The sequence below is a fragment of the Glycine max genome, chromosome 19 (genome assembly GCF_000004515.6).
Source record: "Glycine max cultivar Williams 82 chromosome 19, Glycine_max_v4.0, whole genome shotgun sequence".
Lineage (NCBI taxonomy): Eukaryota > Viridiplantae > Streptophyta > Magnoliopsida > Fabales > Fabaceae > Glycine > Glycine max.
The window spans coordinates 43,847,489-43,970,374 of record NC_038255.2 but is presented as its reverse complement, the minus strand read 5'-3'; the positions used below and the strand labels follow the sequence as shown (position 1 = coordinate 43,970,374).

At 31.2% G+C, this 122,886-nt stretch overlaps 11 protein-coding genes, 1 long non-coding RNA gene, 1 other non-coding gene and 2 pseudogenes across 20 annotated transcripts; 5 read left to right on the top strand and 10 right to left on the bottom strand.

Moving 5' to 3' along the window:
* Positions 1 to 1,657: 1,657 nt before the first annotated feature.
* LOC100786852 (exocyst complex component EXO70H1) lies at positions 1,658 to 3,824 on the bottom strand. Its single transcript, XM_003554289.5, has one exon. The coding sequence runs from the start codon at positions 3,608 to 3,610 to the stop codon at positions 1,754 to 1,756; it is 1,857 nt and encodes a 618-aa protein (XP_003554337.1). The 5' UTR covers positions 3,611 to 3,824; the 3' UTR covers positions 1,658 to 1,753.
* Positions 3,825 to 25,160: 21,336 nt separating this feature from the next.
* On the top strand, positions 25,161 to 27,523 carry LOC100786319 (protein SODIUM POTASSIUM ROOT DEFECTIVE 2). Its single transcript, XM_003554288.5, has 3 exons — positions 25,161 to 25,940; positions 26,433 to 26,508; positions 27,058 to 27,523. Exons 1-3 carry the CDS (start codon positions 25,311 to 25,313, stop codon positions 27,222 to 27,224), a joined length of 873 nt encoding a protein of 290 aa, XP_003554336.1. The 5' UTR covers positions 25,161 to 25,310; the 3' UTR covers positions 27,225 to 27,523.
* Positions 27,524 to 27,839: 316 nt separating this feature from the next.
* Positions 27,840 to 28,694, bottom strand: LOC106797524 (ethylene-responsive transcription factor 4-like; annotated as a pseudogene).
* A 28-nt stretch (positions 28,695 to 28,722) lies between these two features.
* LOC121174118 (uncharacterized) lies at positions 28,723 to 29,196 on the bottom strand. The gene is made up of 2 exons (XR_005889933.1): positions 28,878 to 29,196; positions 28,723 to 28,786 (listed from the first exon to the last, which is right to left on the bottom strand). It is a non-coding gene; the product is annotated as an uncharacterized lncRNA (long non-coding RNA).
* Positions 28,875 to 28,957, bottom strand: LOC113000599 (small nucleolar RNA R16). Its single transcript, XR_003265931.1, has one exon. It is a non-coding gene; the product is annotated as a small nucleolar RNA R16 (small nucleolar RNA).
* Positions 29,197 to 30,143: 947 nt separating the features above from the next.
* LOC100779182 (uncharacterized) lies at positions 30,144 to 31,208 on the bottom strand. The gene has a single exon (XM_014772097.2). The coding sequence runs from the start codon at positions 30,977 to 30,979 to the stop codon at positions 30,371 to 30,373; it is 609 nt and encodes a 202-aa protein (XP_014627583.1). The 5' UTR covers positions 30,980 to 31,208; the 3' UTR covers positions 30,144 to 30,370.
* Positions 31,209 to 36,292: 5,084 nt separating this feature from the next.
* On the bottom strand, positions 36,293 to 40,057 carry LOC100778644 (protein SLOW GREEN 1, chloroplastic). The gene is made up of 2 exons (XM_003553481.5): positions 38,843 to 40,057; positions 36,293 to 36,621 (listed from the first exon to the last, which is right to left on the bottom strand). Exon 1 carries the CDS (start codon positions 39,926 to 39,928, stop codon positions 38,873 to 38,875), a length of 1,056 nt encoding a protein of 351 aa, XP_003553529.1. The 5' UTR covers positions 39,929 to 40,057; the 3' UTR covers positions 36,293 to 36,621; positions 38,843 to 38,872.
* Positions 40,058 to 43,794: 3,737 nt separating this feature from the next.
* LOC100785268 (uncharacterized) lies at positions 43,795 to 45,390 on the bottom strand. The gene is made up of 3 exons (XM_003554286.5): positions 44,954 to 45,390; positions 44,612 to 44,717; positions 43,795 to 44,245 (listed from the first exon to the last, which is right to left on the bottom strand). The coding sequence occupies exons 1-3, from the start codon at positions 44,990 to 44,992 to the stop codon at positions 44,109 to 44,111; spliced, it is 282 nt and encodes a 93-aa protein (XP_003554334.1). The 5' UTR covers positions 44,993 to 45,390; the 3' UTR covers positions 43,795 to 44,108.
* Positions 45,391 to 54,448: 9,058 nt separating this feature from the next.
* On the bottom strand, positions 54,449 to 57,557 carry LOC100778107 (serine/threonine-protein kinase AFC1-like; annotated as a pseudogene).
* Positions 57,558 to 59,428: 1,871 nt separating this feature from the next.
* Positions 59,429 to 60,783, bottom strand: LOC121174116 (uncharacterized). The gene is made up of 2 exons (XM_041012616.1): positions 60,676 to 60,783; positions 59,429 to 60,572 (listed from the first exon to the last, which is right to left on the bottom strand). The coding sequence occupies exon 2, from the start codon at positions 60,510 to 60,512 to the stop codon at positions 59,691 to 59,693; it is 822 nt and encodes a 273-aa protein (XP_040868550.1). The 5' UTR covers positions 60,513 to 60,572; positions 60,676 to 60,783; the 3' UTR covers positions 59,429 to 59,690.
* Positions 60,784 to 63,376: 2,593 nt separating this feature from the next.
* LOC100784731 (diaminopimelate epimerase, chloroplastic) lies at positions 63,377 to 67,416 on the top strand. Its single transcript, XM_003554285.5, has 9 exons — positions 63,377 to 63,830; positions 63,903 to 64,070; positions 64,411 to 64,481; positions 64,764 to 64,821; positions 65,012 to 65,191; positions 65,553 to 65,637; positions 66,072 to 66,131; positions 66,244 to 66,317; positions 67,212 to 67,416. The coding sequence occupies exons 1-9, from the start codon at positions 63,564 to 63,566 to the stop codon at positions 67,326 to 67,328; spliced, it is 1,080 nt and encodes a 359-aa protein (XP_003554333.1). The 5' UTR covers positions 63,377 to 63,563; the 3' UTR covers positions 67,329 to 67,416.
* A 2,310-nt stretch (positions 67,417 to 69,726) lies between these two features.
* LOC100500607 (C2H2-type zinc finger protein) lies at positions 69,727 to 70,542 on the top strand. The gene has a single exon (NM_001249803.2). The coding sequence runs from the start codon at positions 69,834 to 69,836 to the stop codon at positions 70,299 to 70,301; it is 468 nt and encodes a 155-aa protein (NP_001236732.2). The 5' UTR covers positions 69,727 to 69,833; the 3' UTR covers positions 70,302 to 70,542.
* Positions 70,543 to 75,015: 4,473 nt separating this feature from the next.
* On the top strand, positions 75,016 to 75,699 carry LOC100527151 (C2H2-type zinc finger protein). The gene has a single exon (NM_001248709.2). It carries the CDS (start codon positions 75,063 to 75,065, stop codon positions 75,576 to 75,578), a length of 516 nt encoding a protein of 171 aa, NP_001235638.2. The 5' UTR covers positions 75,016 to 75,062; the 3' UTR covers positions 75,579 to 75,699.
* A 19,800-nt stretch (positions 75,700 to 95,499) lies between these two features.
* On the top strand, positions 95,500 to 107,662 carry LOC100777569 (type I inositol polyphosphate 5-phosphatase 8). Of its 8 annotated transcripts, none has more exons than XM_041012608.1 (12): positions 95,500 to 95,774; positions 95,907 to 95,971; positions 96,685 to 96,741; positions 96,818 to 96,905; positions 97,001 to 97,072; positions 97,355 to 97,433; positions 97,595 to 97,699; positions 99,008 to 99,296; positions 100,022 to 100,218; positions 100,342 to 100,450; positions 100,550 to 100,698; positions 106,728 to 107,662. In XM_041012608.1, the coding sequence occupies exons 3-12, from the start codon at positions 96,712 to 96,714 to the stop codon at positions 107,017 to 107,019; spliced, it is 1,410 nt and encodes a 469-aa protein (XP_040868542.1). In that variant the 5' UTR covers positions 95,500 to 95,774; positions 95,907 to 95,971; positions 96,685 to 96,711; the 3' UTR covers positions 107,020 to 107,662. The 8 variants fall into 8 exon arrangements, with proteins under 8 accessions (XP_040868542.1, XP_014626890.1, XP_040868540.1 ...); XM_014771404.2 differs by having other exon boundaries at positions 96,998 to 97,072; XM_041012606.1 differs by having other exon boundaries at positions 95,902 to 95,971.
* Positions 107,663 to 110,258: 2,596 nt separating this feature from the next.
* On the bottom strand, positions 110,259 to 113,656 carry LOC100777050 (WAT1-related protein At2g37460). Its single transcript, XM_003553479.5, has 7 exons — positions 113,348 to 113,656; positions 113,206 to 113,268; positions 112,993 to 113,109; positions 112,318 to 112,558; positions 111,801 to 111,962; positions 110,772 to 110,923; positions 110,259 to 110,674 (listed from the first exon to the last, which is right to left on the bottom strand). The coding sequence occupies exons 1-7, from the start codon at positions 113,542 to 113,544 to the stop codon at positions 110,455 to 110,457; spliced, it is 1,152 nt and encodes a 383-aa protein (XP_003553527.1). The 5' UTR covers positions 113,545 to 113,656; the 3' UTR covers positions 110,259 to 110,454.
* Positions 113,657 to 122,886: the final 9,230 nt, after the last annotated feature.

The following is a 122,886-nucleotide window of genomic DNA, read 5'->3' as shown; positions in this document are numbered from 1 at the left end:
CATAATAATGATTAATCACTGTCATTCTCAATCCTGTGACGCAAAAATGTTTTCCATTGACAAAAAAGTTGTGGTTGTTGAAAAATAAACTGTTATTTTTGCTTCTTTTGTTTATGAGGTTTATATTCATTCTCATTTTGTCATTTATAAACTAAAAGAAAAATATATATGAATGACATAAAAGAGAAAGGGAAATATGGAAAGAATTTGAGAAAGAAAAAAATTACAAATATAAAAATATTACAATATTTGCATTGAAAGTTAAAAACTGTCTATAAAATGTTATTCAACAATTTATAAAGAAAACATATAATTTTATCAATAAAAAGCTTTATAATTGATATTATAAAATTATATAAACAGATAATGATAAAATAAATTATAAAAATTTCAATTAAATATTTTAAAAAATAACATCAGATCATATGGAGGGTAGAAAAGTGGGCCGCTTGTTCCTATCAACGAATTTTCCTCTCACCTAATGCTTGAATGAAATGCACCGAAGATGATAAAGACATTACAATTATAGTTTTTTATTTTCCATTTTTACGTATTTTTTAAAGAAGAAAATGTTAATTTAAAATTTCTGAATTGTGACGAATGTTGATAAAGTAATTTTTTAAAAATTAAAAATGAAATATAATTTTTAAGAGAGTATAATGCCAAGTTGCATAAACATTAGGAAGATTGATAAACTAGTTTTGTATGAATAAAGGTATTTAAATAAAAAAAAATCAATTATATACTGTGATATTTTATGAGAGTTATAGTATATAGAAGAATCGAAATCTGAGGGTTACAGAACAAACGGGTTTTAGACCGATAGTTAAATGAGTTTGAGTATATCAAAGGAAAAAGAAAAAAACAATGAGGGAAAGAGATTTTCAATAACAACACTAAAATTCAATTTTCCAAGGTGTCATGATTTTTTATTTTTTTTTTGAGATTCCGGCTCCAATTTTGATGAAATCGAGTCAACTCAAAAATAAAATAATTAAAACTTTAAGTTTTAAACCTACCAACAAAAAGAAAAAATTATTATTAATTTTTATAGAGAAAAAATTGTCAACAAAGAGATCACATGTACTTACTGTTTTTTTTTAAAAAAAATTAATGTATAACTCTCTTTCATTTAAAAAATAAAATTTTCTTAAAATTTGTTTTACATCTCACCTAGCATTGAGCGAGTCCTGACTCAAATTAAGCCAAAACTTAAATTTTTGATATATCAAAAAATTATTATATGAATAATATATTAGACTCGATCCATTTAAGTAATATTTCAAATTTAACTATTCTGAATAAAAAAATATTATTAAGAGAAAAAACTTTAGTATTCGTGACAATCTATCCCCAGATATTACTCATTTGACAAAAATTACTAGATACTCTTACTAATAACATGACAAAAATTAGTAATAAACATATTAATATTCTTACACGTATAAATATAATAATATTAATATAATGAATTAGACAAAATATTATTGTACGGTCATCTTTGGTATAAATAAATAAAAATAAAGCACGCAAAAGAAATGTACGTAAATAACGAATTTATCCAGGTTTTAGTTTAGAAATGTAGCATCCTGAAAGTCTGAAACAAAGGGTGGAAACTACGCGATGAAGTCATGCTTACGTGTACCACGCAGAAAACTGAAAAAGACGTTATCGCTTTTGTTGGCTATGTCAAAACTATTACTACAACCAAGAAAAATAACGGCGTAGAAAACTCGCCGTTCAAACTGTGCACTTAGCTCCAACGCCGGAGAGGCGAGGACGATACAGCACTGGATGAGGTTCCAAAAAAGAAGAGGTTAACCAGGTAATTTTCAATATCCTCAGGGGTAAAGGTCACGTACTCCGTCGCCGTCAAATCCCTCACTGTTCCCACCGTAGCAAGAACAACATTATACCACTCGCGATATCTTGGCACTATGCTTCTCGCGATCGAACCTTTTATTTCGTCTCGTAATTCGCGGTCAGCTACGACGAATGAGTTCTGTTTCCGATACCCTTCCTCGAATTTGCGGTTGAAGCTCTCGAACACCTCCCTCGCCTCCGCCGCGGCTGGATTTTCCGGCAATGACGAAACCACTTCTCCCCACGCCACCTTCTCGTAGTTCGCGACGAACCTCTTCGCTTTAGCTTCGTGCTTAAGGATCCAATCGTCGCCAAGCACGTACTGCAGGTTCGAGCTTCGCACTCTGGCGACAACGTACCAGAGATTGTTAGCGAGAAAGAGGTAAGACAGCGAAACGTCCTTGCAATGCTTCGCCTTGCCGTCGAGCTTGCAAAGGAGGACGAGAATTAGCCACGCAAAACGCGCCGTCAGCGCCGGCTTCGACGCCGAGTAATCAGACTCCGGACTGTATAAATAAGATTCCGGCAGCGACGAAGACTTTGGCGGCGGAAGCCAGTCGCGCGGGAATATATCAGAGAGCACGTTGATGTAATCGGCGAGGACTGAAAGGTAATTCATCGTCTGAATCGTGAGCGGGTGCACGCCACCGCCGTTCACCGCCGACTTGGAAGAGTCTTTCTGGATCGTGGACTCGAACTCCGCGAGCAAGATTTGCGCGGACTCGGTGAGTCGTTGAAGCGAAACCAGGACTTGAGAACGAGCGCCGGAGTTGTAATCGGAGGAGAAGATAGACTCGATCTCCGGCCACAGTTCGGAAACCACAGCATGCATATCGAGCACTCGGAACAGCTTCTCCAGCGATGATTTCTTCGTTTTGGCAACGAGTTCAGGGAATCCGAAAAGGAGAGAGGCACCGTCTCTCGAAATCTCGGCGAAGCAGGATTCTCTGACAGAATCTGAGTAACTGAAGACGTGGTCGCAGAGGATTCTCTCTCCGTTGAAGAGCGTTCTAACGGAAATCCTTATCGCCTCTAACCAACTCTTGATCTTCAAATCAAGCACATTCCAATCCATCTTGTTGGCGCGCGAGGAGCTCAGTTTCTCCACGCCGAGGCGGTAGATTCCTTCGTCGATTATGGATTTCCGTATTAAGATGTAAACGCTGACGCATTCTTTGGCATAACCGGAAGATACCATGCAGTCAGCGATTAGTTTCAGATCTGCCATGGCGCCGGAAGAAACCTGCTCGACTTCGGAGATAGAGTCGCCGGCGGCGCGGATATCGTCGTCCTCAGCAGCGAAGTCGTCGTCGTAATCGGAGGCGCTGGAGTTGGCGGAGGTGCGAGAGGATCTGGCGGAGACGGATTCTGGATCAAGGTGTGCGCGGTTCATGGATAAGATCTGGTAGAACTCTTTCTTGAGCCTCTTCATAGCCATCTGCATTAGGTTATGAGCGAGAATGAGTTTCTCAGAGGAAGGGTTCTGAGAGAGCAAGGAATGCATGGATTTCTGAAGCTGGTTAACGGAGTCAATGTAGTGTTTGGCTTCGGTTTTGTCCTCGTAGAAGAGGGAAGTGACTTTGGCGTAAGCGGAAGTGTCAGGGTTCCATTTCAGTATCAGTGCCTCAGCTTCGGAAAAGCTCAGCCTCGGAGGAGTTGGGCTTGAGGTTAAGGATAGTGGTGAAGAAGGAGAACTGCGGGCCAACGCAAACGACTCTGTTTGGGGGTTAAAACACAACTTTCTCATGTTTGCAACTCGATCAAAATGACCTAATGTTTTGCTTTCAGGGTTCCAACTATGGAACTTGGAATGTTTTGCTGAGGGAGAGAATGGATGCTTGGAACTGCAAGTGTGGAATATATATAGAGGCAGCAAGGCTTGCTTGTTCCAGAAAATTACGTAGGAGGATTAGAATTTTTGTAAGTTTTAACCTGTATTGACCTTTCATTGTCGATGAGCCCACTTACGTTGACTATTTACTCTTTCTATTGATTAGGTCATTTGCAAAAGAACTGATCTCTTCCTTCTTCACATTTTGTTATGGACTTGGTTAATGCTACGCGTGGGTCTCTATATTCACATGCATTCCTTGGAGGATTAAGATACATTGATGTTGATTTCAGGAAGCCAATTTCCAGGAAAGAGAACTAACAACGCACCAAAATCCACAGAAGAATAAATTAAATATTCAATTTAACCAGACAAAAATTATCATCAATTATAATGGGGATTTGGCTCCATTAAATTTAAGTAAAAATATATGGGGGGAAGTTTTAAGAGTTAAATTTAATTAATATCATGCTATTTATAGAACTTTGGGTTAATTAGGTGACCCCTTTTTGGGTAATTCAGTTAAAAAATATTACTGTAATTAGTTTTGAGTGATTTTTGCTATATATATATGACAAGTAACTTTCAATGTCAGCTTACATAAAAATAAAAATTAAAACTTTCAATGTCATCAAATAGTAAACACGCTTTTGCACTTGGTGTTTTTGTAGTATTGTGACTTGGCAACATCTTATTAATAAGATCGTATTTGTTTTGATTTTTGGATACAATGAAGTGAAGATGGAAGCCGTAGACGGAAGTGTAGCTCTTTTGTTTGGGAGAACATAAAAATATAAGGATAGAAAATTTGGACTGCACGACTTTACTAAAATTAAGTTTTCTTTTTGTTGTGAAGATTTTACAAAAAGTTTGTTTCTCACGTTTCCCCTCTTACAAATTGAGATATCAACTGTTTATTATATTTTTCAGTATAAAAATATTTTTATAATATTATCTTGTTTAATTTTCTTTCCTATTTTTCTTCTATCTAAACTATATATATATATAGCTCAAAATTAAAATAAAGTGTAAGTAAATCTCGACTCCTTTTTCTTCTATCTAAACTATGTAAGATAACTAATTTGAGCGCACTTTCAGATGGTGAATATATTTTTAAAAATATCCATTCCATCAGTGGCAAAAAGTTAACGCAATAAAATAGAAATTTAAAAAAGCTGTCCGCAGAAATTTTAATACCGTAAAGTCCAAAGTTAGCATCAGTGCTCATGTAAACAGAGTAATGTATAGTATTCAAGAGTACCCTTTTCCACCCGTTAGGTCGTTACCATACATAACCCAGAAACGTAAGCATATGTACATATATATCGTATCTCAGAAAAAAGTGAGAATAGTCTAAAATTTTACTTTTTTTTTCGTGAAAAGCAAAGTCCAAAATTAGCATCATTACTCATGTAAACAGAGTAATATATAGTATTCTACGGCACCCTTTTTCCCTCCCGTTACCATTCATAACCCATAAGCAGAAACGTAAGTATAAATACATATCATATCAGAAAAACTACATGGGATATTTTTTGAACATTAATGAAGATAAAGCGTTTATCATACATTACGGACTAGTTAAAGTACTAATCATTATTTAATTTTCTCTGTATGAAAAACTAATTATTATTTTTTGTGAGAAAAGTAGTAGAATAGAAAGACAACTTTCATATTACTGGGTAGAGCACAAACAACATATATAGAAGGATTTATTGTGTTAGACACAATAATTGAATCATATGATGAGATACTCGTTTGAGGACATCAAATATATTTTTGGAATTTAAAACTTAATTATTTTAATTTATATCATATTTGGATTCTCTTAAAACTAATTTTGTAACCTACGTTTAAAATAAACTTGGATTTGGATTAGAAGCAACAAATGAGTTGGTTGTAAAGTTAAAGTAAATTTAGTTTGTATATTTATAATGCAAATATAGAGTAAAAGTAATTTTGATTAATGTTATATAAACAAATTTCATTTTATTAACATAATTTTTAACAAAAAATATTCAAACATAAATCATGTTATAGTAAATTTATTTATTTTATCAAACTTAAAATTATAAAATATTTTAAAGTCAAATTTATGTGTCTACAAATTTTAATCCAAAACATGCACTTTGAAATTCATGATCACGAAACGTGGTTAATTTAATTGATCTTTTGTATCGAGCTTATTATAAAAACCGAATTTGGTTTCTATCATGTCTTCCTCTTGGAGGATTTTCTAAATCTGAAACATTGATCATACATTAGATTTTCTTTCTTCCTTAATTATTGTGTAATTATTAACTAATTTGAGGTATGTTTAATTTTCCATTTAAAAATTTAAAACTAACATTCAAATATTCAATCTAATTGCCTCAAAAACCAAAAATTTCAATCTAATGATACTGCACCAATGAATCAGGTTGAACGTGCTTAATTTGAAATGTGTACTAATTAAAAACCAAACAAACATAACATTTTAGATCTTTATAAGATATTGGTTAAACAAATTCATGCGAGAGGGATCAAAGCTGTTCAAAACATGCATGTGTACTTCTTTTTGGTCCTGATTTAGAAAATAAGAGTGTTTTCTAACCTGTAAGTTAGATATTAATCTCGTTCACGGTATATGATTGTTACTGATTAAAAAAAATTTACATATGCCGAAAATCAAATACTGACTCACGTAGATGCAATCATCCTGTATTTATAGTATATGAATAATTTAATGTACATTAAAAAAACAAATGTAGCATCGTAACTTCTTTAAAGGTCCAAGACATTTTTTTATGTTACAAAATTTATAAACATAATTAGTATAAAAATGATGATTGGGGTATTCCTTTCAAAATTATTGAATTATATGAACAATATAAAACACACTATGATACAAAATTAATTCCACCCCCTTAATTGTGATGCAGATGTTTTGACCGGGAGATTGGATGACATTATGGAAGTCTTAGGACGCGATATGTTTACTATTTCTTGGTCCTTGTGTTGTTATTTTCCTACTGTACTAAAAAAACTAAGTTTTCATTACTTAAATATATAGAGATATATAGCAATACATGAATATTAAAAATTAGTATATAAGGCATTATATATGATTATTACATTTACTTCCATAACACGTTTTATACATTCTCGTAATTTCATTATACCTTTTAAGAGTAATTTCTATTTGGGTATGAACTTGATCCTTTTTTTGGGTATGAACTTAATCCTATTCATAATATATGTCAAAATTCTAAAATTAACTCAATACTACAGATAAAGTTTTTCAGAAATTTACACGGTATACAAGTAGGGTATACAGTGAATATGAAGATTTGAAAATTGAATAATAAATGAATAATGATATATTTTCTTTTAAATTCTCCTATTATTTTTTTTAGTATTTTACAAAGAATGTATGAAATAAAAAGTGTATATATATATATATATATATATATATATATATATATATATATATATATATATATATATATATATATATATAATGTTTTAAGAATATAAAATACATTGAATATTTACCGTATAAAAGAACACAGAAATAAAAAGAAGAGAAATATTTAAAATTATTATTCATAATAAACATTAGCTAGACTTGACTCCCAGTCTTCTTTTTTTCTTTGCGCACTTTTCTGGAGGGATAATGTCATCTTTGAAAAGATGATAATTAAGTTACATCAATCATTTAGATATGATACATGCCATAAATAATGAATCTAATAAACTAAAAGCCACATCCTAAACTATTGATTGCAGTGAGCTAAAGATGGATGGGGAGTGGAACATTAACATCTGGCAGCTGCTGCCTGATCCCCTAGGTGTGGAGGGCAGCATTGAACTGTCTGCCAATCAGAGTTAGACTGAGGGAAAAGGGAATTGAGTGTCCATCCACTTGTGTTCATTGCAATGGGGAGTTGGAGAATTCATTCCACACTTTTTTGACATGTCCAAGCATTATTCATGTCATCCTGCATGTAGGTTCTTTTAAGGTGGTGATTTTCTCCTTGCTCAGAAGTCTGAATGGTAATGATAGTGCAAAATTTGGCACTATATTTGTGGAGCATTTGGAGGAATAGAAATGCCAAGTTATGGGAGGACAAAGGTTTACCAGCAAAGCAAGTAATATTCGGCTTCTCCATTTCTACAAGAAAAACGTAAGAGATATATAGATGTATTTACGTCAACCAAATGTGTGGCGTGTAAATAATCTTTTTCCTTCAAACTATAGAAACGTGATCGAGCTAAATGCATCGCTTCTTTCTCCTACAAGCTAATTCAACCAACGACGATTTTTTTTTTTATTAAAGTGGGTGAAAGAAAAACCAATTTACTAAAAGATTGTAGTTCGAAAACAATTTATACAAGGGAGGTTATTTTTTTTACATTCATATGTCTTCATGCCGGAGACGTCTCTTAGTGTTAATTATTTTTTTTTATTTTTTACATCGGTTATGTAGAAAATATTTTTTCAATTATTTAAAATTAGAAGGGATGCAAATCTTTTTATAGACATTAACATCGATTTTAAATATATAATTAATGTAAAAAATAAAAAGTAACTGTAAATTGGTGACGCCATTCAGGATAGCACATCTCGACAAATGAGTGTCAAAAGTAAATGGTTCTCATATTATACCTTTTGGATCAATATTTTTTTTCAAAACAACACCGAATTTTGTCAACAAAAAAAACAAAAGTCATGAATGACAGACCAATCCGTGTTATGGAGAGTGAACGAGGGCTTGTGGCCACTACCATTTCAGATTTTTCTTTCTATTATCAAATTACAATATTGTTAATTTCGATTATAAAGTTGTTCATAATTTGTTTCCACCCATAATATCTATTCATTTTAATGGTGTTAATTTTCATAATTTGTTCACGCAACATAAATATGTTTTTGTTATATAAAATATACCGCAAAAACATATTTTCATTATGTAAGAGGGGATATGAAAAAATATAAAATGAAAAATACATTTTTGTTATATAAAATTATTAGTTGTGTATTTTTTTTTCCATTCCCTGTATACACAGTAAAAATATGTTTTTATTGTATATTTTATATAACAAATGTATTTCTGTTGTGTAATTGCATAATGAAAATGTTTCTGCTTGTTAATTTTTTACAAAAAAATTATAATTAATTGTAGATATAATAAGTTATTGTGTTTAAGCTAATTAAATTGATGGTGATACAAATTATCTTTTTTAAATTAAAATTCAATTTTTTTAATAGTAATGAATACCAATTAAATTTAATTATGATAGGAGTTATCATTTATAAAAATAATCAAATTAATTACTATGCAAATTTGCTTTATTATGATGCTAATTTGTATAATAATTAATTTGATTATTATTAAGAAAGGATAGCTTGTGTCATCATATGATAATTTGTGTCATAGTTAATTCAGTTATAGTTAAAATGATAAACTATATCATAATTAAATTAAATAAAAATATATATATCAAGAGAAGGAAAAGTGGTGTGCGAGGAAGGGGAAGGGCCGTAGGAAAACAGGGGAGGGCAATAGTATCATTTTACATGTTTTTGAAGAAGTAAGGAGATGAAAATAGCAAAACTGAGGTTGAGAATAATAACTACCACAACTAATGCAAGCTTAATAAAAGTGGGACCAAAATGTGAACCCAAAATGACTTGTTCATGTCCTCAAACCAAGCTCATGAGCAAGTCACTTTGGTAGCAAGAATTGATCGTGGAAGTAGTTGGAAGCAATTTTTTAAATCTAAGGTTGCATGAAACAATGATCTCCTAAAAGCATTGTGTAGTGGGTAGTAATGGCAGGAAAAAATAACTAATGTTGATTATATTATTTAAATATGCCTTCCATTAAATTATATTTATCTTACAAGCTTTTGATTTTTAATTTACTGCAAGTATGTTAACAAATTATACTATTAATGTATTTTAAGATAATTTTTAATTATAATTTACTAACATATTTATATTAAAAAAAAAATAATTACATATATTTTAACAAATTTCATATATAATTTAAGATATTATCTAGTCATAATTTATTAATATACTCATACTAAAAAAATAAGAGTGTATAATTAGTAAATCTCATATATATATATATATATATATATATATATATATATATATATATATATATATATATATGACAAAATTATCATTGATATCTAATGTAATAAACCGTAGTTAGCAATCGGAACGAGGCTTGCATTCAAAATGACAAAGGGTATTTTATCTCAGGAACAACTTGCTGGTATTCAGGTAACCTTCCTGCTTATGAGGCTGAAACAAAAGCTCTGCTGGCTGCTATTACTTGGGTTGTTGAAAAGCCATATCAAAACGTTACTTTTGAACTTGACTGCAGACAAGTTATTGATGCCCATAGCTCAAATGTCTCTTGCACGCTGAGGTTAGTGTTATCATAGTAAAGTGTAAGGAGGCCATCTGTTTGATTCACAATTCTAAAATAGAACTTATTTTGTATTTAAAATATATCACAATAATGGATAGAGAGAAATAGATTTGTATAATCCGATATGTGTTTTTGAAGTAATAATATTTTTTCTCAATATTACGAAGATTCTATGTGTATCTATATCGACTAAGATTAATTATTATTATCAACTCTTCAATACAAGTAAAACTCTATAGAACAAATCATTTTTGTACTCCTTAGGTTTAAATCTAGACTTCAACTTTTCTAGTTTGTGTTTGAGGTACTTTATATTAGATATATGTTTTTATCTATAACTTTATAAAATAATTTCATATCTTTCTATCTTTATAAAAATAAAAAATTATCTAATCTTTTATTGTAAGAAGCTTTCTGATATATCATGATTAATCACATGATCTCATCGACATGTAATAACAAAATATTATTTTTATTTCATGGATAACTTTTACATTTATAAAATAATACTCTATTTTTTATATTAATTATATTCTTGCTGCTAGTAAAAATGTAAGAATATTTCATTAAAATATTTATTTGATTAAATTAAATTCTCTAATTTAATTATTAAATAAATTATTTTCTTTTACAAATATTGAAACACTCGTTTGTATGTGATCTCCATAGATTTAATACAATAAATTAATCATAATTAATTTACTAATCAAGATAAGAATTTAGCAACAACACTCCTTAACGTCCCGATAACATGAAATAATATTTTTTTACCTTTAAGAAACCAATAGAAGAATAATGTAATATTTTCTTTCATGATTTATAGCTGCAAGATTAACTCTAGAGGATAGTATTATTGTCAAACTCTAATAAGTTAACACATTTAATCAATGAATGACTTAATGAACTTTTTTCTTTTTTCATTCAATTTTCATTTTCAAGGTCTTAATTATGTTATAGAGCTCAAACTCGTTATGAGTTGATGGATTCTTCTTGATTAAAAATTAATTCGAGTATGTAATCATATTCAATATTCATTCAACTAGTGTCTAAAGACATTAGGTGTCCGAAATTAAAATATAACAAATAAATTGTTAATTATTATGATAATCTTAGGTTAAAGGAAACTATGTATATTATATTTCTTTTTGAAAACTTACTATTGACATATCAATGTAATATTAACTATTAGACATTCATTAATTTAGTTCAATGATGATATTCACATATATATTATTTATATATGTAATTTAATAAATAAAATCTATTAATCTTTATCTAATAAAGACCATTACATATATATTAATTTATTTAGATTATTGATGTCTTATTCACGATAATTTTACAATCAAGAACAATTTAGATTAAAATTATAAAAAAAAAAATTCATTATCATAATCTCTATTATGATAACAAATTTCTAATTTTAATAAAAGACTTATCAAATTAAAATTTAATAAAATAAAAAAATAATTCTTTATTAAAATTGATAATATTAAATCTTAAACATACATATTTATATCCTACCAGACAAGTCAATTAAATATACTTTACTCAAAGAATATCTAGATTTTATGTTAGTCTACAATTATTTGAGTTTACTCCTTATTATATCCATGATATTATTATGAATGAAATGAAATAAGCATCATGCAGAAAGAAAAGAAAAATGTTCTTTGCCAGCTATAATCCGAGCAAAGTGTTTGCAAGTCACAAGCTATGTCAACTGATAAAGAATTACGCTCTCTCCTTTCAACGAAGATGAGAGGGATTGAACGTTCATGGATCTTATCGTATGCAGACTTTAATAATTCTGTTGTCTGTTTTTGTCTGGTTCAGGTATATCCGTATAGGTGCTATTAGACCGTCGCTATTGATAGTTATTTACATATCAACTTCATTGCTACGTGGCTTTATTTGAATGGCTAGGAAGGGAAGTAGAATGTCACAGAAGTTAAGTGGTAGCCGGTAGGAATTGAAGTTTCTTCGGAAGACTAGATGTGGCCTGGCACAGTTTGAAAAATATGAGTGTTAAGAAGAAAAATAACTGTAAAAGAAAAAAACTAGTTTAGCATTGTCCAACATCAACACGTGGCAAGATACCTGACAGATTTAATATATATGTAGAACAGTATGCAAAATGCACATAATTAATAAATTTTGTATAATTAAAATTATCGAAAAAAATTGTATAATTAAAAGGCAAATACTAATCAACGTACATTTTTCTAATTAAAAAAATACTAGAACTATCATACAAATTATATTATTATTGACATTTTTTTATTTTTAAGAATTAAAGATAGATATGGGAGTAATTCATGCACTCTTTTGCTCAATTAATTGAGCTATATTTCTTTAATTATTATCATTGACATGTATAATTAATATATATTTTTGAAGATTTATAGCAAGAAAATATATTTTTGAAGATATAAATTATGTGTTATATTTATTATAAACAATTTATATTATGATATAAGATTATTTTTTATTATAAATATATTTTTTAAAATAATATTAAAAATAAAAAAATAGATTAAAAGAAATAAGAAGTTAAAACTGCTCCTGGTAAGAGAAAAAAAAAATCCTTAAAACACTTGTCGAAGAAAAAGTATTTTTAACCTCTCATTCAAGATGGTTATTCTAATGTATATATCTATAATGTATAGGATTAGAAATTTAGAATAACTATATTAAGAGAAAGTACTTTTAAGAATTATTCTTCGACGAAAAACGCTTTTTGAAATTTTCTTAAGTGAAAAGTATTTTTAATTAGTACTTATTATCACTCTCATTAATACACATGTCTAATACTAATATTACATATTGACCATTTTACTTTATTTTTAATCTTTTATTCCTTCCAATATAGTTCTAAATTTTAATTTCAAATATAATTTTTATTATAAAAAAATATTAAGCTCCTCCTAATAAACTTTTTTTTATTTTTATTTTTCAAGCAATGGAGAGGGATAATCAAATGGGAATGGAAACTTCACTATGAGAAGAGCAAAATCATAATAGAATAAGAGAATATTTAAGAAAAAAATAATTATTTATTATATATCAATATTAATTATCAGGTAACTAGTAACTTTATTTAATTCATTAAAAACCATTATCATGTAAAAATATTTTTTTGGACGTTTTACCTTTTTTTATCAAGTCATTTTTTTATATAAAAAGAATTATATTTTTATTATGTTAGTTTTTATGAATGTTAAATAATAATTTATATTTCAATTTCAATAACAACATGAATTAACTAGCATAAAATTATTCCGTCTTAATAAAAAAAATGAATTTAAATCTTAGATATGCCATAAATATTAGATGGTACTAGTTGTTTTAAAAAATAATTAAATAAATTATCATTGTCTCATTTTTATTATAATTTCCGTTCAAGATATTTTACATATAAATTTTTTTTAATAAATGACTGAAAAAATACTAATAATTTTATAAAATTAATCTTATTCTTCTTAATTCATTTTTAATGTAACATTGATTATCTAAAACGAAAGAAACATAAGGAAATATTAAGTAAAAAAGTAACTAATATTATATTTAAAAAATTATTTAAAAATATTTTTTTCTCCTTATATAGGATGAATTAATGAAAAGAGTACTAATAATGTTTATACTCATCACACACACAAAAGTTACTTTATTTTTTTGAATGACACACAAAAGTTACTCTTCGCAATGATTATAGGAAAATTTATACTTGACAAGTCTGTTGGGATTAGTGATGAGTGATTAGTGTAATGTTATTGGGCTGGACAAACCGAAATTGCGATTTGGATTAAGTGGGAGTTCCTTTCAAAAACGAGGTGCTAGCAATTATACGCAGAACACTCACATGCTTGTCATTGACGTAAACTTTCCACCACTATAATTAAAATCTTATATTGAAAGATGCATTTTTTAATATTTAATTTATCATCACTTTTTTATTTATGAATCTTTGATTGACGTTTATTGTTACTCTTAATTTTGGAACTCGGTTCAATGTTTCTAAAATAGAAAAATGTCTGCGTATTATAGGGCTATTTTAAAATTTAAATTAAATTTATAAATAAAATAAATTAAAGAAAATATTAAGTATTTTTATTATTAACAGTAAATATCCTATTGTCATGAATAATAATAAAAAATTAAAGAGACGAGATTATTAAAATTAAAGAAGAAATTATGAAAACATTATTAAAATAACCTATTGGAGTCAGTCTTGTAAAAATAAAATGTTGCAAAAATTAAGCGGCTAATACTTTAATTAAGAATAAAAACATGTCTGCCTGTAAATTCATAATCGTAATAATGAGAGAAAGATAAAGAGAGAGGTGTATGGTTTCTTCATTTGGTTTGATTATTCTCTGCCAAAATTACAATAGTTCAACCTTCAATTGGACAATTAGAGGTATTTATGAATGCCATAAGCCAATAACCTCAATGAGCTTCTATTAGGAAATATTTACGGTCAAGCAAATATAAATGAAAGGTCGTCCCATTTTCTAGAGACGAATGACCAAAGCAAATCACATAATATCGTCTATGGTTTGAAAAAATAGCCTACGTGATGTAGACCCATTTGTACAAGTTTAAGCTTTTATTTACACCCACACCACGTGCTAATATTTGAGATTTTCATGTTCACATTTTGCTCTTATTTTTCCAAGCTAATTTCTCTTCTTTTTACTTTTGGAGAGATACACATTTTAGATATCCCTTTTTATATAACCAAGTAGTCTAAGTTTAAGGCTTCATTTTTATGATTTGAATAACTCACACGCATGTTACGTAACTACTTAACTTATTCTTTTGTGAGATATATTAAGACAATAAAATCAATTTTTTCTTTAATTAATTAATTAATTATTTTTATTTTTATTTTTTATAGTTTCTTTAATGAAGGTTCAAAAACTTTTAATCAACAGTAGACATAATGTAATATTTATAAATTATTAATAACTTTTAAATTTTTCTCTAATTGAAAGTTTCAAACGTCTCTGTTTTTAATTTTAATTTATTTTGTCATTAACGATTAAAATCTTATATTAGTTAACTAAATCTTTCTTAAATATTTTATGATTGATATTTTATTTATGCTTAAAAATAATACTTAAAAGAGACCATTTGTTTCATATTCTTAAAATTTTGCAACGGAAAAAATAACAAACCTTTTTATTTTTTCATTACGCCATCTTAAAAATGGAAAACGAAACAAAAGAATACTTGTAACTATAAATCATAAATAAAATGTATCAACAAACACATAAAAACAAGGCTTAAATACATTTTTAATTTTTGTAATTTATTTTTTTGTTTTTTGTCCTTTAAAAAAATTTAATCCTTACAAATTATATTTATTTTACTTTTTGTCCACGCTTTGAATATCACTTTTTTTAATGTTCAAAATGTTATATATAACGCTTTAAGGACTAAAAACAGGCAAACATAATTTAAAAAACTAAAAACAAAAAAATAATTTTACAATAACAAAAATAAAAAATACTAAATTACAAGGGTTAAAAAAATATTTTAAAAAAAATAGTTGATGCAATCTTGTTTAAATTATCGTCTTATGTTTCTATCTATAACTTAAATTTCAGTAGTTTTTTCTCTCTAAATTTTTAATATTTGAAAATAACCATGCGTATACTACAATTTAAAATAATATTTAACAATAACGAAAACAAAAAAAAAATACTAAATTACAAGGGTTAAAAAAATATTTTAAAAAAATTAGTTGTTGTAATCTTGTTTAAACTATCGTCTTAAGTTTCTATCTATAACTTAAATTTCAGTAGTTTTTTCTCTCTAATTTTTTAATAATTAAAAATAACCATGCATATACTACGTACAATTTAAATTAACGTACCATTCGTTATAAATTCAAATATAATTATATATTTAAATATATTTATTTATTATGAAATTTAATTAAATGAAAATAAATATTGATCCGATATTTGTTTTATGCAATTTTATAAATTGGGCAAAAGGCCCTTTCTCAAAACTCACAAATGATGTTCGGATTGAAAAATGATGGAAACATAAATAGCCAAAAAATAGATAAGTGATTAAGAACAATAAGACCTCAGAACTATCAAAAACTAAATTTTGATTAATTTTAGGCCATAAAAATATGTTTATTTCGTTTATGCAAAGCAAGGAATGTGATTTTCAAACTTTTTTTATCAGCAAAATAAGGTATATTAATGATGTATAAGCGATACCCAACCTACACACATTAAAAGAGTGTTTCTCCAAATAAAAAGCAGCAGGTTACAGGACCAACAATTCAGGCACGGATTTAGGGAGACAAATAGGTTGTTTTGACTTCCTCTCTTCCGCAAGATCCTATTTTTGATAAGAAAAATAGGCTTTTTAATTAATGTTTGCTTAATTCTCTTCTAGTATTAGATTTTATCTCTAGTTTTACACATAAATTTAATAACTTCTTTTTTTTAGAATTTTTATTTATCAATTTTTTATTAAAAGTTAAATAATTAAATAATTATGTAAATTTTTTTTGACCCCTTTGATGCATTCTTGAATCCATCCCAACTATTCCAAGTAAAAAATAAAGGTTAGATATCATTTTTAGTCCATTATGTGTTAATGTTTTTCACTTTGATATATTAAGTTTTTAAAGTTTCATTTTAGTCTTTAATGTTTTCAAAAGTTTTATTTTAATACATTAAGTTTTATAAGTTTCATTTTAATATTTTATGTTTTTGAAAATTACATGATTTTTTATGTTTTTGAAATTTTATGTTGATTATTTCTTTTGATTTTTATTAGCAAACATTAGTGTTTGACAAATTTTTAAATAATTAATTTAAAATAGTGGTGACTAAAAATTAAAAAAGATCCAAAATTACTACGACATTATCATATTTGAAGTTTCTCATCAATGACAAAATGAAACTTTCATATCAATATTGGTGTTTGATCACTATGTGACTATAGGATAACACAATGATATTGTTTAGTGGATGAAGGTTGTGAAAGATCTAATTTGTTTATCAATGATAGTTGTAGTGATCTGCAGATGTTATAGATATAAATAGACGGTGATTGTATTGTTTATGTTGTGATGATTATGGATTTACACCAAAAGATGATGAATGTTAGAGAATTAGGTGATTGAAGACAATTTAAAAAGATAATAATAATTTTTAATTGTTACTATTTTAAATTAATTATTTCAAAATTTAAAATTAACGACATAGTAACGTTTGCTCACGAAACTAATAAAAAAATAATTAAAATAAAACTTTTAAAATTTAATATATCAAAATAAAACTTTCAAAAACATAAAATATTAAAATAAAACTTTAACGCATACAAAAAACACTCAAAGATAATGACAAAAAAAATAACATTTAACATATAAACTATATCATGCACGTCCCTTAACACACGGCAAAAACCATTACACAGCACATCAGAGCACAAACGAGTCTGCAATATATCCAGCATGGTCCTCGAACAGTACTCATGTGACACATAGTGTTGGATATGTAAGCCAATCATAAAATGATGCAGAAAAGAACCTATCATTGGCTCATGAGATTTTCAAGCTTACATATTTCAAATACTGACATTTCAATTGCCTCGTTCAATAATGAAAAATAATCTGATTGAGGGGGAAAAACGAGAAAAGAAAAATTAATACGAAAGGTCAAGGAGTAAAAGTTGGAAAAATAAATAGAAAAAAATAATATTTTTGTCAAAGATGATTTCATGCGCCAAATATGAGACTGCATCTACCCATACTGACAATGACAACATGGAAAAATAATATAGCAAATGCATTCCCAGATTAAAAATTGCACACAAATTATAATATTCCGGAGTGATATATATTTTCAACTCTTGTAATTTAATTTAAACCTTATTAAGTACGTATACTTAATCTAATAAATTGTATGTTTAAGTAATATACACAATATATTTAAGAACTTGAGTTTTTTGTCCTTCAAATCTAAGCTAATTAAGCAATGGCATGCACCACTTTGTTGGCGTAGCATGATGAATAACTAAAAGCTATTTCGAATTGTATTTTGACAAACTGCTAGGCTACGTCCACAGATGTGATGCACAATTAATATGATGTATTTAATTGCCTTCTTCTTTTCCTGTTTTATATAAGTTTTTTTGAAAAATTGCTTTCCAACTGGTCCCCTTCATTTCGTAGTCGATCTTTTAATCAGTCTGCGAAGCTCCCACAAACTAGATTTTCAACTCTTCTATGATTCTATTCCATAAAAAATTATACCCGTCCTGTCTATGGAAGGTGGCCATAAAGTTTAATGGCTACCGCTGAAACCAATCAAATTTTCAAAGCGAATCAAACATAGAAGATACTCTAGGCTAGAGTCTAGATCAGGGCCATGACCTTAGGTGAGTATATTTAAAGATTAATAATTTAATATAATTTGTCAAATCTTTTTTTTTTTACCCATTACAAAATTACCATTCAAAGTTATATAATTAATTTTTTCTAAACTTTTACTATCAATATATAAAACCATAAAAATATTTAATTTATCTTTACACTTAGTTAATATCAAAGAAATTTGAGTAGTTTTAATTTTAAAAAACTACTCTCAACAATAACAATAATTACAAGTATTACCAAAAAACATTTTAAAAAACAATATATATTTGAAAAGATTAAATTCAAATCTTTAATATCATAATACTTGGTAAATTTTGAAATATCTTCAAGAGAAATACAATATTACAATTTTCGAATTAGTACAATTTTAAAATCAGGTTCTTATTAATAAAAATAATAATATATAATAAATTTAATGTTTATGGTCAACTAATTACATATTACGGTTTCAATTATTTAAAGTCAACAAATTTATTATGCATAATAAATTGTAATTAGACAGTTTTATAAAAAAGAATTACACTACCAGTATATAATATTTTCTCTCAAATATAATTATCATATAATAATTCAAGTTAATAATTAATATATTTTTTTAAAAAGTATAAAAAAAATTAGGACTTCAATAATTTGGGGCCTAAGATAACTATCTAAATGGCCTTGCAGGTGCCACAACCCTGGTCTAGATGATTGGAAAAAACATTAGGTTGATACATGCTATAAAAGTTGTCTCGAGTTTTTTTTATTGATTAGAATAAAGATAAATATCTAAAAATTTATAATAATTCACATAATTCATTTAACTAATTCAACTAGATCCTCGGGTGTCGTTTATTGAGTCTTATTGCGTTGACTGAAATAATACAATTTCAACAATTATTTATGAAAAACAGTATTTCAAAAATAAATGATCAATTTGAGGTGATTTAGCTCTGTAATAATTGTTCAAAGCTCTTAAAGACTAGTACTTCTCTTAAAAGTATTATAGTATTTTGAGCACATTTCTATTTTCTTAAAGTTTGTTTATAAGTTCTTGAACATAACTTTAAAAAAAATGATGACGATGAGAAAAAAACTCGCTAAATGTTTAATTTAATTTTATAATATCATTGAATAAATTATTATAGTGAGATTTTGAAGTTATCTAATTTTAAACTTTAATTAATAAGTTTGCAGTTCAAAGCATTAGAAGAATAAAATAAAAACTGATGAATTATATTAAGTACAATTCAAAGACCAACCTGAATCCCATATGCCATAAGCAAGTCTCATTTGAGATAATCTCAACTTAATATAAATGTTCGAGCAGCTGCTAAATCGATTAGTTATGAAATACCATTAACTTTATCTGCGTTATCAATATTTCTACGTGCTAAATCGATTAGTTATGAAATTTTTTATACTATTTGTTATATCTCTCACTTTATAGTACTTTGTAGTAAAGTAGGAAAATAAATTGAATATATATCAATTGATTTTTTTTTATTTTTCATATTCGGATTGAAGAATTTAATCAGTTAATTATATGAGTGCAATAAAACAGCTTCTTTTAAATATAATTTATAGAATACTATATTACTTATAGTTAATAAAAAAGATGATGATTTTAAATTGCAGTAAAAATATTGATTTTCATTTTTTATGTATAAAAATTAAGTGAAAAAAATAAATTAAATTATAGATAGAAGTTGTTGTTTTTTCAAAGATTAGTTGATTAGTCATCCTATCTTAAAAAGTACAATTCAAATATATTTTTTTAAAGGCTTTTGTTAAAGACCAACCTGAATCCCATATGCCATAAGCAAGTCTCATTTGAGATAATCTCAACTTAATATAAATGTTTAACAAAAATATTTCAAGTAACAATTATGGGGAACATGTCTGTACGGGCATGCGACATGAGAGTATCTTAGGCTGTTACAAACTTACCCATATTCACATGTGTCATTTTCTTTGATGTTACGTGACCCATTTGTGACTTTTGCAATTTTTTAATGCAAAATATTGCATTTGTTGAGGTGATACGACACTGTGATGCCATGCAGATAAATGTGACAATTTTTTTTTTTTGTTAAAAGTCTCACATTGTAGTCTGTAGACATTAAGTAAATAAATTATTTGATGTGCTAAGTTTCTCCAATATAGTAAAACACTCTTTTTGAGTTAGTCGTCTTAAATTCAAGTCTTAATAATTAATGGTTTTAGTAAGAGTTGAGTTAAAAAATAATTATTTATATATTAGATTAAGTTATAAACTGAATTTTGTGCAATCATCAAAGAAAAAAAAAACTACTATCAAATCAGTGTTAGATAAATTAAAAATCACCATGTACGTTGGCTTTTAAAGGAGATGTTAGGCTTAGAAGTCTTCGTTAAATAAAATAATTGCTTGATATAGTACTTAATTAAGCTATGATGCTCTTTCACCTTATAACTAGTCTTTTTGGGCTCAAGTCCTAACAAAAAATTTGGTCAAAATCATTAAAAACTAGTAATTTATTTCTAAATTGAATTATTTTAGTAAATGGATTTTATAAATAAATTATTTTTTTACTATATTATAGATAACCATACACAAAGCTCAAAACATTGCGAAAGGAATCTAAACTTTATTCCACTCAAACTAATAAATTTTTGATTAAAAATATAAAATATAAAAATAAAAATAGATTATTTTGATAATGTGCTGCTATTTCTTAGAATTAACATCCTATACTTTAGTTAATTTAATATTATTGGTGAAAAAAATTGCATTGTTATTTAATAATGTTTATTGTATTATTAAATGAATTTCTATGTATTAACTAATGCGAAAGTACATTTTTAGGTAATAATATAAAATTTACACACATATAATAAATTAAAATTAATTTATTTCAAAATATTGATTTCAGTCACGAGAATCTGTAGTGCCTTGAAGAGGTTCGTTTGATTTAAATTTTGATAAAATTTATTTTAAATAATTAATTTGAAAAAATATTTTGAGAAATATTTTTTTTTATCATACATCCAATGATATTATAGAATTCAATCTTTCTGACAGCACCTTAAAAAAAATAGTCTTTCTGACAGCAAACAACAAACAAAAGAAAGTTCGACGCGGGTGAGGCCTACATATTTGGGCTTCTCACTCGATGGCCTGTTACTATTTAGCAATCTCTGGGCTCGATGTGCTTCAAGGAATAGCTGACCAAAAGAAAGGAAAAGAAAAAGAGCTTCTAGGAATAGAACAAACCTCATCAATTATTAAAGCTTGCTTTATAGTTTATACGTTTGAGATTTGTTCCTAAATTAGTGTTAATTGATCGATGAACGGAATTCTTTAAATTTAAATGTTAAACTGTAATCAAATTATTTTTATATGAATTACATTGTACATTTGGTTTATGCATTTTGATATTCCATGTTATATGATTCACTATAGGTTTCCATTTTTTTTTTTTTAACTTTTCAGCTCTTAACTTATAAATTATAAATTAGATGTAATTCAAATTTTTATGTTCTACTATCTTCTGTTTGATCTGGATAATATATTATTATAAACATAAAAAACTCTCTCTATGATCATTTATCATACTTGCATGTTAGGATTTAAACTCAACAACTTATTAAACTAGAACAACCTTAATCCATGCTCTTGGTGGTAGTGCTTGCATTGTTTAATATTTGATTATATTAAAAAAAAAATATATCTCAATGTGAGGTTTAATTTGATTCAGATTTTAAGGTAATTCTTCTGTAACAGTTTTCCTCCACTAGCTTATCCTATCCTACCGCACACATATTGGTGGATCTTGTAACCGAAAACAAAACCTTTCGGGATTGGAATTGAAGAAAAAATGGAATAAAGGGAAAAAGAAAGAGAATTTTCAATGGTGGTAGGTTTAGAAGATTGGCCATCGTTCAAAAATGAGGGAGCCAGGCAAAGTAAGGAGGAAAAGAGGAGGAAGAAAGCCATAGAAGCATCTGATTCCATGGTTTTGTGAAGGGATTTTTTTTTTTTTTTTTTTATAGAGTTGATGAAAGAGAGAAAGAAAGTGACTTTCGTCGCATCCATCCATAAGAAAGCAAAATTCGAAATGGTTTCTATCTGGCAGAATTTGTTCCATTAGAATCTTATAGTGTTGTGTTTTGATTTTCCTCTAGAAGGCCTTTATTGTGTTTAAATTGCACAGTTCATGTGCCCCATCATCAAATGCTCATGCAAATTTGATGCTCTTCTAGTTTCCTAAGAAATTTAAGTTTATGAAAACAAAATTTTGGTTGCTCCATCATTTTTGTTGAATCAAATGCCTCCTTAATTACTCAACTAATATAAAAAGATAAGAAAAATTAGATAAAGGGAAAAACCATCTCTTTCATCTCTACCAATTTTCATTGAGTTACATTGGTCATATAATATTTTTTAAGACATTATCTTTCCCTTTATTTCTCTTTGTTAGTTTGTTATATTAATAATTTTATCTCACTTTCCAGCTTACTGAAGAAAACAACATTGTGAACTTTAATGGTGATAATATTGAATTTGACCAAATTGGAAATGGCACTGACTTTGCTTCTTGCATACTGGCATCAACAAACATTGAACATAATCTGCAGTAAATTGGTATCTTACACTTTCATTTATACCATTATTTCTTTATAAATTACAAATTTTAATCTGAATGAATACATGAAACTGCTGCAAGCAAGTTCAATGGTTGCTGTTTCATCTGACTAAGTTTTCAATGTTCTAAAAAGTATTTCTGTCAAGGTCTTGTTGGTAGGTAAATACTGAACCTGTAGACCATGCCCAACAAGCCAACAGGGCAACAGAGAATTACCCAAATTCACTGTGCTTTAGTTATTTGTGCCTCCAATTTTTTTATCCATTCAACTCAAGCCAGCGCACAAAATGGAAATTCATGTCGCTGGAACTTCACGTCATTCCAAAACATGTCTGCACCCGTATGCAAATGTTGCACTCGGCACAAAATGATTACTATAAGAATAATTGTCATATATAATTATGGGAGCAAATCACAAACATTTAGACACCCGTGCAAAAAGATAAAAAAAGTACTACGTCGTGGAATATAAATATTGGGCAAATAGTATGTGTATTGATAAAGAACTTCTTTACTCTTGTTTAATTATAATTTATTATGTATATGATAAATTTATTCAAATTTATAAATAATTATTGTTTAAAAGTTATATCATTGATTGATAGATTGTATAATTTTTTTTACATCCACAATGCACCTACATTAAAGTTAACTTTTATATATAAAAGATGACACTATTACAAAATAGAGAAAAAATGGGATCCAAAGCTATACGGTGGAACTACAGTCCACAGTTATATGATAATCTGAATATTAGCCAACAAGTTGACATATTTATTGCTCTTAGATAAGTTTTAACCAGAAGTAAAATGAATAGGTGTTTTCCAGTGAGTTTGATAGTGCTATTTTTTTTTTCACACAATGAAACAAACAGGGAGTTATGGCAATTTCAGTGTACTTATTTTGTGTCATTTTCATTCTTTAAAGCAATAGAAATGTTGGTTGCATCTCATAAAATCTCTGTTTTGCTCTGCCTTTCCACCAGTTGATGATTTCCTCTCTGCACCCTTGCCCTTTTACGAGAATGACCAAACCTCATTAAGGATACAACCATTCACGACATTCTTCCTTTTGTCACAAACTCGTCAAATTTTTTATTGATGATTTTTTTTAATATTTGATGGAGTATTGAGATAAGTATTATGGAAAGCTTTGAAAAAGAAATATAGTTGCATGAGTCTATCTGAATTGTATAAGACATGAATGATGAGATGATTAATAGTTTGAGAATCATTAGAGATGATGCTAAAGACTTTTATACAAGGATAAATTTATATCAGGACTCAATTTTTAGTCTTCACTTGTTTAATTTAGTTTTGAACATACATACCAGGAATAAAAAAATATTATCTCTAAATCTATGACTTCTATGATATAATTTTAATTGAGAAATAAAAAAAGAGATTAACTCTAAATTTAAACATTGAAGATAAACATTGGCTTTTAAGCTATTTTCCTATTCACTTCATGAGTAGAGTAAGTATGTATATATATATTGCTCATATCACAGTTTTCACATCAATATTATTTGTTATAGTTTTTAAGCAAATTTAATGATTTGTAGGATTCATGTAACCGATCTCGATCTCACGTGATGGAAGTAAATGGATTATAATACTGATTTGACGGTGAATGAAGAAGAAAAGAGAAAAAAAATTATGTGTTCAAATCTCCATTAACAAAACTAATAATTAATATTCGTGGATAAATATTTTTTGGTGTGACTATGGTTATTGTTGCTCTATCACATCACACGTGCAGGTGCAAGGTTGCTATTGCCATCCTGAAACCATTGATGATTATGTATTTACGCCCAACACCCTTGATACATGTTCTTGTTTTATCTATGTTATTTTTTGGTTTAGGTCCCACGGTAATTCTAGTGGGCGTGCAATTGGCTTAACTGGTATACTGTTAGAACAGATGTCCAAAGTCATGCTAGTGTTGGGAAAGTTTAAAAATTCCTTCCCACTTTAATTACTTTTGTTTCCACATATTAAACAAGAAGCTAATTGAATTTTGAAATTTCCATTTTCCATCCTACCTCTTCTCTCTATATCTCAACCACCTCACTCCCAATTTGAAGCTTAAAAAGCAGTCAGTACCAACCTTCCTTTCTGTTACACTGCAGATTCTCTAAACCACTAACTCTTCTCATCCATCAACAAGAGATGAAAGGCATAGACATCTTCTGTGCATCACAGGCCTCAACAGCTATATGTCTTAGCATGGATCAACCCTCTTCCTCCTATTCCTCTTCTTCATCTTCCATTTCCAACACTGCTCAATTTGGTGGCAGAGCCATTGACCGCCACAACCCCATCATCACAGATCCTAGAAGAACCCCCTCAAGAGACCTCATTTCCCCTAGCTCTTCTTCTCAGTCCCCCATTGAGCCCAAACCTTTGCATGATCATCTCCAAAAGACAAAGAAAAACTCCACTTCCAAGCCAAGTGGTCAGAAGAAGAAGAGTGCTGCAAAGGGTCATGATCAGAAGAAGAAAAGTGCTGCGGGAAAGTTGACCGAACACATCACCAACAATTACTCCTCAAAACCAATTGACAGCATTCTGAGGAGGAGTTGGGCTAGGCCACCTTCTGATTTGATCACTCCTCCTGGTTCTTCAAGATATTTGCTCATTGACACGCCTTCCTTGGACCGCGTATCTTCGGTTTATGATCCTGTTTTGGCTTTAACTGATGTTAATAAGGAGAAAGCACAGGTTATTCATCTTGATCAAACCAAACATTCATCTAAACCCTCTAGCTCCACTCTTCCAAAATCTGATTCCTCAGACCAGGTTGGTTTTATTTTTTTTCCTAGTGAAGAGATAAAACTTATTGTATACTGTTCCTTAGGTGCCTTTTATCACAATTGGAGTTTCTCCTCGATAATATGCATACACCTTTAATACAAATCTTTATTATGTGGATTATTGAAGTGAAACTCCAATTCTAATTAGAAAACAACACAAGTTTCATCCATTTTTCCTTGTGGCTCTCATGTCACGGACATATAAGGCACTATAGCACTTATTTAGGATTTTTCAATCTGAATTATGTGCATTTGTTTCGTGTTAAGGCCTCTCAACGACTCCTAATAGACTATATCTGATGTATATTAAGCAAGATTTTTCATTTGTGGTATGAGTATGACTAACATGTGTTTGTGGCGTAATTAAGTAATACTAGCATATGCACGGAACTTAAATGGACAATTAAAGGCACAACTTTAGTAATCTTTGCATATTATGGACTCAAATGGGGTGGGATTTGAATGAATTTTCTCGCAGGTTGTAGAATTGAGGGTTTCTCTGCACTGCAAAGGTTGTGAAGGGAAGGTGAGGAAACATCTGTCTAGAATGCGAGGTATGTCACTCTCTCCTAAAATCTTCTATTTCGAACCATAAATAGAATGGAGTTGAAGAATAATTTTGTTTGAAAAAAATTTCAACACCAGGCCAAACATGCAATTATTAAGATAAGTTTTAGAATTGAAGTTACAGCATAAAGCGACAATTGATGACTGATGACGGGTGAAATTACAAATATCACAACTTATGTTTATAAATAAGGGACCATGTTTCAGAGACTAGATGTCATGAAAAAATCGCTCATTCCTCTTTCAGAGAACATTGGACAAACTAAAGATGATGATAAATTGAAAGTAGACACCCTTTGCTAATTAGTCTGTATACTCTGATGATTTGACAAAAAAATCCTGTATTTAATTATGCATATTATATTTGATCTCTCCATCTATTTCTAACATATTTAGCATAAATTCACCCGTTATTGAAGTTCAGATTAATTATGAAAGAACATGGTGAGAAGACATTTATATGGACTTTTTATTTTATTTTTCCTGTTTACATTTAACATTCAAGCCATTTCGTGTACTGTTAATTACATGGACAGGAGTTACGTCCTTCAACATAGACTTTGCGGCAAAGAAGGTTACAGTAGTTGGTGATGTGACTCCTTTGAGCGTATTGGCAAGCATATCAAAGGTGAAGAATGCACAATTTTGGCCAGAACATGCTTCAATAGTTGGATCCGAAACAAAGAGAACAAATTTGATCTAACGGGAGAGGAAAGTAGCCTATTGGTATTGTAATTTTTTTTAATGTCACAACTCGTGAATTGGTCAGTATCTAATTAGTGTAAATATTAGAGTGTAGGTTTGGCTTTGAAGAGATATTAGAGTTTGTTTCGAAGGAACCTTATTTTTGTACAAGGATTGGTCTAATTTCTCTGGAGAAAATTTACGATATGTAAACCAACATAAGACCTGATCCTTTAAAAATTATGAACAGGAATAATATTTAGCTACATAGAGATGTATCTTTTGTATTAACAATAGTTAGTTGTAACATTGATAAAATTCTTCACAAAAAGTACGATTATATATTATTGTTAAGTATAAATTGCTATACTACCTATGGTCAATTATCTGGTGCTTATTTTTTTTTTCGATATTTGGTGCTTACATTTTTGTCGACACCATATAAACTGTCCCTTGATTTCTAAGGTTCATCATATTTGGTGCTTATATTTTACATTTCATTTTGCTGCCACCTTCTCCCTTTTCTCCAGCAAAAACCACCACCGCCGACAACTCACGCCACCATCGCACCGTCCAACCCGTTCTTCCCTTCTCCCTTACGACCCTCTCCTACGCACGTCTCTAAGATTCTGGATCAAGCGATCTCATGCGGAAGAGGATAGTTAAGGTCGAGATCGAAGATTCTAGAACCTTTCCCCTTAACCTCGCCTTCATCATGGTTCATATCGATAACAGAGGAAGAGTTCGAGTCGCTCGTCGTCGCGCGAAACTCACTCATCGCAACGGGATGATGATTGTAGCCAAACGCAAAACCACGTGGACCGGCCATGTCGATGTGCAGGATAGCGTCGAAGTACGAAACCTGTTATGCCACAGGCACCATGGCGGTAAAAACGGAGAATTGGTGTTGGAAGGGGAATCGAGCAGATGCAATAATGGCGGGGGCGAGGTTGAGGTCTAGCGGCGATGGTGCCGCGAACACCTCGTGTTGCGGCGTCATAGGCACGCGCTGCCTCCTCCGCCATGTCGAAGGTTTCGAGCCAAACCCGATTTCTTACATCTATATTCCCATTGTTTTGCCATTATACGGTCACTTTGTTGGCAGTGGTTAACTTTTTACCTCCATTTGGATGTCTTTGGGTCCTGAGAAATCTTATTCATACATAAAGCAATCAAACGATTTCAATATCTCTTTCCCATATGTAATATGGGCCTGCCTATATGCAGATTATCAAGAATCTTGTCATTTTCATAAACCGATGTGATGCCAATATGACCGGCATTTATCTTCAAAGTTTTTAGTTTTTGTAATATTATTGAAAAAGAATCAGTACACGGATAAAACTTATATCCCAAAGGTACGATATAAAAAATAAAGATGAAAATTTGCTCAAAGCTGTTCAATTAAAAAAAAAAAAAAAGAGGGTTAAATAAAATTAGTGTAAACAAGATATGCGCATTCTGATCAGAGAGAGCATACAAAACTCATCGAGACATCTCGTATTTGCAGACGTATGTGCAACTCATCATATCAGATTACATCCACCTCAACATATAAACAAAGGGGCAGAACAGTTTCATCTAAACCAGACAAAAAAAAACCCAAATTAAATGCAAAACTTATGGAAACAACAAAAAAAATAATCCAATCTGACAAAAGAATAAAACATACGGCATCAGATAATAGGCGGAGTTGAAATCCACACAGTAATTTCGGTGTGTAGGAAAAGATTTTTTTCGTCATTTACGAAAACGCAGAAAGAAGTAATTAAAGATGGATATGACAAAAAGAAACACACGGTTTTGATAAAAATTAACAATAAAAAATGCAATCAACGGCACAAATCGTGGAACTCATGATAGACAGCTCAAAACCCTAATCTGCTGTAGTGTGTTGAGGAAGAAGACGCAGTGCTTCGTATTTATACCTCTAAAATGGTCAGAGAAGTTATTAATATTTTTGCTTCTAGAATCTCCGAAGCCTACAAGGTACGACGTAACGTCTGGTAATTAGATGGGCTTGAAGCCCTAATTGAATTTAGTCCAATCAGGCCCAATCTAGTGCTCTTAGTTTGAACTGGACTGGGTTTTGGCCCCAAAAAGAGCTTTACCACTTTTAATTTAATAATTGGTACACCAATGACTAAATAGAGATTTAATAATAATAACATTAATTACATTTATAAATTTCCAATTTTTTTTTTAAAATTCAATAGTCACCACTCACCAGCTAACAGAAATGAAAAAGAAGTGTGTTTTTCTTTTTTTTTTAATAATAGGCTACAATACAAGGAAATGATAAACTGGTTAGATTAATGGCACACTATAGACTTGATTATGAGGGTGATCCAAGACAACAAGACCATTAGGGAGATCCAGGCTGTTCCTTCCTGTCATCCAACTGTTGTTTCATGCACTTTCCATTGCATTATGTAAAGCTCATTCCAGAATTCAAAATGAATTTTCCATAATGCAATGAGAGGTTTGCATTTAGGAATGGACTTTTCATAATATGATGAGAAGTGAAGGAAGCAATAGGAGTACAAAATGTTTTACCCGGAGATCCAATGCCAAGTTAGCTTTTCTTAAGTGTCCAAAATAACAAGCTACGAAGCCAAACAGAATGAATACTAGACAGTAGAGAGTTGTAATGTTGACGAGCCAAAGGGTGGGTGGTTCTCAATCGACTACCGGCTTTCAAAATCACCTTTCGGTTACCATAAAGATACGATAGCCGAAGACCATCGAGACAGTGGCATTCATTGTTACGTATCAATTTTGTTTGACTTGATAATTAAGATCCTTCTCTTAGTAACATACAAATGTTAATTTTACCGGAAATAAACAAAAAATTTATGCACAAATCATTATTCTTTTCATTTTAAGTTTCTATATGGCAGTGTTCAGAGAGGTAAAACCACCTCAAGAATACGCTCCTATTTACCCCGAACGTTTGAATGTAGACAGTATTTAACTGTATTAAATGCAACATTGAAACTCACCATAGCAAAGCTTTCCTCTATCTTCTCTCGAATGATTTGCGTGCTCATTTTTGTCTGAAGCAAAACTTATTGATCCTTTTATTTGTCTTGTGAAATTGCCATTTTACTACGTGTTAGGCAACATCCTAGAACAAATATGTTCAGGTGCAAAATGCCTATCAGCCTATGTAACGGCTATCTCTGTCACTAGATCATCTAGCAGCAAGCTCTCAACTTCCCTACCTATTCCATTAATGTCATCTCTTAAGTTCAACCACTGCATTTCGCTAACCAGCACCTTCCCCAGTGCGGTATCCTTTACTTTTCCTTGGCTCCCCAGCATACTGTATAGACCGTCTTGGAGTCCATTTTTAATCAATTTAGAACAAAGATTTGTGGCTGTAGTAGGGCTTACCCATGGCTGTACCCCCATGAATTGCTCGTTTAGACTGATAATTCCCGAATTTATACGATCAAAAAGCAATCTCCTTTCAGACCTTGGACAATTAGTCCAATCAGAGTACCTCTTTTCAAGTTCATCAAACACTGAAAGACTAACAGGGCATTCCTGAGAATCCCAAACTTCCAAAAATGCATCAGGCTGAGCTCTATCGATACCAGATTCATACAAGACATCAATCATGTAGGAGGACTCCCAACTATCTCCAGTCTTATGCAATTCATTGTCTTCTGAAATTCCAGTAGATGCCTCCCCACCGTCTTCATCACTTTGAATTAGCACAGGTTCATCCACAAATTCTTCAGATTCTAGCTTCAGCAACTGGAGTTGCATTCGAAGCCCTGAATACAATAAACATACATGAAACCAAAGAATCAATAGAGGTAAAAGCTTCAGAGACAAATATGTTTAGGAGGATGCCAACCAATCATGAATCATTTCTTCTGTTAAGCTCAACAAGGTAATTGACTAAAGCTTCAAAGCATGGTTGCAAGTGTGTGGGACAAATTCATTCATGTTGGTCATTTATCATTTTTAACCCATGAGACATTTTAATTCACATCATGTATATAACATGAAATAAGGCAATAATGATGTCAGATCAGAGTCTTTCTTAGGATATGCATGCAACTGCATTTGGTCTCCAGTTTCTCCATTGTATGAAACCTAAATGCATGAAAAAATACAATTGTCAAGTGCAATGCAAATCAGAAAGGAAAAACACAAATAAACATCTTTTCAGTTAATTGCTCAATCAGTTACGGTATTTTGACTCAATATGTGCTAATCCAAATCTCTTCTTGAATACAGTACAGATAAAGTGAACCTGCTGTTGATCTGTCATAGTTAACTATTTCTGTTATTACTATTGAAAATGTGTGCAAACACCTGGCAACTTAGATCAAGGAACTAAAAAGGAATAAATCGAGAACTATACAAAGGATGGAAGAAGGAGAGTAAACACTGCGTTATAGAGTAATCCAAATAAATGTCTGAGGCAGTTACCTTGTATGTCAACATTGAGACTTTCAAAACAATCAGAACAAGATGACAGATCATCTGTAAAAGAAGATTCTAGCACTGAGACTGGACTGGGTTGATCTGCATCTTTACAGCATGCAGATTCAAGTCCAGATACAGGAGGTTGCAAGGGTTCAGAATTTCTACTGGAAGACCCAACTGATAACTCCTGAAATATTTCAACATGTTATATAAATTGCTTGATTCAAATGCCACTATTTACTTAGCTACACCCCCCCCCCCTCAATGATAAAGTTTTAAATATGTGCAAGAATCTATGGCTTATGAGTGTTATTGACCCTAACAGTTTTACATTAATGTCTATATGTGTGTGTAATGTTGGAAGAAGAAGAAACTTCAAGGAGATAGGGAGCATATAGACGTAATGATCGATGAATATTTGAATTGTACACAGGCAAGTCAAAAAGGCAAACTACGAGTTCAGCAATAAGTGCATATACCCCTACACCTTTATTCTCTTATTACTTTCTTTCCTCTTCATTTAGATTACTTTTTAAGAGTGATTGGGGAGTCGGTAAAAATTACGCTAAATTAGCGTCTAATGACACTTGATCCATGCAAGCTGAAACAATAAACTCTAATTTTTGTGCTTTTTATATTTTGATGTGAAAACATCCTAAAACGCGTCTTAAAAGTGGGAGTAACCACGCATTATGTTTACGTTCACCTTATATTGTAACTCACAATAGTTCATGTATATTTTCACATTAAATTAAGTTTTTGAAATAGTTAAATAGTCAATAATTCAATTATTGTAGTTTTATTTTTCTAAATAAAAGCTTCAGCTAATATTGAAAAATAATAGCCTTTTAACCAATGCAATCTATGGACTTGCTAAATGGGGTATAAGTTTTATTAGACAAACAATATGAGGACAATGCAACTTAAATATTTGTTAAAAATGTAATCATTAGACAAATATTACAAGGATGAAGGACCACTTACGAAGTGATGGACCTGTGACTGTGAGCACAATGTGACACATATTTATTGTAAAATATATAATTAAGATTAAATTAAATATATAGTTTAATCATATTCAATCATTTAAAATTATATTTAAAAAAAATTATTGATTTAGGGCTGAATATATTTCTTACACTGTGATGCATGCTTTAATATAAAATATGTAACTGAAAATAATTTAAACATACAATTTTATCATATTTAATTATTTAAAGTTAATTTTATCAAAATCAATTTTAAGAAAATTTACAATAAACGAATAGATATTTTATGGTTTCTTTGGTTTCAGTGTCGTCCCTATGGATCCAAAGGAAAAGACATATTATAACAAAAGATCATTGTTTGTTATGTAGGTCCAAACAATTATGACTTTTGAACGGGGTAATGAACTTATGAGTCATCATGACACCGAATCACCAATATTATAGACTTTACTTATGAGAAACCTGAGAATACGATACACATTAGATCAAGCTGGCTCAATTAGGAGGGACACCATAGTATAGTGCTGTTAACTATCTTAATCAGCGATCAATAAAACATAAAAATCAAGGGCCATAGAAGTATATAGTGCTGCCTAATTTTGAAATGCAATGTTGTGAGCTGCACATTAATATAGTCAAAGTCAATCCATGCGATTTAATTCCATGTGCCGAAACTCACTTTGTAGAAAGAAAGTACATCCAGCCGCAATTCCATATTCTATCTCTATGGGAAGTGTACTTTGTTTTTTAGTCTATTTGCATGGGCAACTTTATCTGTTCTCTCTCTTTGTTTATCCTTTTGGACCATTACTCTGCTGTCACTGTGAATTTGCCATTGTCTACCCTGCATTTCCAACTGTTCATATAAACCTTCTTGAAAGACTAGGAGGTTTAATTAAGGGCTTCAAATTCAAATTGTTGCATATGCAAGAAGTCTCTTGACTTTTAAGAATAAGAATGACACCATGAACAATTTTTAGTAGGAGTTACATTATTTCAATTGATTTCTACTTTCAACTGTAATTTTGCACTTTAACTCAGCAAAATGCAACTGTCGTTCTGTGGTAGTAGTTTCATATTATAATGAACACAAAAAACCGTTAGTGTAAGTCTGTATGTGGGGGAGCTACAGTTTTTTATGCATTTTTTTTAAATAGTAATTAGCATAATGACTGACCTTCAAAAACTTCACAAGTGTTAAATATATTTTTAGTCATTACAATTGTATAATCAAGATAATATCTTTTAGTCCCTGAAAATTCATTTTCTTTTGATTCCCGATTTAGTCATCTGTGAAAATATGTTAAATATAATTTTTATTACTATCATTATTAACTCTGATATTAAAGGATTTGCCATAATTCACATATATTATATTATTTAACTAGTTAAGTTGCACCTGTTGGTACTGGCGTTGGCTTTGTTAACTGAAGTAGTTCAAAGAAGATATTGGAAAAAGAATCAAATTACAAGCCTGTTTACTTAAACTTAAAGGGCGAAAAAAAGTAATATTAAGTATGCATATAAGCAGTTTAATTTTTGAAAATCAAATAAAAAGCAGAAGCTATTTATTTGATTATAATTATAAAATAATTTTTTTTGAAATTTAATTATAATTATAACTTCTTCTTTTTTTTTCAAAAGCTACTCAACAACTGCTCAAAATAACCAGAAATCTATTCCAATAGGCAGTTAGTTTACGTAATATATACCTAATTTCTTTTAACCAAAATTTCAAATTTGAATTTTGCGTATATCTTCAACCCACTTTATGTTCAGATTTTTCAGCTTAAATGAGTTTACTTGTAATGATGAATACCTGTGATCTGGATAAATAAAAATAAAAATAAATAGAAATTTGGTTATATTAAGAAAAACTAGAACTCGCTGTACGATCGGGGGCTTTTAAATCCAAGCTCTCCACCAGATGAGGACTTTTTCTTCTTTTTTTTTTTTTAGCAATGAAATTTTTTAAAAATAAATGTTTTTAAAAGTACTTTCTTTTTCAAAATAAATGACTTTTTATTTAATAAAAAAACTGAAACAAACATTTTGTACGTTCCGGAATCCGAGTGAGGGTAATTTCTATCACTGTTTTTGCAATTGGCGTGTGTAGTGTTTAACCCTCAATCCATTCAGTGGCAATCTGCATCTGCTGCCAATGCAGGCCTGATCCGTGAGGTGGGGAACCCGTCAACCTATCATATGCTGCAAATAAGTCTTCAAACTTCAATACTTTAAAACTTCCCTATAATTGGTCAGCTTATGTTTCTTTTGCATAGTTTAAATACGAACATACATCAAATAATATGATTTATGCAACACAAATATTAATTAATATAAATTTACATAAAAATAGGAATAAAACCTTTTACAAATATATATATATATATATATATATATATAAACTAGGTGTGGGCCTGTGCAGTTGCACAGTTTTTAAGAAAACAGTAAGAAAAAAATTAAAAAAAGAAGTGTTAAAAAAATTAGGTTACCAATGCCCCGCACCAACACGTGGTCAAGGTGTTGGACAGTTTATATATATATATCAAGGTTTAAATATTTTTTATTATGAAAAATACTTAAATTTTGTAATTGTTTTTAGAAAAAATTTTCCTTCCTAGACGATCCCTATGGTTTTAATTTTTAGCCTCCATTCCTTGTCTTCAGGTTCTATCACATGATTACTCATATGTCTGTTTAAAGGACACATCATATGTTCACTTGTGAAAAAAATTTCAGATTTTTCAAATTTTTAAATCAGTTATATTCATAACTGATTTAGAAAACATTATTATTCTACATAAAAAGGAGTGTGGATGATAGAGGAAATTGTTACATCCTCATGCATACGGTATCAGCACACATGTGTGTAAGGATGTTCAAAACCAAAACCAATTGTTTGTAAACCGCCAAATCAATCCCAAAAAAAAAAAAAAACAAAAATCGCTTAAACCAGAAACTGCACAAATAAAATATCTAAAAAATTGTATATTTTTGTGGTTTAGTTGGATTTTTGGATCATGTTATAATTGTATTAATATTTATTGTGATCTTTAATAATAAGTATTAAATAATTTTACTTTTCATTTGCTTTATCATTAAGATGTATAGTTTATTTCATGTTAGAAATGATGTACTATTATTGTCAAAAGAATGTTAAACTTTAAGTGATGTACAAATTATTATTATGTTATAAAAAGAGTTGATAATATTATTTTATATTAATATTAAATAGAAGTAAAAATAATAATTTCTATATAAAATAGGTTAAAATTTAATAAAAATAAAATTTATTTTTAAGACTACAGAACATATATAATAATTAAGTAAGTTTAATTGATAAATTTAAGTTATGATAATAAATTTAAAAAATAAAATTAAAAAACTGTAAAATTAAATTGACTCAAACTAAAAAAAATTGATTTAATTTAAATTTGATGTTATATTTAAATCGAACCACATCTTTATTTATTTTATATTTGGTTCATATATTGTTTGTCTAAAAATCAAATCATATCACGAAGTGACTGTGTGCCTTAACACGTCAACAACCATTTGCCAAAACTTGACAGTAGGGAGCAGAGACAATCCTTTAAATTGTCGGGAGCAATCACGAAGAAAAATAATAGAAAGTAATCGCAAAATTAAAATATTTTTCAAGAACCAAAAATATATTTAAATTAATTATTAATGATTAACAAATAATTAAAAATACAGGACCAATAAATTGGCCCAACCCCTAGCTCAACCAAATCAGGCCAAGATGGGCCGAAACACATTCAGGCTTAAATTTTCTCAACATAACCACAAGTTTAGATATAATATTCAGACCGTTTGTGACAGACCCATCAAACTATAACCATTTTATTTAGGATGTTGCTTCTTGCACTCCCATTATTACTTTCTGCTATGTCCCATTACATTCCAGAAAGCCCAATCCGAAATGCAACACGACACGACAAGAAGTAACAGTGTTTTAACCTGTCAAGTAACACGAACATGTGACATTAGTTAACCTGAGATCCCACGGTGCCAAAACATCAAATTATGCACGTTTAACCCTCTTACAAGTTACAGGTAACATTGGGTAACGCAAGATTCCATGATTCTCACCCCTTGTTTCACTCTTGAACACATCACTCATCGCAACTCTCATGAGCAAGGTTTGTAAAGGGCGCTAAACCAAATTATAAACTATGAAAACAAAATAAGTCACTGACATATACTTAAGACAAAGCAAGCATTTGGAAACAACTCATCTAATTGAACAGATGCAGAGAGGAGGAGCCACATGTGAGCTAACATGATTCTAAAGCTTGTATTGGTAATCTAATGGCTATCTCATACTTAGGTAAAGCTGTCAACTATTCATTTTGACTATAAGTTCGAAAGTCTATTAAATATTAACTCACCACGAGTAGCAAATTAATACCCATAAAAAAACAAGGATGTCAGAACAATACCATGATTGCACAAAAGGTGGTGATATTTGCACAACTTATACTCACCATGTAAATACTCTCATTCAAGCCACTTGGTCCCACTAAAACTTCTTTTCTAATAATCCAGGTATGTGCAGTGTCGATATATTTTCCCGTGTACAATATGGTATAAAACCCATTGTTAGGCGATAGGCCTACCTCAATTTAGAACAGACCTGGTAATTGGGTAACTAAATCCTCATACATTGATCAAGAACAGGCATAACAAAACCAGGGGCAAAAGATCCCAGGTATAGATACAAAGAGAAATCTGCCAATTAAGAAAATATATGCAGAAGTTGTCTAGATCTACAGACACATGCACAAGCACGCCAACATGCAAATAACATAAGGTTAAAGCAGGTTTAAAGCCATAAGTTCCACATAAGTTGACATCAATTTATTACTATAAATATTAGCTTCTAATTAAATATGGAAAATCACATCACACTATAAGTTAACCACATTATTATTCACTTTAATTGTTTTTCTCTCTTTTTTATTCCTCCTTTTTTCCAGGAGATGGAAGGTTTGCACAGTCAATTCAACCCGAATTCACTTAAGTGCTAATCATGAAATTCTGAAAATTCCTGAATATCTTTCTCTCAGTACTATTTCTCTGCCCCAACCCCCTTCCCCCCCAAAAAAACCAATCATCTAAAAGTAAATGTGAACTCTTGTCATCATCTCCTTTAGAGATCTCTAGCAAAATAAACCACAATTGCCACCCTTTTACTGATCAAGCAAGAGTACTAGTAACTTCAGTGGGAGATAATTAATCTAAGCTGACGAAACACACCAGTGAGATCACCAACAATCAGAAAAGGAAGCATCAAGATAGGATAGGTTTGCAAATATCAAGAAGGTTCCATGTCGCATTTCAATTATTATTCTGAAAAGAAAAAAAAGGGTTTATGTGCACAGACATGAATCCATCCCTACTAGCTAAACAAAACTCAGTTGGCTACACTCGCATTTCAGTGGCACCAACTAAACAAGCAATGTTGGCTATATTTAGGTCATTTTCTGACGAGTGTAACATCTAAAACTCATAACATATAGAAAACAATGCCCTAAAAGTTTACTGATACTTTCTTTGCAAAATAAAACATTATCTGAGTATAATCGGAAGAAAAAGCAAAATGGCCATACTCCAAAATATTAGGACTGGAATTAAGTATTATGAACCACAATTAACCATTTTCAAAACCTACACCGTTACTCAGGAAAGTGTTCCATTTCATATTATTATAATCATCCTATATTACTGTCATGGCTAAAGTAACATATCCACTATCTAGCCTCTTCCACCACTCAAAACATAGGGCAAAGTTCCACAGCAAAGTAAGCTAACAAAAAAAATAAAAAATTAACATTTGCCGATAAATAAAAAACAGCAAAGTAAGCTATAAGCATAACCAAGGCTACAATCAAAATAAAACATTATGCCATAAAAAATAAAATCGATTCACAAATTTGATATTTCAGCACAAAAATAGCTTCTCTTCATTAACCCTACTACTTATATCCACCAGAAACCTAACCAACAGTAATTTCGAATCATCATTACGAGGAAAAACTAAAAACTATGAAACTAATAATCACCTATGGGCTATGGCAACACCTGAATTACCCTCTGAAAGCATTATAAGCAGAACCAAATATATCAGTATAAGGAAAAGGGACAAGACAAAAAAAAAAAAAAAAAAACTCATTAGAACCTCTGTCACAATCACGAGCGATAACCTTTCTCAGCCCCTGGCACCAGCTCCCTCCCTCTCCAATTTCTGCGAGAAGAACTTGGTGGCGAACATGTTGTCCTCGAAATAATCCTTGTAAGGGTGGTCCTTTGGAACAAGCCTGCGAAACTTGTCGAATTGTTTATCAGCTTCATCTTTCTTCCTAAGGAGGGTATATATAATACCCTGACACAAGTAAGGCCTAAAATCCCTAGGCTCTTCTTTGACTAATTCCTGATAAGCCTTAAGCGCCTCAGAGAAATCCCCTTCCATGACTTTAACCTGCGCAATCAAGAGCCTGAAGTCTCTAACATCGGAATCCCTTTTTTGCTTCTTGCACACCTCAATTGCTTCTTCCACCCTCTTCAATAACCCTTTCAAGGGCTCGTTGGACTGCGAAGTCGCCATGACGAGGCCGTGGAACGCTTCCACGCGGAGCGGGTCTTTCTTGAGGATTTCCTCGAACAGTTCGCGCGCGCTGGCGTGGTCGTCGTTGTAGATGTGCATGTTCGCCTTCAGGAGCGGCCACTCCAGCTCCTCCGGTTCAAGCTCAATCAAACGGTCTAAAACCCCAAACGCTTCGTCCATTTTACGCGCTCTGATTTTGACCTCCATGAGCGCGTGGAGCGCGTCGGTGTCGCGCGGGTTGGTGCTGAGACGCTCTTCGAGAAGACTCTCGGCTTCCTCCTCGGTGAAGGCGGTGTCGGACTCGGCGGCGGGGGGAGTGAGCGGGGCGGCGATGGCGGGGGGTGTGTGGTGGAAGCGCATGAAGAATAAGGCAGCGGCGGCGATGACGATGCAGGTGGTTTCGACGACGGGGGAGAGGAAGGAGGTTAGGGTTTGGAGGAGAGGGGGGAGGGAGGGGGTGCGAAACGAGGGGTGGTTTTGGGAGGAGGGTCTGATGGAGTGTAACCTAAACGAGGAGGAGGAGGAAGAGGGAAAGTGAGGTGGCGGCAAAGATCGGAAGGAGATGGAAGAGGATAAGGGAGTGGGAAATGGGGAAGGGTGGCGCAATTTGGGAAGAGAATCCATGGATAAGGCCATGGAAGGAGAAGTGAGTGTCAACATCGGTACTATACAAGGAAAAGGAGAAGAAGGAAAAGGAGAAGGAGGAGAAGCAGAGGCTTTAGGCTCAAAGCTAAAACCCTCACTTTAATTGATTACGGACGGAAAGCGTATTACAGCATTTACAGGGGTACCAACAAAACTTTCTTAAGTAGGCTAAAACTTAAATTCATTTTTTTAAAACAAAAAAAAAAAAATGCTAGATTAGATGAATATATATACTGCGAGGAACACCTTCACTTAAAGTATTAAGGGGATCATTTTTTAAAAAAAATTATCATTTTGGAGCAAATTTTAAATTAATATCAATTTTACGACTTATCCACATCTATATAATGAAAATGATGGATTTACGATAATGACAGAACAACCCAAATAATCAACGTGTTTTCTAAGTAGAGTATAGCTAAATCTTCCCTCTTTGTCCTCAATTATATCAAAAAAATGATTTGTAAACCTTATTATGGCCATCCCTCATTAATTGTTCGCAGATTTTATTATCAAGAAGTGTATTTACGACTTCTTGTGTCAATTTCTCTTGACATGTTACAAATTCTCCTAGAGTAGATCTATTAAAAGTTATAATATCCATTATGATTTTATATTTTATTTTTTTACATTGAAGTCATCAAATATTTTATGTTTTCAATTGTTTTTATTATGATTTTAAAGTTGTAAGAATTTTTTTTTACTGAATTAATGTATGTTTATTTTTTTAAGTTTTATTTGATATTTTTATATGATTTTATTTAATATATTTTTATATTTAATATTTTCAATATTCTTTTACTAATGTTAATGTTAAGAATTATTATTTATTTTGTAAATTAAAAAAACTTAAATTTAAATAAAAATGTTAAAATATATTACGTATTTTGTTTAATAAAATATTAAAATATTTTGTTAGTAATATTAATAAAGTAATATTAATTTATAATTTATCGAATAATTTTTTAAAATTTTTTGAGACGGCCTCATATGGGCAAACCGCTGACAAGCTCATCCAACTATACAATGTTTCCATATTCTATCCACCATTGGGCAGGTAAATAGAATGTGAGAACAAGTTTCTTCATGAAGTTGACAAAATGGGCACAACAAGTTTTGATCATCATCCCTTATGACATTTCTCTTCATAATCTGATTATGTTTTGTTGGAAGCCTATCAATGAGTATCCTCCTCACAAAATGAATAACCTTAGATGAAATTTTTAAATCCCAAATAAAGGAAAATTCATTTTGCTCTTGTGAAATATAATGACGCTCACGAAATGCCTTATATGCAGAGCTTACAACTTTCCATTTGGCTCCAACTCCCATCTCCAAGAATCACTTACACTATTTTGGATATGTAAGTTCTCTACTAATGCTTTCAAATCTTCCACCAATTCCTTCTCCCATTCAAATCAACCCCTCCTCCATTTAAGATTTCACTTCCACACCTCACCCATTTCTTTGACGACAAATTTTCTTTCGCACCCAGCTTATTTTCCTCGCCACCCCTATAGGTGCTTTAAAGAAAGAAAATAATACAAGAAAAAGAGTAAAAGTACCAAATTTAGAAGACAAACTTTAATTTTTACCACTTTTGTCATATGCATTTGACAACCTCATTTTTAATTGCTGTGAACATATTTTTGCTAGCTTAATTTTAACTTTTAAGAGCATGTTTGTATTTACGTTTCAAATACGTTTCAAATGTCGTTCAATGCCATACAAACATACCTTTAAGTCAGGACTTGAACATTCAATTATTCAAATTTAATTGTTATTGAGTTACACATAATCAGATTAAAAAAATAATAATGAATCTTCCAAAGGGATTCTAAAACAACATATAAAAATATAAAAGTATAGTGCGTTTGGTTTTGGTCTTGTGCTTTCCGTTTTTTTTATTCTTCTTGTTGGTATAAATTACTTTAGGCTAAATGTTAACTAGTCTCGGATATTAATTAAGAAATTAAAAGAAAAAAATATTTATTATAAAAATTACAAGATAACATAAAAAAGTCTTAAAAATATAATCTCAACCATGTTATTGACATGTTATTTTTATTATTATTATTATCACTATCACCCCTTTCACGGGGATGATGTTTATTGTATTAACAACACCAATAAAAAAATTAAACACTATTTTGAATAATATCTAAAAAATACTATAAATTAGTAAAGCAAACCATAACCTAATTAAATAAATTATAAACTAGTTGAATTAGGTTATTATAAAGATTTGTATTAATTTCAAGATGAAGTTATGGATATACAATTACATTAAATAATTGGGTAAAAAATTTTACAATCCAATAATCTTACTCAATTTGAATATTATTTCATGTGTAAAATACATGCGGTATCGTATATAAAAATATTTCTATTTTAATCAAATAAAATTTCGAGTTAATCAAACATTAGCTTTGTAAAGCAAAGAGACCAAAAAGAAATTAGGAAAGAAAAAATGCTCAAGATTGTAAAACTAACAAGTAAGGTTACAACGCCACCTTAAGTTAACTAAAGAAGAAAAAATTGTAAAAAAATAAAAAAAGCATCTTCTGAAGGCTGTTACCCCATAAATTTGATGGTTGTGTCACGCGTGAATAGGTTGCAGCTAGCCATGAGTATGAGTGAAGAGTGAAGACGAAGTAGGTTTTTGGATTAGTTAAACGCGAAAAAGATGAAGAAATGAATATGCAGGTAGTAGTAGAGTGAGAGTGAACAGAAAATCTCGAGTGATTCGTTACGAAGGACTGCGACTGCGACCGCGACTGGATTGCGATTCCAAACACAGACAAAGTATTCCACAAGACCCCACCAAATAGCAATGGTCCATGCGCTATTTATGTACCCACATTATTGTTTTACCCGAACCCATTGCAAATTAAAAACACAGTACAGACAACGGAACCCTTGAAAATGCACAAATCTCTGTTTCCACACCATATCATCGAGGGGACAAATATACTAGACAAAGACACACCTAACATGCTTCGATGCACACACACTAAATGAGAATAATAAGAAAATAAATATTACCGAACTCATATTTCATAATAAGATATGAGTTCAATTTTAATATGAAAATTTTGTAAATGAATAATATGTAAATAAGTATTATTTAAATCTTGAAATTTATTCTGATTCTAATGAGTTCTGAATCCAGTCCATCTAAACTTTTTTCAATAAGAAAAAAAAAATTAAGAAATGAGAATAATAAAAAGAATGAGAAGAAAGTAATAACAGAATAAATAAAAAAAGTAAATAATATACTCCATAAATTCATATATAAATAAAATTAATTAAGTTTTTCCTCTAATTAAAAAAATCAATTCATATTATTTAATTCTACTTATCACATTCAAAATATAAACTTTCAACTCTTAAGTATCGTTCGACGATCACTACTATCTCTTATAGTATATAGTTATTTTTACCAAATCATTATTTGGAAATATGAAAGCAAAACTAAATTAAAACACCCTGAAAATCTGTGTTTGTTTTAGTTTCGCTTGCTTCCAATGTTCGTTCCTATCAACCATTAATTAACATTTTTTTTCCTGCTTTTACTGTTACTCCATTACAAATTAAACCAGATTAATCTTAAAATTTCTCGCATTATTACACGTCCAATCTAAGCATTAATTAAAAAGTGTCCTCTAACGTCATAAACCAATAATTTAACATAATTTAAGTAGGACAAAAAAGTTTGCTTAAAATAATTATAACATTATAATGAAACGAATTGTATCTAAAAGTAATTTGATTCCAAGGAAAAAAATATATTTAAATCAAGGGTCTTCAATTCAAATAAAAATGACCATATAAAATTGAGAATAAATGAAGAAAATATCGATAAAAATATGCAAACGATAGAATATTTAATAATAATTTATTATTTAAATTTATATGTACATCGAATCTAACACACATTTTTTTCTTAAAAAATTATTTATATAGCACGACACTTGTGTGTGCCATGTCAAACTCTTCCAGTCAGTGTAGAGTGGTGACTTCAACTTCTACATCTTGGGACAAATCAACGATGTTGTCCCTTGGTCCAATATGGTTTAACGTGGTCATGTCACTATTACCCTTGGATTGGGGTATTATTACATAAACAACCATGTTCGTCCTCTTCTTCGTTAATTTATTTGACGATTAGCCTTGATTTGGTTGCGTCTGAAATCTAAATTCGTTCTTTGGAAGAATCTGAAACCACGCTCTGGATCCTTTGCCTTGTCTCTCTCTCCGAAGCTCTCTCTGCTCTGCTCCTCGTGTATGCCTCGAAGAACTCCTTGTTCTCCTTCTCTAACTCCTTCCAAACTGCTCGCGCGATCACATGCATGCACGTGTGTCATTCACAGATAGAATAAAAAAAGAGAGAGAGAGAGAAAACATTGACAACACATTACTTTAACAACATCAAGTATGAAGTATATACAACATGTGTACATATTTTTCAAAAGTTTTGGTATTCAGACGCAGATGTACACCATTATCAATACGTTAATTATTTTAGTATATACCGGCCGGGCCGATAGTGGTTGGTGGTTGTCTCCAGGCTATAATAAGCTGATTAATTAATTTGGAGCGAAGCTAAAGTGGTCATAATAACAGTGAACGAATTAAATTAATTAATTATTTTTTTCCATGAGCAAAAGGAGAGTGAAATTAATCAAATGACCTTACCGGTGGAGGTAATAACAGGCTTGATATTTGCATGTTTGGAAAGAGCTTCCATGCACTCTTCTTTGCTCATGTTGAATAGGATACACTCCTCTATCAGACGGTGCACCTACACATATGTATTATAATTATATTATATATATTTATGTGTGCATATATATACCTTCATCATCAGAACTTATATATGTATTCCACCAAAAAGAAACAAAAGAAATTATTAATGGAAAATATTTAAAATTACAAACAAGATATGTTTTTCAAAAGAAACAATAATATTTTGACAAGTAAATAAACGAGAAAGATAGAATTAGGAGGGGTTTAAAGGTCAAGCAAATTAAAACTCACCAGGCGGATATAAGCAGCAGAGGAAGAAGAGTCCTCCATGGCTCTTAATTAGTTGATTCTTTTGAGTGGAAGTGTGTGAGATTTAATATTTGTATTAGGTGGGGGAGTTTGTCTACTTGTAAAATGATCTGATGGGTTAGTATAAGGTTATGTACGTTATATATATAGTCCAAAGTATTATAATTAAAAGAGATGGAGGAGGCAAGATGCTTGAATAGGAAGAAGAGGAAGAAATTAAGGCCAGAAAGATCGAAGAAAAAAGAGAGAAAGGACAAGAAAAGATGACGAAAAAGTGAAAACCAAGGCATGAAAGAAAATAAAAATGGTTAGGTTAATAAGGAAGGTGGTTCAACATACAGGTAGATCGCACAGCAATGTTAAAAAAAAAAAAGAAGAAAGAATCAGAACATAATGGTGAAGGAGAGAATAATAATAATAATATAAAAAAAGATTAGATAAAAAGGCACATAAAGAAATGAGTAGAGTGTGAGGCAGCTATGGTGGGACCCACAGCCCCACGTGGGAGCAAAACGGGGATTGGTGGAGAAAGGATTAGGGGAGATTCTACGTGAAGGGCAGCAAACGCCGTTGTTTGCTTATTACGTGGCAATGGGGGCCATTCTTCACGTGAAGCGTGGGACCCCGGATCCTTATGTCTTTCCAAAGTGGCACTAGTTGGCACCTCAATGCATGTACCATGCTCAAATCCTACATCTTCAACGTTTTTCAAAAAAATGAAAACATAAATTGCCGCTGTCATGAATGATACGTTGGACATGTGGTTAATCCCAAACGACTATGCTATAGTAATTATTTAGAGGGCAGAGTTATTCCATCAATTTTGAAACTTTTGATAGAGATTAGTTGGATTCCTTCTACTTCCTTCTCCGTATTTTTTAGATGTTTAAGGTCAAATCACGTATCTACTATCAAATGAGTTTTTTTTTAAAGGATCAAATGAGATATGTTAAAAACTAGTTCTTCTATCCGGTGTTGCTTGAATAATTAATTATTTTTTAAACTAAATAGGTAAATTTTGTTGAAACTATTCTTTTATCTCATACTTCAAGTTTGCATGTTGAGTAAAAACAACACCCTTATTTACTTTTTCCAAAGGAATAGAGATATATCAACCAAAGACATTCTACAATGATAAAAGTTACGCAAAAAACCATGAATAAGCTATTAACTATGGAATAGTCCCAAACACTCTGCAAAATTTAAATTATGATAGAAGGTTTTTTTTTTTCTATTGAAAAAATCTTTAAAAATTATTGAAATTTGTTATAGAGAAAGATTTGGAATTCCTTACTCTAGACTAGTTGGATTGTAATATAATAATGAGATGTATTGTTGATTTTTTTTCTCTCTATTATTTTATTATATCTTATTTTGTGTATGTTTTTTTATGTATCATTTTGTGTATGTTTGAGAAGCATTTTAACTAATTTTTAACATATTTTACTAATTGAAAATTTTCTTTGATCTTATTAATTGTGCTTGCTAAATAAATATATTTTAGTAGCTCGTACCATTTTTTTTATGTTACTTCAAGTAACAAAGTTTAAAAGTTTACCTTCTAATTTCCAATGTTTATTTTCTTCCATTAACATATTTATTAAATTTCTTTTTAACTCTTTTATATAAGGTATATCTTATTTTGTCTTCTTTCTCTAGTTAACAATAATGTTTTATTTTAATTTTGCTATTTTATATTAGATTATTTATTTTAACCATTATTATATTATTTTAGTATTATGTTTCAAGATATAAACAATGATATATGATAAGTTTTTATATTTTTTATATTATACTATTTATTTTAATCATTATATTATTTTAATTATTTACTCTATTATTTTAACATCACATTACAGCATATTTTAATCTTTCACTAATCAACATAATAAAAAGTATGATAGCTGCCTAATCAACATAACAAAAGTATGATAGCTACCTAAGTTACGCTATTTTTAATTTTATTTTTATTACAGACATTGGTTAATTTTTATTTTATTGTAAACTTGAAAAAATATTTTAAGATGTAATATAAGATTAATAATAAAATACACAATATGAAAAAATAGAATAATTGAAATTAAGAAATGTAATAAAAATAATTTTTCTACAATAAAGAATTATAAGAGTTTAAAATTAACTAAAAATAAAAATTATAAGTATCTCAAAATATATTTTATAATAAAATTAAAATTTTATAAACTACCATATAAAATATCTATTTTCATTTTATATTTATTTATTACTTCAATAAATAAATTTATCAAATATTTATAATGCAATAAACCTATTTAATAATATGATTAATTGTACTTTTTAATTTTTAATAGTTTTTCAGTTTTTAATTATTTTTTCAGCGACTTTTATCAAATACAATCTTTATTAATTGTTTTATAATATGATTGATTGTACTTTTTAATTTTTGAAAATTTTTAATTGGATAAAATTTATAAAAAATGAAAAAGTTAATGGTAAGTTTTACCAAAGAGTAAAAAGTTATGATAAAAAGTGCAACTAATTTAAGATGTCACATCAACTTAATAACAAAAGATAAAATTGGTAAGCTTTTAAAAATTAAAAATAAAATATGTTAAATTAATTTGTTAAAGATAAAATTCTTAAAAAAATTAAGAATAAAAACTATAATTAAGTCTTTATAATAGTGAGAGTCACATTTAATAAAATAATGTATTTTAATTATAAGTGACATCGAAACGAGTTTATAATAACTCAAGTATTAATGGATGTACCTAATCCATGTGCATTAGTGAGCCAATCCATCGGAACTAGAACATTTGATAATTAAATGAAATTCACATTTGATTAAAAAAAAAATCTTACTTCTTAATTAGTTGGTTTAAATGTTAATTTGTTAATCGAAGAACAATATATAGGACTAGGTGATTTGATTTAGTAAAACATAAACACGAAAAAAAAAGGGTTCAGCTCCTCTCTATACGGAATTTGTATCTGACAGCTTTCCACCATTGACCATGAGCAAATATGGCTGGCCATATTTCGTGGAAGCAATGTCGATATGTTCAAGGCATGTATGTCTAATGTCTGCTACTACTATTCACGCTCTGGCTGCTCGTCCTTGTCTTGCTCTTCAGAGAAACTATTAACTTTTTGTGATAAAGTTGATGGCGATAAATATATATATATATATATATATATATATATATATATATATATATATATATATATATATATATATATATATATTATAAAGACTCAAGAGAAAAGGGAAAAAGAAAAGGCATGAAAAATGTGGGGAGGCCTTATACATGAATTAAGCTGATATATATATATCGTGCTAATGTCAGTCACGTTAACTATTCTCTAGTCCCTACCACTTGATCGATTGGAAAAGTAATACGAATCTTAATTAATTCATTAAATTAGAATTGAATATACCACTCTTAAAAAAATGAATATATCATTTTTAAGAATGATAAAAAAATTTCAATTTGGTGTCAAATTTTTAAATGATTTAATTTTGTCTCTAAATTTTTAAAAGATTTAATTTGATATTTTAAGTTCTTAAAAATGAATTAATTTAATCTCCTAAATTTTAAAAGGTATAATTTGATTATCAATTTTTTTAAAAATAAATCAATCTGATTTTTATGTTTTTAAGAACTTAAAGATCAAATTGAACCATTTAAAATAATGGAAAATCAAATTGATTATTTTTTAAAAATTTGAAGATCAAATTAAATATTTTAAAAAAATTTGGGGATCAAATTGATTTTTTTAAGAACTTAAGAGTTAAATTGAATCTTTTAAAATTTTGGAATCAAATTAAAATATTGAAAATAATTTTAAAACTAAATTGATAATTAAACCAAAAAGATTTTGGTTGATTTTTCAAAGCAAAAACATCCTAGAAGAGTGGAAGTGCTGAGCCAATGGAAGCTGATGAAGCTTGGAGCATTTGCCAAGCTCTATCTTGGTTGCAGGAGCTTAATATTCGCAATGTTCTTTTTGAAGTTGATTACAAATACGGTCTCTTTTAGTGATATTTCTGAGTTTTGTAAGGCGACAAAATAATGATGTGGCTCATGTGTTAATTAGAGCATTATCATTTAATTTTCTGCTTTGCAACCAGGTCTTTGATCACATATCTTGTATCTTTTTTTTTTCTATTTTGAATTTAAAATCGTAACTTTCTTTCTCTCTAAAAAAAAGTGATTTAATTTTCAATTTATTACTATCTTATAAATAAAATACTACAGTTATTTTTAGTATTTAAAATTTTTAAAAACTAAATTCTGTTGAATCAAATGTTCTCGCTGAAACATTAGCACGATCTCTCAAAGTAGGTGACTGTTTTTTTTTTTTTTTCAGAAACAAACTTATATCATTTCATATAAGAAATATGATGAAAGATATGGATACTAGGATAATACAACGGGATAAGCTTATATCTCTCAAAGTAGATAACCAGTGTCAAGGATAAGTTGTCATCTGGCTATTGTGATTCTCACGTCTTTAGGGTGTTCATCATTATGGGTCATTTATAAATTTAAATTGATCCAAACTGATATGAAGAATTTAGATTGTATGATAAGTTTAGATTTATAAGATGACTATTATTATAACATGGTTTAAAAGACTGTAACCAGTAACTATTGACTAATTAAAATTCACTATGAAAAGAATGGTTATATCTTTAGTACTACTAAAGTAGCTACTTAACCCAGTTGATTTAATGCAATAAATCGACCATAAGGATCTAGCATCGAACTTAAGAGACGAAATCAAATTATATATAGACCCAAATTCGGTCACACGGATAAATAATTTCTATGGATTTACCTCTTTTTTTAAAAAAAAAAAATGATGGATTTACCTCTTTTAAGGTATATAAAAAGAGTTCATCTTTTATTTAAATTAAAGAATCTTATAAACTTAACTAACTTCAAATTAACTTAATGTAGTTTTTTTACCTTTTGATTTTATTTCTCTCATTTTACACTAATAAAATCTTATAGAATACAAGTTACTTACCTTTTTAAAGTACAAGATACGTTCGGATTAAAATAATCAACAATGATTCCTTAAATAATAGACTTAAATATAATTTCGTTCCTCTTATATTTTTTAAATTCATAATTTTATTTCTTTTATTTTAAAATAGAAATATTTAATTTTCATATTATTCAAAATTCATAATTTTATTCTTCTTACTTTAAAATAAAAACATTTAATCATCTAATTTTATAAAATTTATAATTTTAATCTTTCCATCAAATTTAAAAAGTACTGATGAATAATTTTTTTTTACCTGTTGTGATTCAAATTTGACAACATAAAGCTAGATTATTTGTATAATTTATGTTAATTAAAGTTAATCTTTTAACTGTCAATATTTTTATTTTAATGAAATAATTAAAATTGTAGATTTTTAAAAAAATAAGAGACTAAAATGTCTTTACTTTAAAATAAAAGGACTAAAATTACTAGTTTTAACAACAAAGGAAAAAAAATTTAAATTTTGAAGAATAAAAATATCATAATTGTGTTTAATCCTAAAACATATTAACTATAACCAATGAGATGTTCCATAATTTCCTTCCAGCTATTGAAACTGAAATTAGAATTTACGTTTCATGTTTCTTTGTTAAATTTCCCATGTTCTCTGTGAGTCTTCTTTCTTGTTCTCCCAATAAATTAAAAATCATTTCAGTAACAGAAAAACAAAAATAACATAAAGATATCCTGGTTCTTTAATCAATAACATGCCAAGCGGAAAAAAAAAACCATGTTAATTTTTAAGTTATATCTAAAACTATTGAGTACTGTTTTCATAATTTCATTTTAGTATCAATAATTATTGATAAAAATAATAACAGTTAATGTCACTTAAATAAATAGTCTGGAATTTAAAATTTAATTAATTTTTGAATAAATTAAATGATGTTAAAAGAAGAATATTTATCTCGTGTATTTATCATCTCCAACAAAAATTTATATTATCATAGGTGAAACATAACTTTTTACTAATACCATTAAAAAAATCATTTTAGTGCAGTCACTCACAGCCAAACTATACATGCTATAAATTTTGAACTTTGATTACAACGAGCCATGCATCTTCAGAGCTTGTTTATAATCAGTGTTTCCCTGTTAATGTTTGGAGTTTGGATATTGAGTTGCAACTTGCAAGCTTAATCGAATTATGGACTCCGACAGATTGTAATGCTACGACATTTCGCCCATTATTATTATTATTATTGCCGATGAAACAGGCATTCCATGCTTAATTGCTTTTTCATGTTTTTTAAATAAAAAGAAAGATAATAAAAGTTAGTGAATGATTTGTAAAAATAACTATAAACTTATAAGAATAAAATAATAACTTATAAATGTAATTATAAATATAAAATGGGTATAATAATGTGCATAATAAAATATTATATTCTCCTTATATATAGTTATAAATTATTATTATTATTATTTCTAAATATATTTTTGTATTTTTCAAATGGCCGTAAATTGTGGTCGGTAACATAATCATGCTGCCATGCTCTTGGCCTTTAATAATTGCCATAAAGGGCAAAGGTCTTTGTTGATGTCATGTCATTGTAACCTAACCAGGATGAGTATTCATATTTTATAGAGACCTATAGGGGCAAAATGACCCAAATCGGTTTCCTTTAGAAACAATTTTTTGATATGAGTCTGTTTTCATATTAATTTTAGAGGGGATTTGTTTTTCACGTAAAATTATAATATATGGATGTGTGTCGCCATGTATTTTGGCGACACATACAAAATGACAGAGTGTATGTCGCCAGTCAAACTAACGACACTGTGCAGAGCTGTATCGTCAAAATCAATAGCGAAATAGGCTGGTTTTGTAAGCATTTTTTTTCTTCTTTGTTTAACGTGTGTACATGTATTTTCTTCTTTTTTGTTTAAAATGTGTGCAGGGTTTCTTTTTTTTTTTTTTTAATAAAGTTTTAATGTGTAGAAAGTGCATTCTTTTTTCTTCTTTTTTCTAGTTAAATTTAATTAATTATAATAGAAACTTTAAAATCTACCTTTAAAATTTGTACCTTGGCCTTCAAGTTTTAAAAGTTTTTGACACTATTTTTATTTGAACTAATTACTTTTTTGTTAGAATGAAATTTTAATTTTAAGTTCCAGTACGCTAGTTTTTGTAATTTTTGGCGATACACTCTGCCATTTTGTATGTACACTCTGCCATTTTGTATGTGTCGCCAACATACATGGCGATACACATCTGAAAAACAAACCCCCTCTAGAATTAACCCTGATAACTGCTAAATAATTGTATTTTGATGATAGAAAATAAGGCAAAATTGTCTTTAAAAATAATTATTTAGCAGTTATTTGCGCTTAAATATTAAAAAATTGATGTTTTGTTTAATTTTGGTTGCAGATATAAAAACTGGAGGTGTAACTAGCAAAAAGGCCAGAAAAATTGAAGAAAAGAAGAAAATCTGAAGCAGGTCCAGTCCAATACGCGCTAAGCCTATGATCCAACAGAAGCGCGCGCTAAGCCTGCAACACGCGCGCTAAGCCCGCGATCTAACAGAAGCGTGCGCTAAGCCTACAACATGCGCGCTAAGCGCGCGATCTACACGCGCTGAGCGAGGGGGTGTCGCGCTGAGCGCGCCTACGAAGGCCCAAAGCCCACTTCAGCAGCTATAAATAGAGAGTCAGTCCAAGGGACAGAACACACCACGACAGAACCCCCTCTCCTAGGGGTTTCATTTATTCCCTTTCTTTCTTTCACCCCTCTTCTCATTGTAATGTATGATGTACTCTTCACTATTTATCAATGCAATACCAGGTTTTTCTTTCCTATTTTCTTTTCTGTTTTTACCTTGCATACTCATCTTTATATTCTATTAGGGGTTAGATGCTCGGGAGAGGGTAACTTCTAAATAAGATTTAAAGAAGATATGCATGCATTAGTTTTAGGGGTTAGACGCTCGGGAGAGGATAACTTCTAATAGAACAAGAAGAAAAGATATCATAATAAAATCATTGCTAGGCATAGAGTGATTGCATTATGTCCATGCGTCAAAGCAAACATCTAGAATTAGAACTTCATGCATTTTATCTGTTGAGTCTTTGCAAAGGCATTTGGGGGATAGATAGGTAAAATAGGCTTGTCATCGTGAGGCATCAGCGGCAAGTAAATGAATAGATGTGGGTGGGATAGAATCACCTGAATTGGTAAAGAAAAAATCATAAACTCATACATCCTAGGCAGGTTAGGCAAGTCAGTTCTCAACATTATCTTATCTTGACTTTATCTTTTTCTTTTATTTTAAATTTTAAAAATCTTTTATCTTATCTTATCTATTATCTTTATCTTTTATTTTAAATTTTAAATTTCTTATCTCTTGCTTTTAAATTGGGTTTGCATTAATCTAAGTACAAACAAAGTCCCTGTGGATTCGACACTCGGACTTCCGAGAACTTTACTACTTTTAACGATTTGGTGCACTTGCCAATGAGTCAACAGACCCATATCGAGAAATTATTTCTAAAGGAAACCCATTTGGGTCATTTTGGCATAGGCGGCATGTTTCCAAATGTTTCCAAAGAAAAATTACTATATGTCCGTTCTCAAATATAAAATTCTTTTTTTTTTTTAAAGAGAAATGTCATTTCTACAACAATTTGTACAAATATTAAATTATTGTAAAAATAATATTTTTCTTTAAAAAATATCAAATTTGTATAAATGTCTTAAGAGACTTATGGGAGTAAATTGTAAGTGTCCAATAATCATCAAATAATAAAATATCAAATTTACAATGACTATGTTTTATGGTTACCCATTTATTATGATTCAATAAAAATACAACTAAAAATAGTATTTGATTGGAAGAGAGAATATTGAGAATGAAAATAGAATAAAAAAAATTATAATAATAAAAGAAAGGAATATCAAGAATGGAGGAGAATTAAATATGAGAAAAATTTTAGGATTTTATCTTTAAATTACTTTTCAACAAACTTACACAAACAAAAACTTATTCTAAATTATAATTGATTACAGCAATAATCGATCACACATATAATCAACTATTAAAATAATTTAATTTTCACGGTTGTCTCAAACATACCCTAAGAATTTATTTAATGATTTCTTATGGATTAATTTTCTTACGCTTTAATTGGTCCTCTGAAGATGAACTAGCATTATGTCAACACATATAAGTGTAACTAATTGAATTAACTTTTTATTTTTATTTTTGTGGTAACTATGTTGAATTAGGTCTTTTAGATTTTTTTTTCCCCCTTAATTAAAAACCAATGTTTTTCTTAACTATGTTTCGCATTGAATGTGACCTTCTTCACTAGGACCAATATTGCTGGAACACTTCCATAAATTGAATCTATATTGTCAAAACTTATAAAATTCCCTCTCACCAAACGCCAAATCCCCACCCCTTTCAACTATCTTATCAATCACGAATTAGGAAGACAACATTAGGATCCGACTTTAACACTTCCTCTTGACAATAGATTAAAAAAAAAAAGAGTTTTTCAACAGACAATTAATTACTTGCTCAAACACCAACAGGGAAAAGGGGGAAGCCGACAGAGGGTAAGAAAAGAAAGAAGGAAATAACAAACAACGCATATTACAAAACGCAATTCTCACCATAAAGTGGAGCAAACAATCAAACGATTTCAAGTATGTGATTCTATGCAATTCATTCTCAACTGTGTTTTCTCTTCCCAGCCATTATGCTTGGGGTACTTATAAAGGGTAACCATATCTTTTAGTATCTCTTGTGAAGAAGAAGTGGTGTCTCATTGCTTCCTTAGCTTTAAGTGGTTCTGAAGGGTCGTACCTCAGAAGCCCTTGCAAGAGGTCAATCAAATCGCCAGCAGAATGATCAACATGCTGCCTTATGAGGTTCTGCAGGGGAATATTATATAGAAAATATAAAGGTGAGGGAATGCATTAATATCATTCCAGGTGTTGTCATGTTGATGGCAAAAAATTGGACGATAGAACATGACACAAGAACACGTTCACAAGTTCCTTCACATGTAAAATTTGAAGCTATCACAAAATACAAGTACTTCTGGTTTTGAATAACACCAGATATTCAAGGAACTTTCCTAGTAAAATTAAATGTTAAAAGAATACTCATAAATCTTAATTCTGACATGATCAAGGTTAATTACTTTCACTTGCATTTGATCAATCCAGCCTGTTATGCACTTACCACAAGCTATATCTACATGATTCTCTTTACGAAAGAAAGTAGCCATAAAGCATGGAGCAAGAAATGGTCATTCAAAACAGTAGCAAGTAGATGGAAGAGAAAATATCAACAGGTGATTGAACTATATTCTTATAAATAATATACATGAAATAATTGTCTGAATATGAAAATACAGGCAACCACAGAGTAAGCAATACCGGCAACTGTGGCAATTTCCAAACTGCTCTCATGCTTTCTCTTGAAGTTGAACTATCAGGCCAACTTAATCGTGTACCTCTTTTAAAATACTTTTCAGCTCGACGACAGCAAGATTAGGTATTACATGAAAATCCAGAGAAAGGTTAAAGAGAATGCATATTTCCAAAAGCAAAGAGAATTCAAAAGCTTACTCGACCCTGACCACCATATTCGGAGGTAGTGGTTCTAAAACTCTCTCCATCATGGCAAGATGTTCCAAGTTCTCATGTGTTTGGAAAACTGCCTCTCCCTGCTCATATGCAATGAATAATAACACTATAAACCCCCTAAAAAAAGAGTAATATGAACTAAAATTGCTCAAGTCACTCACGAAAATTATAAACAAGTTTTGTTGGTAGAAGTAATGGCAATGATTACAATAACAAATGCCATAGTGACATAGTGATAGCACAAATAGTGGCACAATCCATGCGTAATATCTAAATTACCATGTTAGAAGACCAACACAAGAACCCATGGCTCACCATTAAATGTTATAGGCCTTGCTAAGAAGTGCTATTAACAACTTTGATTCTACCTTTCATGCATAATGAGTAAAGGGAATTAAATAAGGTTTAGTCTGATAATTACTTACAGAGCAAAGCTCAACAACCAGTATGCAGCCCACACTCCAAAGATCATAGTTCCACCCAAGACCTACAGGAAAACAACAAACGGAAAATATAATGACTGGAACGTGGATATAATGTGCAATTGAGTATACATTTCAATGACACTTGGGTAGATTCTTGAAATAGGAGCCATCTTTTGTGTTCCGTGATAGAAACTTAATTTCCACAGATGAAGAATAAGCCAACAAAAAAGGAAAAATGTAGAATTTTTTATCATTGAAAATTACAAGGGATAATGCTTCCTAATTCCTATGGTTGCAGGATCTCAATCATATATAGAACACTGATTAATTCTTGTCAATCACTTTTCAACCATGGAAAATTGCAATTGCATGATATTCCAAATATGTTGATCATTTTTCAAAGAGCTTTATTTTTTTTTCCTAGAAAGAAAGTTTAAATGGGATGAAGTCGAATCACGATAAGGAGAATAAGTAAGAATATGATACCTTATAGTCTGGCACTTTAATGAATTCTGATGAGACAAGAAGAATGTTCTCTGGCTTCAAATCAGTGTGATGCATAACTGCAGATATGGGAGATATAATATAAGTGACTTGAAGGTACAATTGATTAACTTATCTAATATGTGCTAATTCAATAAAAATATAGTTTGTTTCAAATATTTAAAGACTATATTATCCACAATTAAATTAGTTATTAACTTATTATTATATATGCACATCTTAAACTCCCAACAGAGGAGTATCAAATACACATAAAATATATAGTTTGGTAGTTGGTACAGGATATGTCCACACACATGCTACAGACTCCAAAAGTTGTCTGCCAAACTCCCGAACAAGATCAATTGATAAAGAACGATAATTGTTTTTGCGGAGAAAATCGTATAAGCTTGGTCCAAGCTTCTCAAATACCTGTTGAAACCATTTAAATCCATCCACAAGTTTTTCAACTCGCATGATAATGCACATTCCTTCATTTAATCAAATTACAAATATCAATAAATACTTACAATACAAATATGATTAAGATAGTCAAACCAATTCCGTATCTGCACACAACTGCAAAGAATGAAACCACTTATACAACATTCTCTTTTAGCATCTACAACCAATATACAACATTCTCTTTTAGCATCTACAACCAATAATGAAAGAGAATCAGAAAGAACCCTTACCGTGCACCGTCAACATCATGTCTGGCTAGCCTCAACCAGACTTCAACTTCAGTCCTTGCAGCCTCACGGTACTTGAGCGAACAACTTTATTTGCCACGATTTCTTTCTTTTCATTGTCCAAGCATTCAAACACTTGGCTAAAAGTTCCTGCATAAATTTTAGACATACAGATTAATTTGGCCAACACACTAAGAATTAAAAAGAAATCTGGAAAGTCCATGGATGTGATTTTAATAAAATTAAACAAAAAATCTTTTAATGTAAAAGATCTAGAAAGTGCAGAATATTGAAATAACATTGTTGAAAACCAAGCATTACCTACCTTCACCCATTTTACTGAGAATTTTGTCTACAAGCATAACAAAGAAAACAATTTTAGAGAAGAATTGTACATATAACATAAGCATATAACTAATGCAGTAATGCAAACATGTCAATCCAAACTACGCCACACACATTTAGGCTATGTCTGATTTTAAAAGTTTGAAAAATACTTTTGCAAATTTCAATGCATAATTGTGAATTCTGATGCACAAATGAAGAAAGAAGAAATTGTTGCTTCGGGAGTAAAAGTACATTTGAGCTTTTCTAACTTTAATCCAAACATACACTTAATGGTTGGAAACAATATGCAATGCAACCATTCTAAATTGGAGTCTAACAACCATCACATTGCACCCAATAGACTTCAAATAAGGATGAATAACGTACACCGAGGTGTTTAATTTTCACCAACAGCAAAAACATAGTGACCGTCTTTATCATCAGGCCTCCAGGGGGTGACCCATTGCGTGGCATTCCCCTGTAAAACACAAATGGATAAGCATGGTTTGGAACCATTCCATTCCTAACCTCCTGCTTGCAGTACATTGTAGGAAGAACCTACAACTGCAACCACTCACAGATTAACTATCCAAAAATTAAGCAAAATGTATCCATGGCTAAAAGCTACAATTTTACAAGCCAAGAGGTCCAATACGCTGTAACCTCATAGTAGTTCTAAATCCACATAGCGTGCCCGTTTCACTGTGCCTAAACCTCGATTCAAGTTTCTTTATTTTTCAAATAAAAAAGTCTTATCATTGAAATTGAAATCCACCATGCCTAATAGAATTATGAAATAAATCAATTCAAATAGCATCGAATTAAGAACACACAAGGTCAGTTATTCAATGAATAATTCCGAAAACATATAATTAAGTAAAGATCGTTCGTGAAGAAAATACAAAAATTATTAAGAGAAGAAATAAAAACCTTGGATGAAAGGAAAAATAGTCATTCACTTTAATCTTGAAAGTACAATTTAACTATCACTTTAATCTTGCCAAATTTTCAGTCTCATTCACTTGGGCACTAGATTAACACATGTCATTAAAGTTGGATTTTTTTTTCTTGGAAAGTTTTAAATTGATTTTTCGTTTGAATATTGTGAAGATACAAGATTGAAGATTTATAACTTTCTAGAATTTCATTAAAAAAAATTGTGACACTTAAAAGTCGTCACTCTTTTTAAATCAAACATATTAATTACTTATAATGATAGAAAAAACTCATTTAAACATAATAGTGATTAAAGTCATCACTATTTTAAAATTAATTATTTAAAACGAAAAATACTAACAGTGTTAGCAGAAAATTGACGAAAAAACTATTTTGAATCCATTCATAAACACATAACAAAATTGAGAAAATGCAAAACTATAATAGAACAAAATGATATTTTAGCTTGTATATTTCTTAGCCGAGGGTTTTTCGGACTTTTCCTCTTCAACCCAAAGCAATTTAGATAAAGTTTGTGTCCCCTAAAAAATGTGAATCGATCTTCAGGAATGAATTTTAATGTATCATAGGAAAGATATACCTCGAGGGAATGCCAAGTTCACTACTGCTTTTTTTTTTCCTTCCCGAGTAATAATGCTTATGCTCATATGTAAAGACCAAGAAGAAAAACATGGTTTCATCAGTAATCAGTGACGTTTGTACATCAGAATTTGATAGCTTCATCTATTTAGTCTACACCGCCATTCTTTTAGTTTGCATTGCTCCATATATTACTTGTTAAATATCGTCTAAGAGCATGATGTCTCGAGGCTAAAACAAAAGCGCAGAGCAAAGAGACCAAAAACTTTGAGGATTTGTTGGTTTCACTTCAAAGCTTTAATGAGGAGAGAAAAAAAAAAGAAAATAAAATAAGAAGGGAGCACATGCACATGCATAATTTATTTCTGACCAAGTAACCATGGTCATGGTCATTACTCTCATTCAACAGTCTCATTTCTATGTACATCACATGATTCATCTAGCAAAAGTTTAAGAAAAATCAAGGCAGTGCAATTAAACTTAGCGACGGTAGCTAACTTATACATATGGTTGATCATTATCTATTATCTCACATACTATTTAAATTTAAGTAATAAGAAAAAATGCAAGCCTGATTACTATGCAAAAAAAGAGTAGGGGGAGGAACAGAGCTGCGAGCCTCAAAGTTTTCTCTTTTTTCCAGTTAATGCATGATTGTGCATCATATTGGAATCCATACCCACATATGACACCAGTTCATTCTTTAGCGCTAACCCAAAACCGGATGCATAAGACATCTGAGAAGGTACATGAGAATTCCCTGGAAATACCAAACCCAAAGAAGTTGGAATGAATCCATTTGGATTAACATTTGCCTTATCATCTGTGTTAGTAGAAGAGCTATTGTCTTGTGTACCAAGTGTAAGGCCAGAGGAAGACAAAGAAGGAGGATTTTGCCACTGTGGAGCAGGAGCAACTAGAAGTGTTTGAAGCAAAGGTCCAGCTTCTGTTACACTTTGCAACAATCTACCAATTTGAGGCAAGGGTTTCCCACAAACAAGTTTATCAAACACTAGGGAAGCACCATCAACCATATTATTATCTCTTGAAGCACCTATGTCTGCCTTCATATGATTTGGTTGCTTTGTTAAGGTCAAGTTGCTTGGTTCAGCAATTCTTGTGTGAGATAAGCTCTGGGAGGAATGTTTCTCATTTGGGTGGAGACTTGACAAGGATAAATCACATGGATGATTTGAGAATACTTTGGAACTTGAATTTGATACCTTGGTGCTATTCAATGATGGCTTTGTTTTGTATTGGAGGCATGGATGATCAACTTGTGGAATAGTACTGCTTGTCTCAGCTGGGGTAGATGCTTGGAAATTCCTTATCAATTGAAGTTGGCCTCTTGCTTCGTCTCTTTCTTGGCAAACTTTCTTTAAAAGTTTATACAAATGTTTAACTGTCTCCTCATATTTCTTTATCTTAGCATTGGCTTCCATTTTTGCTACTATCAATTCAAGCTTGGCACAAACAAACCTGTGGTTGATATCCTCATTGCTCTGTCAATACAAGAAAAAGTTTAGTCAGTGCGAAGTTGAGAAATCAGATTACAATACACTACCAACATGATACTAGAAACAATGATGTTTGGAGTATTTTAACTGAAAGATTGGACCAAGATATTGCAAGCTTTGTTCAAGATGTGAAGACTAAATGCCTTTGCCTTTTAACACGGATGATATATTATTTTACAAGCCGCGAGTGGTATTAACTTTTGACTAATCAGTTTCATAGTCATGGTAAATAACAAAATACTAAAGTTCTTTGGCATGTGAAATATGATGGTTTTCAAAAGTAACAAGCGTTCAACTTCTTTTGGTTGAAAGGCAAAGCGATGGTAATTCAACTTCTTTTGACAATATTGCGAACACACGTGATTGTGTTACCTAAACTACACGCATCCAGTAAAATTAGTTATTCGGTCGTTGTCAGGTGCATCTTATTGATACAATATTATGATTCATTACAAGATTATCAAACTGAATATTTTACTTAAACTGGTATAAGAGTTCTGTAGACTTGATCTGCAGATTCAACTTGTAGACTTGTTCATTTTATATAAAAATAATTATAAAATATTTATAAATAATATACTAATTAAACATTTCAACAATATAATAAAATAAAATAATAAATCATAAATTTCACAATACTTAAATAATAAACTTTAATAATATATCTAGATGATAACTTGCAAATGTTATAGTAGTGGTAGTCCCGTTTGATTTTATTAGAGAACAAGACTTTGATGTTATTAAATGTAAGAATTTTTTTACTCATAAACAACACCAAGATATGTTAAACACTAAATAAAAAAAATAAAATAATTTACATTTTGGTCTAATTTTTTTAACTTGCTGACCCGATAACTCGTGGTAAACTCGAGAGTCTACCGAGCTTACTTAGAGTTTATCCAAAGTCTACTAAAAAAAGAATTTACACACGAGTTAACTCACATAGATTAAATTGATTCGTAAACTCGTAAGAGTTAACTCGATAATTTAATAACCATGTTGATTACCATAAAAAGCACAAGCTGAAGTTTCAATGGTAGGTTTGACAAGAAAAAAATGTCCAGTTCCACATTATTCAATTGTAGCCTCACTTTGCAAAACATTGTTTCAATTATAATTTAATTAGATGATTAATATATCATAGATTGGCAAGCAAAAATTAGGCCAGTATTCAAATATATAGAATCTAGACTTTGATATACCCTAATATAAAGAAGAATGCTTATATGCAACATTCAATAATGCAAAACAAAAGTTAATAATAACTGGAACAAAATTGAAAACAATGAAGTCCGTTTAGAAAGTGAATTACAGAAGAATCATTAACCTTATTCTCAGAAGAAATCATATTGAGCTAGCTATGAGCAATGCAAATACGCAACCAAAGTGGGTTGGTTGTGTCTGAATTTGGAAAATGAATGCTGCTTTTTGGTTCAATTCAAGCTGCTTCTTTGAACTCTAATAGGCAAATCTCATACATATATGTCAAAATTGGCTAGAGTAGTCTTCAAGACAAAATTGAGAATGATAGGATTTTGGAAAAAGAAAATAATAACACCATTTTTATGTATTCTAATTCAGCAGTTGTTCAGTGTATCAACTGCTCCGTGATTATAGGGATGTTGTTTCCCAATTTATCGTCAATATCCTCTTCTTTCATGGTTAATTGGTTGTGGTCTATTTTAGGACCTATATTTTTTTAGATACATTATTTGGCAATTCATAATTAGGCTTTGACAGATGAACTACAGTTTTGCTGAGTGTATCTGAAACTATACAAACAAGCATGCCTTTAGGTTCAACCTTCTGTAGGTTTTTGTGTGTTAACAATAAAACGTGTTGCAGTTTAGGTTTCGGTTTTGAGAACAAAATTCTTTTTTTGTAACATATGAAATTGACTATACCTTCCTCTTGCAGTCTTACCTATTGTAGCTGGCAAATCTATCTATAAATAGTATAACATAGTTTTATACAATCATTTTATCATAAATAAATAATAACGCACTACATCTAATTCTTATTTTAAGGTTAAATTAACTAATTTTTCATATTAACGAATTTGGTTTATTTAATTGAGAATATTAAATTTATGTTAAACTAATATTCATTTCAAAATTATCTACTGAACAAAACTAACAAATATTAATAATTTGTTTTTTTTGTCACGTCGTTTTAAAATTGTCGTTAATGAATGACATCTTTTTGTTTTAAAAAATAATTAATATAAGACATTTAAATTCAACTTTATAAAAGAAATCTCGGATCTTATAATAAAGACAAATAATAGTATTGTAGAACATAAAAATTCTTTTTTTTTACTGAATAAACATAACAATTATAGTCTTACAATTTTATAACTTTGAATCACTTATCAACAAAGATTTATTGGTTTGATAAGAAAAAGAGTGATAAGATTTTATTGGTGAATAATTTATAAATTTTTATAAATACTTTTTGAATAATTTGACATGTCTTAATCTTAAATTTTTAGGATCTAATTCACTTAAATTTTTTATTGTAAAAAAAAAAACTTTAAAGCACTTGCAAGATGTTGTTATATGAAAGAGACGGTCTAAGCCATAAAATTAATCGAACTTTTTTTTTTATCGTGAAATTTAAAAATGATGTTATGGATTTATAATAACTCACAGATAAATGCACTTAACCCGTCAAAAGAGAATTGTATTTTAAGTTTTGTTTCTATCTTGTTTCGTAATAAAAATATTCACATAATTCACGCTATATCGAAATTAAAAGGGGGCTGTCGTCTTAAAAAAAAAGACTATATGAGGAAATAAACAATCATTTTCAATGCATATGCTTAAACGGCCGAGATTGCGTACAGTTATCCAGAAACAAAAACCGTAGAGAATCCGAATCCCTTATCAAGCAGGGGTTTCGCGGCCCGAGACCAAGTCAAACCGAGACGGTGACACTGGCTGAGTGGAATTTCCGCCGCCATTCGAAGCTACAGCGATGGCCATAGCCGCCACCATTTCCGTTCCTCTCACATCCCCCACCCGCCGCACTCTCGCCTCCGTCAATAGCCTCTCTCCCCATTCTCCCAGATCCACTTTGCCCACACCGCAACGCACTTTCAAATACCCTAATTCGCGCCTCGTCGCGTCCTCTATGAGCACCGAAACCGCCGTCAAAACCTCCTCCGCCTCCTTCCTCAACCTCAAGGAGTCCGGCTTTCTCCATTTCGCCAAGTACCACGGCCTCGGAAACGACTTCGTTTTGGTGAGTCCACGTTCCGCTTCGCTTTTCCTTACAAAATAACCGTGTTCGGTTTTGACGCGTGATTTTGAATAGATTGACAATAGAGACACGTCCGAGCCCAGGATCAGTGCAGAGAAAGCGGTGCAACTGTGTGATCGGAACTTCGGCGTTGGAGCTGACGGAGTTATCTTTGTATTGCCTGGCATCAATGGCACCGATTATACCATGAGGATTTTTAACTCTGATGGTAGTGAGCCTGAGGTAGTTCTTCTTACGAACTGTTATTCCTGCATGCTTTTGATTGATTGGACTTGGGCCCTGTTTGGATAAATCTCTCTATAAGTAGTTACAAGAAAAGAAATTAAGAAGGCAAAAATGATTTGAGCTTTTTAAACTTTTATAGAAACTTTCTGGTCTAGCTTTGTACACGACATGAACTGATTCTAAATTATGGGAGAAGTTTCATTTATTTTAACATCTTAGTTTCTTCTCTTATAAGTGTTTTATGGAGAATTGTAACCACTGAGGAACTTAGTTTTTTGTTTTTTAATCATTCACAAGCTTGCTATTGTTTCTTGGATTGACACTTTTTTCTTCATAGATGTGTGGCAATGGAGTTCGATGCTTTGCCAAATTTGTTTCTCAGCTTGAGAATTTACATGGGAGGCATAGGTATGGTGAATGATCGTTCTTTCTAAAAAAAATTCTGTTCTGTTTTTTGATTGCCCTTTCCAGTTGCTTCACACCATCTTATACTTTTGTCTTGTTGGTTGTCAGTTGTGATAGTCTTTTGGGGCTATTTTTAATACGTATTAGATACTATTGAAAATGAAGATGATAAATTGATGATGATTTTTCTTTTTACTATGGTTTATGTGCCACCTCGATTATTATCATTATATAATACCGGACTTCATGAAATTTAATCTAACAATGTATTTTTGTACTTTGCAGTTTTACCATTCATACTGGTGCTGGTCTGATTATTCCTGAAGTCTTGGAGGATGGAAATGTATGTTGTTATGAGTCAAATATTTGCACTTTACTTATTGATGTGATATTGTTTTAAAGGTATCAGTTCATGTTGCTTTTAAGGTGTTTTAATTGGTTTCACATCAGGAAGGAAATTTCTTTTTGTTTCTTATCTGGTATTGGTTCTCCTCTTTCTTCAGTTTGATAGACAATAATACTAACTGTTTCAGGTCAGAGTTGATATGGGGGAGCCAGTTCTTAAAGCCTTGGATGTGCCTACTAAATTACCTGCAAATAAGGATAATGCTGTTGTTAAATCACAGCTAGTTGTAGATGGAGTTATTTGGCATGTGACCTGTGTTAGCATGGGGAATCCACACTGTGTAACTTTCAGTAGAGAAGGAAGCCAGGTCTTTATTTTGACATACAATTTCCATTTATGTATTAAACAGTGCATACTAGATCTATTCAGTTGAATGAAACATTGTGGAATAGTAGGAAGACAAGACAAATCTGTGATCAGTAAAATGATGTTATATACTAATAAAATGCATAGATTACACACAATTGAGTGTGCAACCATTTCTATCCAAAGAAACATAGTTCCTTTGAAATGTTATTTCTTTTATGTCACTACTAGATTTTTTTTTAAAATTGAATCTTAAAGGTTAACATGTCAACTTTTATCTGTTGTACAGCAGGTTTACACCAATTTAACATTTTTCTGCTTTTCCTGCATATATCATGTTTGTTTTAATCTTGTTGCAACAGAATTTGCTTGTTGATGAATTGAAGCTAGCAGAAATTGGGCCAAAATTTGAACATCATGAGGTGTTCCCTGCACGAACTAACACAGGTTAAGATTTTTTTATTCTATGAATGTCAACTTCCTTACCTATGCCGACCCCGTCAATCTTTTTATTTCTGCCACTAGGGGCTTTTTAAAAAAATCTTGAGCAATATATAGCTTTGTTATGGCAAGCCAGACGAACATTCTGCCAATATGGTGGTTAGAGACTTAGTGGCATGCAATTATTCTTGGTTTAATACTTGAGAACATGATATTGCTGGTAATTTTTCTTGGACTTGGTGGGGTATGTTCCTTCTCCTTATGCAGAGCATATAATATTGTGCAATTATGGCCAGCTCTGATGTTTTATCACCAAAATTTCACTGTTGATGTTTTGATTCCTTGAGCATGACTCAAATGGCCTAAATGTGTGTAGTCATCATCATACTAATATAGTTGTCATACCTCATTAATTGTATGATTTCTTATTTAATGTGCAGAGTTTGTGCAAGTATTATCTAACTCTCACTTGAAAATGCGTGTTTGGGAGCGGGGAGCAGGTTAGAAAATCTATCCATCTCGTGTCCTATTATTATTGTTACTGCAGTTGTTGGGGTAAGTTTCAAGGTGCCTCAAAATTTTATATGGGAGAGCTCATGTTTTGTTGTGCAGGAGCAACCCTAGCCTGTGGAACTGGAGCTTGTGCTACTGTTGTTGCAGCAGTTCTTGAGGGTCGTGCTGGGAGGGTGAGTTTGCTACTTTTGTAGTAACAATATGAAACATATTGATTTTCTATTAAATTTTTTTTCGTAATCATAGTAGTCAATAGTGACTGGTTAGCGTGTCGCTATGCAAATGCTGTTGCATTGCAATTTTGTGCTGCGGTTGGAGTTGCCGTGATAGTGGCGGAGATGGGTGGCCACAAGTGCCTCTTGGGCATTTTTTGCACCCACGAATCTAAAGCCCCTCGGAAATCCCTAAAATACCCTTAACTTTTAATAGTTAGGGTATTTTGGGGTTTTGAAAATGTTTTTAGGTTAGCTTCTGAAGAGAAGCTCTTCTCTCTCATGCGCAAATTCTGCTCTAATGTTCTCCTTTTCCTTCTCTGCTGCATCTACACACAATTCTTCTTCTTTTGCGACCTTCGTTCCTCTCCTACGAAGGCAACTTTTTCCGGTGACCAGACCACTTTGGCGAAGGCCACCTATTATCTGTTTCAAGTTTCTTTTTCTTTTCTTCTCTCTGAACTCAGATTCCTACCTATCATGTTTTTCCCTTTTCTTCCTTTCCCCAATACTCTTTTTCTATATTTTACCTTTGTTCTTTGTTTCCTTTCTTTCTTGCTTGCTGGAAGCAACCATATTTTTTTTCCTGTCTTTGTGCTATTTTATATTCTTGAAGAAGACATGACATTTTGTAGAGGACGAAGATTCCCATTAAGAGGATATTGTACTTGGATTGTAATGACTAGTAGTTTAGTTTCTTTTAGCTTTAAAGATGTTTAAGCTCTGTTTCCTTGACTTCTATTGCTATCTATTTTATGCTTTTGATTAGTTAAGTGCTTCCTCCCTGTTCCAAAAAAAAAAAAAAACTGTACGTTGATTTTGCCATAATTTTTTTAATCTGTCAATTTGATACAGAATTGCACGGTTGATCTACCTGGAGGGCCTCTTCAGATTGAGTGGAGGGAGGAAGATAATCATGTTTATATGACAGGCTCAGCCGATGTAGTTTATTATGGTTCTTTGCCCCTTTGATATGTTGCCCCCATTGTTAAACCCAATATGGAATTAGGAATTGGTGAATAATATTTGTATGAGAGGTGGACTTTCTGCTTGTTCCTAATATTTTGCCACGTCTTTATATCTTCCTACCCTTTTTTGGTTGGATGTGTCACAACGGTTTGTTATCTGTTTTGTGCTATATTAACCTCAAAGAAATGAAGCAATGAGAAATCGAGACAAGGCAAACATACTGATAACGGCCCATCTCGATGGCATTCTGCACTTATCAATTCTACAATTCCCCTCACCATCACGTTTTTTGTTTGTGGTTCCAATACCGTGTTACTATGCTTAACCCTCCATTTGAGTATGCACGAACGGCTTTAGACGCAACTGCGAACTTTTTTTTTAATAAGTCAGTATTCTTTAAGAGTTTTAAAATTAATATTGAAGAATATCAATTTGAAAGGCTGAAATAGAAAGAGGCTGTCAGAAGAGGAGGGGCGGGATTTAGAGAAAATTGCAGCGGTTTGGACAGCCTTGGCCTCTAACTCTACTACGGCGAATAGTTAGCAATCACACTATAGTTCTTCATTTGTGTCATTTCTTTAGGTGTCTTACAGAAATACAGGATATCCATTTTTTTCAGATTGGATATAAGTATTTGTATTGTATGGTGTATAGTATCACTGATTTCTGAAAATTATGCATTAGTTCTTAGACGCATAAAAAAAATATGAAACACACGAGGGCAACTGTCTAAGAATTGCAGCAAGTGATACACAACTATCAGAATGTTTCAAAAAATGCCACTAAGTTAAAGAATATGTCGAGAATATTCTCAAGGCAGATGTGAGTGGTAATGTAAAATTCTTGCATCTATAGTTTGCACTTTGCAGTTTCCTTTCTCTCTTTACTTTAACCAAGGGAAACAAACATATGCTCTTGGATACAGTAATGCTGAACCACGAGTCCACGACCACGGGAACGAGGAAATTGATTCGATGAGAGGAACACGGTGGCAGTATATCAAATATCCGTGTCCAAGCAGAAAAGTGCCATGTTAATTTTAGTCTTATAATTATGTGGAATTGTTGGATAAATGAAATATCTTCATCTTCAACAGCAATTTCCTGAATTATTCGACAACCTTATTTTAAGACATCAATGAATCATAAACATTTCTTTTACTCTTCGGTTATTCTATTATCTCGTGAAATGTGAATAAATGAATAAACTCTCAATTTGGTTTCTGAAGCATCACACTCTCTAATGAAATGAATTAGTTTCTGGATTGATATTTTATTAACATCAAGGGACTAATTTGAAGGAAAAAAAACCAATACTTGAAAGATTATATAACGTAATATGCAATACTTTAAAATTACTTATATAATTTTATTACTATATATGAAGATTACTTAGGAGGGAGCTAGGGTTACACTTAAGGGAGCAAATTGATGGTGTATACGGGAATAAATCATAAGTTAAATCCTTCTGTTCTATATGAACGGGTTCATCATAATACAAGTTCAATGTCTCAGAAGATATATAGGCATCTATTGAGGAGATGATCGAGGACACAGATGACAAACAGCGAATAACTCGAGTAATGTAACCAAGCAATAAAAAGTCAAATTCCATACCTAACTGCATCTCCAGATGGAGCTCCTTTCGCATATGTGAATTGATTCTAGCTACTAACTAGTCATATAATTCTATCTACAAGGGAGGCATCAAGTGATGGAATTTTCTATATATTATTCTTTCTTTTAATTTAACTCTCTTAGACTATTCATCTGTTTACCAATCTGCTGCTCATATTTGACTGGGTATGGAGTTTCACTACTACCTACACAAAATATGCCCGGTTTTGCCGCCGGTTCAAGCATCCCCGTGTGAAAAGCATAGCACGAGCTTTCAGATCGTTCTCTACCAACCAAAGCAGTTGGGGTCACAAAGAAAAACATGCTTTTGCTACCACTCAATCAAATCTGTCTGCAGAAAGAATAGTAAATTTGCTGACCTTGCCTCAGTTGATGCTTGCCGTTTTTATTCACTAGTTCTGCTAACACTGGAAACTACACAGAATGTTCTTAGTACATGTCGATGTTTCGAGGAACTTTTGTATTCCGTGGTTAATTCACTCGGTGGCATTACGCGGCCGAAAACTGAAAAGTAGAAGTGAGCGTAGGACATAAGCGTCACGTGGACCAAATATTTTCCGCTGTGGAAAAACCAAAGAAGACAACGTAAGGATCAGGGGCTTTTAAGTCATTACAACAAGTCAAAAAGCGTAGTCCAACTTGTTATTTTATTCTAGTTTGAAAATTAGACTTTGGTTGAATTTTGAAGTGTCCCCTCCACGTTATCTTTACTCGTCTCCAATTCCAACCCTCTATAAATACCAAACACGCATGTTTAAGAATTTCTCATCGAGTCTCATATTTTTCATACAACACATTCTTTCTAGACACGCAACACCTAGAAGATTTCCTTATTCTTTTTGGTGCTAAACCGTTGGGATATAGCAACAACATGTTAGGAATGAAGAGACATAGAGATAATGAAGGGTCAGAGAGCTTAGATTTGGCAAAATGTCTTGTGCTGTTCTCTTGTCCAATAGAAAGCAACAAGGCACAACAGAAAGGTTTTGGGGCTGTGGAATTTGAGTGCAAGACGTGCAGCCGCAAGTTCTCTTCTTTTCAAGCACTGGGAGGGCACAGGGCAAGCCACAAGAGGCAGAAGCTAGAGGGGGAAGAACTCAAAGAACAAGCCAAAACTCTTAGCTTGTGGAACAAACCAAAAATGCACGAGTGCTCCATTTGTGGACTTGAATTCTCTCTGGGCCAGGCTCTGGGTGGCCACATGAGAAAACACAGAGCTGCTCTCAACGAAGGGTTTCCTATAATTCCTTCTATCGACCAAGTTATTGCGAAAATCCCGGTTCTGAAAAGGTCGAATAGCACCAGAGTTATGTGCTTGGACTTGGAGTTACACCTGTAGAGAATGAATGACTGAACTACCAAGTCACCCAAGCTCCTTTTTCTTTGTTCTTATTAACTTTTCTACATTTTTTACCTGTTTCTGGACACATGTATTCTTTCATTTTTTGTGTGAAAATTTTATTGACTTTTCCCTTATAGATGATTGATTCTTTATTCTGGACACATGTATTATTTTGTTAATACGATTATCAAAAGTTCTTAGTGTTTTAATAATATTGATTTTTCAATTATTTTTTGGCCAATTTGATTTTCCTTTTAACTTAATTTTGTAAATAAGGACCAAATGTTAACTATCTGTCTATCTTTTAACTCTGTAACGACGTGACTTTTGTTCGTTTGCGAGATCATGATATGATATTATATTAAGTGAGAAGAATAAATATTGAAAAATTAAAATAAAATACATTATTTATGTGAGTTTTTTTTTTAAGAGTGGCACGACTTTTTTAAATAGTAGATTATATTAAATCTTAATTGAGAAGTGCTTGAAACACTTAATTTCTAATATACACGTTCATATAAAAGATTATATAGTTTAGATTTTTTTTCTTTTATATAAAAACAATCCTTTTCCATTAGTGATTAGACATGTCCCTCACACCCACAAGAAAGGATCCACCTTCCTAGCGTTGGGTTTTGTGTAAACAATTTACAGGAAGCGGGTGAAGACAGAAATTAGGATGTGTTTGGTGAGGAGTATTTTGTGTGGAAATAAATTTCAATGTGTGTTTCCCACTATAATGACTTTTAATTTGTCTCGTGATATTAAGATAAACACGTGATCATACTTGAATGATCCTTTTGTCCTTCTATTTTGTTACAAAAATTAATGGATTATTGGAATTTGCATAATCGATTGTCAATTAGAATTTGAACATTCCATGAGCTTTTAGCAAAATCAATTATTTGTAATATATAATCGATGAAATCTTATAATTTATTTGATTATGCATTCATTTTAATTTATTAAATTCAGTCATAATCTCACATGCTAAGGGTATAATAGTATTTTTATAAATTTATTATTTTAATTTTCATTCTATTTTTCACCTATTTTTGTTAAATCAAACATTCAACTTTATTTTTACTTTATTTCTCTTTTCTCTAATTATCTTTCTTCTATTTCTATTCACTTTATTTCTCTCCTCACAAATCAAAGAGGTTAAAGTAACCCATATCCTCCCCCCTCTCTCATTGTGTGTTCCTCTTTCAATTTTCAAAGACATTAGTCACGTGTGAATAAACTTTTCAATAAACACTTGTAAGGGAATAAAATAAGGTGATGCACTATCATATATATATATATATATATATATATATATATATATATATATATATATATATATATATATATATATATATATATATATATATATATATATATAAATTTACATGATTTAAAAAATTATAAATATAAATTAAATAGTAATTTTAAAAATTACATCATTCATTAAATTAAAATAAGGTGATGCACTATCATATAGTTTTTAATTAGGTGAAATTTTGTAACTTTGATCTATTTTATGAGAATTTTAAATTTAAGAGTTGGATTTATGAATTTTACTTATAATTAAAAAATATTCTATTAAATATGACACTCTAAAGTCTAATCTATTCTAATTTTTAAAATATTAAATTATGCTTATTTTATTTTTAAGTTTAAAGGGAAAATGTCAGCATAGTCAAAATTGCCGTCAGCGGACAGCACTTACGCGAGCAGCAAGGGCATTGTTGTCTTGACAATAGGTCAAAAGATGGTTCAGTAGGAAAAATAGTCAGGAGATAGTCTCATCCGATCTGTACCTAATTAAATCACATCCATGAAGAGACATAGAGAAAGTGAAGAAGTAAAGAGCATAGTTACTTCAGTTTGTTTGAAAATGCTGTCTCAAGCAGGAGATAGTCCAACCCGAGAAGTATTCGAGTGCAAGACCTGTAACCGCAAATTCACGTCGTTTCAAGCGTTGGGTGGGCACAGGGCTAGCCACAAGAGTCTCTCTGGGTCAGGCACTGGGAGGCCACATGAGAAAACACACAGAAGGGTTTTCATTTTCTTCTATAAACTAGGTTCTTGCATCTAGCAGTAGTAGTGCAATGACCATGTGCTTCAACCTCAACTTAACGCCTTTGGATCGGAGAATCACTTGAAGTTCTTGTTCCAGATCACAACCGCACCTAAAGTTAATATTTCTTTGTGATCAATCGTTTTTAATTTCTATTCTTTTCTTTGGATGCGATCGATTATTAATGTTTCAAGTTTCTGTAAATGATGGACTCTTATACTATATATACTTGTATATGTATAGTTTTATATTGTTTTCTGTTTTGAAAAAGTCGCAGTTGCGAGTTGAACAAGAATAACCTGGGAATTTCTTCGTGGATTTTGAAATAACGTACTTGGTATGTATAGCTAGCAATAACGGGTATATATTGTAACATACAGTACAGACCTACTTAATTAAGCTTTGATAACTTAATTAGGCGAGTTAACATTTTACTATTTTGCATTTATGTGATTTGAATTATGGCAAGTTTAATATTTCGTGAGTATTAATAATTCATGGTGACTTTGCTGATATAGGTTACAAGGTGATACTTTTAAAAAATGGAAAACTCCGGTCTTGAGAGAAGAGGATTATGACATGTTTGTATTTTCATTACGTTCAATTAACGAATTTTGAAGTATTGTGATAAGTAAACAATTTATTATTTTTTCCAACGACCGTATGAGGGGCTGAAACGTTTAAACAATTTGAATGAATTTTTTGGTAAAAAAAATATTAAATTATTAATTGCTTTAGAAAATTATCTCAAATTTTTGTTTACACTTAAAATTTCCATATATCAATACAAATTATAGAAAATTTACTGGTTGCTTAATGTCTTCATTATGACATGCGGAATGATCAATTATGAAATGTTTCCTAGAATTAGATTGGACAATATTATAACTTCTACAAGTTGTGGTTTGAGCTTTTTGAACCTTTAACTTGACTTTCTTTTTTTTTTTTTTTCCATTTGAAAAAGTGGTAAAAACGAGAAGTATACAATACTGGTTAGGGCATCGCTACTTAGAAAATTACTACTAGTTGTTAAATTAATATCAAAGATTTCATTGGGAAGAGTTGCTCACCAAATAAGAAAATAGCTAGTGTTAATTAGAAGAATTATTATACCCACATTCATAAAAAAGATAAGAGTTCGTACAAAAAATTTAATCACCTGTCTAAATCTCCATTAGCAAGTGCTTAAGTACTGTTTGAGGCTTCCCTTCCCTGCCCGTTGCCTGTGTGATGTTCCACTCCCTCGTTTTCTTCCACACACGCCACTACCTACTTTGGCGTTTTTTGACTTTGCCTGCATCAACTTTCATTTTCTTGACATTCTCTCAAATGTCATATACTAATATTGATCAGGTCGAATATTTTTTGGTGTGAACATGCTTACCACGTGGCTTTTACTTTAATTTGGTCAGTGTGTACCACATTATGACACGATCATGACAAAACTATGTACTCTTAGAAAAGTAAGTACCCCCCATTCTGTTCGAATAATTGCGATTTTGTGCTGCACACCAAATCAGTACATGTCAACGCACGCAGTCCATCTTGAAGCTTTTGAGAATTAAATCAAATAGCTATCACGCATATATCTAATACTACTTACGACGTCTTAACTCAATTATAGAAAAATGATATATAACCTTACGGCTAGGGAACATATATAAGTTGAGTTTATAGAAGAAAAAAAATTTAAAAGTTTCATTTTTATGGAATACATTAGTTAGAAAGGATGATATATAATCTTTAAGACCGAAGTTTTAGAGGTATTTTGAAGTTCTTTAAAAAATCAAATGCATGTTCTAATTACAATTATGATAATTAAAAAAAATGTACGATTTATATGAAATAATTAAACAAGCGCTTTGCGCACCCAACACAAGAATTATTAAGAGACCCGTAGCTAATTATGCTTAATTATAAAAAAAGTAGGAAGATATGAACTTTGAATAGATTTTTAATCATGAGTTGAAATTTATTAAAAATTATAAAATTTTGTTAATGGTATTTTTTATTTAATGATGAAAAATGTACTAATGTCTAGATACTCCTCCTCTCATATTTATTTATATGATACAATATGAGGACGTTCCATGTTTCAAAGAAGAACCAACTTACCAACTCCAGTTGTAGGGTAGCTCGCTATCCACGACTGGTACAGTGGGTAGCTGGCCATCACCAAGTAGCTCCTACGCGGTTTGGATTCATTAACCAGTAGTATGCGTAAACCCCACGTGAGCAAAACATTTTCTGTACCCAAAAGAGACAATCCCTACGCCAGCATCACAGCAGAATATTACATAAGCACAAAGGGCATTCATGTCATTATCTCTTCAAAGTACGACCAGTCATAGAGACAGACCCACATCAGCTTCTGTTTTTCGCCGCTAGTCTTAGATTTGTTCACTATTAAAATGCTTTCTTTTCTTACATTTTGAAACACTGATTTTACTACTAATAGAAGAGAGCCTCCACAATTAGTTTATTTAAATCAGTCAAATTCCTTGACTTTATTCCTAGTAATAGTATAGCGCCTTATAAATATATACCTCCATTTCTAAGTTTTACTCACCAATCCCACAACTCATTCTCAAATATTCATTTTGTCACCAATCACATCTCATTTTTCTAAATTCTTGTTTACACACTCTCATTAATTTATTACATTCCATATTGTAATTAATTCTTCGTACGTATCCATGAAGAGACAGAGAGATTTCAAGGGGTTTGAGAGCATAGATTTGGCAAATTGTCTAATGATGCTCTCTCATCCCCAACAAAATGAGAAACTACTTCAAAAAAAAATTGAGGCTGTGGAATTTGAGTGCAAGACATGCAACCGCAAATTCTCTTCCTTTCAAGCATTGGGTGGCCATAGGGCTAGCCACAAAAGGTCGAAACTTGAGGGAGATCATGAACTCAAAGCACATGCTATATCTCTAAGTTTGGCAAACAAACCCAAAATGCACGAGTGTTCCATTTGTGGACAAGAATTCTCATTGGGACAAGCACTTGGGGGTCACATGAGAAGGCACAGAACAACCATCCACGAAGATTTTTCTTCAATAAAACAGGTTATTACACAAATGCCTGTTTTGAAAAGATCGAATAGCACGAGGGTGGTTACGTGCTTGGACTTGAACCTAACACCGCTTGAGAACGACTTGAAGTTGTTGTTTGGAAAGATGGCACCGAATGCTGGTGCCTTTGCCTGATTCTTTATTGTTATCAGTTTTGTGATCAACGCTGATTTGTATTTAGTTTTTTTTTTTTCTTTTTCGGGGTGAGAATTTGTATTTAGTTAGTAGTCCTGTTTTTGAAGTCTTGTAGTGTATTCTTTAATTTTTTTTAACGTGAGAATTGGTTTTTATTTTCTTCACAATCAACTGATGATATATATTGCTTACGCATGTATAGATGAAACAATAATATTTATTGGTTAACTTTCTGGATGGTTTGATACATTTGGTTGACCTTTCTCTTGGCAGATAATATGTAATTTCAGTATAAATCTTTCGTTAAGATGGTGATCTTTCCTAATCTTATAAGAAATGCGTATTTCTCTAATTTAAACTTATTACCACAAAAAAATCTTAGTTAATTAATAATGGAAGAATCTTTCCCGTTTTTCAAACTTTAAGGTTGGACTTTTGTCATTTTTGGCTGTTGTCGTTGCGGGAAAGTGTTGGTATGAAGAGAACTGTTGGAAAAATAAATAGTGTTATTTTCATTGACTGTCAAAATCAGGAAACTTAATGAAAATGGGAAAAAAGGAAATACTTTTCTGCCTTTCTAGACTTGAATTTGTGTTGGCAGAACAGTAGATTATAACAAGCATTGGTTAGAAAAAGGTAAGGAGAAAAAATTTAATTGGTTTTTTTTTATTTATAGCGATAGGTAAATTGTAAGGCTAAAAAGAATGTTGGAAGAAAATGATTAGGAGAGATCTTAAGTTAAATAATATATTTCTAGAACTTTAACTTTTAATTAATCATATTGAATGATGTTTGTGATTTATATGTAGCTAACCTCTCACTTTTTGAGATAAGGTTTTGTTGTTGTAAACTTGTAGGTATATAACTTGAAACATAACAATAACAATAGTGTTGTAAACTTGATTTATATGTTTGTGATTTATGATGCATAATATTTGGAGGAGTGTTTTTCTTCGTGCTGCTGATATATATACGACGATTTAAGAAGATAAAGAAACTTGCTAGTTGCCATGGTGATTGAATCAATGGGATTATATTTGCATATATATTTTAGTCAATTGGACGATTCATATGTTATTATTTTAATATTTGTATTCTACAATATAAATATTTTTTATATAAAATTTGATTTATAATATATAAATTATATTATAATTAATTTTTTAATTAAAAATTCTTCAAATATATAAATTATATTTTAAATTTATATTGAATAATTTATATTATAATATAAAGTTATTTTTAACTATTTAAAAATACTTTTATCTCTATTCCGAAATTGTCTAACGCAAATATACCATAAGAATTAAATGAATGAAAAGTACTTCGATGATTTTAGCAGAATATTGTCACCTTTAGTTGCTTACTGTTAACAATGTACATTCCTATTAATTGAAATTTATTTAAAAAAATAGTATTTTAGCATATATATTTCACAAGAAAAATGTATGCTTTTATTCAATTAAAATTTATAAAAAACAATTTTTTAATATATAGTTATAATAAATAAAGGTTAAAATATCATTTTGGCCTCTTATATTTTTTGTATTTTTCTGTTTTGATTTTTAATGTTTTAAAAGTTTATTTTAATTTTTTTATAATTGTCAATAAATCCAAAATGACCATTTCATCCATTAAATGATAATTAGGCATTAATTGCATTAGTATTATATTATGTTTTCTAACGATACATTCTCTGGCGATTTAAAATGATCAAAATTGTTTGTTTGAAGTATTTTATAGGTATTAAACAGTTTAACTAAATCTGAAATTTTTTTAAAGGGAATAAAATCTGAAGTATAAAAACCGCATAAAACTGTTTGACATGTTAGTAGTATCTTTAGTCGCCATTCTTTTCCCAACCTGACATGTTATCAATTTATCTCTATTTTAATTAATTCTTTGTTTTTCTACCTATGAAAAAAATCAGGTTTGTCTGTACAGTTTTGGACTTTTGGTCTGGTCTGGGCCTCAATCAAGGCCTCCACTTCGAAGTCCATATACACAGAGGCTAATCCAATGTGATCTGTATTCCTTATCCTTTTATGCGCTAGGCCTTTAAATTTAGCATTTATTTTAAAGGGAAAACTAGTAAATTTTAATTATCAATACAAAAAAAATGATAATTAATATTATTAATCACGCATACATGAAAAATAATGTGTTAAAAAAATTATTTTTTATTTTTTTATTAATTGAGATGCTTCATTTTTTATTAATTAAAGAAAGTAAACCACAACATTGAATAGATAGTAAAAATAATTATATTATAGTTTTTAGTGCACCAAACCCCCAGCAATGAGTAATTTAACATCTCAATGTCATGAGAGGCCTTACAAGATGGAGGAATACAAAAATGGAAGGAGAGAAAATGGTAACAAGAAAAAAACTTAAAGTACTTTGTGTTTTCGCTACCCTAGGCTAATTCTCTTTGATCCCAGGGGAATTTTACTTTTATGATAGGCTCAAGGCCTTTGTCTTATCACTTTAGAGAATGCGGGCGAGCAAGACACATTGGACGAGTTATTTACAAATATCAAAAGCCACTCCTCAGTTTGTTTTACTTGTTGGTCAAGTTACGATACACTCGTTAGATGATTTCTTCTAAATTCCAAAAGTTAAATTTAATTTCTTTCTTTTAGAGAGTTTTGCCGGTTGGGCATTTTGGACTCATCAGGCAAGTTGTGAAAATGATATGGACCTTGTTTCTCCATTCCTGAGGTGTCATATATCTTTCTTAAACAATCTCTCTTGTCGGATTAACATATCTCATTGGAGGAGTCTTTCTTGTTGTGACAATTTTCTCTTTCTTTCTTGGAAGAGTCTTCCTTATTGTGACAACTTTTTCTTTCTCTCTTGGTGTTCCAAAAATCCTAATAAAGACACAAAACTAGAATAAAAAGCTTAAAGTTTTATAAAACACTAAATTCTAAGTAATTGAGGCTAAATTAGATAAAAATTAAGAAAAAAAACAGATAATTACTATATCAAATGTAATTATGCATAACAATTATCAAGAACCTAGACTCCATTTTGATCTTCATGATTTAATTGACATAGAAATTTTCCTCTTTAAATTCACAGTTTTTCATTCTCTTTTAATTGTTACTTTTTTTCTTGTCAGCCAAAATCTTTTAAATTTTACTTATATATCATGAACATATATATTAAAATTATGCATAGTTTGTCCTGAAATTTCTCATCATTAATTAAATATGACAAATAATTGAAGCAAAGTCTCATTCCATGAGTTTTTCATCATGCATGCGGCCGGAGCGGATGCTTCTAATTAATTTTAAAAGTACGCATCAAACTTAGTACATGCATTAATTCATCACGCGTATAACTGAGATGAGATCAAAATTATTATCTTAATTTGTTAACAAAATTAACTCTTATTATGTGTGCTTGCTTGTCTGGAAAGGAAATGTGTTTCAACTCTTGTTATATTTTATGACTAGTGGTGAGGGAAGCCGACAGCCTGATCATTACATAACTAGATTAACTACAAGTTGAACCAAATTCAGACACAAATACTGAAGTCAGGCATGAAGTCATCAAAATCTCTTAAGGAAATTATTTGAAATTGAGTATAATTAACTTTGGCATATGCTACATTTATAGAAAGAGTCATGGCACATAATCAATCAGCATTGTCTAGCAAGTTAGAGAATTAGAGACAATATTTTATAAATAAAAAAGATTTAAAATTAATTAGGATAAATAATCATTTTTGTCCCTAAATGTGTAACTCGCTGATAATGCGTCTATGAAAAATAAAAATACAAAATTTAGTTTCCGAAAGTGTAAAAAGTACAACAAATATATCCGACGTTAACTTTCATACATCACTGTTAATAAAATAACATACATGACACAGAGGGACGAATTTGTCACTTAAATGATTGTCAACATGACTATACTGACTAGATTGGATAAAAATGTCAATAAGATATCGTTTTTGGACGTAAATGTCAATAATTTTTTGTTGGATGAAAATGTCAATATTTTTTATTGGAGAAAAATGTCAATAATTTTTATTGGACCTAAATGTTAGTACGTTTCATTGGACCAAAATGTCAATAAGTTATCATAATTGGACGAAAATATCAATAATTTTTTATTAGACCTAAACATGAGTACATTTCTATTAGACTAATTTGTTATACCCGAAATTTCATTTCATTTAAGGATAGAATATAATTTTAGGGTAAATTTTCTTCATTTTTTTCGTTACAAACATAACATTACAATAATCACTTAAAAAATATATTGGCAAACATAATTTAAAATAAACATAATAATAACGATAATATTAATTATCAATCATAATTTGTATGTCACAATAGAAATTATCCAAAATAATCACGGTACTAGTTTATCAAAATAAACATTGTAACATTGTATCAATCATTACAATTTTTTTTAAATTATAATAATTAGTCACAAACTACTATAAATAAAAGATAAATATATTTCATATTTCACTTCTTCGAATCTTTACTATTTTATTAACCGTGAGAGATAGAAGTTAACGTTCGGATATATTTGTCGCACTTTTTATGTTTTTTAAGACTAAATTTTGTATTTTCATCTTTTAGAGACGTATTTATCTGCGAATTACACATTCAGGGACAAAAGTGACTAATCTATCCATTCCTATTCCCAGAGAGTGGAAAGACGGAAAGTCAAAAAAATATTATATGAAAAATATGTCCCTATGTTGACAATTAGAAATGGTCATGTTAGCAATTATTTCAATGACAAATTCATCCTTCTGTGTGCTATGTAGGTTACTTTATTAACTGCGACAGATGAAAATTAACGACCGACTATATTTGTCGCACTTTTTATATTTTTGAGGACTAAATTTTATATTTCATATTCTAATAACGCATTTGTCAATAAATTACCCATTCAAAGATAAAAATAATTATTTATCCAATCAGCTGCATGGTAGTATACTATTCACACAACTGCAGACCTTGCGTGTCTCAGTGTCTGGACATGCTAGTTAACGTGGTAACTGATAAAATATTCTTTTTAATCCTCTACCTTACTAGCTATAGAGCAAAAAAAGGTACAAATTTTTTAAGGTATTAAATATAATTATTTTTTATTCAATACTTTCTTTATGAAGTATTAAGAAAATTTATAGAAAGATATAACATTATTGATTAGAGTTTATGCATTATTAGTGACACTGCAACTTTTTTTTTTGAAAAATATTTTGTTAGCAAGTTTTATAAGAATACTGATTAAATAATCAATAAATAATTTTATATAAAGCTTTATACCATAAAATACATTTAAAATCTCTGCCTTACTAACATTTTTCCATTATTTTTTTCACTTTTACTTCTTTAGTTAATTAGCGACTAGTTAGCATTCTCCTTTGAGAAAAAATTACAAATTTCGCATTATTTACTATTTAATGAGTTAAAATAACATGTATGAGTAGTTAAACTCATTCTTTGTATGAGAATTGTCAAACTCATTAAGTAACATTAATATATATGCAACACGTACAGTATTGCATATACAGTTTAAAAATTGTATGCAATGAAAAAACATTGTTTTAACCCACTCTGAATCAACCTGCATAGGTTTTTGACAATATATAATATGCTTGAGATGATGGTAGGATGAGTCAAAATCAATTATGAAATTATAATGAATGTGAATCAATATATAATTGTTTTTGAAAAAATTAGGGTAATATTGTTTTTGAGGTAACCACCATAATTTTAAAGGTATCAAAGGATGTTAATAATCTATTTCAATTTTTTTTTTGGTAGGCATAATTTGAATTGTTAATAGTTTAATATGTCAGTCGATCGGGAATCTTTTGCCAAGAATGCCTCTTATAGCTAGAAATTAAGACATCAATTTCTGTGAGTATGAAATCAACTAGGCGCGCGTGAATGTTTGAACCCTAGACTCATCCAAACCTCTCATTCATGTATATAGTATCCAATAATCAACTAACATTTATAATAATAAAAAAATTGTGGTTGATGTTACGAGCAGTGATATCCAAAGCTGCTGGGAAAAGTCAACATATAAGCTGTTCCCCTAATTTGAGATAGCAATTAAATCTCACGTCATGTGTGAGCATAATATGGACCACACGATGATTCCACGAAAGTCAAAACTCCCTATAGTCAACCTTCACTACTCAAACATGTATATGTGACTGTTACTATCAGAACTTTGCATGCTTTACTCACGTTTCAATGGACCATCCATATTGTTAATAATAATGTAGTGGGTTGGTTCATTGTCTTTGAATATGGTGTTGTCACTGTTGTGAAACATGGTTAATCTTGAAACGATAACCCATGCAAGTGGCACTAGTACTCGAGGCATATCTTCCTAAATGGCAGGCCGTTTTGGCCCGTCCAGTATAAAAATAAAATAAAATCATCCTAAATGACAAGCTAAGGCGTAGGACTAGGATCCATCCATATCCATACTAGTGATCAACATAATGTTCCAGGAATCACCAAATGCAATAATGAAGATTTGTCACTTGTTCTTTTTTAATTAGTTGTTAATTAACATTGTCCCAAATTCTACCTCAAGTAAATCGTGTTCTGTAAAAATGACCAATCATCAGCATGAGACGATTATTTTACGATATTACACTCTACCAGCATCACTAGGACTACATGTGAATCACGATGTTGTTGTTGTTGTCCATTTTAATTGGTTACTTTGTTCTTAAAACAGAAGCTTGATTTGTAAAAAATTACCATAATTGGATTTTTATCAACTAGAATATTCGTGTTAATTAAAAGCTAATAATGCAATTATTGTACGTAGAAAGTTGACTATGTGAAATAATCTCCTTTATGTAAGAGTCCAATCAAAAGATTTCTTTATAATTAATTAAGAAGAAGAAAAATGTGGATAACAAGACAATTATACACCAACGTCATTGCTGGCGAATTTCTATCTTATTTGCTTTACAATGGTTTGGACTAGTAGTAGTGCTCAGCATAATGGTATGCAAGTAAAAATGATAAATTTTCCGCATTGCCCAGATTCAGCATAATGGTTAGGACTATAACGTAAAGTTAAATGATCAGCATCGTCCGGGAATGTACTAACAGTGTTAATTAATAATGGAAGAATCTTTCCCGTCTGTAATCGTTATTAAATGTTGCAACACATATTTTTAAATGTTATATCTGTAATCTTTATGTACTAACAGTGTTGTAAAATTGATCTATTCATAAAAACAATTTAACATAAGATTACAGATATAACATTTTTTTAGGAAATTACAGATATAACATTTAAATGTGTTGTAATAACTTTATGTACTAACTCAGGCATTGATCATTTAAATATATGTGTCTTGTATTTAATCAGCATTGATCAATTTGCTTTATTAATTAAGTTGTATTGATAATTACGTTTATGAAATCTTTAAAGTTTGTCGATTGTACTAAGTTATATTTTTAAATTCATATTTGTTTATTCATTGGTTATTTTTTTATAATTGGTTAAAATGTGAATAATATATATATATATATATATATATATATATATATATATATATATATATATATATATATATATATATATACTTAGAAATTCCATGGAGATATGAATATTAAAGTTGTTATCTATGGGAGTCTGAAGTCCTATAAACTACAAATCCCGAACACTGGAAAAGTGATTAATTAAAGGTTATAATTTACGTACGTCTGCAAGCGACTATGGCATCTCGATATCTTCATCAGTTTTCCAGACAATGCATTCATTCTTGAGCATTGATTAACAATTAAGCCCCAAAAGTTTTGGGTACGGGATAGAAGGAAGAGAAAGATAGAAAGAAGAGAAGAAAGAAAATACTTAAAAAATAAGATAAATAATGTGATAAAAATAATAAAGAGATAGGAAAATATAATGTAGAAATTAAATGTTTGTAAACACCAGGCATATTCACGAGTTAGGTTACGCTTAACTACGATAAATGCTAAGCAACAAAAAGCGGGACAGAGTTAAAAGGTGAGTGAGACGATCGAGTCACGGCACCAACTGCAAAAGCTTCAAAACATTGCTGGAAAAGCTCAAGATCCATTTCACTATAATTAGTGAGGAGTATATAAATATACAAATCTGCGTATCTTATATGGATGCATGTAATGATGATTAAGACGCTAGTTAATTAGCCCAATTAATCATATGACCATTCCCAACTAATACTTCTCCCTCCTAAAATAAATGTCATATTTAAAGAAAAAAAATTATCTTAAAATAAGTATTACATCTATTTTTTAATATAATATTAATTCCTATTTTTCAAAAAATATCCCTAATAAATGTTATTTTAGTATTAATATCATTTTTTTCATCTATTTAATAAGATTAATTTTATAAAAATATCACTCTTTTTATCTATTTATTAATTTTTTTATCTATGTAAAATAACTAAAGATAATACTTAATTTGAAAAAAAATTAATTAATCATTGGTAGGCTTAATTTTTATTAATAGCTATATATGTAACAAACCTTTTCTTCCCCGTTGATTTTTAATATCCGTTTGTCATTGACTCGGGCCCACTTTGGTTCAAATATGTCTTTAAGGAAATTGGAAATTGCTGGTAAAACATGAATTGATGGACTTTATTAATAGCTAATATGTGTTAATCTAATTTGATTCATGCATTAATTAGGTGCTTGCCAACCCAACTCCAAATAGAATAAAATGAAGAATTCATTAAGTTAATTAGCATCAAATCACTGGCAGGTAAAGAAGATTGGGACAAGCTTAATTAACATGTTAATTTGTTGTGCATCATAGATTAGCTATAGTATATATGGAGTTTGTTAGGACTTAAGACAAATATCGTGAATAGTAAATGACAACTATTATTAAAAATGTTTCGTATCTAGCTTTGTACTTCCCGTCCAGACTGCTCCTCGTCTCCACGTGGCAAGGTAGGAACCAGTTCCAATCCATGTACGCATTGTATTTGCAATTTTGCGGTGAAATGCAATTCGTTGACTTTCCTACTTCATGATAAATAATAAAGTGGACTGTAAGTAATAAGAGTGTGGGCGTGGCACTGCCTATAAGTCTGTTTTTCATTGCTTGTATTTTTCAGAAAATAATAACATTATAATCTCACACTATACTTTTTCTATCTCAAAATTGATGGATTTTACAAAATACAATATAATTACATGAAAGTGGCTAGAATGTCAACATTCAATCCAAATGTAAGTGGTATGTATGAAAAGGTAAGCCACCTGGATATATACCACATGAAATTCAGTTTCTAGCTCCATAAGAGACAATTCATTTGCGTACCATTGTGTACCCAAATTCTTAGACAACTAATTCTTTAAAGAAGATTAACATCATGTTAGATTTCGAATCCTAGGATGTGTCATAAACTTATAATATACTAGTTTTGCCCAATTCTGTTACTACACAGAATAAGAATTTAGCAAAAGCTATCCACATTGAACCGGCCTATATGTTACAATCTAATAATTTTCTTTTGATCTTTTTAGTCAAAAAGTTTAAACTCTTCATGTCAACAAAGTTCCCAATTAAAATTATGACTAATTAGTTTACGTGCCGCGCCGTGAAGTATAGCTTGTTATATTAATTAAACATGTATTTTAATTTAACTTGTACCACGTTGCTTGTGGATCCGTGAGACAGAAGGTAATTTATGTGTATAATTGTATAAATAATTCCCAATTAATGAATAACACATTCTTGGATCGCATCTACTTTGCTCACGAAACTCAGCGTGGTTTTTAAACTTTCATCTTTATTTCATATGTCGTAAAATTCTAACAATATTGTCTTAATTGAATGTGAACGTATTTGGAAGAGTCTAATTTACCAATGAATGTGATCATGTTTTCGTACTAACTTTTAATTATTTTTTTTATAACCAACTCATTTTTTTTAAAAAAAAATTAGAAGAGTCTAATTTACTCATTCAATTTAAAATACGTAAAATTTACTTCAAAATGTTATTTATTAACACATAAAGAATACTTACATATTTAAAACTTTGTTGATATATCTTTTAATAATTATCATAATTACGATTTTTTGACTCTCGGTAGCCTTAAGGTATTCTTTCACCTCTTTTCAAGGATGAGTTTTATTACAGGAATTAAACCCAAATCCTACCTAACTCAATAAATAAAGTTTTTAAATCTTATATAACACTATAAAACTAATTACTAAGAGTAATATAAGAATAAGTAATTAAAAATTTAAGATGAGTTTTGCATTGAATTATATGCTCTTACTCAATAAGATTGGAGTACAATTCTTCCTGTTTTGAGTGCGGTTCGGCATTCTTTTCTTGGCCTTTATGCTTTCTAACCTGGCAAGATTATACATTTAATTAACTTTTCTTTATATCAATTTTCGTTTTGTTTAATGATCAATATCTCAGCTTATTACTTGTCCCTTTGATGGATTAGGTTATAGGCATGATACAGAATCTTCTTGACTGCTCAAAGCTTGACACACGGACGGCTACTATAGCTTGAACATGACACTTAATTCACAACCATTGGTCTTTCTCATCATCTTCCAAATGCCCCATATAATATATTTCTTTTCAGCCTCAAACTTATCTTAACTTGTTCAATAAATGGGGCGCATGATTAGGGCACTTAGCCCTGAATCTGAGCGATAGATAGATGGCTAATGAACATGGATTTTATTGGTTTGAATGGATTTCTTTCCATTATACAGCATCAGCTAATCTTTGACCTTGTTGGCAGCAAAAGGAGGACGTACCACGTGTTTAATCCAATTCTTATGCAAGTTACTTAGCTACGACCTACGTACGTGAGTGATCGATCACAAATATACATAATTTTATAACACAGATAACTTTTATTTTGTAAATTATCCTCTCACTTTGAATCTGGGAGATTATTTCATGCCAACGTATATGAGAATAATTAATTAAGTCTTGTTTGTTTTCTAATTAAATAAATTTATTTTTTAAAATCTATTTAGTTGAAAAGGTTAACCTTTTACCATTAATTTTAAAAATTCCTATTAACCCACAAGCTAATTTTCCTAAATACGTACAAAAAAATATATTGATAAAAATAATGTTAAGATTATAACCTAACAAAGTAAAATAAAAAATAAAAAACTATACAAAAGGTATTATACTATTAAAGGAATTTCAACTTAAAAGTTTTATATTGCATCACAAACTAACAATATAATTTTAAAATAGAATCTTTTATAATTTTATTTTTTAAATATTAAATATTATTTATATATCCCTAGTTAATTAGTTTTTGTGTGTGATTTCAACTTAAAATAATGCATCACAAAATAACAATGCAATTTTAAAATATAATTAGAGATTTGGGTCTTGTAATTTTCTTAAAATAATTATTAGAAGACTAGGTCTCCCAAATATAATTCGGTATTTTAAAAAAATAATCCTCTGCTATAAATAAACAAAGGGTCCGTTACAAAATATGTTTTCCTATTTTGTTTATTTCCCCATCGATTCTCTTATTTCTTAATTCATTTAAATTTTAAACATTGTCTAAACTCGAAAGTTTATTAGTATTTTCTTAAAAAATAAAAATTTAAAAATATGCTTGAAAAAGGACTACAATCATAATCTTTAAAATTAAAAAATACATTCATTTATCATTACACCTAAGTACTTATTTAAATATTTGGTATAAAATATAATATTAATATAAGTTTTATACCAAAATAATTAATAAATTTTATATTTTTATAATCTTATATATTATTTTTTAAAATATAATATATAAGATTAAATTTTATTTCATATAAATTAATATATATATATATATATATATATATAAGTTTTATTTTTATTTCATATATTATATTTATCTTTTAAAATAATATTTTTGATTTAGTGACAATATTTTTTTCTATATTAAAATATTTGTATTATTTATTGTAATATAGATATAAAAAAAATAATGTCAATAAATCACATACATAAATATTTTTAAAAATAAAAAATAATATCACTTTATTTAATTACGTATTTTTATTATATAATTTAATTTTTTAAAAAATGAAGTAGCTAATTAAACAAAATTAAATATAAATAAAAGTACTATTATAATACATAATAAGAATATCTTAATATAGATAATAAAATATTATTATTTTATGAAATTATAGTTTATATAAAAATATATATTAAAGATAAAATTTATATTATATATTTACTATATAAAATAAGTTTTGAATAATGTGATAAAAATACATAAAATTATAAAAATATAATATATAAAATAAAAATAAAAATAAAACTTATATAAGTATATATATATATATATATATATTATAATTTATATAAAAATAAAATTTAACCTTATATATTATATTTTAAAAGATAATATATAAAATTATAAAAATATAACAAATAAATAAAAAATAAAATTCGAATGTTATATTATTTTCAGATAAAACTTATATTAATAGTATATTTTATATCAAATATCCAAATAATGATATGAGTAAGATGATAAGTGAGTGTCTAAGTTATTTCAAAAATCACAATTCTAATCCTTTCTCAATCTATTTTTTTAAGAAAATATTAATTAATTTTTTAATTTAATTAAAATTTAAAATTTAACAAGAAAACCAATTTAGTAAAATTATTGGAAACAGATTTTACAATTAAGTCATAAATAAATAAGCCTTGAAATTCACCTAAAAAAACCGCATATGGCGGCAGGAAAAGAGGATTGGCCGATAGGGGGGATAATGGATATGAAAATGTGGCTTTATTAATTTGAGTTGGCTTCTGTTTGTACTTTACAGCCACTTCTTATGATTTGACATTCAACTGAAGAGACTAAGAGAGTAGACATATTAGCCCATAAATCTTAAGGACTTATTTCTACTTTCTACAGCTAACCCCTTTTTTTTAACACTTTCTACTGCTAATTAGGAAAAAAGGATAATATTCATATCACATTTTTTATAATACTTTTACAATACTACTTTTATTTATTTTTATCATGTATTTTTCTTATTTTTATTTTTATTTTTATTGTAAAAAATTCGTATATACAATTTCTCTAAAAGATTTGAACCTTGTTTGATATTTAGCACCGTCTATACAAGTTAAAAAATGAAAAAAAAAACATTGATGTCAATTCATGTAATATTTAAAAATTTAGTTTTTATTTTTTTTAAAATAATAAAATATTTTTGTGGTATTGTTGTTTTACATATTAATTTTTATATTTTTTTAAAGCATACCTTTTAAATATGTATATTGAAATAAATAAAAACCATTGAATCCATAATGTCTACCAACTTCGAACTTCAACAAAAATAACAAATATTTTTAAAAAGTTATAAATTATTTTAAATTTATTGATAAAACTTTAATCCAAGAGTTAAAGCAATCAACTGAACATAGAATTATCTCTTTATTTAACATATCTTGATTCTCCAGAATTCAACACTTAATTATATATATCTTTATGTAAAAAGGAAAAAAACACTTAACTGTGTCTACTTTAGTACCAAATCTTAAAGACTATGTACGTTCAGTAAAAATAAATATATTATTAGTCAATTAAAAGTTATTGTAGATATGATTTTTAAAATATTATTATAAAAGTAAGTAAATTATACATAATAATTTATAATTAAATAATAATGTAAAAAATTACACTCCTAATACATAAACTATTTACTCATTGGTTTTTAAAAGTACATAATTAAACATTTTTAGATTATATACATTTCTATAAATAAAAAACTATAAATGATTTAGTGTGTTTTTGAAAATTCATTTCAACATGGTTGAATGAAAGTTTCACACATTTCAAAACAAACCCGTAGAAAATAGATAAGAGTTGGATTGACGTCAATGAACGGAAAAACAAATACACTCCTAAGAAATTATTAACTTAAATTTTAAAATAAATATTTTGCTTTGAAAATGAAAAATACTTAAGAAACACTCACTTTTACTTTTATCAAATTTTTACTTCATTTTCCTTTTATTTTTTTATCACATCATTTAACATATTTTTATTTTTATATCTATCTTCTTTTCACTCTGATGTAATCCAAAATAAGGTACACATTTTTCATTACTCTTTAAAATACTATATGATAAAAATATGATTAGAGGCTATTGGAGACATGGCCACGAGAACTCTATTATTTTGTGTGTATGCGTGGATAATGACTAATTAGAGACAAAGACCTTACCCAGTATAAAGTTTCCCCTGGCCGTTGGATGCAGTACGGCACCAAGCTGATAGGTGTACGGTGATATTAGTGGTTCAATTACTTTAACCACTACAGTAACATCTTTTGCTCTTGCCATTTCCTAAAGGCCAAAGTACCCATAATTCACAAATCAATAATGAAGTCTTTCCATATTTTTCTTTTATATTTCCATGTATAGTTCTGATTTCCGAAACTTCTTTTGTTCTGTTCAGGTTTGGAAAAGTTTCTTTTTTAAAAATTACTATTTTGAAATTTTCTAAATCTGTAAACTTATACTAATAGGTGGACACCTAATCACTTCAAATATCTCACAACACGTACCATTTTTTTTCCGAATCATATCATACTATTTATGGCATTTATACTTTTTCTCTTTATTTTTCTAAGTGTTACTCCTCGTTGTATTTTTCTATGCGTTATTTAGAGTAAAAATTGATACTCACAAATTATTTTTAAGGAAGTATAACTTGATTGATCGAAAAAGATATATAAATTATTATAAATTATATCCTATTTTCTAATTCTTTAATCATTGTTTTTTTAGACAAAGATGTAATATTATATATATAAAGAAAGCATATTAGTACAAGCAGTACATTAGGTTGTCCAAAATCATTTTTTGCGTCACCCTCTTTTTTCAACATATAATTTTTTTCAACTGTAAGCTGATAAACTTTTAATAAAGAGAACTATTTTTTCAAGTCATAAACTTTCAATTTTTTCCAAGTCTCGTTACAGATCTCAATAAAACATAATTATTTTATAGAAAAAAAGTACACATATAAATTGATTTTTTCACACAAACATACAAGAAATAACAACGTAAACATACATGTGCTTTTTTTTTTTTTCCTTTTCTTTCTTTTTTTGGTCGTTTTTTTAAGAAAAAAATATTTTTTAAAAGATAATAAAATAATATAAATAAAGAAAATTAATTCAAAATAATAAAATTAGAAAATATAAATAATAACAAATTAATTCTAAGTAGTATTTTAACATGTGTATTTGCACAGAATAATAAAAAATATTTTCTTTTTCTTTTATGCCATTTTAAAAGATTTTTATTAAAATTTATGATATAAAAAATTTTAATTTAATATAAACTAATATTTATATTTTTTTAAGTTATCATGCAATTTTTTGATAGTCAAAATGCTAACTAAATAATTTGTAAAATTAACATAATTGAACTTTTATTTAAGGGGTTAAAATCAATTTTTTTTTGTTTTCCTATTACGATTTAAAGATGTTGTGGGTTTTTCCAAGTTTCGATGGATCTCTTGTCAGTAAAATAATCAGATTAAATTATGATATATTTTTTTAATTACCATGTAGGTATTGAAATAATTTGTAAGCTTAAAGTATTTGAATACGTTGTGAATTTTTCTGAAGTTCAATTTTTATTTTATTGAAGGTTTTTTTTTCCTTATGTGTATTAATTAAAAAATGAGAAAAATTAATTAGTACTATTAAAAAAATTAAAAAATGGGAAATGATTTAAAAAAATTAAATTGATTAAAAAAACAATGAATAAATAGTTATTACATCTCAATTATATTATATAGAGAAATTAAAATACTACGATAATTGAGATGAGAGACAAGGACATAAACATAATAAATGAAGCATAATAAAATAAAAATAACGGAATGTACTAACAATAACAATTGAAAAATGAAAATGACAAAACTAATCATAGTTTGAAAGATGGTGTGCAATGGATATGTCTTCTTCCATTTGAATCATTCCAATGAGTAACGAGTTGTTCATCATATGCAACATCTTCATCAATTATTGCAACATGTTGATTGGTTGTTGGGACTGGTAGAGTTATTGATATGCTAAAAATAGCTAAAATCTGTATTGGACAAAAACTCTTCTTGTAGTTGAATTCTGCTAACCCCTTTAACACGTCTTTCATTATTTTTCAACTCTGTTATTTCATATTCGATTAACTTTTCATGATATTTTGTATGACCTAGTTGTCGAAAGAACAATTGTCAAATCATACGTGATTCATGAATTTCACAAGGGAGAACCCTTAGAGGCGTAACTTGCTTGATCACATCCTTGTAAGTTTCAATGATGCATCTCGAGGAAATTTCAAATCTTATTGGGTTAGTTATAGAGAAGGAGTAACCCAAAAAATTGCTCTGTCGCAGTATGTCTCACTTGTCGTTGTAAGACAACATTGCATCATGAGTAAGAGTGATGATGGATTAAAGTAGGTTGAGTATACCATCGAGTGTTCTATTGATGGTACATTATAATTCTATAGGACCAACAAGTGGGTATTGCTCATTGCACATCAACACTGTGTGAACATCGTCATCATTTTTCAACTGCAAAGAATGAAAAAAGATTGGTGACCTGCATCTATGAATGATTGTCGGTAGTAGATTTCATGCACAAGTTGGTCATGTCCACCATTTCATAAGATCACAATAAGATGGATTCTAAACTCATAGACAAAAATATCCTTGGAATGGTTAAAGAAAATAAGCAACTAACCATTCAGACATTCATCGCATTCATTAGACAAGAATTCGGTTACACCATTATATATTGAAAAGCGTGGCTATCAAAATAATGGGCCCTCCTAGGGGTATTCATGGGTATGGGTCACCCACGAACCCAAATTGATCTAAACCGATCTGAATAGTTTGAGCTAATTCATTTATGTATTTGGGTCAAAATTGAACCGAACTGATCAAAACTGTTAATATACGGGTTGGGTCACAGGTTCAGATTTATAGATTCAATCAAAACCGAATCGAACCAATCAAATTTTTTAGAATTGTTTGATTTAGCTTTAAATACTGCTAAAATTGGGACTTCAAGTGTTGAAACTACTAGTGTTGGAACTTCTTAAGGTATTACTTTCATATACATTATTATTTGTTTCACCTTTTTTTTATATTTTATGTTTGTCATGTTTATAATATTAATGGATCATATTTTGTTCATCTGTTTCAACAAATCTGGTTGTAGCAAAACTTATTGCAAGAAATTAATTTATAAGAAATAGTTGTGATTTAGACTATTATAGTAAATCTTGTTAAAAAATATTTTGTTTTAATTTGTAATAGTCTATTTTATAATATTATGTTAATGATATTAAATAAATCAATTTTACTACTTTCAGACATTTAATAATATTGCGTTAATTGTATTGGATATTTGAATGAATCAGACATAAAATAATAGTTCTAAAAAAGATAAAATTCAAATGGGTAACCCGTTGGCCCGAACCAAATCAAATTATTCATGAATGGGCTGGGTCTCAAAAAAAATTGTCAAAATTGAACCAAACCAAACCGATCAAATTTGATTGGATTGGGTCTTGAATTTGACCAAAACCAACCGGAACCGACCCGTGAACATCCTTAACCTTCGAGAAGGTATATGGTAATTGAGAAGAATCATACAACATACTTCTCAAATATCTACAAGCATTGCATCTATTCGTCCTTGGAACAATTGTTAGAATTCAACTAAAACCTGCACTAGACGAGTCGGGCCAACCAATTCCAAACAAGGTCATATTCCATCGACTTTTTTGGTCATTCAAGACATGCATTGTTGTGTTTGCATTCTGTAAACCCATGGTGCAAATCGATGAAACATGACTTTATGGACGATACTGAGGGACGTTATTAATTGCATTTGCACATGACGGGGCAAATAATTATTTCCATTAACATTTGTCATTGTTGAGGGTGAGACAACAGATGGTTGACACTTTTTTTCAAAACTTCAGAACACAGGTGACACCACAACATGGTCTATGCCTAATCTCTGATAGACACGAGTCAATCAAAAGTGCATACAAACTACTAGACAGTGGGTAGACAACAGACAACTCATCGCATGTGTTTTGCGTTTGACAACACATTGAGCAAAATCACAAAAAACATTTTAAAAGTGAGAACGAAAGGAAAAATGTTTTAAGTATGGGTAATATATTTTTTAAAATTTTAATTCACATTATTTTATTATTTAAAATTAAATTGACAATCATATTTATATTTTTTTCAAACAAAAAGATATGCCATGACCCAACCAGAGTTTTTTCGTCATTACTACCTGTTATAAGAAGACAACCCACCACAACACTGCCTAACTTGATCAAATTCCAAGGGAGCAATGAACTTTAGCATGGGACGATGGAAAGTTGACCACTAATTTGGCAGAGTCAGTCAACTTGGTTCTAAAAAAAAAGAAAATTTCCCAATCATTGCCTTGGCCAAAGTTACGTATGAGAAGTTGAACAAATATTTCGTTGACCATGAGACTCAAGGTGATGCAATGATTGTCTACATACAAGTTTACACACTCATTACGACCAAGTTCATCAATGTAGAAGAAACTAAGTCTAACACTCACTTCGTTCAGCAATTTGATTGTCAAAGATTTGAGTTTCAAATTGAGGAAGAGTGAATCCGAGAGAGGCGTCACATGGGAAATTTCATTGTGAGACTGAATCAAAGAATATGTGATTGTGGGAAGCCTCAAAAGCTACACATATCATGTGCACATGTGATTGTTACATGTAAGCACATCAATATGGATTACCTACAACAAATACATTCAGTGTGCACATTGGACAACTTGTCGAGTGTGTACAAAGTTCCGTTAGCATGCATACGTTATCATGTCCACAATATGAAGGATTACAATTAAGTGTCAATCCAACCATGAGAAGAAATAAAAAAGGTCGACTAATATCAACAAGAATACGAACCAATACGATGAGAGAGAAAGAGATTAACCAAAATATTGCTCAATTTAAAGGCTAATAGGCCATTCAAAAAATAAGTATCCTTACCCTGGAAGTTCTAGTCAAACAATTTAATTTTCTTTTTTTTGTTTCAATATATTTAATTTTGTTGCATGTTATATTCTTTAATTATATAAATCACCCTCTATATATAAATTAAAAAAAAGTATCTCACACAAGAGTATTTTTGGACAAAATTCTTTAGTGGGAGTGTTTTTAGATATTTTTCTTTAACTAGAGTACTTTTAAGAATTTTTTCACTTTCTTATCTTCTTTAATATATTATTTTCATTTTTATTTCTAGTCTCTTTTTAAATTTATTTTTAAATAAGTCATCAATAATTAAAAATAATTTTATATCACAGTATGAAATATTTATCATAAATATAAAAAAGAATTTATTTTATAATAATTTTTATCTCAGACTTTCATTATAACATAATTTTATAATAAAAATATTTATGTATTCTAGTTTTAATCATATAAAATAAATTATTATTCTGCGCAAATACACATTTTAAAATACTATTTAAAGTTAATTTTTTTTCATTTATATTCTCTAATTTTGTTATTTTGAATTAATTCTCATTATTTATATTATTTTATTATCTTTTAAAAAGTTATTTCTTTCTTCAAAGAAACACCAAAAAAAGAAAGGAAAAAAAACAGTTAAAAATTCACGTTAGGGCGAATTCTTAACTTTGTTTTGAATTTAAAAAAAAATCATAATGTAAATTTGAATTCTTCCGACTTAAATTTACACTATTAATAATAAAATTATATATTTGTGATAATAATAACAATTATATATATATATATATATATATATATATATATATATATATATATATACGCGCGCGTATATATTTCTTGTTTCATATGTATCTTTGTGTGAAAAAATCCATATAAATTTGGTAGCCACATAATCCTTCTCGCTTTTCAGGGGAACTCCCCAACCAAGCCTTCTCTGCATTCTTTCTAAATCCACCAAACCAAGTAAAAGTTACAGAACCCTTTGATCCATACTTCTTCTTTCTCTTGTGCCCCCTCTTCTATTACATCGTTAACACAAAAGAAAGGGGAATCGAAGCTGGAATCAGAGATAAACAATCTTTTAATCACCTCTGAAACTCAAATCTTGATCCATTCTTGTAAGTGCTTTTCATTCACCCCCTTATTTGTAGGTGCTTGATTTGTTTACTTTGTTTTTAGCATCACTAATAAATACTCCTCCATTCTTCACTTGGTTTTTATATCTTCCCTTTCAAAACCGTCAAGCATAGTCTCCTTTCAGCAATGCCGTCGACTCACGTTCCAATAACGTTTTATTTGCGTTTCGTTATATATGGTAACTAATGCCACTTAAAAGCCACTTCTTTTTTCTGCATATCTTGTTCTTGTTCATTGTTCTCAAAAGACTTTCGGATTTTATTTTTTTGGGGGTTTGATCCTTGTTTCATGTTATTAAAAGACCTTCCATTTTTATTTTATTTTTTCGTTTTGGATTTCCACAAGTCAATCTGTGTGCAAATTTTGCTTTGGTGAGTGGCGAGTCTTTTTTTCTGGCAAGAGGATAATCAGAAAAGGTGCACTTTTTCAATGGATGTTGATTGAGATCTCAATCTTTGCTTTAAAATTATTACCGATCCTAAAGATGAAGGAAAAATAAAGAAACCCAACAAGCCTTTTGGTGGTTCTTGAATCGTTCATCCCCACACTATTTTCTGTAAAGTGCAAAACTTTGCGTTACTCAAAGAAAAAGGATGAGCCTGGGCTTTTATCTGTTTCTCATGTATATTATATGCTTTTTTATTCTTATTTTTTTGGACTCAGAAGCTGCCTTTCCCCTGCAACTAGTTCTTTTATATTGCCGTTGAAAACCGCTCGACACTTAACATAATTTTTTTGGACAAGAAAGATAAATATCTAAACCCACGTAATTTAATTTAATTTTTTCCCCATATGTGAATTCCCCTTATTAATCTGGATCTTCCTCTTAAAACGTTGTTGTTGCCACCTTGTTTTTCTCTGATCATTTAATTGCTATCTAACTTGCCTCAGTTTTAAGTCATCGAAGGTAGAGGAACAATGAGAACAGAGTCAAAGAAGATATCTAAGGTATGCGAACTAATACGCTAATATTTTCACATAGTCTCGTGGATCATTCTTTAACTTTTTCATTTTCGTGTTGCAGTCTTCGTGGCCAAAATTAGCCGTGAGAAAGTGGCTCAATATAAAGAGTAGTGCTGAGCGGTTTCACTCAGACTATGATGCAACAACAGGTGAAACACGATTCTTCAATTGTTGTCTATTTGCGTTTCGCGTTGAAACTTAAATGACTGGGAGTTTTCTTTGTTGTCGATGTGGGACTCAGCAGCAATTGCGAAGGAAAGGAGAAGGAGTTGTTCCGACCGAGATCGTTACGTCGTCGTACCGGATGATTTATCAGGTAATTTGCGAACACTGTCTCAGATTCGTCTACGCCGTTTGATCAGATCAACGGTATGGTCAAAGTCATTGACCAAGCCAAAAATTCGCTACCCGTCTTTTGGTTTGAGTCCCATCTGGACCATTTCCAATGGACCTGTCACGTGGACGGTTGATTTTCAATCATGATATTGAGCCAATCCTAAGATTAATATCATTAGGTTTAATAGCACTTATTATTGTCATTAATTATTAATTATTATTAATACTGTATGAAATAATCAAATTTGGTTTGTTTTCAAAGAGGGGTGGGTGATGGATTCTACAAGCGGAATGAAGAAGAAATCAGCTCCTGGTCCTGGCACTGGGGGTCCAGACCTCAGGTAAATACTTCAATCATACTCGATGTTGAAATAATATGTAGCTATTTAAAGATTATAAAAGTGGTACGCACTTATTTTGGTAAAAATATGCATAATATGTGGAGTGTTCTTGACTTGAGATAAAATGATTGAGGAATTGAGGGTGTGGTTTTTGTGTATAGGATGTTCGTGGGGACGTGGAATGTCGGAGGGAAGTCACCGAACGAAGGCTTCAATTTGAGGAATTGGCTTACGTGTCCTTCCCCAGCTGACATCTATATTATAGGGTATGTACTATGTCTAGTATTTTTTTTTCTTGCTAATCTAGTGTCCTAACGATATTACTTAAGAAATTAAACAAAAAAATATGTATTGTATACATTATAAAATAATTATGAATAATATAACTTTTTGTCTTTTAATAAAAATATTAATATTTAAGTTTTTTAATTAATATTCTTAGACTACTCGTTAGTGTTTTTTTTTTTATCATTATAGTCTCTGTTTAATCCCAACTACCTTCTTTAATTTTCTGTTCTATGACCTGTCCATCGGTTTGCCTTTAATCACCGATTTAAATATTCGACGAGTACAAGCTGCTCATAATTACACTGCCATTTTCGTAACCTTAAAACTATTTTGTTATTTCCTTATTGGCGAATGGTTCTTCTGGCTCTCATATCAATGACTGACTGAACGAACCCTTAGTCGTGTCAGAACCATAAAAGGCAATTTTCGCCCTATTCTTTTTCCCCCACGTTGTTCCTTCTCTTACCACGTCGCATTAACACATTTACATCTGTGGTTGGTTCCAATTTTGATGATATAAATAAATAACTATAAGTAGGAAAATTACATTTAAAGAAAATAATTCTAAAAAAGTAATAAATAATTTTTTAGACGATAAAATTAAATGTAAGTTTATTTTTCATAAAATTCGTGATCAATTAATTTTGTGTACTAATAAAAAGCTTATTTATTTATTTTAAAAAAATATTCATGCGGAACCCAACGCGTTTTTGTTCAAACCCGTTGTGTATGCCAAATTGTTATTTTGTTGGGAAACCAGCAGCACTATTTACAGGATCCTTTGACATAAAGATAACTTATACTCGGTAGTATAGTCATATCATGCATTAGTATAAAATGGATAACTTTTTTTTTTTTTTGAAGGGAACATCGTATAACTCAGGATTTGGTTGCTTTAAATTTCAGATTAAAATTACTTTTGAACTATTAAACATTATTGGATGTATGTTTAAATATATCCTATGTTTAATAAATCGTTTCTCGGAAAATGGTAATAATGTAATATACTTGTGAGATGCATTTACATCTACAAGCAATCGTGTAATTACAAATCTTTATATATATTCCTACTGATTAACAAAAAAATCTCAATTATACTATTTATTCTTTTCTACAGAGAAAAATGTTAAGAACATGAGCTAAATATTTTATTAATACTAATAAAAAAGGAGGGGGGAACTCGTAAACCTGAACAGAACTCAAAGCTAAAACAGCTTATTATTAAAATATGCTACATGTTCCTAAGATTTAACGTATTGCAATGGATTGTATTTGTATGTTGTTAGGTTCCAAGAAATTGTACCGCTAAATGCGGGGAACGTGCTGGGGCCGGAGGACAGTGGGCCAGCAGCGAAGTGGCTGGGGCTTATTCGTGAAGCCTTGAACAGCAACGAGGAGTTGGATAATACTGGACAAAACTCTCCCAAGAGTTCACCACGCTATTGCTTAGCAGCAAGCAAGCAAATGGTTGGCATCTTCTTGTCCGTGTGGGTACGAGCTGATCTTTGCAACCATGTCACCAATTTGAAAGTATCTTGCGTTGGCAGAGGCATCATGGGCTATCTTGGAAATAAGGTTCGTTACTCCAATTTACTTTATGTGTATTTGGATACTACAACTTATCCATTTTTGGGACCAATAATGTGTTGGCTGCGATTTTGCTTCACCATGTTAATATTATTATTACTATAAAGCATGCATAGTAATTAGAGGACGGATATATCCTAGTTTTTGTACTTCCACAAATTATTACATGATCCGTATAATGTTATCCTAAACAATTTTCATAAATTGAAAAATAAAAAAATGTGGTTGTGAGATTGTCCGGGACCACTAATCCTTAAAATACTAATTTTTAAAAATTTACATTTCTCAAAATTATTTCTAAGTCATGCCGGGTTGGGTCAGTAGGCTAGCTAGGACAGCTTATAAGCACCTTGTAATATAGAAGGGAAGTGTATAAAAAGGAATATGAAAATGCATAGAATCGTTTAAACATTAGATTAATGAATCCTACATGAATAACCGTAGATGAGACTAATTAATTTGATTTTTTATTTTTATTTTTCATAACATGAAATTGACATATTCTTTTCTAGCGCGAGAGAATCTATAAGCAAAAAATGGCTATAGTTGGATGTATAGAAGTGGGCAATGTGACTTTTGTTTTTAGTCTGATTGGGATGTGACTTGTGACTATGAGTTGTGGACGAGTAGACTGTGCACTAGCTACAGTGGTATGTATCATTGAATTGCATACATTCTTATTTTTGTTTTTTGCTGCTTGCTAACACTAACAGGGATCAACATCAATTAGCATGACATTGTACAACACCACATTCTGCTTCGTTTGCACCCACTTGACTTCTGGGGAGAAATTTGGTGACGAGTTGCGAAGGAACTTGGACGTCTCCGAAATCTTGAAGAAAACTAAGTTTTATCACTCGTTTAAGTCTCTTGCTCATCCACTCCCTCCTGAAAGCATACTAGAACACGAGTAAGTCCTTTATTTACGTTTCTTCTTCTTTTTTTCTTTAATTCTTAGTTTCTTACATAGTTCACTTCCTCCTCTCTATGGCATGTGTTCTGATTGTCTCTTATTTTTTGGGTATATCTATAGTAATATTATTTGGCTTGGCGATTTGAATTATCGGCTAGCTTCTGGCTACGATGACACACATGAACTACTAAAGAAGAATAATTGGCAGGCATTACTAGAAAAGGATCAGGTAATTATGTTTGCTATGATTATAGTAGTATGTAGCCTTTTCTTTTTTGGTGTTTCAGTCTCTTTGCTAACACAATGTTGCATTGTCTCGGCTTTGCAGTTAAGGATAGAGCAGAAAGCTGGTCGAGTATTCAAAGGTTGGAATGAAGGGAACATATACTTTGCTCCCACTTACAAATACTTGACCAATTCTGACCACTATGTTGCCCAATCCTCCAAATCCAAGATAAAACGACGGACTCCTGCTTGGTAAGATTTCAGAATTCCTTAATCTAAAGTTTACGTTTTGTCACCCACAAAGGGCACACATCGTTTGAAACATTAATTAGATGATTGTTTATTTTTTATTTCCACTGTTGCCGTTGTTAGTTGTTTATTTCTATGCTTTGCTATGGCATGGTCAATTGAGAGCATTACCCGTTTGAATCCAAACCACATTAATTGAGCATTTTCATATGCTCAGGTCACTTTTAATGATGCTACTTGCATTTGTTTAGAAACTGGTGGCGTATGCCTTTGAAAAGGACTCCCTCGTGACGTATAATTTGTTTTGTTGTTTAATGATATAATCCAACGAGCATTTTATATTGAGTGATGTTATGATGGGTAATGTCCTTTGTATTTAAGATCGAAGGGGAGTCTCCGTGAAGAAAGCGATAAAGTGAGAGAGAGAAAGTTAACTGAATATATTCTGCTTGCTTTATTTCATATCAAAGGGAGTATTTAAAGCTAATGATTAGTGCTGTCTAGAATATTCTAGCATATGCATGGTATGTGCTACGTGACAAATACGGTTACTAACAGCAAGCAATATTAATATTCCTAATGTAATATTCATTCATGCTAGTTAAGATATCATGTAATCCTTCCAGAAGCTTGGTTTATGGATATTCCTCTTGGGCCGAAGCTGGTGATCTGCATGATCTGCATGATCTGCATCGTGGTTCGTATCAATACCCCCGTCTGGAAAATGCACCTTGTCCTCAAGGTGGAAAGTAGCGTTCAATGTATCCCATGTTTCCCAAGTGGTTTCTTCCTGGGGTAACCCGTGCCACTGGACCAAAACCAGTAATGAAGGTGGAGCTTTGGTGTCATCCCATTTTGACTCGAGGATGCGTAGGGGTACGATCAATGGGTGATTGTCTTTGGCGTTAGGTGGTAGAGGGTCTGGTACGTGGTTGATAGGGCCATGGTGAGGCTTGAGGAGGGAGCAGTGGAAAACATCATGGATTTTGGAGGAAGGGGGAAGGGCCAATCGATAAGCTACTGTGCCTACGGGTTCAACGATCGGGAAGGGACCATAGTAGCGCTTCGAAAGTTTGTTGAAAGTGGTCCCGGATATGGAAGTTTGGCGATATGGGCGTAGTTTGAGGTAAACCCACTCACCAACCTTGTACGTGACGTCGCAGCGCTTGTGATCTGCCTGTGTCTTCATGTGTAGCTGGGCCTTGCGAAGGCGCGTGGTGAGAAGATCCCAGAGTTCCTGACGTGTAGAAAGCTCGTGGTCAACTACTTTGACCTGAGACGTCCCTGGAACATAGGTACTGATTGAAGGCGGTGGTTTCCCATAGGTAGCTTCGAAGGGTGTCATGCCTGTGGAGGAATGGACGGACGTATTATAGCACCATTCTGCAAGGGAAAGGTACATTAACCACCGAGGAGTGTCATGGACAAAGCAACGTAGATACTGCTCCAACGTGCGATTGAGAACTTCGGTCTGCCCGTCGGTTTTAGGATGATACGAAGTGCTCATGCATAGTTGTGTGCCTGCAATGGTGAAGAGTTCGCGCCAAAATCGTCCAATGAAGATGGGATCACGGTCCGAGATGAGGCTGCGGGGAAAACCGTGGAGTTTGCAGACCATATTGAGGAAGAGAGTGGCAACCTTATGGGCGGAATAAGCTGGCTTCAGGGCGCCAAAGTGAGCCCCTTTGGTGAAACGATCGACCACAACAAGGATAGTGGTGTAACCATGCGAAGGGGGAAGGCTCGTGATAAAGTCAAGAGTTAGATCTTCCCATGGAGAGGAGGGTATCGGGATTGGTTGGAGTAAACCTCCTGGGCGTTTGGGCTCGTATTTAATAAGCTGGCACGTGGTACATTTGTGCACAAAGTCTCGAACGTCATGGCGCATGTTGGGCTAATGAAAGCTAGCTTGAAGACGATGAAGGGTCTTAGCGAAACCCATACGCCCACCAAGTGGGGAGGTGTGGAACTCCGAGATGAGGGAGTGACGAAAGGGGTGATGTTGGTCAAGGCATATCCTGTTCTGAAAATATAGGAGTCCATCATGGAACCTATAATCAATCTGTGAGTCAAGCAAAGATGTCAACTGCTGAATGTGGTCCTGGAATGAAGTGTTGGAGTGAACGTAATCGCGAATGGCCTCAAGGAACATGGGGTGTGGCATGGAGAGGATGAGGTATTGGCGCTGGCTGTAGTGAGGAAGACGCGACAGTGCATCAGCAACCACGTTCGTTTTTCCAGATTTGTATTGAATGGAGTAGTCATAGCCAAGATGCTTGGAAAGGTAAACCTGCTGTTCGGGTGTTTGAATCACCTGATTCATGAGCTCGTGCAAGCTCTTATGGTCGGTAAGAATGATAAATGGATGCCCTAACAGATACTGGCGCCATTTTCGAACTGCAGTGGTGATGGCATGGAGCTCCCTGATATATGTGGAGGCATGTTGTAACCGGGGGTAGAAGAGCTTGCTAAAATAAGCCAGGGGATGACCCCATTGCATGAGAACAGCCCCCATCACAATCCCTGAAGCATCGGTTTCAAGTGTGAATGGTAACGAAAAATCCAGGAGGGCCAAGACAGGAGCCTGAGTCATGGCTTGCTTGAGTCCCTCGAAAGCTGATTGAGCACCTTCGTCCCAATGGAAGTTGTCCTTCTGTAACAGGGTGGTTAAAGGAGAGGCGATGGAAGCATAGCCTCGGATAAACTTTCGATAAAACCTTGTTAAACCTAAAAACCCGCGTAAGGAATGGGTATTGGTGAGTGTGCGACTTCGATTTTGGCAGGATCAGGATCGACGCCGGCATGAGATACAATGTGGCCCAAATACTCGAGCTGTTGCTGGGCAAATAAACACTTCGTGGCCTTGAGGAAGAATTGACCCTGAGTGAGACAATCAAACACTTGTGTTAAATGAGTGAGGTGATCCTCGAAGGATGGGCTATACACGAGGATGTCGTCAAAGAAAACAGTGACGAAGTGGCAGAGGAAGGTTTCAGAAGCTCGTTCATGGTGGCTTGGAAGGTCGACGGCGCGTTGCACAAGCCGAACGACATGACCTTGTATTCATAATGACCTAGATGGTGCGAAAAGCGGTCTTCAGTGTGTCCTGTGGCGCCATTAAGATCTGGTGGAAGCCCTGCCGGAGATCCAGTTTGGAAAAACAGGTGGCGATGCCTAGTTCATCGAGGAGCTCATCGATGGTGGGGATAGGGAAGCAGTCCTTCTTCTTCACCAGCAGCACCAGTGAGGAGAACGGGGCTATGGCTGAGGGTGATGAGGCCGGTCGACAGAAGTTCATTCACCTGACGTTCAATCTCTGCTTTCTGAAAATAAGGGTAGCGGTACAGGCTTATGTTCATGAGGTCTGAGTTGGGGAGGAGGTGAATTTTGTGGGAAATTGGATGCGGGGGTGGTAGGGATGTGGGGGTTTGGAATAGGTGGGAATATCGGAGAAGAAGGTGGTGGATTGCGGGGAGAGGGTGTTTTAAGGGAGTGTCGGGGCTGGGCGGGGAGGTGGGGCTCAGGGAAATATGGAAGAAGGCCGAGGTTGAGTGGGTCTGAATGAGGCGGCGGAGTTGCAAGGAGGAGGTGTCCGCGGGGGTGGTTGGTGCATCAACGTGGAGGGTGATTGGACGGCCGTCGAGGTGGAATTGCATGGTCAGCGAGGCGTAATCAGTGACAACAGGTCCGAGTTGTATGAGCCACTGAATGCCCAAGACGATGTCAGCACCGTTGATGGGAAGGACGTGAAGGTCCACGGTGAACGTCGTGCCCTGAAGGAGGATGGGAGCTTGGTAGCATACATGGGTGCAAGGAATGACGGTGTCGTTACCGACAGTAACCTGGAGGGGAAGGGTGGGGGAGGAGGGAAGACGGAGATGCTAGGCCACCCGTGATTGCACGAAATTATGGGTGCTGTCGCCGTCAATGAGCACAGTCACCGGTTGGTGGTTGATAGACCCGTAAAGGCGAAGGGCCTCCGGGGAAGAGGTCCCGGAGAGGGCGTTGAAGCTGATGAGGGCAGGGCCAGGGTCCGGTGGAGGGTGAAGGGGTGGTTTGGGGTTGTGGTTGGGTGGAGGGTTGTTATCAGGGTCATCGTCTTCCGCTATCAGCATGTAAAATCGAGCACGACACCGGTGACTGAGACTCCATTTGTCGTCGTAACTATAGCAGAGTTCGAGTTCACGTTTGCGGGCCAACTCGTCAGGTGTGAAGCGCTTAAGGGGTTGTTTGGGTGGTGACAATGGTGGATGAGTGGTGGTGGGCGGGGGTAGTGGGAGAAGGGGTGGTGGAGTTTGGTGGGTTGGGGTGGTGGTCGTGGGGCGTGGTCTGTAGGAGTGACGGCGATCGTCCAACTTTTCCTCTTGGAGTTTGGCCAGAGAGATGGCCTGTGGAATAGAGACTGGCTGCAAAGCCTGAACCTCCCGACGGAGTTCCGGCGTGAGATCTGAAATAAAACAGCTAAGCAAGAAGGAGGGGGGCAGACCTGTGACCCGGTTCGCGAGCCGTTCAAACTCATGGAGGTAATCGTTCACCGAGCCTCGTTGAGTAAGCTTGACCAGTGTGCCTTGGGGGTCATCGTAAAATGTCGGGGCAAAGCAAGTCTCGAGCACTTGTCAGGTGTGAGGCGCTTAAGGGGTTGTTTGGGTGGCGACAATGGTGGATGAGTGGTGGTGGGCGAGGGTAGTGGGAGAAGGGGTGGTGGAGTTTGGTGGGTTGGGGTAGTGGTCGTGGGGCATGGTCTATAGGAGCGACGGCGATCGTCCAACTTTTCCTCTTGGAGTTTGGCCAGAGAGATGGCCTGTGGAAGAGAGACTGGTTGCAAAGCCTGAACCTCCCGACGGAGTTCCGGCGTGAGATCTGAAATAAAACAGCTAAGCAAGAAGGAGGGGGGGAGACCTGTGACCCGGTTTGCGAGCCGTTCAAACTTGTCTAGGTAATCGTTCACCGAGCCTCGTTGAGTAAGCTTGACCAGTGTGCCTTGGGGGTCATCGTAAAATGTCGGGGCAAAGTAGGTCTCGAGCGCGTGGAGCAAGGAAGACCAGGAAGTGATCAAATGGTTGCGGTGCATCCATTGAAACCAGCTCAAAGCTATCAAGCTTAAGGGTATAGCGGTATGGGGGGGTGATGAGGTGGGGTAGGTGGTGGTTGAGGGGGAGTGTGGGGTGGTAGGTGAAGTTGAAGTTGAAGTAGTTGGTCCTGGATGGAATCGAGACAAAGGGTGAGGTCATGGTGAGCGTCGATAAGGGTGGACTGGTTCTGGGTAAGGCGGCTGATGGCCTCTTCCAGGCGGTCGGTAGTCTTGGATCGTGTATGGTGTTCGGCCATGGCGTCGCCGGTCGGCTGGTCAGACCAATGATGGGTAATGTCCTTCGTATTTGAGACCGAAGAGGAGTCTCCGTGAAGAAAGTGATAAAGTGAGAGAGAGAAAGTTAACTGAATATATTCTGCTTGCTTTATTTCATATCAAAGGGAGTATTTAAAGCTAATGATTAGTGTTGTCTAGAATATTCCAGCATATGCATGGTATGTGCTACGTGACAAATATGGTTACTAACAACAAGCAATATTAATATTCCTAATGTAATATTCATTCATGCTAGTTAAGATATCACGTAATCCTTCCAGAAGCTTGGTTTATGGATATTCCTCTTGGGCTGAAGCTGGTGATCTGCATGATCTGCATCGTGGTTCGTATCATGTTACTTGTAGATTAAAATTTTACTATAAATTATACATGAATGAAAAGGATAAGAAGATGATAGAGACAGGTATGCAACAAGACAAGTAATGTAATAGAAAGAGATAGAATGGAAAGAAAAGACATAAAAGTTATTGTGTGGATAACATTATTCTTTGAATTTAATTAGAATGTTATGGTAGTGTTTTACTCTGTGATTCAATTATACATTATGTATAATAAGATTATTGACTTTTCTAATAATTATTTTAAAAGTTATATTTAACACATTGATACGTTATAATCTTTTAAATGACACAAAATTGCTTGTGTGGGATATGTGTGAAAACAGGTGCGATCGAATATTGTGGAAAGGGGAAGGCCTCAATCAAATGTGTTATGTACGTGGAGAGTCCAAATTCTCAGACCACAGGCCAGTGTATTCACTATTCTCGGTTCAAGTGGACATGAAAAGCAAGAATATAGCTCCCTCTACTGCCACTATGCCTAGGTGTTGTCCCTTAAAACCGTTGACAAATTCTTCGTTGTCATCGACTTGTTGCACTGCTAAAGTCCAAGCAGAAGAGCAACTCTTGCTGCTAACAAGAGCACAAAGTTGCATAGACACCGTTCCAAGGTTTTGAGTCCATAAGACACACACTAGGCAGAGGTAGTTTCCAAGTTGATGCCACCTTCAAGTAACCGCAGCTTGCGGGTATAGTGTGGGATTGAATGGCTAACCATGATGGTGCACTTAGGTATCCATCTCTTTTGGGTACTCATACTCATGTACCATAACAACCCCTGATGGTTTTTTTTTGGGACTTGGTAAGATTTTTGTTAGAGTTTAGTCCTGAAGTCTCACCTTCTTAAACTCCTCAACTCCTCTAGTGAATACAGTCAATATACGGTGAGTCGTGCAAAATTTTGAAGGAGGGAAAAATGCTGATTGATAATATTTGTAAAATTTAAAATGTAATAATTTCAATGGTTAATATTATTAATATAGATATTTTTTTAATACAACGTCCAACTTATATTATTCATATAGAAGAGATGACTGATTGATGATGATTGTCACCACGTGCGGGGGAAGCTTCATGCATATATTATGGTGTTCTTTTCTGTTGTTTGTACTTGAATTAACATTATATGGCAGTTGCTACTTTCTACTTGCCACTTGCAACTCTATTATGGGAGTAAAGAAAAGGTCAAACGTCAATTAACTTGAATCCGAGAATGTTATATCTGTTCATACAATTAATTGATGAGAGGAATAGTTAACAACACACCGTCAAATTCTCATGCTTACAAGGTTGATAATAATTCCATATCAACAAATCTCACCTACAAACTAACGGTATGGCAATATAATATTGATGGACAATGCTTATGGTAAGACAGATATTAAATATTTTATTTCAATGTATCGATCTTATAACAAGGGAGATGACAACTTATCTATAGGTTAAAGCTACAGAGAGATTTGTAGTACAATGTAAATTGATAAAGGATTTAATAGGGCAGATTAGTAATCGGATATCTATTGCCCTTGCTTAAGACAAAGCAGATGGCAATTCTATGTCAAGAGATCATATATTTGATGAAGGGCAAGATGCATGGTATCATATCATTGGGTCAAACCTACTACCACCAAGGGCAAAATAGCACATCATTGGTTGCTCATTGTTACATCTTTGGCAAGCATACCAAATCCCATAAAATGAAAAGTTCAAATATTATTTTCTCAAGAAACTTGTGTAATATTTGATAATTTACACACTTTTAACTTACTAGATAAGATATAAAGCAATGTTGAAATAGCAATGATTAAAAACCAAGATAAAGATGGAAACTTGAAAATAAAATTAATAAAAAGAAATTCTTAATTCTCAAAGATCTAGGTTACGAGCAATAACCGAACAAGAGTTATGCGAAATACAATATAAAAGAATGTTTGGAGTTCAACTTTATTAAACCACTCTCTCATACATAAACAAGAAGAGTCTAAGTCTCATTACTAAATTATTAATTCCCTGCATAATTTAACCAAGTTACTTTCTTTAAGAAAAAAAGTTAAAGGTGACTAATAGGTCTTGCTCTATTCCTAGCAATGATACCCATTAGTTTTTTTTTTTTCTGGTTCATAATTCAAATACATTTTCCAATTGCATTTAAACCATAAAATCAAACAAATAGATAATCAAGTCAAAATAAACATTAAGAAAAAAAGACAACACTTAATGTTGAACAATAAAAAGTTATTAATAACTCATATAAGATATGCATGAGTTTGAGTTTAGTTACATCAAACCCCAATCAAGGAAGCTTGACTACTTAAGGACAAGAGGAGCTTCAAAAACAGTGAAGGGAAGAAGGTGGAAAATGGAGGAAGAAGAAAGTCTCACATAGCTACACAGGTCCAAAACCTAGCTTTCACGAAGAAGAGATTGTTTAGTTCTCTTTCCAAAAAAGTCCCTTTAATGGCTTTTTCTTTTTCTCATTAAGTGACAACACAACATTTATGGCCCAACGAGCCAAATTCTCCCTGGGCTAGAACTCCAATAATGAATACTGGAACTATATGGCTGGGCGAAACATCCTTGTTCTGGTTGGGCTAGAAATATCTTAAAAAATGAGTTGCTCTTTGGAAGTGCTCTGGTCGTGGTAGGTAAATTTTAGTGTTAATTAATCTTTCACTGTGGCTTAACCTCAATTACTTGTCTTGTTGTTATGCTTGCTAAAAGGAACTAATTTGAGGTATCATAAAGGTTTTGGCCTTCTGGGTATTTATACAATTATGCAGCTGCCAGTGATGAAATATTTTGAAGGTAAGTCTGTTAAAACCTGATCATGGATGTAGGATTGTTTTTTTATCTAAATTGCTGTTTCTGATTGATGTTACATATCTGTAGCTTATTAATGCATGAATTACAAAACACCTCAATAATCACTTGTACTTTGAAAATAATAGCAACACTATATATGGGATAGTACAGGGGCTCAGACCGTAACTGGTTCACCTATAACCCAGAAATCTTTCCACATTTGGAAAGGTAATGCAATTATTAGTATATATACTTCAGTCTTAACGTGGTGAGTAGTGTACTAGTTTGTACTTTGTAGGCTTTTGATCTCGGGGCATTTCGATATCTTGTCTTTGAAGCCATATACACACATATACTCTGAACTTTCAGATCTTCATTGTTTGTGTTGATGCAAAATCCTGTGTATAGTCAAAAGTGTCTTCTTTCTCGCATCGGGAAGACGCTTGTTTGTTGATAGGAGTAAATCATTTGGAGACACCTTTGCTGACTGACTATCAACAATAACGCTGGTGTTTAAATATTTCCTCAATTGTGGACAACTCATCCTTGTTGAGAATAAAAGAGAATTCATAAAACAAATTGGAACATATGTATTGCTAATTGGGTATGCACTGGCTGTAAGTACATGGAGATTGGAGGGTAGTTGATTTTGATATGATGGTCTTGATTCCGGTACATGTTCTCAGTCTTGCATGCAATGGAGTTAATTGTACTCTTTGAAAGATAAAGGGTTTTGGTCTATCTTCTATCTGCATTGTCTTTGGAGAGGCTGTTTTCCTCATCAGGTAGAAAATGTTTTTCGGCCAACCCTGTTTCATAGTATTAATATTTATATATGCTTGCTGAGCCACTTACTATTTTTGTTATGCTGAATTGAAAATGAAATTTTGTGTTACATTACATGCCCTTGCTACTTCAATGGTGTCATTTGAAGTTAATTGGTGAGTGAGTTGGTTAGAATAAATCTCCAACCTCTGATATTTCTAGCTATTGTGAATTAATAACTTGATATCGAGCTCTTTATCAATATAATGTGTAATCAAAGTTGCACCTTCTTTATGTTGGGAATTTCTTGCCTTATATTAAAACTTGCCAATTGACATACCATAGTGTTACATTAAAAACCTCTACTACTACATCATAATTGTTCAAACAACTAAGAACCTATATAGTTGCTGTTATCAAATAGGCATTTTGACAGTTGAAATATCCCCTGATTTCTGAAATTTAGATTGAATTTGGTATGTTTCCTCATACTTGTTCATCTCGTGCTATGTTTCCCGCGCCTAAGTTACTGAGAGTGATGACCCCATGATTAGAATGATCCTCCTCTTTGCCGTTGTTCTCCTCTACTGTTTGCTTGGATGCCAATATATGCTCTTTAGTAATTGGACTTGATGACTCGTAGTCTTGGCTTTTACCCCACACCACAAGATACAGCCCTAAAATAATTACAATAGCTCCAACCGCCCTGTAAAATTTGTCAGATTTCTTTAGTTTAATTTCTTAAAAAAAAAAAATAGTTCTCTGGGCATGTGTTTTGGTTTGAAATTGATTTTTTCAATTACCTCCCGAGGTACATTATTTCAGCCAGAAAGAAGGAGCCCATGATAGCCACAATGACCATGCAGAGAGGGTTAAAAGTTGTAACAAAGACCGGTCCCCTATCTTTCATCACTGCTCCTTGGATGTAATAAGCCATTCCTGAGCAAACTATGCCCTGCATGAGAATATTTTGTAAATTTATAGAAGAAAAAATAGTTAAAAAATAATTATTATATGCGTTCCTTCTGACAGAAAAGAAAAAAATTAAATATACATCTACTTTTTCTTTCGTATCATTTTTTCTCTCTATCTCCATTTTTTTACCATAATATTTGTTACATCAATTATTTTCTGTCTCCTTTTTCTTTCTAATTATTCTCTTCTTTCCAACCATACACCCCAAAATTGGAGTGTACATTTATCACTACTCAAGAGCATAACTAGTTTGTTTACAAAGTTCTTATCATTTAAACTATAATTAAATTTGATACTTCATACAGGAAAGTCCTTATGTCAGAGTAGTTAATGTATGGTAAATGCCGATCTAGTGAATCCTCTACAGTGACCTACCTGATAAGTTCATCCTTTTGTTATTATAGAGGGCTCCCTTCGTTTTAAAAAAAAAAAATTGACTCATATTTTCATTTTTTAATGAAATATTAAAACATTTATTCCAATTTTGTCCCATAATAAATAATGTTTTAGAAGATTTGATGATACACTTATTAAAATTAAGAGAAAGAACAAGAATATTTAAGTAAAATTATTTCCTAATAAATGTTTCACTTGAAATATTTACTTTTTTAGGTTTATATAAGAAAACCTTAAATATCAGTCATTTGGAATCATTTTGAGATAGAGAGAATATATCATTCTTATTATATATGTCTTTGTTCAATGCCTCTAAAACTTTAGTTTTCGGATGTCATAGTTTGTTTTAGTGATTTTCTTCGATTCTTTTCTTAATTAAACTCAGCGTTAGATGTGCATTTATTTTCTTATGTTTGGTCCAGAGGCGGTGATTGTGTTTACTGTAGAAGTAAAGAACCTACACTGTAGACAGCAGCCAGCAGTTTTGTATCCCATTGCAGAGACCAAGCAGAAAGATTCTTCCTTTCCATAACCAGTGCCACTACACCACCTTCAACTGTTCCCAATAGGCATATCCATGCTGTAAGAGAGAGCTCAGCAGGGTAGGCTTCAATGGTAATAGCCTAGAGCAAGAGATGAAACTTTATATTAGGGACCCCATAAAATCAGAAGAAAATTTAACTTTATATTAGGTACCTTCTTTCCATATCTTTTAATATTTTAACTTTCTAAAATTTTCCTAAAATATTTGATATTTTAGAATTTTAATGTTTAATTAATATATTTTTTCAAATATATTCTTATTTAATACTCACTACTAATGATATAAGTATCAAAAATCAAGATATTAAATAAGATAATTTTAATCTAAATATAATAATTTTTAGTTTCGTTAAATATTATTTTTTAATCTATATGCAATAATCTTGAACATTAGTTTTATTTTATCAATAGCCATAGATGGTGATGATAACTCACTTGGAGAATCATGAAACAAGCGCAACTAAAGCAGCCAATTGTGATCATGACCGATCCCTTTATTGCATGTTGAAGATTCACCCCACCATTTTGCTGGTTGTGGGTATTGCTTGTGTGTGTTCCAAAAAGATCAAGTACTGGGCCCTTTATCAGTGTCATGACCATGGCACCTGCAACAGTTGCTAAAGTCCCCACCACCTTTGCTTGACTGCGTATACTTTTTAGTTTTACCTTCTCAAGCCTGGGATTGCCACTCAAAATTTCAGATATATTGATTGCTTAAACATGGCATAAAGAGTTTGCCACTTCGTGTAACATGTTTTTGAGTTTGACAGAATGCATCCAGTTACAGACATAATCGTATTTGTATATTTCTACATTAACTATGCTGTTTTAATTACTTTTCTAGCAACTAAATAACTAAATGTATTGAAAAGAAAAAGAGAATCAAGCAACTACACAAATAGTGATAATCTTTTATTAATTAGTTTTGTGCACATTAAGTGGTGTACACATATTACTCATTTTAACTAGTACTTTTCTTTTTTCTCTTTCTATCTTATTATTATAAAAAAAAATTATACAACCTTATTGTACAAATATAATTTCTGATGATGTCTTTTTTGCTATAAATCTGGAATATTCTTTTATTGAATGGTGCCATGAGAATATTACCTAAAAATCCAAGCCATGACAAAGGTAATGGCAGGGAGGACATTGTACATGGAAACAGCAAAGGTTGCTGTGGTGTACTTCATTCCCAAAAAATATAAATTTTGGTCAATAACAGGCCTGCCACAAAAAAATTATACCAAAGGTTAAGTAGTGCATCATTATACTGCATGGTTAGGAAAATTAAAGTCTCTAGGCATGCATGCAGGAAATTACTCTAGCAAGCTGAGAATCATTATCTTCATGAAAATTGAAAATGTCATCTTCGGCCTTACTTTCCTGTTAAAAGAATGTAGCATTACATCAATATCATGTTCACACAATCGCGCACACACACACATGGAAGAAAGAAATATACTTCTCCAAGATCAGTGCAAAAGGGGCCGTGACAACAAAGGCAAAAACATGACGGTACACGACAAATACATAGTTACTCATTCCCTTGTTCAGTGCAGCTTTGGATAGAACATCCATGCCAGCATATCCAAACTGTAAGAACACTACACCTATGAATGGCTTCAGTCTGTTAAAGAGTTTTTGTTTATTACCAGCCATCTTGTTTCAGCTCGGAACTAACCTATTTCTTGAGCCACAAGAATAAGTAGCACACCGCTGCACCACAGAAGGCTCGTGTTTATATAGGGGTTTGTGGTGTATAATGAATTAGTGCTTAGAAAGTTAGTAGTATATTATACATTATATTTATACCCACAAATAAGAGCAATTCTATTTCACGTAACCAAAGTGGGGGAGAGTCACAGTAATCAATGTACTTCATCCTCAAATTCTTTAAAATGTGGGTGTCTACTTTCAATTATTACTATCTTTTGCATAATTGGAATGTTACTCATCATGGAGTACCTTTTATAATATCGTTCACTTGTTTCTTCTTTATTGATTTGTTTTTTCCATGATTCGTTTATTTTACTTGATTTTTACTTAATACTATATATCTATGAAGATTTTTCTCCAGACAAATTTTCTCTGTGATGTCATACGATGAGGAAAAGTAATTAATGCCCCAATAGATGATTTCAGATGAAGTGCTTGTTTACTTTTAAAGAAAGAGTTAGAATCCATGATGGACCTGATCTTCTTGATTATGTGACGTACAGCACCAATTGGACGTAAATTTCTGATATTGGCATGACAAATATCCTTTTTATTTGTATATTTCTGATTTTCTGCAAATTGCAGAAGATGTACTTTCGTTCCTCTTAGCCTCTTAGGAGTTAATGGAAGGATAAAATAATCTAAAGTTCTGGATAAAAAGGGTCGTGAATTATTCAAGTGCATTATTGAATATAGTCCAATGAGTCAATATAGTCGAGAGCGACGTATGAAGGATGATTAGCACAAGCATAATAGCCATATCCTCGGCTATTAGTTTTGCTTTCCACAGTAATGCATTAAGGGTTTGGTGACTTTGGTCTTAGGTCAAGACTTCAAAGTATGGTAAGCACTCAGGTCCACTTTGTAGCTGGTGGCTTTAATTAAGCCTTTTTAAGGCGGTTGTATCTTTGTGCTTTTCATATGTGCAGCCACTAGCATGACTATTTGGATCTCCACCTCCTTTCTGCTCTCAGTACCCACTCATAGTTTATTTTATATATACACAAGTGGGTCTGTGCCCCTACTCATTTTGTAAAAAATTACTGTTTGTCTTTGCTTATTAAAGAGACTTAAAATGGAACATTAGAATGGTTTGATTGTAGATGTGTGTATGCACATGATCTTATTAATACAGAAGATATACAAACATATCAGAAAATATATATTTGTCTAATTACTCATTTGTTTCCTACCATCACATGAACTTTTGCTTTTGGTCTTAAAAATCATTTTGTTTTAGCCTTATACAAACACTTTTAGTTTTATTTTAGTATGCAGTGAAAAAAAAAAACCTTAACACCATTAATCGGGGATCATGTGACACTAATATGACATGTGTTGCATTTTACATTTATAGTCCTTATACTTTTGTACTTTTTATGTTTTGATCCGTATAAGTGTACAATGTTTATGTTTCAGTCCTTATATGAGTTTTTTTATGTTTTAGTCCCTATAAAAAATATGTCCCTTTCTTCTTTCTCCTCCTTCTTCTCTTGTCCCCTTTGTTTCCTTCTTTTCTTTTTTCCCCTCATCAACACCCCCTCTTATTTTGTGAGTTTTGTATTCTTTTTGAAAACCTCTTACCTCAACTAATTTTCATTGGTCATAAATCAGAACGTCTTGAGGTTATTACAAAGTCCAGACAACTTCTTAGACAAGACGGGGTAGCTTACCAGTAACACAATTTGTGTTGACACTCCTTATAATGGTAGATACTAGTTGCATTGTTTTAATCTTGATGCATAAAATGCTTGGAGACATACCATATGCATGTTGAAGGATTAAATGCTTAGAGATATACAATGCATCATTTTAATCTCACTACATCAAATGCTTGGGTGTGTGTGTTGTGTAACTCTATTAGCTCTAGGTTCTTTAATACTACAACAAAATCAAAATTGACAATGTAAAACCACCAATTTTTTCTAATGATGGTTAATTATCTAAATAATTGAAAATGAAAATGTCCTGTCATGCATTATTGCCAATGATGATTTTTGGCAGCAATGCATAACAAAAGCATTATAACAGACCAACACAAAAGACACATTCCAAATCAATTTGGAAACACAATTTTGAGGTTAGCAAAGGGTTACTCAAACATATAATATGTAATCTAGAAAATGAATTAAATTGGAAATTTTATGTTTCCAAGTGTTTCATGTAGTAAGATTAAAACAATGCAACAAGTCTTTGTCACTACAAGGAGTGTAAACACAAATTGTGTCTAAACTCTACAACCTCAAGACTCTTTGATTTAGGCTGAACGAGAATGAGTTGTGTAAGAAAATTTAAGAAAAATAGAACATACAAAATAAAATGAGAGGTATTAATGAGGAAAAAGATATATAAGAGACAGGAGAAGAAGGAGGAAGAAGAAATGGGAGGGGTGTTAATAGGAACTAAAACATTAAAAAATATCTTATAGCTGTGGTGGCTACTAACAACATCAATAACAACTTTTACTATAATTCACAGCTCCTAATAACTTTTTAGAAGATAAAGTCCTCCCTTTCTAAGAAAAAAATAATTATTCCATCAATTCACATTATCAAGAAAATGCTTATAAAAGCACACAGGATCGACCATGGACCGTGTACCCTAAGTATGCCTAATTCAAAAAACCTCAACCCTTAAATTTATATTGACTTAATTGTTTGAGTCCTTATAAGTTGTCCTCCCCTCTTGTTGACTAGGAATCAAGGTCATATCACACCCGCCCTCATCTTGTAGACTTGAAGCCTGAAGTACTGTGTAGTTTGAAAGTTAGTGAGAGATACATATATAAAGCCTCTTGCATCAAGTTGGACCAGAAAGAATAAAGCAATGGCATGAAATAGGAGCTATTGTTTCATGGAGGATAGTTTATGACATTTAGTTTGATAAAAAGGCTGATAATATTGGTGTTGAATTCAATGATGCCTTTATGTACCAGTAAAATGATTAAAATTAACTAGAAACAAAATTTGTCATGAAATATTTAAAACTTCATCACTAACTTGATTAGTGGAGGAGGATAGAGAATTTTCTACAGTTAGAAGCAGAGGATGAATTGGGTTTTTGAACTGAAAGCTAATGAAGAAAAGAGATCTCTAATACCACAAAGATATTTAAAATAATATGATTTTCATTAATTCTTGAGTTTCAAAACTACTTCCTCCTCTGTATTGTAGTTTTAGACAATAAATACAAAGATTTCTTGTGCACACCATTTAAAAGATGACAATAAATACAAAGAGTTTCAAAACTACTTCCTCCTCTGTATTGTAGTTTTAGACAAAAAAATCAAATTAACTCATATTTTTAGTATATAGAGAGATATTTAAATGTTTATTTCAATCTTATACTCTAATCAATATTATTATCTTGGAAGACATAACAAACACATTTATAAAATTAAGAAAAAAAATAAAGCAATCTCAGTAAAAAAATTTCCTTAATAAATAATAGTAATATTTCTCTTATAATACCTTTTTTTTTTTAATTTATGCATACAAGTCTTAAACTTTAGTTTAGGACGAAAAGGATGAGAAAAAGGACAAGATTCGAGATCGGGTCAATCCTCCAAGGTTGCCAATCTCAAAGCGTTAATTGGTGATATGATGTGCCGGTCAAATGGAAATTGGAATCTTACTCAGTGCGGGTCCCATTTCACATTTGTTTCCTGTATGGCAGAAAAGAGAAATAATCAAATAATAACAGAATATATAAACTCCTGTTATGTACGGGCTAATTTAGTCTTGAATCTTTTAAAATCCTCTCTTTATTCTTTAACTTTATAAACTAAAATAAGTATATTTTTTTATAATATTAGTGACTAAGTTAAAAAAATTGTAAAAGTCAGATATTAAAATGATAAATATATGCTGACAATTTTTAATTTTAACATAGGCATTCACTCTAATAATTGGAGAAGGAACGAGGATTCAAATTAAAAAGTATAAAAAAATCTTATACCTAGAACTACTGCTTTAGATGACATATATACATTTGGTCCTTTTTAATTGGAATTTTGACTTTATGGTGTCTTTTCTAATGATTTTAAAGAACAAAACACAAATGATTGAAAAGGCATTAGTATTAATACAAGGGCAATAAAAAAAACAGCATTAGTTAGCTTCAAAACTTACGTGTTTTCAATATAGATTCAAATAAAGAAGAAAGGAAAAAGTAAATTTGGTTTTGCTTTGTTTATTCAATGAAAGTGATGAGTGCTAGCCACTGAAAGCATGAACTCATTTTGATAAATTCACAATCTAGCCAGCTATTTAACCCAGCTCCTGTCTCACGCTATCTGGCATCAGTTACCTGAAACAACTACTACTATTACTCTTATCCTAAACCGTTACAATTTCCTCAGAGCTAGTTTCCATCTCGAATTTTGAAAAATTGTAACTCAAATTCAAACTTAGGTGATTAACACTTTTCTAAATTTCAGAGGGAAGTTTATAACTTTATCCCAGTATTTAGGTAAAATTAAATTAAAAGAAACGATAAATATGAATTTATGTTATCCACGTGATAAAAGAAAAAGGATCTTGTACGTGTTTATCTCTACATGATATTGTGTTTCAAAGCATATTCAACGTCAACTTCATCTATCATACGTCTCACAAAGTACATGTTATTTGTTTTAGTCACAAATTTTAATTTACAAACTAATTGATAAGTTTTCAATAATTATCTCAAAGTATTTATCAACCTTTAATGTTCACTAAATAGGCTTGTAATAGCTATCAACTTTTAATTTTGTTTCACAAAAGAGGTGTGCTTCAACTTTCAATTTTGGCTCACGTGTTTAGTAATTTAAGGTGTGTGCGTTCAATTTTTACAACTTTCAAAAATTACTTTTCAGAACAAGGTATCCAAACTCTAGAAAGTAATTTCCAGAACTATGTGTTTTTGTTAAAACATAATTCTGGAACTTACTTCCCAAAACAACATATCTCAATTTTAGAAAGTAATTTCCAAAGTTATGTGTTTTTGGTTAAAAATAGTTTTGAAAATTAATTTATAAAACAACTATGCCAATTTCAAAAGGTAATTTCTAGAATTATGTGTGTTTGGTTAAAATATAGTTTAGGAAATTATTTTATGGAATAACATATCCTAACTCTGATAGAGAAAGGTTTACAGAAGAAAAAAAAGGGGGGAGTTTGATGAAAGGAAAGGGTGTAAGACAGGGTTTAAAAGAATATTAAAAGTGGGAGTGTGAAAATAAGGTTAAAACAATAAATTTAGTAATAAAAAAAATATAGAAAGGGGAGGGTGTACTTAGCAAACTGGAGTGTACATAGCAAGAGCCTCTCCCCGAAGGAAACGGGTAATCTTGAAAAAAGAAGAAAAAAACTCATATGTAAAGAAGTAAAACTTGTGAAAAAAGAGTACAAACTCAAAAAAAAAAAAAAGGATATAAATCCATAAAAGTTGTATGGTATTACAAAACATTGCTATGTGACCACATGCCTTTTTCGGGGCACTGCCGACGAAGTGGCCAACACTTAAGTGTGTTATTCTCTTTTTTTTACGAAGAAAAATTTAGATGAGATGAGTTTCCAAGGACTCACCTAAACCAAAACATTAAATACGTGTTATTATCTATATAATTCAAAAGGAATTAAATAAAATATTGCGATTCAATTCAAGTACTAATAAGTATACTCTTTAAAAAATAATAAATAGAAGATTATTATCTATAAAAATCATACAAATAAATCTTTATATTGATAATGTATGAAAATTAAACTTTAATAAAAAAAATTATTATAAACATTGAATATTATATTTAATTAAATAATGATCTAGGATTATTTTTAATTATAGACAATTTTTTAAAAATATAATAGAGATAAGAGACTAAGAGACACCAGTTTAATGTGTGTAGATGATTTAGAGAGGAAAAAAATTATTAATTGCGAGAATAGTATGTGGTAAACAAATACTGAGAATGTATAGTTGAGAAAGTGAAAAGAAAAAATAAGTTATATGTCTTAATTTATTATATAAAGCTTTCAAAAACAAATATTATATAAGAATAAATTTTTCTATTACAAAGATATTGAACCTCCAACAATTTTGCTACCAATGAAAAAATTGAGATCCGTACTAGTTTAGCGAATTGATTGCATTTTTGTACAAAAAAACAAATGTTTTCAAACAGTGTGCTTTATTTTATTTTGCTCCCTCTCTTTTGATTTTTTTTTCCTTTTTCTTTTTACATGAACTCTTGAAATATTGATTTCAACATCAGCTGATACGCTTGGTACATGTTCATGGGTGATGATTTGCGTTGTCATTGACTGAAAATATGTGAAGAGAGACGAGTGTGTCTCTTATTTTGTTCCTCGTTTCGTATCCAAATCAACAAAAGTATTTTTTTTTTCATGCGATTGCGATGTGATGGCCGGTTCACGCGGTTTATCCAATTCAACTTTTGTCCATGATTTTAAATTTAATTATCTTTGATAACAAGAGTCAATTTTATGGTGGGTTGTGTTTGCGCATGTCCTTGTCTTTGTCTTGAATTGGATATGCTTTAAAGCTTGTGTTGTGTGCAAGATGAAAGTAGTAGTAGATAGTATTAATCAAACGTCTCTCGTGTTTCATTCTTCTCTTCCGTTGCATGCATGAATGATGCACCTCACTTTGAGAAAGCAATAGGTGAAGTTATAATACCGTCTTTGTGTGACGTTGTGAGCATTTTAGTAAACAATTGGTGAAAGAGAAAACTATTGCCCCCTCGATCACATATCCAGAAGATGAGAATGAAAAGATAAAGAAACCAAAAGAAAAAACGTGTTCGCGGCAATTGTGTAACGGAAAGTGGATGCTTAAAGCTACAATTGTATGACGAAGACGTTCAGCCCAAGTCGACTGGCATGGCACCGCATAAATTTCAAACAATGATAAACATAAATATCAAAGATATAAGGTTCATCTAATAATGAAAAAAAAAAAGGTCACATATTTAAATTTCCACCGATAAAAAACTAATAATATTAATAATTAACTAATAAAAAAATAAACCTCATTCACTTTTATATGTGTGTGTGTGTGTGACGTGATTTTAAGTGAAAATATTATACTAGTATTTATTTATTTATTTTAATTCAAACTAATTTTATTATTCAAACTATATATGTTTCTATAAAAATAAACAAATATAATGTTTGTGTCCAGTTGAAAATTATATATAAAGTTTTATTGTAAATTTAAACTTACAAATACAAATTATTGTATTTCAAACTCATGCAGTTTTAATTGACAGTTATTTGTAAAAATATACATCATCATCATCTTAAATTAAAATTGTAATACTTACCTAAATTTATACATTTTATTTTTATCAGCATTGTTTGCTAATTACTATTCCATCGGCTTAATTAAACAAAGTTAATGACCAATCTTCTTTCTTCGAGCAAGATGTGGTTAGTTGGTTGTTGCTGAATTTAAAAAGTAACAAGGTTGTGGATGATGTTTTTCTTGGAGCACCTTGTTTGCTGCTACTCTTGATAGGATTTGGTGGAGGAGGAATTCTTTGGTTTTTAACCAAGTCTGGATGTCAAACAGTGTGATGATTGCTAACATCAGAGCTATCCTTAAGGATATTAAGGGGAGTAAGATTAGTTGCACAAATCTGCAATATGGAGTTGCTGATGTGGTCAATAATGTTGGTGGCCTTGAGAATCACACTCTCAAGGATTGTTTTATTATGAATTGTGATGGTGCTTTATGTCAAGCTACTGAGGAAGGATAATGGTAATTTTATACAGGCTTTTTCTAGAATTGCTCTAGCATGACATTATTATTGGATGATATCGTAATCCTTTAATAAATTTTATTAATATAATATCTATAATAAAGTGGAATGTTTTAAAAAAAAAACTATTGGGTCATCATATTTTGGCATGTTAATTTTTTTATATTATTTTTTAGAGAATTCTTTTTTTAGGATATGTTTGAATAAATTTATTCAAAAATATTTCTATAAAAAATGAAATAAATTTCTCTATAAAGTCAAATTAATTTTTACACAGATTAATTTATAAAATTTATTCCATTTTTAAAAAAAAACTATATAAAAGACCTTTTATAGATTTTCTTATTCATAAACTACAATTAGTACAATTACTCATTGTAGTTTATGTAAAAACTAGTTTTTTATTTTATTTTTCTATAAATACTTTTGAATAAACTTACCTAAATAGCGAGATATATAAAGTGTGGAATAAGCAAGTAATATAGCTAATTGGTTTTAGCATATTTTGAATGACAAGTATATCTGACATTGGAACCTCGCCAAACAACTTAATTATTGCAAAAGTTACATTAAAATGCTTTTAAAGGATGCGGATCAACGCCAACATAGTGGAATAATGTCAAAGCAAACACTGCAATTGGGTTGCATTAGACCCTGGAGATTTAAAATACTCCTTATAGTTAAAAATTAAAAGCAAATTGCCAACGAATGGCAAACATAGCCTACATATAGTCCCCCTTATAGCACACACAAGTAGCACAACGTGTTTAAGTTGTATTCAGATAAATAATTTAAGTGTTTGTTTACAACTCAACAGCTATATTAATTGAAACAAGATTATTTTAGTTAAATTAATAGTTTTTTTTATCTTATCAATCTTCTTAAGTTTGAATTTTGTGTAAATATTTAGAATTAAAATTTTGTTATTTATAATGATTTTTTTGCTCGATTCAAGTGTAATAACTTCTTAGAATTGTTTTTTTATTTAAATTATAAGTTGTTTTCATAAATTATCTTAACAATTTTGTTAAAATAAACTAAAAGCAATTAATTGATATATGACAAATTATATTCATAAAATATCTTACATGTTGATACAACAACGAAGCAAATTAAAAAAAAAAAAAAAAAAGATTCAGAAGGAAAAAAACAACAACTTTGCCATATGGAATTGTTTACGCACAGTCACGCCATGGCATGCAATAGCTAGCTAAAAATGGACTCTGGGCAAAGCCTGGGATCCATAAGTTTGGACTCTGGACTCGAAGTCCATGCCTTGCTTTGCTTACTTGTATTTCTTGACTGGACATGCGAGTGTTGTATTGGGCCTTTGGCCCATCTTACTAAAGGATTAATAAAAAAGGCTCTTGTTATTTACATCCCCATTTTATTTTTAAGTTCAGCCTGTATCCCCTCTTTACCTCTTAGTTACCCATTATATTTTTTTTCTTAAAAAGAAGTACACCTTTTTTACTTTCAAGAAATGTATTTCTGAAAATACATATACATATTCTAGAAATGTAACT

What these genes read in the sequence shown, in the direction of transcription:
- LOC100786852 (XM_003554289.5), bottom strand. Translation starts at nt 3,610, where the DNA reads ATGAGAAAGTTGTGTTTTAACCCCCAAACAGAGTCGTTTGCGTTGGCC.
- LOC100786319 (XM_003554288.5), top strand. Translation starts at nt 25,311, where the DNA reads ATGAAAGGCATAGACATCTTCTGTGCATCACAGGCCTCAACAGCTATA. An exon ending in AATCTGATTCCTCAGACCAG is followed by an intron (nt 25,941 to 26,432) that starts GTTGGTTTTATT and finishes ATTTTCTCGCAG; the next exon opens with GTTGTAGAATTGAGGGTTTC. An exon ending in ACATCTGTCTAGAATGCGAG is followed by an intron (nt 26,509 to 27,057) that starts GTATGTCACTCT and finishes TTACATGGACAG; the next exon opens with GAGTTACGTCCTTCAACATA.
- LOC100779182 (XM_014772097.2), bottom strand. Translation starts at nt 30,979, where the DNA reads ATGCAACTCCAGTTGCTGAAGCTAGAATCTGAAGAATTTGTGGATGAA.
- LOC100778644 (XM_003553481.5), bottom strand. Translation starts at nt 39,928, where the DNA reads ATGTTGACACTCACTTCTCCTTCCATGGCCTTATCCATGGATTCTCTT.
- LOC100785268 (XM_003554286.5), bottom strand. Translation starts at nt 44,992, where the DNA reads ATGGAGGACTCTTCTTCCTCTGCTGCTTATATCCGCCTG. An exon ending in CTGCTGCTTATATCCGCCTG is followed by an intron (nt 44,718 to 44,953) that starts GTGAGTTTTAAT and finishes ACATATGTGTAG; the next exon opens with GTGCACCGTCTGATAGAGGA. An exon ending in GCCTGTTATTACCTCCACCG is followed by an intron (nt 44,246 to 44,611) that starts GTAAGGTCATTT and finishes TCGCGCGAGCAG; the next exon opens with TTTGGAAGGAGTTAGAGAAG.
- LOC121174116 (XM_041012616.1), bottom strand. Translation starts at nt 60,512, where the DNA reads ATGGAAGCCAATGCTAAGATAAAGAAATATGAGGAGACAGTTAAACAT.
- LOC100784731 (XM_003554285.5), top strand. Translation starts at nt 63,564, where the DNA reads ATGGCCATAGCCGCCACCATTTCCGTTCCTCTCACATCCCCCACCCGC. An exon ending in CTGATGGTAGTGAGCCTGAG is followed by an intron (nt 64,071 to 64,410) that starts GTAGTTCTTCTT and finishes TTTTCTTCATAG; the next exon opens with ATGTGTGGCAATGGAGTTCG. An exon ending in CCCTGCACGAACTAACACAG is followed by an intron (nt 65,638 to 66,071) that starts GTTAAGATTTTT and finishes TTTAATGTGCAG; the next exon opens with AGTTTGTGCAAGTATTATCT.
- LOC100500607 (NM_001249803.2), top strand. Translation starts at nt 69,834, where the DNA reads ATGTTAGGAATGAAGAGACATAGAGATAATGAAGGGTCAGAGAGCTTA.
- LOC100527151 (NM_001248709.2), top strand. Translation starts at nt 75,063, where the DNA reads ATGAAGAGACAGAGAGATTTCAAGGGGTTTGAGAGCATAGATTTGGCA.
- LOC100777569 (XM_006604473.3), top strand. Translation starts at nt 96,712, where the DNA reads ATGAGAACAGAGTCAAAGAAGATATCTAAG. An exon ending in ACTGGGGGTCCAGACCTCAG is followed by an intron (nt 97,434 to 97,594) that starts GTAAATACTTCA and finishes TTTTGTGTATAG; the next exon opens with GATGTTCGTGGGGACGTGGA. An exon ending in CATTACTAGAAAAGGATCAG is followed by an intron (nt 100,451 to 100,549) that starts GTAATTATGTTT and finishes TCGGCTTTGCAG; the next exon opens with TTAAGGATAGAGCAGAAAGC.
- LOC100777050 (XM_003553479.5), bottom strand. Translation starts at nt 113,544, where the DNA reads ATGGCTGGTAATAAACAAAAACTCTTTAACAGACTGAAGCCATTCATA. An exon ending in TTTGCACTGATCTTGGAGAA is followed by an intron (nt 113,269 to 113,347) that starts GTATATTTCTTT and finishes TTCTTTTAACAG; the next exon opens with GAAAGTAAGGCCGAAGATGA. An exon ending in ATGATTCTCAGCTTGCTAGA is followed by an intron (nt 113,110 to 113,205) that starts GTAATTTCCTGC and finishes TTTTTGTGGCAG; the next exon opens with GCCTGTTATTGACCAAAATT.